Raw genomic sequence first — 123,954 nt, 5'->3', positions numbered from 1 at the left:
TAAGAATTTTGACTTCCGCTATGGTGATCTTCTGTTCTGGGAAGAAAGTCCCGGCTTGTAGCTTCCTGAACAGGCCTGTGTTCCAAAAGATGCGTGCATCATGCACCTTTCCGGATCAGCCTGCGTTAATGTCCATGAATCACACATGATGATCCACAAGTGCTTGGAGAACTATCGAGAAATACCCCTTCCGATTTATGTCCTTGGAGGCTAGGTGGTCTTGTGCCAGAATTGGAATATGCGTCCCATCTATTGCCCCTCCACAGTTAGGAAAACCCATTTGTGCAAAGCCAGCCACAATGTCACGCACATTGCCCAGAGTCACGGTTGTTCTGAGCAGGATGCAATTAATGGTCCTGCAAATTTGCATCAGCACAATTCCAGCAGTCGACTTTCCCACTCCAAACTGGTTAGCGACCAATCGGTAGCTGTCTGGATTTGCCAGCTTCCAGACTGCAATAGCCCCGCACTTCTCCACCAGGAGGGCAGCTCTCAATCTCATGTCCTTGCGCCACAGGGTAGGGGTGAGCTCAGCACACACTCCCATGAAAGTGGCTTTCCTCATCCAAAAGTTCTGCAGCCACTGCTCGTCATCCCAGACTTGCATGATGATGTGATCCCACCACTCAGTGCTTGTTTCCCGAGCCCAAACGCGGCGTTCCACTGTGGTGAGCATGTCCGTGAATGCCACAAGCAATCTTGTGTCGTCATCATAGAATCATAGAATCTCAGGGTTGGAAGGGACCTCAGGAGGTCATCTAGTCCAACTCCCTGCTCAAAGCAGGACCAATCCCCAATTCGACATCATCCTCGGACTCTTCGCTGTCACTTGATAGCGTAAGGAGTAACTAGACTGCAATCCGTGATGTGCTGGCGAGATCCATCAGCATATTCCTCAGCAGTTCAGAATCCATTCCCACAGACCGAAAGGGAAGACAGAGCACACAGTACAAAAACCGTTGAAAGATGGTGCCAAATGTGGATGGAAGCACAGGGATGCGAAGTGATGCATCACGGGGCATTGGGACAGGACCCAGGATGCCCCATATTCCCCCACCCCCTTCCCACAAGCCACAGCACCAGAATGGGAAGAGGTGCTCTGTGGAATAGCTGCCCATAATGCACCACTCCCAATGCCGCTGCAAGTGCCGCAAATGTGGCCACATCACTGCGTTTGCAGCTGACAGTGTGAACACACGGCAGCGCTTTCCCTGCTGCGGTCTCCAAGGCCTGGTTTAACTCCTGACGCTCTACTTCTGCAAGTGTAGCCATGCCCTTAGTAATTCACCTGGTACCCAAGAACTATGCGTGCTGGCAACGTAAAATGGAACCAGTTACAGGCACCTTCACCTTTAATATGAAAGGGCAGCCCAGGGAGTCTACAGACCCCAGTATGCCTCCCTTTCAATCTGAGTGGATGGTCACTTGAATTGAACTGGAGCATTGCACGCTGGGCCCTCTAGTCTTCATTAGATGCACTTCTGTATTAAAGGTGACTGGCTGCAAACACATACAAAAGTCTCGATGCTGCCTTTGTGCCCAAAGCTGCCTTTCGGATGTCCATCCTGCTCCAGTCCTCATAAAGATGCAAGAAGCAGCTTCCAAAGGCTGGAGATTATTTGTTCTCTGTTCCTCAGTGTGTCAAGCACAGCATCTAAGGGGAAGACAGGGCGGGAAGAATGTTTTCCCATAATCCCGAGGGTTTATATAGTGCTGTGGCCACTGAACATTTCACAGACACTACAGCTGTGTCTTCACTAGGAAAAAGGTGTGTTCTGTTCTTAACTCAAGTTAATGAGCAGGAGGTAAAATCCTAGTGAAGACAAGGCAGCTGTAGTATTAACGCACGTGAACAGGTCACGGTAAACCCAAGGCTCCCTCATAGTCTAACTCAACCTGCTAGCTCATGTGAAACCATAAACTGCCTTATCTTCTCTAGGATTTTATCCCATGCTAGTTAACTCGAGAACGCACCTTTTTTCCTCATGAAGACAAGGCCTAAGTGAGCCTCCTGTCCCCTGTGCAGCAGGTGAGGGAGGGTGGTGTTGGAGGCTGGGTAACTAAGGCAAGTGGGAGACTTTTACACTATGTTCTGGGTGGAAGGATCTTTGCAAAAGAAGCTCATAAACTTTTCCCTCTATTTTTACTCTGTTTCTCCTCCTGAGGGAAATTGAGGTTTTCTAAGCATTTCTAGGTAAGGTGATGCTTGTTCTGTGCATTAGACAGAAGAACCTGCCATACCATGCATTTGCTCTCCCTCCTCAGAGCTCAGTGGGCCCCACTGCATGCCCTATATATGGAAAAGAGACTCTCTTTCCTTCTCGTTTACACTGGCACCCATTGCTGTGGTCCCTGCTGCCACTCCTTTCCACTATCTCTTAATACCGCTTGCTTGTTCTGTGTGACTCAGCAAAACTCCCCTGACAGCTTTTTCTAATTAGAGGTGCTGGGTTTTTTGTTCATGGCACTTCCTTCCTCTGTGATGGGGCTCAGTAGGGACTAGAACCTGCCACAGCCCAGCCAGTGCGGCATCTTGGTGGGAGGGAGATTTCCTCACTGTAGAGCGACATGAAGGCAATTTGCAAAGTCTCTCCTCCTTTGCAGTCTCCTTTTAGAATCTCCCTCCTGGTGTGTCTAAAATCTCCCTCACTCACACTGTACCAGCCTGATGGTCCAGGAAAAGCAGAAGTGAAATTTTTCTTGTTACATTAGCATGTTTTCCCTGTCTGGATCCTACCTGCTGAGCTTCCATTAAAGGAGATGGGTGGGAGCCTGGAGATGCAACCAGCCAGGTAGCCCAAACTATGGATTGTGCTGCTGTAAGTGGGCATGGTCTCAGGGGCGTGCGAAGCGCTGTCTCTGTAACAGTGTCCCAGCCCTTTGGAATCCCTAACAGAGTGGCATTACAAACTGCTCCAGCCTCTCCAGCTAGTGCTGGGGACAGACCCCCTGCCCTTCACTGCCTAGCCCATGGGAGGAGGCATTGCTGTTACTGTAGTCTGGGTGAGCTCAGGGCTATAATTGCGCTGTCTGAGTTAGTCCCTTCATGAGTTCACTTATTATGGGCCGGTTCTGGCAGGTGACTGCCTCCCACGGCCCACTTCTTAGTATCTTTTCTGTGGTGAAGCCACGAGTTCAGCCAGCAAACCAGAAAGAGGAAGGAGGCCTGGCCCTGAGGGAGAGGCAGCCCCTCCCTCCTGGAATGTTGCCTACAATCTCTTCTACCCTGGGTCACCTATCCCCTCAGTGAGGAGCTCTAGGAGGGGGAAGTAGGTACTTGTCCCTAGTGTGATGCAAAGTGTATGCAGACACCCCCACACCCACCTAAGGATTTGACTGAACTAGGGGGAGCTGCCTCACTCCTGAACAGTGCTGCAGTTGGAAGAGTCACCACCACATGACAGCCTGATACTTCTGGAGCGTTGGTGGCTTTACGTCATTGCAACACACAATCCTCAGCTATTAAATGTCCTAGGACAAGATACTCATCAAATACCACCAGCAGCCTCCCTCCGGCCACCAAGGGGTAGGGGCTCTCTCTTCTCTCCATCCCCATTTTCCTTCTGTCTGCTGGATGGGAGAAGGACTCCCAGCAAAACACCTCTTTTTCCCTACTCTTGGGCAACACTGTACAGGTCTCCCCATTGCCTCATGTGTGTAAGGCAGCCCATGGATGTTGGCAGCTGTGACCTGTATTTTGGTGAGAAGCACCAAGCAAGCCAGTGGTGTGTGCCAGAGTAATGCAGGGCCCTGAAGGGCCCCTAACTCCAATAGTTGCGCTTTTTCCATCATCCTTTGTTCTGGTCTTCCTATCCAAGCCAATTTAATTAATGTATCAGCGAAGATTTCATGAAAGCTATTATCAAATCCTTGGATGAACACAGCTCCATCGTCCTATCACAGAAGCAATCAAGTTTCCCTAGCAAGCTTTCTCTGTGGCCCCCTCGATGCTGTTTAGTTAATGCTCACAGTTCCCTTTATGTCTAGGTATTTCATGACCTTTTCCTCTCTCTCTATTCCTCTGCCCTTTCACTCAGGATGGCAGTTACAGAGACCTGCCCTGCATACAGAAGTTTGACCAGTTTAACAAGGTGTGATGTGGCACTGGATTAATGGAATGGGTGCAACTTCTGTGCATAGACAAGCCCAGTGATGGGTTGCAGTTTGCCTGGATCCCTCTGCTGTCCTTCCTACAAGATTTCCCCAGGGAGACAGTCTGTCTGCTGACTCCCTAGACATGTTATCCAGACTGGCTGGTTTGGAAATAGTCGTATTGTCCAAGTGTTCCCTTCCTGCTTTTTATCCATTTATACAGACTCTTCCACTCCTCCCCACATGACACACGGACCGGTCACAAGAACAACACCAGCCACCCTGGTGGGTGGCAGTGGTTACTGTGGCTTCATTTCACTTTCTCCATGACATTCCCTCCCCCCACCCAAAAAAAAAAAACCTTTCTGAAGAGTCTATGTAGGAAAATGAAGCCTCCCTCCTGACCTGGGAAAACCCCTCTCAGGATGGAGTGTGACACGGAAGTGGACTGGGTATTTTTAGCACTTACCCTTTGTTCACTCTCTGGCTCAGGTTGGAAAGAGGAAGTCACCTCAACTGAAGAATGGTGTTTGCTTTAAAAGGAAGCCCTTGTCTGTGAGCCGGTCATTGCAAGACTCATATGCAAAGGGGGTGACCCACAAAGTTGCCTTTTTAGGAGGCAGCATGTTCCAGTGGACTGAGCTTGGGAACAGCTCAGCACCTGAACTGAGCCAGCAGCTTCTGAATTCTAACCCAGATGCTTGTTATGACTTGTTATGGGAGCTTGGCACTTACCTTCTTTCCCTTATTTTCCCCAACAGTGAGTAAGGGAAGGTAATAGTGATCTTCACGGTATGCCATTAAACAGGCAGCATTTGCCAATGGCTCCTGCACAGTAACCAGTGACTGCAGTTTCTTCCAAGCCTATGAAAAACTACCCTGTCTCGGCTAGCGCTGTGCCATGTCTATCTGCAAATGTTGCCCCTAATGGCAACCACTGGGTCTCCAGGGGCACATGCGAATGTGAATTAGCTGATGTTAGTGCAGTGCTGTGTGAGTGCTCAGCTGTAGTAGTATTTCTGCTTCTCCTAACACACAGCGGCTCAGAGCCAGGCTCTACACCCTGTTCCAATCTTATCCTTAATTCCCAGCAAACTGACAGCGTTACCACTTGGGAGCGCTTCCCAGCCAGGCCGCAAACTCCTTTACTCAACTTGTGCAAACAACTTTGAAGAGTCCTCCTGCTCCATGAAGCCTCCTGATCATAACAACCAACCCCATCCTGTGTCTGTCTGTGTCATACTGTGCGTGTACCCACAGGGCCTCCACATGAACTTATTCCAGGAGAGGATCCTGTTCTGTGGTTGGGACAATTCACACCCAGGACAATGTCCTGTAAAATAATAACAAACCACTGTGCCCCCATTTTGGTTTCTGGTGGCTTTTGCTACTGGCTACTCCTGGCTTCTACTAAACCCCATTATCCAGATCTTCCTGCAGCGTATATGCTCTGCTCATTGCTACATCTGCTTCTTGCTGGGCTTCTCTTCCATAGCCACCAACCACTGGACAGGTGTGAACAGAGCCCAAGGCATCAGGCAGCCATTTCTTCTGCTGGACCTTTTAATCCAATCAAAACAAAGTAATGAAATGTTGCTCCTTTGACCTGGTAGGAAAGTTTGGTCCTTCGGGGTCAGTCCTGTGTTTCTAGAATTGCCTGTGGAAATGGTGTGACTCTGAGACTTGTGTTTGATCTGCTGCTAACATGCAGCAAAGCCCCTCTCCCATCCAGTCACAGCAGAGGTGAGTAAATGTTTTTACCTGCTCTGATGTTCATTGAAGATCAGGGTTGGAAGGGACCTCAGGAGGTCATCTAGTCCAACCACCAAAATATGGCTCTGGTGGGACTCAAACCCACAACCTTTGAATGACTTCATCTGTCATTGATCTAGAAGTCCAATGCGCTATCCATTGTGCCACAGAGGCAATATATTGCTGCATTGCAGGCTTCAATGAGGTCAGGGGTCAGACAGACAAAATGCTGCATGCTGGCTGCTTCAAACTTCTGCCGTACTCCATCCCCTCAGTAACACTGACAGCAAGGCTGGCTCCTCAGTGTCAGATGCATAAGTACCTGCCTATCATACCCACCAACTCGCCTCTCCCTCTCCCTTTCAAACTCTCACTGGCTTTGATATTTGAGTGCTTTGGGATTTTAATAGATTTGCCTGCCAATTACTTGATTTTAGATTCTTGGGTTTGCCAAGTTGCCAGTGTAAAGTACCAGCCATACCCAGGGCTGTCTGGGTGAACTGAACCCAAACAATAATTGGGTGTATCTGGGCCAGGATGCAGCAAACAGGTATCAATCCAGGGCAATGGGGCACAGAATGCCAGTCTGGGATCTCTCACACTCTGACTCTTGGGTGACAAGCACTAGCTAGCTAAGGCAGTTTGTACCAAGGACAGGTAGAGGATGACTCCAAGAACAGATTCTCTGTCTACCCTGTGGGAGGAGACAAACTGGAATGGGGTCCTTGTGCCCCCTGGAAGGGACTCTGGGATCAGTACCATGTTGGGGACAGAATCACCTGAATTGAGAAAGGGATATAAATATGTCTTAGCTGTACTGAGGCATATCTATTATATACAGAGCATGTTGAGATCCTCAAATGTAGGGCACTATCCAATGCTCTGTGTACACACATTCTTATTTCTGTGCCTCCTGGAATGGGCTCTGGACAGGAGCTCTGCCTCCAGTTTTAATGCACCAACTAAAAAAATTATTTTATGCCATAAATTGCCATCTGCCAATGCCAGCACTGAATGCAGGAGTTCAATGAAAGTGGGAAGGCCCAACTGATGGGTACCAACTGGACTCTCATTTTGCCTTTATTGATGTTCTGCAGGCCACAGTACAGAACATCTTGGAAATCTGGGTATGTGACTATGTCCCCCACTAGATGGTACCCTCACCTTATATTTTCATATGGTCTCTGAGATTGTGACTGTAGAGGGTTCTTAGGAGCTAGCTTTTTCATAATTCAAGATAATGAGCCATTAGGCTGGTATTTGCTTCTGTAGTCTGTTTGGGCGGGTTCTGGAGGTAGGCCAAATCAGGGCTGGAGTTGGGCTGTAAATTCAACAGCACCAAATTTTGGTGAGCTGTTGTCATGAGATTTCTCCCCTATCTTGGGCCAAACTTGCGCAAACCCACCTGTTCTTTCCCTAGTTCAATCATCTCCAAGCCAGAACTGAAAAAATTTACACCTGGACTCCTGACCAGATGCACCTAATGCCTCCTGTGGGCATTCCTGCCTGTGGCGACTGAACTCTCAGGAGCTGACCCCTGGACAGACTGATGTGCAGTTACGCTTGCCACAGACACCAGGCCCGGCTGCATGTCTGGGATATCAGCCGCCCCACTGCCAAAGGGTTAGGAACCCATCTATTCTGGTGACAGCATGGTCTGGAGTCCTCAGGTCACCAGTTCATGCTTTACAGCCTCATTGAAAAGGAGATGTGAAGAGGTTTATGGTGGTCATAAAGGTGGAGTGAATGGGGGAATAGAAAAGGAGGGGAGCTGAGGGGGAGCCTGTGCTTGGGTGTATGGAGGGGGGAAGGGACTATTCTCATTGCACTGTCCCTTCCCCCATCAGCTGGGGATGTGGGGCAGTGGGAGAGCTTTGAATATGGGGTGGGGAGAGGATCCTCAGCTGGAGCAAGAAGCAGAGAGCCTGGAGAATGGAAGAGGGGGTCTCACAGGTACCAGGGAGTCAACTCTATTGCAGATTAGCAACATGCATGCTGGTGAAAAAGGGACAAATAGGGGCTCTCCATACAGTGGGTCCAGCCCAGGCAGCTGCAGTGCAACCTTCCCATGCTCACCTCACCAACATGCCTCAGGCTGCCCTGAGCTCCATCTCTGTGGTCTGTCTGCTGAGGTGCAAAGAGGCCAGTTAGAGCCAATTGTGGAGGGGTTTATCAGTGTGGACACCTGGCCACTAGACTGAGAGGCACCAACATCTCCCACATTAGTAAGGTCAGTGCTAAGGGGCAGGAGGAGTCTGTATAGCTGCGGGTGTTTAGGAGCATCCTGAAGTTGTCTGTCAGGGCCCTGCATTTGGTGTTTGTATTGGTTGGGGCCTTATGCTGCAGGCTGGGGGAAGGTGTTAGGTCCCTCTGGGGCCCTGTCAGTTTGTATGCAGCCCAGGATAGTCAAACCCATTTCTGGTCATAAAGATCCCCTGGAGTTTCTCTGAGAACCAGATAAACCAAGGAGCAGGGGTCACAATGCATGGCTGGTGAGGGTGAGTCACCTGCCACTTAGCATCCTAAGTGCTACTTTCCTGAAGGCTTAGGGGGGTTCTCCTTCCTGTCTCATCCTGCTGAGAGTCCTGCTCCCTCCCTCTGAATGCATGGAATTCTTCTCACACCCACTTCTCAAGTGTTCAGTGTGGGGCCTGCCAGGAGCACAAAGAGCTCAGAGCTAGATAGATGAGGCAGTAGCTTCCCATTGCCCAGAAATCCCATCGCAGCACCTGCTGGGAAATTGCTGCTCTGTCATGTTCTCAAGTGGTAGCTGCTGTTAAGAGTCAAGTGTCCCTTGTCCCTGTACCTATTCAGTTAATGAACCCCACAGCTAGGCTCCTCTCGACACCCAGGATTTGTGGTAGAGGAAGCTGCATGAGTAGTTCACACTCTGCACAGATGTGGTATTTTGCTAAGCCTGCCTTTGCATAGAGGCTTGGGGCAGGTTGTGGGAATGCTGGGGCAAAGGCACTGTGCTGGCAGTACCTTTCCTTGGAGTTGGGTGGTTCTGTTAGAGGGACCTAATGAAATTAGCCCAATGAAATCACCCAATGAGGTTAGGGTCTCTGCCAGTTTTCCTCAAATCTACCACCTTTCCTCTGACTGGTGTAGCTCCCCCTAGTGCCAGCGACCGTGTCATGAAAACCTGTTCAGAGCTGGGTTAGTAGCTAAAATGCTGGCACCTGCCTACACAAGGATTCCCAACATCGCTCACACGAAAGGAGCTGCACCGGTGGGAGATTTTAGAGAAACAGAGCCAGTGTAGATACTGTCCCATTAAGCACATTTTGCTGGGTGCAAGGCAGCTCTGGGTACATGAGCACAGAGCACAATGACTTTGAAACTGACAGAGCTGGGGCCCAGTTCGGAGGCTGCCAGAGCTACCGTGCCCATTTGGATGGTGCTCAGAGGGTGCAGGGGATTGGCAGCAGGCTGGGAGAATATGGAATGTTCCATGGTCTATGTGATTCTGAAAATTTGGCTAACTGCATGGGATAGGCACCTATGCTGATATGTAAAATAACATAGCAGGCATGCCCAGTGCAGTGGCTTCACTCACTGATCACTTCATGGCTCACTCAAGCTTAGCAAAACATGCATCTCTGAGGGCTAAAGATGTGATGAAGTTGAATTGATATGTTCCAGCTGGTTTTGTTATACCAGCATGAAAAAGCACCTGAACGATTTTTCACAGCTGAAAAAACAATTTTTCATGTTCAGAAAACTCCAAATCCATTGAACAGATTTTTTTTCAAACTTTCCCCCCACCTCTGGACGTAGAACAAGCACAAGACACTTCATCTCAAAGGGGAACTTATGAGGAAAGTTATTTAAAAACACTAAAAAAGGAGATTCAGAATGAAAATAGTATGTGAGCCATAACTAAAGAGAAGTGTGTGCCATATATCTGAGCTGTGTTCAAGGTAAAAACTATCAACACATATGCCTGTAGGGTGTGAGAAAATACATTTGCAGACATCCAGAGGCACAACAAGTAGCAACAGGATGGAATGGAGCAAAGAAAAATGTAGGCGGATTATCAGGAATCATTTTGACCAATTTGACTTGGATTTATTGCCCAAAAGAATTGATGGAAGCTCCATTGCTTGAATAATTTAATAGTATACAGGACAAAGAAATGGAGATAATACTGTATGGTCAAATCCTGCACCAGACCCCAGGAGAACAGGCTAGTTAGATGAGGCTTTTCCTGTTCTAACTTCTGGGATCTCATTTTGTGTACTGTCCAATGTGTCATGGAATTAAGGGACCAGTTTCTCTCTCATAGCTCCCAGAAGAGGCTGAAGTTCATGGACCAGATTCGTGTTGGGCGTAAGCACATTGAATTCAAAGTAGTTATAGGAGCAACTGGTCCAAGGTGGAGAAAAAGATTTCACACGCAATGACAACACTCAAGTCCTTAGATAACACAGGGCAATGCCCAACTGCAGCCCAAACATTAAGTGGAGAAAATGACAGCAGCACACATCGTTAAATAGAAGGGGTGCCCTGAGGAGACTTTGGATTGATAAGAAGTAACTGAGCTGGGTGGAGGATGCTGAGGCTATTACAAACTAATGTAAAGAGAATTGTTTCCTGAACCTACAGTGCATGTGTTGTTCTTTATGATGATTATACCACCAGCTCCCAGCCAGGAATTACGCCAAGGCTGCCTCAGGCCTCTGGATTTCTGTGGGAGTTGACTCCCTCTGGCTAATCTCCTGGCACTCCCCTGAGTTTCTCCTGCTGTGCAGCACCTAGCCAGCTCTTCTTTCCTCGGCAGTCCCCTTCTGCTGCCCCATGCTTTCCACGGTGAGAAGAAGCAGATCTCACCCAAGCACGCCTCCATGCATTTCATCTGAAACCAGCCAGTGAATTTCATCACAGATGAGATGATGCACATTTCATGGCCTTGGAAGAGGCAAGAGGAATTGCCACCCTTCTGAGAGAGACATACAAGATAATTAACAATGTAGAAGAGGCTGAAATGCCTGGAATGTGTCCAGGGCAATAAGAAAACCTGGGGCTATGGTATTACCAGGCTCTCTGAACTCCACTTGGGTCTGTCTGGATTAGGAAATGCACAGGGATACCTTCCACGGCCTTCCATCAGGGCTTCCTTCACAGGTGAACTTTTTTGCATTGCTGAATAGGTTTCACTCCCTCTAACAAGGAAATGTGGCCAGCAGACCACACACAGCCATTGGCAACATAGCCAATGTCTTAATCTTTCATAAGAATGAGCAATCAATGGATGGATGGTCCCTTCCCATTATGCTATATCTTGATCCAAACAGCTAGGAGATGGAGGAAGAAGAGAGGATGCACTGATGTATGTGCTGGAGCTCCATCTAGGTCAGTCGCAGGCAAGCAGAGACAATACCAGTCTGAGAATCAAAGCCATAATAGCTGATTTGTCTCTTTATCTTTCCCACTCTGTTTCTTCTCCCTTCTGGCCATCATCTGAAGCAAGGCAGGGCAGTGAAGAGGGCAAGAAACCTGTCCTGCTGTAGCTGAGACATCACTTGATGTCACTGTTGTGTCTGAGGCTAGTTTTGTAGGGTTCCGTGATGACCACACACTAGAAAGGAGTCAGGCAAGGCAAGAAGGGAAGGCAGGAGACGGTGGCCACTGCTACTTTGTTTGCTCAGATGCTTTGCTGAAAAATATATGGATTTAAAAAATAAATAGGCATCTTAGCCCCCAGTTCTGGTAAGAGTCTGATCTTTAACGTGGAATTTAGAGCTCCAGGAATATGGGACAGGCCAAATCCTCCAGCCAGACTGCATGGCACTTCTTTCTCTCCGAAATATGCAGCACAAACCTACTTTCACCAGCAGGAAATCTTCCCCATTCAGAGATGCTCAGGGAGGATTTTCCAAGTCCCTACTGCACAGGAAAAGAAAAGGCCGTTCTCCCCGATACAGAGCACTCAACCCTCTGTTTCAACCTCAGAACCCAAAGCAAGATACTGGCAACGTTCTGTCAGAGAACACATGGTAAATGAAAACTGGTTCTGTCTTGTGCCCTGATTTGAGGTGCAGAGATGGACCAGACTCCTCCTCCTCCTGGAACACAGTGAAGCAGAAATCCATATGCAGGAGGGTATCTACTGGCCTCCATGTGAAGGGGTCCTTGCAGAGGCATCCCAGCTGTGCCTTTGTTGGGCAGCTGTGTGAAGCAGTTTTCCTCCATTTGACTCTCCCACTCCCCTCCTGGGTCTCTTCTCCCTCCTCTCTGCTGAAAAGTCATTCCACAATTTATCAGGGTTTGCTGAAAGCCACGTGGTTCAAAACCTAATCATCGGGGAGAGCCCAGGAGCAGAAAAGCTAATGGGATGGAAATCAGTTGATTCCAGCAATAACACAGTATCAGCTAGATATTCTCTCTTTCTCTTAATTTAAGCCTCTTTTATCTCCCTTTGGGATTTGGGAGTGACCTCATCCCCTCCCCAGTAGGTACCTTCCTCATGGACCATTACTCAGACACAAAGCACTAAATGCCTTTTCATCACAGGGAATTAACTGGGGAAGGTCAGCAATCCAAGCTCTATCATCATTTTGTTTCACATGATGGCAAGTCAAAAGGAGGTCAGGGGGAAGATATAAACTACCCATCTAATTATGGCCAGTAAAGAGAAGATCCCTTCCATTTAAAGCAGTGATCGCAAAACAAGGGAGAGAGTGGAAAAGCCCAAGGCAAAGGTCTTAATTGGGAATATTTCCAAAAGATATTAGCGTTTGACTTCACAAGGCTGCTGGCTCCAACACAGCCCATCTGTTCCAGTGGGAATCTTTCCCCTCAGCCCTGCTTTGCACCAAGGCATCAAACGAATCTACGGTGAATAAGAGCCCAAGTTAACTCTGCAGTGAAGGCATTCCTTCCTTTATATTTTCCCCACGTCTTTTTGTCTTGCTAAATTCCCTGAGTTTTATATGCATGGTTTTACTCAGTTGTGTACATTTCTCAGCAGGGCCTCACTCACTGTAGCAGTGGAATTCAAGGTGCTGCTTCTGATCCAGGAAGCCTGCTGTGGTTTGGGACCTGCTCTGATCTCCTGCACCAGTGCTGTGGCTCAGATAGTTGAGGTGCTTTAGCTATAATTTTCCCAGTGTGCACTCTGGGGTACTACTAGAGGCAGGAGGGTATTTTATGTGGTGTGCCACATTCTGGAATTCAGTCCATCAGAGCTGGAGCTTCATTGTGCAGTGCAAAGCACATTGCTTTGGTCAAGTATTTGCCTGGCTGGATAATTGCTGGTTCTTTTTATGGATGGTATGGGCCAGTGCAGAAGGAAAGGGGTTTATTGTGCTGTGAGACTAACTGCAGCATCATGCTGAGTTAGGTCATGCTGTGGGCAGATGTTTTGGTGATAGGCATAGAGGAAGTTCAATCAATCAATCAGTTTTAGGGCTGTGTATTGTGTATAGTGTGTCTGTTCTCAGTGCTTGTGTATATATCTTGTGCCAGTGTTATGGATTCCAAAATGATGGTGGAAGCTGCTTTGCAGCCCCTTTCCTTCACACAGCTTCTGGAAAGGTGCTTTAATGGGATTACATTGGAAATGTTTTTGTTGGCAGCATGCTGAGAGCTCTCCCCAAGCCGGTCTGACGCATCCCTGGTAGGTGTCCCCAAGAGGCTCTCCTAATCACACTAAATTTCTGCAGATTGATCCTCATACAGTTATGAAACAATTAGCAGCTCCTAATATCCTAAGCAAGTCAAACAGGTAGAGCAAAGGATTTGTCTCTAGGAAAAGAAAGTGGAAGGAGGTAACACTGAGAAGTCAATGGCCAGTAGCAGGATTTTCCCACATTCAATCAGATTCCGAGGAATCCCTATGCTGAGTTTCAGGAGGGGACTCACTGGGGAGCCCAAACTCCTAGCCCCAGATCCAAAAGAGAGGATCTTTGGGCTTCTCTCATTTACTTTCTGCCCCCTTTACGGTGGGGATTTAGCTTGCTTTTATTAGTAACACAGGCCAGAGCTGCTGCTTTTGGCTGTAATTTGGCCCCACATGTCTCTGCCTTTCCCAGGGGGCTGGATTCCCCCTGCTGGTGAGGCTTAGTGAGATGGTCTCTATATTTTTGATTGACTCATATATTTGGATAGTCCTGCTGTTTAAACGGGGGTGGGTATTGGCACTGAGCTACACTGTAGGTAACCTGGAGACTGGGGTCACAGCAGAGGGAAAGGGGTGCCCAGGTCTCTAGTCCTCACTAGATCCAAGGGGGGGAAATGTATAAATACAATGTATTTTTAAAACATCTTTCAAACACGGCAGAAATTGGGCTCCAAGATCTGCCCCAGAAATAATGATCCATTCAAGGTATGGCACTGATAATTGCCAACTGGTTGTATCATTGAGCTATTTCCTCCTATTTAATATGCAAAGAAATGTCCAGGAGTTTGATGTGTTGCCCACTGTCCCCGCCCTTGTATTTTTGTCCATGATAAAAAGATGGTGAAGGGGAAATTTTCCATCCTCTACATGTCCCATATACAGGCCAGAACATGGCCCCATTGACAGAGATACTCTGAGTTTCTATGCTGCAGCCAATGCATACATGCTGTAATCCTAAATTGCTTAACTCTGAAATCTCCTTTCAGGAAGAATGCAAAACATTTACCAGGCAATCTAATGGGACATCGACACCTGTTGCTTTTAGCTCCATTTAAAGTCTTTGTACCACAAGGTCATGAGTATATGAATCCATAGTAGTAATGCTCTAATGCATCATTGAGCTATCTTACAATACCTGGCCCACAATGGACACCTGTGACAAAGAGTGGGTCAGAGGAAGTGGGGGCAGGAGAGAAGGAGAGGGCAGAAGGGCTAAAAACACAAAGCAAGTATTTGTGTAGGGTTGCAGTATCATTTTATCTTACAGAGCAAAAGGCCAAGAAGAGCAACCCTTTACTTCGTGCCCTATTGCCACTGGCTCTGATGTTCACACCAACTGTTAAACCATGGCATAATGCTGTTTCCATCATTTCTAAACTTATTCCAGAGCCACAACGATGTCAGCCCTGGAATAAAACACTCAGAGGCAACAGTGGCCACTGGATTATTAAGAACAAACGCAATGGAACACAGGGCTGGGGGCTAGGAACTGCCAGAGTTCAGTTCCCGTTCACAGTGTGGCACTGGCCAAATCACTCAAGGAGACACCATCAGCTTGAAATTCAATCAGTTAAAAAAAAATTTACAAGTAGTTTCAACCCTGCCTGAGCTAATTTGTAAAGCCATCTCCTGGTTCTCCTCCTTCAAATCCCTCAAGGCTTGACCTTGGGAAATGCACCCATTAATCATGGCTAGATTGAGGGACAGGTGGGGAGAGTAGATATTCTTTATTTATGAGCAAACACATATTTAATTTATTCAGAACCATCAAGATGTGCACATAGTAATCTTGAGTTCTTCTTATTGTCACCCTCACCTTTCCTTCTCTTTTACAGCTTGCTTCTTGGTGAGACTGTAAACAGTAACTTCCGGATAAGGACTTCTCCTTGTGTGTGTGTCCCCCCTATCCATGCACAAACAATAAATATTAACATCCTACATCGGCTGCTGAACCTCCCTGCCAATCTCAGAGGTTTTACTGCCACACTGTCCTATTTTTGTAACCAATTTGTCTTAGCAAAGTCCCACTCAAACTAGAGAAGGAAGGCCCAGCTCCCAACTCCCATTGGTTTCAACTATTTAAATGGATTCAGATGATTTCAAGATCCTCTGAGGATCTGGCCCTAATTGACTGCACAGTGGAAGGTGGAAAACTGAAGATTCACAAAGTGTTGTCAAGTCAATTAATGCAAAAATTCGGCTTCCCCCCACCCCCAAATCTATCACCTCTAGGAGGTGTAATTTAGAACTACCCTAGGTAAAGCAAATCACCCAGAATGTGAATACAATGTAAATCGGCAGCAGCAATTTAACCTGGTTCCTCTCCCTCTTCCTATTTGCAACAGGATCAGATGATGTTTTAAAAAAAGTGAATTGTACAGCATTTAAACATAGAAGTAACGTACAGATTATCAAGGGGTGCGAAATTCAGTTTAGGATCAGATGGCATAAGGAACACATAATCTGCAATCTCCCCGATTGGGGGTAAAAGGTTGACGGGTCAAAGTACAGACATTGAGATATGAGGGTATGTTGTTCATATAATGGCTATGTTCAGGTGTGGAGTATAATGAGTGGATAGGATGATGAGGATGGATCTACCCTCATTTGGTGAGATTTAACGTTCAGTGAGTTTATGGGTTACTAATACTTAATCGTCTCCCCTTCCAGGCAGCTCAGTAATCCTAAATATTTATAAACTGTTTGCAAATACAAGGCCCTATGGAAGTGCTAAGCAGAAGCTGGCAGTGGATTCACTGGCTGGCTCTCCTACAAGAAGAGGCCGCCACGCTCCAGCTGTTCGCACCCCTTGGTCAATCCCATGGGTGGTTTGTAAAACAGGAGGGCTGTGAGTTTGAAGCAGCGGTGTAACGCTACTGGCCTTTGCTCTAATCTGCGGGAGGGGACCGGGCAGTGCAACGGGGCTCCCCTTGGTTTTGGGGACGAACCCCTCGTGAGCTCCTAGCGGGACAGCGCCCCCAGTTGATTGCCTTGATTCACAGCAATTCACATGCAGATAAACCGGAGCCGCCCAGTTCTCATTTCAAAGCGCCTCTTCAAAGGGGTAGCCAGCCTCTCGCTACTCCCCGGGGAAGTGGAGATTGACACAGTCTCAACACCTCTGAGAACTGCCTGAAATATTTGTCTGACGCTATTTAAATGCGCGGGAGTGTTAATGCAACCAGGGCCTGGCCAGAGAGAGACCCCTCTGCGAGACCAGCCCCGTGCACTGCCCTGAGATCCCGGGCCAGCCGGCAGGAGAGCAGCCCCCAAGGGGCAGCGTTGGGGAAGGCTGGCCCTGGGCACAGCCAGGGGGCCCCATCCCCTGATCGGCCACGAAAGGGCAGTGGCCGCGAGTCAGTCCCCAAGCTCTGCGCCCCAACCAGTCCCGCCCCCAGAACCGGGCTCTGCGGCCTCCCCAACCCCACCCAGGCCGGGCCCTGTGCCCCCCAAGCCCGCACCCCCCCCAGTCCAATCCTGCCGGGCTTTGCACCCCCCGGTTCTCTCCTGGGCATTGCCGCTGCCCCCTCTTCTCCTTGACTCTGGGTAGCTACGGGCAGCCCCGGGACACCTGGCCGGGCCCTGGGGCGGGGGCTCGGCGGCCTTTTCGGGGGAGGGGCGGGTTGTGTGGCTTTGACACGAAGCTGCGAACGGCCCCGCGTGTCCGGCCGGGAGCGGAGCCGCCGTGTGAATTGCACCCGAAACTCCCATTGTCCGTCCCCCCGGGGGGTGCCGCGCCCGGGCGCTTTAAGAGCCGGGGGCTGCCGGCCGCCCCCCAGCCCTGCTCCTGGACTCGCCTCGCTCCTCTCCTGAGCGCCGCCCGCTCCTGCGATGGGCTCGAGCTTCCCCGCCCCGCTGCGGCTCACCCTGGCGCTGCTCTGGCAGCTGGGACTCTCCGCGGCGATCCAGTGGCTGTGAGTAGCAACTCAGGGCAGAGGGGTGGGGCGCGGGGCCGCAGCCCATGGCAACCACCCCTCCCGCGGCAGCTGAGAGATGCCCTGCCCGGGGCTCCCCAGCTCAGCTGGAAAATCCCTGTTCCCTAAACTGCTGCCTGGGCTAACCCACCTGGGGACAGGGCAGGCTTGGCCACCCTCCAGGGGAGCGGAGAAGCTGAGCCGGCGGGGAGCTGGCTCCCTTTCTCTGTCCTCTGCCATTTGGCAGTCCAACTCCTCTGCCTTTCCCCCTGGGACAGGGACACTTTCTGTGCGCCATTGTTCCCCTACTGGATTTTAAACTCAACACAGCCATCCCTTCGGAGCCCTTTCCCCTTCTGGCCAACTAGCCACTGCCTGCCTTGGGGCTAGCATGGAAGGATTTTCAGTCTTGCTTTTTAAGTAGCATCTCAAATCAGTCTGACATTTGCCTCTCAGGATACAAGTGTTAGCTGGTCTTTATACCTGCTTAGTTCCACTGAGTTCACACATAGCAATAATGGGCCACATGCAGCCTTGGGTGGGTGGGAGTCTCCATTTGCTCCAGTTTGGCCCTTTGTATGTATGAATAAATACAAGATACACACGTATGTGGCGGTTTATAGCCCAATTTGCAGAAGTTCTGGGCACCAACACTATTTTAAATCAATGGAAGCTGTGGCTGCTCATCCCTCTGAAAATCAGGCCCCGTGTGTCAATGTAACAAACGTGTGAGCTAGAGACATACATTTTAAAGCCCACACGCTGTTCACACTTATTCCCTACACAGTATAAGGGAATGCCTCTAAGGGTGGAGTGCCACCAGGACAACTCCCAGCACTGACAGCAGCAGGACGGACCAGCTTCCCAAGTGCACTGCCCTACAATGTACCTCAGTCTGGATCTGGAGTGGGTGCCTCTAGGCCCAGAGGGGAGTTTAGCTGTCAGGTCTATTCAGTCTAGGTGCCTCTGCTGAGGATGCCAACAAAGGGATGCAATTAGTACCAGCTATGTTTGTTTTAACAATGTTGATTCCAGGCCTGAGACCCACCACCTCTTTTCATGTGGGAGACCACTGAACAGCTGTCACTGATTTGGACCGTAACCAGATTCCTGATCTAGAGGTGAAAGGCCCGGTATCCAGTTACCAATACTCAACACATGGCTCATCTCTCCTCCTCTCCGCCCCAGTAACATCCCTGGTCACAACAAGAGTGGGCTGGCCTCGATTCTCTACCCGTGTCTCACTCATTTATGGTAATTCCTCTTTCATGACAGAGGGCTGATGGTGAATGGCAGCAGGGTAGCCTGGAACGAGACCCAGCACTGTAAGATATTGGATGGGCTAGTCCCAGACCAATTGCAGCTGTGCCGAAGAAACCTGGAGCTCATGCACAGCATTGTACATGCAGCCAAAGAGACCAAGGGAGTCTGCCAGAAAACGTTCTCAGATATGAGGTGGAACTGCTCTTCCATTGAGTATGCACCCAGTTTCACCCCTGACCTCATGAAAGGTAAAGGAAGCTCTGCTATATCATCTGGCATTTCTATATTCTGCTTGCCTAGGCACTGTAGTTTTTCATTCTCCTGCAGTCCTTTCACATGCAAAATTCCCATTGTAGTCAATGGGCCATATTCATGTTGTCAGATACTCTGAAGTAACCATATTGAAGTCACTAGAGAGATACAGAATTTACACTGGTGTAACTGAGATCAGAGTCTGGCCTGGAGCGTGCAGATACTGCAGGATGCAGTCTCAAAGCTAGCTCTCAGTCTGTGTGACTGACATTAACTTCCACATCAAAAAAAGAGCAATTGCTGGAGACCCCCAAACTAGAAGGGGAGAGTTAATCCCAGGGGAAAGTGAAGAACAGAACAAAACAGGGTGAAAAAAGATGGCACTAAGAATAGAATCAGAATGAGATGCAGATGGGAGGGGGGCACAAAGGAACTATATTTTCTTTTATACCTGGTTTTGTCCACTTGCTATTGACTCAGAGCAGGACTTTTGCATTCTTGCTCCTGTGAAAGGAATTACTGGCTAGAGCAGGGGTGGGCAAACTTTTTGGCCCGAGGGCCACATCGGGGTTGCAAAACTATATGGAGGGCCGGGTAGGGAAGGCTGTGCCTCCCCAAACAGCCTGGCCCCTTCCCCCTATCCGCCCCTTCCCACTTCCTGCCCTCTGACTGTCCCCTGTCAAAACCCCCGACCCATCCAACCTCCCTCCCCTCCCCGCTCCTTGTCCCCTGACTGCCTGCTCCCAGAACCCCCCACCCCTAACTACCCCCCCGGGACTCCACCCCCTATCCAACTGCCCCGACCCCTATCCACACCCCCACCCCTGACAGTCCCCCTGGGACTCCCACACCTATCCACACGCCCGCCCCTAACCACCCCCCCTGGGACCTCACCCCCTATCCAACCCCATCCTGTCCCGTGACTGCTCCCCAGGACCCCCTGCCCCTTATCCAACGCCCCTGCTCTCTGCCCTCTTACCCCTGCTCTCCGCCCTCTTACCGTGCTGCTCAGAGAGCAGGAGCTTGCAGCCCCACGGCCCAGCTGGAGCCAGCCACGCCGCCCAGAGTGCTGGCAGTGTGGCGAGCTGAGACTGCGGGGGAGGGGGCACAGCAAGGGAGGGGCTGGGTACTAGCCTCCCAGGCCAGGAGCTCAAGGGCTGGGCAGGATGGTCCTGCAGGCCGGATGTGGCCCGCAAGCCATAGTTTGCCCACGTCTGGGTTGGGGGCAGGGGGGAGCTGTTTGGAAGGAACTGATAGGGCCCTGTCTCCCTAATGCAATAGGGCTCTGGCCCTAATGGGGGAGGGTGCTGCTATAATAGAAATAATAATCTGTCAGAGGAGATGTACTTGAGCGGTTAAAGTTCATCACTGAGTAAACCATCCTGGATTCTGTTTCTGGAACTGCTGCTGTTTTGCTGTGTGACTTTACAAGTTGCTCTCACTCTCTGCACTTCATTTTCTCTTTCAGTGAAATGGGGAGAATAATGCTGACCTACACCACAGTTTTGTGACGAGTTTGTGAGATTTCACTTTAGAGAGTGAGCGCTTGCATGCATGCTCTGAGATCCTTGGGTGAAAAGAGCTGTAGAAAACCAAGGTACTAATTGTAAACAGCACTGCTCTCTCGAAGGACCCATGTAATGAGGCTGAAGAGAGCGAGCCACTGCTCACTCTGGAGCCCAAATCAGTGTTGCCTGGAGCATCAGCCAAAAGGAAACGCTTCCCTCACGCTCCCTCTCCCCAGGTCCTGAATTCTGATTGCTGTTGTACTGTGCTGAGACCCTTGTGAAACGTACAGTTAGCATCAAATGAACGAGAGGTGGGGATGATTCTGAAGAGTACGTAGTGATTTTCTCTGTATGAAGAAAGCTCTGTGTCACTAGGAATCACGTTGGTATTTCTGGGATTCAGGACTCTTTGGGATTCTTCCTCTTTCTTCACAGGGACCAGGGAATCTGCGTTTGTCTATGCATTGGCTGCTGCTGCTGTCAGTCATTCCATTGCCCGGGCCTGTGCCTCAGGGGAGCTACCTATCTGTTCCTGTGGATCTGTCCCATCTGAGGTGCCTGGGCCTGGCTTCAGGTGGGGTGGCTGTGGGGACAACCTCCGCTATGGCCTCCAGATGGGTTCTGCCTTTGCTGATGGTCCCATGAAGTCCAGCAAGGCAGGAGGACAAGCCACCAGGCTTATGAATCTACATAACAATGCAGTGGGCCGACAGGTGGGTATGGTCACTGGCCACAAAAATTGGCAAGACAGCCACAACCAGGTCACCTCTTTTAAGAAATAACTGGTTATATTGGCTGAGTTGCGGAGGAGGGCTGCAGCCTCTTGCCAAATTGTTGGGAGACCACACATGAATAAATTGGAGAGGCAATCGGTGGGTTAAAGTAACTTTATAATGACCCATTCACACAAACACCTGCCTTACAGAAACAGGGCCGAGTCCCTGTCTTGCTAACCTCCAGGGAGATAATTGCTGGCTATTTATATCTTCCCAGTGGTACATTGAGATCCATCCTGGCTTTGAACCTGCTTTACCCCAGGACCTAACCTGCTATAATAAGAACTGCATGTTCTTCTGTAGGTCTCTGCAGACCTCCACTCCTGGTAGCTAATGGACCTGTGGTGACCAAACATAACCCAACCGAGGGCCTTGCTGACAATTTGCCATGAGCCCACAGGTGGCAATTAATGTGCAAAAATGGAGCAAATAGCAGCTACCCCTCCTGCTTAATACTATGGAGGGATGGCATGCAGAGACTACAGGTCTCCATACATAGCCAGGCTACTTGGAGCAAGATGGGAAACTGCCCACAGCACACCCCTGAATTAATGAGGGGAAACTTCAGGCCCCATTGCAAACTTATGGATGGCACTGGTCCCAAGGACTACCCTCTTATTACAGGGACAGAAAAGCGTAGTAATTGAACCCTTGGATTCCCTGTTAGTCTTGATGCAGGATTTCATGTTTGGCAATGCAGGAAAGCATCCCCCATAGGTACTAAGTGAGATAAGGCCTCCTGGGTGCCAATGACTGGCCATGCTTTCTCATATCCTGAAGCTTCCTGTACATGCTCTTCAGAGATCTTCTTGGGATGTATGGGCTGTGGCGGGGAAGGATGAATCCCAGCTTTGGGTTCCTTACTGATTTTATTTCTTTCCAGGTATTAATTGACTCCTTGGAGACCAAGTGTAAATGCCATGGTGTTTCTGGCTCCTGCTCAGTTAAGACCTGTTGGAAGGGGCTGCAAGGTTTGAGTGAAATAGCCGCTGACCTCAAATCCAAGTACCTGGCAGCCACCAAGGTGACCCACCGGCATATGGGGACCAGAAAGCAGCTGGTGCCCAAAGAACTGGACATCAGGCCAGTGAGAGAGGCTGAGCTGGTTTATCTAGTCAGTTCTCCAGACTACTGCACAAAGAATCCCAAACTGGGGTCTCTGGGGACTCAGGACAGGTAAGGACCAGCTACAGATGCCGTAGCTTCCCTGTGTTATAACTCTCCCTCTGATATAAGGGGCTCTCATTCTACCTCTGTAGTCTAACCTAGAAACATTCTCTCTAAATCCCTTCTTGTTTGAATGATGTAATCTCTGCTATAACACACACAACATGTCCCATTGCCAGCTTGACTGTGAGTGCATAGGGAGGCTGTAATTGCAAGAGGCTCTGAAATCTCCCTGCATCAGTTTTAATAAACTCCCTAGCCCCTCTCTTGTCATGCACACCCTACCACAGGCAAACCTTGTAACCATGTAACTCGCTGCAGACTTGAAGACCGTTTGAGGGAGGGGAGAGGATGCAAAAAGTGGAGAGAAGCCCCTTCTCATATGGTATGGTCTTACAAGGGGCCTTCCGTGGTCTAGATTGGGCCCCATCCATCTCATCTGTTCCACTAGAGCTGATACTAAACCTTGAGTGTTTTATCGGGAGGAAGCGTTTGCCAGTTAGTTAGATGGCAGACCCAGCAAGTGTGGGGATTCCCATGAAACCCTAGCAGCTTGTTTATCTCCCCTGGGTACAGGATGGTAGGTGCCCCCATATTCAGGATTCAGCTGTCAAGGCAATGGAAAGTCCAGTAGATTCAACTAGTCCATTCCACAGCCAAGCCCTGCTGCCTGGCATATGAACCTGCTATTTCAGTGGTTCTCAAAACTTTTGTACTGGTGACCCCTTTCACATAGCAAACCTCTGAGTGTGACCCTCCCTTATACATTAAAAACACTTTTTTGTATAACACCATTATAATTCTGGAGGCAAAGTGGGGTTTAGGGTGGAGGCTGACAGCTTACAACCCCCCATGTAATAACCTTGCAACCTCCCCCCCCCCCGAGGGGTTCCAACCCCCATTTTGAGAACCCCTGTGCAATTCAGTGGGTGGAGTCAGAAGCATTTACCCACCCCACCCTGATGAGTCATGAGGAGAATGGTCCTCCAGTCTAAACTCTTCCATAGTCCTTCCTGCATCAAACTGCTCATCATTCCAGTGTCTCTCAGGGAGAAACAGCCCCTCCCAAACTATTCTCTGGTGCCCATGTATGTCTTTCCCTGGAGGCTGAGCAAGTTGTTTCCTAGATTGACCCATCTCAACTCCTATGCCATAACTAGCACCTCAACCCAGCTGTGCCATCACATCCCTAAATCCCCCCAACTCCCCCATCTTTCTTCCACTTTGGCAGGCAATGCAACAAGACCTCTGTGGGCAGTGACAGCTGTAACCTGATGTGCTGCGGGCGTGGCTACAATGCTTACACTGAGAGTGTGGTGGAGAGGTGCCAATGCAAGTACTATTGGTGCTGCTATGTGACGTGCAAGAAGTGCCAGCGGACAGTGGAGAGATACGTGTGCAAGTAATGCAGAGGCCCTGGAGCAGCCCAGGCACTGAGACAGCCCTAAATAACCTATGCTCCGAGACACTCCAGAGCATGTCTGGATATTTAATTAATCACAGGGGAAGTTGTAAGCTTTGGCAAGAAAGGAGGCCATAGTGGAAATCCTCATATTGGCATTACCCAGGAAAACACACATTTTTGGGGAAAAGGCCAGGCTTGATGTCTTTAGCCTCACCCTTTCCAGAGCAAGACACAGCTGCCTCCTGGGGCTGATCTGGTTTGTTCCAATTCTCAACCTCCAGCTGGGGACAAATAATTTATTACCCTGAATGCATGGATCTCTTTCTCCCCTGAGTTGCCAGCAGCCGTGTCTCTTTGTGGGAAGCTTTTGAAGGGGGCCTGAAAGCCAGGAGTGATGGATGGAAACGGGTGTGGGGAGAGACCAGAGTGAATGCAGGGGAAGAAAGAAGTGCTGCTCCTGAATAAACATGCTGAGGAAATGGTGGGCATACACTTTTGGGGTGGCCACCAGATGCTCCAATTTCAAGACAGGTACATGTTCATTGTCTTCTGCAGCATCACACTTTCTCTCTAACATTAGGATCAGGCTTGGGTGTAGGCTCGTCTCTGACCAATTAATTGCTCCTGGAGAAAGATCTCTGCCACCCTCTCCACTATCAGTGAGATCCATTCCTCTGTCCTTTCATACCAATGAAAGAAAGAGAGAGAGAAATAGAGACATTCTAATATCATGGTGATGGGCATGCTACAAAAACTGAGACAAAAGAAAGGTCCATAGGGGATGTGGGTGGAAATAGTGGGATGGAAAGCGCTATTGAACTTCAGCATGAACCAGTGGGGTCTTGGTAAGGACCAGGCCTGATGCTTCTGCCCCCGAGCTCACACCTGTGAAGTGGAGAAGCCAGTAAATTGGGTGGCACGTTCTCATTCTCACATCCTTTTCTCCCCTCCTCCCTTGCTCCTCCACACCAAGGGTGGCAGCCTGTCTGCCTGCCCCTGTCTCTGACGGTGCTGACAGTGAGTACTGAGTACATTGGTTCCAGGGCCCCTTTGTAGGGTTTGGAGATGAGACTGAATCTTTTGATTTCTGCTTATTTATTTGGTGCTCTAATAAATTTGTTAGTCTCTAAGGTGCTACAAGTACTCCTGTTCTTTTTGTGGATACAGATTAACATGGCTGCTACTCTGAAACCTTTTAAATAAATAGGTTCGTGTCTCTGCCAATGATGGCCCTAAGCCTCACGTTACCCAGGAGGGCTCCCCACTCTGCACACTCCCCCCGCCCCAGAACTCAGCTGGCCACAGAAGGGATGAGGCGAGGCTGTGTCCCCTCTTTGCCTGGTAAAGGGACTGCAAAGCAGACATTCTGTATCCTTTCAGGAGATGAAATGGCAGAGGTGGCTTCATAGTTTAAAGGGAAAGGATGTTTATTTCCATTTGAAGGTGCTTTTTTCCCCTCCTTCTGTATCCCCTCTGGTACTGATTCCATACTGCATTTGGCTGTTGTAGCCAGACACAACAAGCTATGGAGCATTTTTCTGGGTTGCTGCAGATCTAATCTCCTAGCAAAGCACCCACTCTTCTGGGATTTATTCCTAGTAGCAGAGCTACTCCAAAAGCTTGAGTCTGGGGAAATGATCCCTGAGTTGTTTCTGATCTTTATAAATCATGGTTCAAACTGACCTCTGTGAGAGCTGGCAGCTGGAGGAGAGGTCAAAAGTGAGAGTGACTTTCGAATGGACTGACTCTCTCTCCTCCCCCTGTTGTCTGTGGGTCGCACTCCAGCTAGTGCTGGCCCCGACAGCCTCAGTTCTCTCAGAACACACATCAAAGCCAAGATGAAAGCAGAGAGACACCAGCTGCAGCTTTCACAGATTCCTCTTCCTCTGACTGTAAGGGGAAGGCTTTTTCTTTTTTCTAAAAGGCAATATGCTCGGGACATCTGTAGGGTGGGGCACGCTTGTAAACTTAATCAAAATTCTAGGGCAAAGCTCTTGTGGCCCTGGGGATTCTGTGGCAGCTGCTGATACATTTTTTTTTAATTGTGGGTTTTTTAATTAAATTAAATATGGAAATGAATAATTCTATCGCTTTGCTTCACTCTCTCGTGTCATGGAATCTGTTCGAACACTTTATTGTACCCAGCCTCTAAACGTTAATGTGCTGCAGGTTTTATATTGATAATGAAAAGCTGCATCTCACCAGTTCTCAGCAGAGATCTGGAGGCAGTTTGAGATAAGCAGATGTGCTGGAAGTTAAAATGATCAGAGGTGAAATAGCTAACTGTTTACAATGAAATGCATATAATTAGATTTCAGTTTAACAACTATTGTTTCAGACAATCTGCAGCCTCAGGCAAATATCTCTGCATCAGCTATGCTTAGGCCCTATGTAGATAGTTTTCTTCACAGCTGCGAAGGTTAGAACATTAACTTTCTATTTTTAAACAAAAGCTCAAATCTGGAGCTCATGCTTGTGGAGTGTTTGTTCTCACAAAAATTTATTCACAAAGAGAAGGAAGCTTCCAGCCCTGCTGGTTAGAGTGGGCTTCCCACTGTGACTGAGGTGCTGGGCTTTTTGAGCCTGAAACGGGCCAGTATAGCCAGACCTACCCTCCTTTATTCCAGTGAGTTAATGTTGGTGCTTAATTAGTAACTTAAATGCCTCCACCATAACCATTTCATTGCTGAATAACTACCCAATCCAACCAGCAGAAGATATTGCCATGCCAGGCATACCATGAGCTGGAAATGCCGGTGAATGGTGTTAATGAAATCTGTGGATACTAAACATTATGGGAGTGGGAGGAGCTATAAACCCCACTGAGCATGGCAAAATGATTTAGTGATGCCAGAAATGTGGGTAGGAAATCACAGAAGGAGAAAGCACACTAGATGTAAATCTCCAGTGATTTGAGAAAAAACAGACTGTTTTGTGCTAAATATGGAAAGGCACCATTTCTGGAGCAGTTAGCGGATAGTCCCCCTCTGTCTGGCACTGATGTGGTTGGCACCTGGGAGGCATCATTCAGGTGTGGGCCCCTCACCACCAGACACATTGGCAAACTGGGGAAAGCTCCAAGCAGGGCAACAATAATAATTGGGGGTTGCAGGGACTGATTAATAATTAGTGATTGAAAAGATTAAAACTCTCATGTGAGGGGAACATGATACATGTGTAATGGAAGGAAGGGTGCAAACACTAAGGACTTATTTAGGGTGGTACAAGGGGATACAAGGGGATATAAGTAAGTGTCATGGGCTGAAGTTGAGAGGGACAGTGTGCGAATGTGGGGGTGGGGGACAAACCCAGTGTCCAGTCGCCCAGCTCCAATGACTCTTTCATTATTTAGCCATAGTGGAACAGTTTCAGCAAGAGAGGTTGAGGGAGCCCTGCATCACAATATCCTATGGTTCCCCTGAGAGGCATGGGAGACCCCGGCTCAAAAATCTTTTCTCTGCTGCTGGCAGAGAGGTAGGCTTGTCTCTTACAGCTGAAGTAAGTGCTCTAACCACTGGCCTAAAAGTTATGAAGTGGGCACTGGCGCTCCCACCACCTCCTCTGGCCAGATTTTGAATAGGACCTGATCTGGTAGACAGCCTCTGAGCACACCTGCTGGATTGGGTCTGATCTAGGCAAATGAATGCCTCTCTTCCCCCAGTTCATGAATCACTGGGGGTCAGGCAAGAAATAGATCTCCGGATGCCTAGAATGAGACGACAGTGTGGCTCCCAACAGGACAGAAACTTTGGTGCCTACAGGGTTAAAGCTGGAGTTTTGTAGACAGCTAAGTAGTACCATTGTGGACTGGGGTCAGAGTGTTGAAAGAAAAAAAATCTCCATCTCTGTTCTCCTTTATCCCATCACTTTCGCGGTGGACAACAGCACCATAACACCCTGCTAAGATATTGCAACAAGAGGGATTGTCCCTGGGGATCTTCAGCTGAACCATGGTGATGAATCAACACAGATGAGTAAGATAGAGAAGGGGTGCTGGGTCTTAGCTTGAAGAACCTCTCTTGTTCCAAAAGTAGGTGGAAGGGGCAGCTAGTGAAATGGCCTTGGGGAGGCTACCAGAAGACAAATACCCATCTTTGTGGCTAGGCATGAGTTGAGGAACACCACCTGTAGCAAGGCAGGAATCCATTCCTGATCTGAGTCCCCTGTCATAATTACAGGACTAGCTAAACCTCTGTCCCCTTTGTGGCTGTGTCTGAGTGTACTCACTTCAGGGGTACAGAACACCCCCTTCAGGTGCTGGGCCTCATGGCTTTACCTTTCCAGGGGTGGAATTCTGCAATTCTCCCACTTTTTGACTGGGCTGTAGGCTATCCTGTGTATCCCCTGTGCTAACCCAACAGGTGTGGCTGGGTTCAGCACCTACAGTTTTTCCCTTTAGGAGTCTGACCAGTGGTGAACAGAGTGACCAAACAGCCTTCTTAAACCAAAAGTGTTTTATTTTAGTAATAGGAACAAAGTATTTAGAGAAAAATGTAACCGCAGTCAAGCACATGGCAACAACTTTCTCCTGGCCACAGTAAGAGTGGGCTATTTAGTGCCCTGGCTGGAGACCTGTTATGCAAGGAGCAAGGGCTTGGTGAATAATTATGCCATGAAAAGGGCTTATGTTAGTAAGGAAACAACCAACAGCTGGGACCCCACCAGAAATCATATCCACTGAGATGTTGGCTCATCTGACTGCTCTAGTGGACAAGACAGCTGGAGACTGCAGCCATGCTATCTGCAATCCCAGATACATTTTAAAAATGTGAAGGATAAACAAACAAATCATCATTAATTGAAGCTGGTGCATTTCTAATCACTGTGGCCTTCCTTTCTCCCCTGTCCCTCCACACTGGACCACTTGTTTTTTTTTTTTTCTTTTTTGCTTTTGTGGCTGGTTTTCTGGGCACTGGGTCCAGTTCGGATTCATTCATGTTTAGTATGTGTAGCGTCCCAGAGACTATTTCTGAGGCGGGCTTTTAAATCAGCTTTTTGCTGTGGAAGAGATGGGAAGTGGTCTTATCTGTAGATCCTTAAATAATTGCTCTTTTCTCATTTGCATTCCTCAGCAAAGTGTCTGCAAGGAGGATGGGATAAGGAGGGAGGAGCCAGCAGAATACACCCCCACAATCTGTAGTCTCAGGGGAAGTCACTTTCCAGAGCTTATTGAATGTTGGTTAGGTTTACAACTTTCACTTGCTGCTCAGTTCACTGGGAGTTGAGTCCTGTCTGCTGCACTAAACTAGATTACAGGGTCTTGGCTTGGGGAGGGTTGTAAGGGGCTGGAAGGAAAGGAAACCTCCTTTTCCAACCAAAGGCAGCTAGTCAGCTGCCACAGCAGCCTCAGGTCTGTGTGTCACCTCTCTTCCCCAATAGGGGAAGAGATAAAGGATCTGGGTAGTAGTGGATCCCTGGCCCTCACCCCTCCACTGATGGTAGTTCCACAACGCTAGAGAAGGTAGGTTTGTGTGTGGTGGGGTGTGTTGAGGACTCGAACCCAAAATGAACCAGGTCAAAACTCCTGTGCTGTCTGGGGTTCAAGTCCTCAACAGGTGGAACTCTCTTTTTACCAGAAATCTTTAAGCAGCCCCTAATTTGCATGAAATAGAGTAGATTGTAGCTTCTATTTGTTTATTCCTGCAGCTGGAGGCTTATCATAGTGTGAGCAAGAGCTTGGTGAATGATTACATATATGTGCAGGAGAACCATTTTTGCTTCTGCATGCTATGGTCATTATTTAATATGAAGGGGCAGCCTGCAAAGACATGTGCCACTAGGCAATGCTCAGTCACTATCTAAGCAGTTAGGCTGCATGCTCATACCTGTAGTCATAACTGGCTGTGCCTATGTTGAATATAAAGGCAGATACAGGCCTTATCCAGCCTACAGCCCATACTTTGGCCACCCCTGCTGAAAGTGGCTCTGTAAATCTAATCAAGAGTCCTGAAAAAGAGCTTGCTGTAGCTTGAAAGCTTGTATCTCTCACCAACACAAGTTGGTCCAATAAAAGACCACCCACCTTGTCATTGAAAATCTAACTCATTTTAGACCTAGGAGGGCAGCAGGTGAAAACAGGACTCATCGCTCACAGTAGGGGAAGTGCCTGGGCTCCTGACAATTCAACAGCACAGGTAGGAGCCTGCCCACACTGCTGGGTGGACCTGCTTGCTCACTCTAGACAAGGCCTGGGGCATAGTCTCAGCTTCCTATTATTTCCTTTCATCTCTCTCTAGGATCCATTTGGCTAATGTTGATAATGCTCCTCTAGGCCTATTTGACCCCACCCCAGATAATCTACACTGAAACTGCTCACACACAATGCAAAGGGGAGGGGTGCTGAGGTGGTGTTCTATGCCGACCATCAGCAGGTTTGTAATTAGAGAGCACCACTTCAAAGAGGGAGCAGCAGATCTGGAGAGCAGTTACTGAGCCTGATAAGAGAAAAGGCACTTCATGGGATTTCCTTTAGTTCTGGGCAAGGGATTTATTCTTGTAGGAGCTGGCAAATTCCAGTTAGCAGACAAAGCAAGGCCATCAGATAGGAAAGATGGAAATGGCCTTTGTCTTCTCTTCCCTGTTTCTAAATGGAGCAGGGCCCCTTACCCTCCTCCTGAAGGGGTCAGCTCTGCAGTGTGGGGGGCCTCTAGCTTCCTTCAACCCCCCATATATTATTGTTGTCCTGGGGAATCATAAAAGATTAGGGTTGGAAGAGACCTCAGGAGGTCATCTAGACCAACCCCAATTAAATCATCCCAGCCAGGGCTTTGTCAAGCCAGGCCTTAAAAATCTCTCCACCTCCCTAAGTAGCCCATTCCAGTGCTTCACCACCCTCCTAGTGAAATAGTTTTTCCTAATATCCAACTATGAAATAACTCAGTTGTTACATACCAACAATTGCATCTTTAGGGCAGGTTCTGTCATGCTGCTTAGTTCAGACTCTGTACTAATTTTTAAACAAGACTTGCCCATAGTGACATCAACTCCATAAACACCTTCTGGAGGGTCTGTGGATTCACTGACAAGGGGTAGGTTTGCTCATACCATGCAGACACACATACATTTGGGAGTGGGAAGAGTTGTTTCACAGGGCTGGAAATCCTGCTAAATTGAGAACAGCTGAAGCTTCCTCACTGGGGGAAGGGGGAAAAGAAGAGTTCTGCCCTTTCAGGTGGAAGAAATTAAGGGCTTGATTCTTGTTAATACCAAACATATGCCTCTCTGGTTTAGCTGATCCAGGACAATAAAATGACAGGGTCCTCATTACTGAGCTAACCTTAGTACTCAGAACTCTAACAGGCTGGAGGACCTGTTTAAGACCAGAAAACAGATGACCCTATGAGAAAGGAAAGAGCAGCTCCCTGTCTCTATCTCCCCATCCCAAGCCAAAGGGAGACAAACAAATGACTGGCTTATGCTCTACAAGAAGTTGACTCCTGCTTGCCTTCTCCTCTGGTGGTTATCCTGCTGAGGCTCCACTGCAGCTGGTTTGAAGTCTGAGTCTCTGTTTATGAACTGACAGGTGGGAGTTGTTTCACAATTCATAGCTTCTGTCTGTTGAGTTCACACCATGGGCTCATCTTATTCCATCCCATAAACTCCCTGTGGACCACTGTCCCATCCCTCTCTATTTCAAGAGTTCCCTGCAACTCCCTACCACCTTCTCCCTCATCCCTGGTGCTCTCTGTGCACCCCCATATTAGGGTCCTGTATTCTCTCCCTGCATGCCACGGGATGTGAGGATTTATTTATTTTGGCCTCACTCAACCCTCCTGTTAGGCAGCCTTTGGATATGCAAGGATCACTGACCTGATTGCTGAAAAACAGCCATCTATGGAGCATGGTATTAAACACCTGTGAACTGATGCTGTTAAGGACAGGACGTGAAGTAGAATCCTTTATCTGAGTGAAAATGCAGGAGGCATTTAGGGAGCTAGAATTCATGCCCATTGAAATTTGTCCAGCAGCCTGGGTTCAGCATGATGACTTCTCAGAAAATGCTATGAGTAATCAGGGGCTTGGTTTGATGTCCTCTGAAAATTGGCACCTTCAACAGCAGCATGATGCTTCCAGCTCCAGGACTGGGTTGTGGTAGAGAAATAAAACTGGCAAGAGATTGGGTCTGTGCTGATCAGGGCCTGGCTCACGTGTTATTGCCAGGAAACTGGATCATACTAGTCACGTTCTCTGTGAGGCTTGGGGCAAACTACCATGTGTAGATCTCTCTGATTCTGCTAACATATCGTGGGCACCTAGCAGTCTGGGAAGGAAGAGCCTGTGTCTACACTAGACTTTTTTCCTAACATTTCCCACTGGTGCTGCCAGCAGTTAGCTTCAGCAGTGGGAGGCCAGCTCCTGCTATTCTAATCACTATGCTGTCTAATCCAGCTCAGAGCAGGTCTAGATGACACAATGGTTAAACTGCTGGAGGAGCCAGTCTACCCCACAAGTCCTTCTGTTGCTATCACCTGGAGATCTGCATGTCCTAGAAGAGGATTACATTGTTGAAATCCCAGTAACGGAGTGGTTCAATGGGAGGTACTCTCCCCTCTTAACTAATCAATGTGCTGAACAGCTAGAGGTACTGTCTTTCTGATGAGAGAAACTGGTTGTAATGTCACATTACATTGTCTTCTTAATCCCTTTCCCCGCCCCCGTTGGATAGAGGATTCTCCTCCTCTTCCTCTCCTAGTCTGCTGTGTGGTGTCCCACTCAAGAGATGGCTGCATTTATGCACAAGGCAAAATGATTAAATAGAGAGTGTATAATTGATTAGTAAAGAGGTTTAGGATCCATTTGGATGACAGGCAACAGAAATTTAAAACAAAATATTACTTTTAAGAAAATCTACACCTTTCTAGGCCTGAATCCATGTCTGACCTGGATTGTCTGTGTCTGATTTAGATCATGAGCTACTTATTATTTATTATTAATAATCCAGTACAGAAAAGAACTTCTTTAAAAAAAACCCTGCAGCAGCACTAGGTCTAATACAGAAGCAGCATCAAGGTAAATTGGTCTTAGCATTTTGCAATAGGTGCTTCTGGCCCCTTCAAGGGAGGGGAGAGGCCAAAACCTGAACCCACACTTCACCAAGAGTTACTTTAATCTCTGGGATGAGACACGGTATGTGGGGGAGTTGCACCTCACTGAGAGACCAATCTCAAAGGCTGCTGTGGTCTTGGTTGGCTTTTCCCACCAAAACAATGAGCAGTAGCAGCAGCCGTTCTGTCAGGCATCTCCTGCTCTTTCAGTCTTGCAATGAATTAGCTCCCTCTGGCGAAGTGTAACAGGCAAAGCATGTCAATGGACCATGTGTCTGTGTCCAGCATGTGCATCTAGTATAGCCAATATGTGATATTTCAGTTTTATAAAGCTTTTCTTGGAAAAGATTCCCTGCTCTTCTCCCATCACACAATAGGACTATGGGTGCAGCACCCAGATTTTCATTTGCACTATAATTTCCTTAATAGGGAAAAGTGAGACTAATAATGGTCTAACAAATAATCTCCAGAGAGCTGTGGGAAGAAAATCAGAGCAAAAATCATGGGAAAAGGTAAGAAAATTAGCTTCAGGAAAGCTAGGTTTTCTCTGCATTAAAAATAACATTGGTTTAAAATGGGTGCCCTGCTACTTTGCCATTTTGCTAACAAGGGAAGAGGCATAGCAAAGCTTGTAAATAAAACTGTCCATAATAGATCATTTTCATGTATCCACCAAAAGCTTGGGGTAGATACACAGCCCGCATATAAGGCACTAACGTCAAACAAACAAGCTTCCTAACAGTTACATGCACAGAGCCCCCCTGTGGGACCATGAGAGCGGGAGTCATAACCAGGCTGGCAGGAACAGACTTCTCTCAGAGTTTTGCCCATGGAAACTTCCTGAAATTCACAGTTCATTTACCTGAACATATAGAGGATGAGACTTTGCCCTGTACACAGACAAATGATATATTCCTGAGGAAAAAATGTTCTTTGATAATGGTCAAGGTTTAGAAATGCTGCTCCAGACATGTACAAAGGTACAATGTATTTTAAAAAATAACCACCAAAACGTTAAAACTATGGCAATAACCCATAAGGTGAAGTATACATTGAAACTACAGAAATCAGTATATTGGTGCTTAGATACAAGTGATAGGCAGCAACCAAAATCCTAATAGACACTTTCATCTTGCCTACACTTGGATTTTTGAGCCTGTAATTTCCAGATGGTACAGCTCCACTTGTGATAGCACTGCTGGAAGCTGCAGCATCACCCAGGCCTGGACACTTTTATCATTGAGTCCTCTAACTCTGATGATTTGCTCCAAACAGAAGTGTGATCATATGAACATAGGAACTGCCAGACTGGATCAGACCTGCAGTCCATCTAATCAAGTATTCTGTCACACTGGCCAATACCGGATTCTTCAGAGAATGGCATAAGAACTCTGCAGTGGGTATATGTGGAACAATCTGCACCCCACATAGGTTTCATCCTGATTTCTAATAGTTTGAGATTGATGTAAAACCAAAGCCACAATGCTTAATAACCATTCAAAATTGTAATGAATAATTATTCTGGATATTCTTTATATCTATTGTGGTAAACCCAGGACAAACAGCTACAAAAGGGGGATAGTAATTAGTCCCAGAGGTTTAAAAGGCCCTTCCCTATCCACTGAGAAGAGAGAACCACAGGGCAATAAGGTTCAGCTGGAAAAGGGGTTGCTAGGGAACCAATTAGGTTCAGCTGACTCAACTACCTGGGACCTTTTTAAACCCTCCTCTGGGTGGTAGGAGAGAGAGAGTGAGAGAAGCAGGGAAGTTGCCAGTAGGCTGTTTGTAGCAAGACACTAGACCTTCCCAGTAGGGAGGCTGCACTCGCTCCCTAGAAAGGAAGGAAAATAAGTACAAGGGACTGACTGAGGAGAGGAGTAGCAGGTCCTTGTGCCACCCACAAGGATTTGCCTCAAACCTAAAAAGGACTGAGAATACTGAGGTGAACAAGGTATTTTGCCACACTGTATAAATTCCCAATCCCTTTTGGAATCTTGTCAAGATTTTAGCCTCCATCTCTTCCACTGGCAATGAGTGCTATAGCTTAAACAAATCATGCATGAACAAGAATTTCTTTTTAACAGTTTTGAATTTCCTACTTTTTAATTTCACTTACTGTCTTGTTCTTAGATTATAAAACAAGGAGAATTGAAGCTCTCAATCTACCTTCCCTATAACACTGATACTTCTATCATACGCCCTCTTATTTGTCTCCTTTGTAAGGTAAATAATCCTAGTCTTTTCAATCACTCCTCTCATGAGTTTTTCCATATCTTTGATCATTCTCATTGCTCTTCTCTGACCCCTGTCTCTAGTTCTGCAATATCCTTTTTGAGATGGAATGACTAGTACCATACACAGAATTGCAGGTGAGGCTGCACCGTTGATTTATATATTCCACTTCAGTGAACCGTAAGGTATCATTGGGGATTTCCAGGACCTTGAATATTTGTCTTCGCTCTTGCAGAGAAAAGAAAAGAAAAAAGAGAAGGGAAGGGGTAGGTTCTTTCACCTCAAAAGGACCACTAGGAAACTAGGGCCCTTCCTTCCTGAACGAGGCATATCAACCAAAACCAACACTGAAAACAAAAAAAGAAAGGGAATAAACAGCCTCTCTCTGATCCTAAACAACCCTCAGGGGTTTTCCGTGTATTTACGCGGTTCACTGCTTCCTTGCACTTCAGAGTATAATTAGACAAGTAACAAAACAAAATCTCTTTCTGAGATCCTTTACCCTTCCACGGCATAATCTAAAACTTTCCCCTCCAGTATGCAGTCAGTACCATACTAAAATCTTAAATAACCAAAGGAAACCCCCTGCCAACAACTTTTTTTGGAAGCTGGCCCCAAAGGTACTTCTAGTTAAAATAAGGTCCCTTTTTCTTTAGAGCAGATATTTTGACCAAACCCCTCATAGAAATGCTAAAGGAAAAAGAAGAGGGAACACTCAACCCACCCATTTCTCAGACGTTCCTGATCTTGGACTCTAGAAAGCAGTGGTGAGCTGGAGCCAGTTCGCACCGGTTCGTGAGAACCGGTTGTTAAATTTAGAAGCCCTTTTAGAACCGGTTGTTCCACGAGGGCTTCTAAATTTAACCGGCCAAAAGTGGTGCCTTAGGCACCGACTCCATGGGTGCTCCAGCCCTGGAGCACCCAAGGGGAAAATTTGGTGGATGCACCCACCACCAGCTCCCCAGCCCCAGCTCACCTCTGCTCGGCCTCTGCCTCCTCCCCTGAACGTGCCGTCCCGCTCTGCTTCTCCGCCCACCAGGCTTCCCGCGAATCAGCTGTTTGCGTGGGAAGCTGGGGCAGGCTGAGAAGGAAGCAGCGGCTTCCTGCTCAGGCCCAGGGAGGCAGAGGTGAGCTTGAGCGGGGGGGCAAGAGGAGGGCCGCCCACACAACAGCAGGTAACCCCCGGTGGGGGGGCATGCAGTGGAACCGCTCCCCGCCCCAGCTCACCTCTGCCACCCTCAGCCTGAGCGGGAAGCTGTGGCCTGCTTCTCAGCCCTCCCCAGCTTCCCACCAAACAGCTAATTCGCGGGAAGCCGGGGGGGGTGGGGGGAGGTGGAGAAGCAGAGCGGGGCGGTGCATTCAGGGGAGGAGGTGGAGCGGAGGTGAGCTGGGGCTGGGTGCGGGGTGGGGAGCTGCCGGTGGGAGCTCTGCACCCACCAATTTTCCCCGTGGGTGCTCCAGCCCCGGAGCACCCAGGGAGTTGGCGCCTATGGCGCCATTTTTGATGTGATCAGTGGGGGGAGCGGCCGCTCCCCCGCCCCTAGGAGCCAGAGGGACCTGCTGGATGCTTCCTGGGAGCTGCCCTAGGTAAGCACCGCTGGGACTCCCCATCTCACCCCCCGGCAGGTGCCTCTGGCTCTTAAGGGTGGGATGGGCACCCACTACGGTGGCCCACGAAACCCTCCTGCCCGGTTCTGGGGGCAGTTAGGGGACAGGGGAGGGGGGTGGATGGCCCAGGGATCCTGGGGGGGCGTCAAGGAATGCAGGGGGGTTGGATGGTGCAGGAGTCCCAGGGGGCGGGGGTGGGCAATGACCCCCTCGTGGGGTGAGGAGGGAACCCGTTGTTAAGATTTTGGCAGCTCATCACTGCTAGAAAGACAACACACAAAGTGTTTGTCTGCATTCACTAAATTACCCTGACTTCATAGTCTTTTTTTCAAGAGCACAATAACCCTCTCTGAGACCACATAGCCTCCACTCAAGGAGACAATTGCAATCCCATGCAGTGTCTTTGGGGACCACTGTATTAAATATATGAAGACAAAAAGTGGGGGCGAGGGCTTTAGGTACAAAAAGGCTGACTTAAACTGACACAGAATTTTCTTTCTGATCCAGCAAAATTTTTGTCTAAGGAAGCTCCATGCCTGCTGAAGGCTTGGAAAGGCTTTGGCACCATAAGTAGAGCCCTACATGGATACCAAATTTATATCTACAGGTGTAGATACCTAAGGAGCTGCAGGGCTCTACCAGGAACGGCAAAAGCAGCCACACGTCCAGCCACTGCTTGCAGGAGCCAGCGCCCCATGCGGGCAGCTCCTCTGGTGTAGCTGTACCGCCTATAGCCTTGCCCATGGGAGTGGGCACGAGGCTCAGTGACTTGCCTGTTCCTAATCTAGCATGACTCGGGACAGCTGCGACTGAGCCTGGTGCCTGCCCCAGTAGGTGAGGATGGTACAGCCATGCCAGAGGAGCTGCCCACGTGAGGCGCTGGCTCCTGCGAGCAGTGGCCAGAAATGTGGCTGCTTTCACTGCTGCTGTTCCTGGTAGAGCCCTGCAACTCCTTGGATATCCGCTTTATATCTGCATCTGCGGATATACATTTGGTATCTGCACAGGGCTCTACCCATAAGACTGATGGGTGAATCCTGGTATGTTTAGTGTGTGTTTAAACCTGTTTAATGTTTTTATACATTTTTTCTGTAATGCTTTTACCTTAAGAATAAAGGTACTGCTGAGAAAGCTGTGTGGTCACTTGTAACTGGTGGCAATATACCGGTCATTGTCCTTGAAGAAAAAAGCACAGCCCAGGTGCTGGCCATTAGGCAGACTGACTTGCAGGGAACATCACAGTGTAAGGTAGGGGGCTGTGTAACCTTAAAACCTCCCACTCAGAAGGGAGTGGAACAAGGGTCTCTACCCATAGACAAGTGAGGGCAAGGGTCCTGAAACCTAAGTGGCTACTCCTGGAGTTTCCATATATACATTTGTAGTTTACCCTGGACTGACACTGACTAATGCACAGAAACCATTTAGCTTCTCAGCAGTGTCCTTACCTTCAATAGTCCTCTTTAATAGTCCAGTGGTCCCACCAATTCTTTCTCAGGTCTTGTCTACACTACATAATTTTGTTGACAAAAGTCAGCTTTTGTCAACAAAATAGTGGAGGTGTACACACTGAAATGCTCCTCCTGCCTATGTAACTCCCTTGCTAACATAATAAATAAATAAATAACCAACATAATAAAACCACCTTGATGAGAGGCATAGGGCTTATGTTGATGTAATTAAGGTGACAGTGTCTGTGTAGACATTGCGTTTCTTATATTGGCTGTTGGCTGTCATTCTTGTAAATTTCATGGCTGGGAGTGGGAAGGCGAGAAGTCCTGCACCACTGCTCCCAGATGGGAACATGGAGATGAGAAGCCCCAGGGAGCAGCTGGGCTCCCGGTGGGGAGCTGTGCAGAGCTGAGAGTTCTGGGTCTGTTTCCCACACTGCCCCTCTTCAGTCGATGGAAGCGCTCCTGGTGAGGATGTGTTCCACTGACAGAAAGAGGGTAGTGTGGACATCAGCCACCACAGTAATTAATGCTGTGGCTATAAATCGACCTAACATAGGTCGATTTAAGATTGTAGTGTAGACATAGCCTCAGGCTTCCTGATTCTGATATAAGGTATTAAAACAAATGAGATTCTTTAGCTATTTGCTCTTCAAATTCCATTTTGACCTTTCTAACTTCTCTACTGCTTATTGCCTGCAGTAATTTATGCTCCTGTTTCTTGGCCTCATGAGGGACTGACTTACAGCTTCTGAAGGATTTTTGTTTGGCTCAAATAGCCTCTCAAACATTGGCCTTTTAGCTATACTGGTTTCCTCCGTGCTTCCTAGTTCCTTTTTTATCCAGCAGTATACATAACTTCTGAGACTCCATTATTGTTTTTTCTTAATAGCATCCCAGTTACCTCTAAGGATTTTATTTCACTTTTAGCTTTAGGGTGTTTTTGACTAACCTCATTTTACTGAAAATTTATTTTCTAAAGATAATCTGTGGATTGTGGAAAGTGATGTCATGTGTCAATATGAGATGTGTTACAGGCATGGTAGTGATCCAAAGTCTTTAGCATGTCAGATTTTTCTAGTGTGAAGATGGTCATGGAGTTTTAATAAAAGCTAAATTAAGGAAGGACAGTCTTCTTTTTGCTTCTGTTCCTATAACGAATTTATAGGTAAGGTAAAGTACACTTTTTCCTGGAGGCTTTGTAGGACCATAGAGTCAGGCAGCATTTGCTCAACCACTATACAATTAACAATAATACATTCTAGTGGCGTTGATCACAGCTGACACACGTTTCCTATGAACTGACAGGGTTGTTTTAGATATTTGTTGCAGTCCATGGAGGGGCGTTAGTGACAGATCTGCTAAGTCATATGTCGGTGTGTGCTGATGCAGCTGGCTCAGAACCACTTTCACTTTTACAGACAATCCTGTACCTGTCTCTGGAGCACGCGGTGCCCAGGCCTCCAAGTGCACCAGCCATTAACGAGTTCACGCACACACCAAGACGGGTGAGCATTGTCCTCATTTTACAGATACCAAGACTGAGGCACAGCGTCGGCCAGGAGAATCGACATGTCTGTGGCACACCCCAGCCCGGGCACAGCCGGCCAGGGAACCCAGGCGTCCTGCCACGCTGGGTGTAAATCACGCTGCCTGCAGGGCTGGGCCCGAGGCACCCCCGCCGGCAACACCTGGAGCCCAGGCTCAGCGCCTCCCGGTCGGCCTCTGCGCGGTGCTAGGCCGCTCTTGGTGCCAGAAGCGGGAACATCAACGGGGGGGTGCCCCGAGCTCCCCGCCCAAGAGGAGACTCTCCCGGGTCTGCCCCAGGCCCCGCCGCCTCCGCGCAACACGCTTCTTTCGTCAACCAAGATGGCGTCCGGGCGCTGAACTTAAGGGTTGCCTCTACTAATATGGCGGCCGGGCGCTGCTGTGCCACTCCCGGCCCCGGAAGTAGTTGCGGGTGGGCACCGCGTCCCTTCCCAAGATGGCGGCGGGGACAGCGGAGACGCCGCCGCCGCGGCTCTCCGAACTGCTGGAGTCAGGCTGGCAGCTCCTCGACGAGGTGGAGGCCAGTACCGAGCCCTCCTCGGGGGCCCCGGCGCTCCAGGACAAGGTCCGGCGGGGGCTCGACCTCCTGCAGCAGGCAGCCCGCGGCGTAGCGCAGCTCGACCTGTTCAGGTGCGCGGCCGAGCTGCTCCTCCGGGGGGCGGAGGCTTCGGGCCGCGCCCCCTCCCCTGGGCGCCCGCCCCCCTTTCCCCGGGCTCTGCCGCCGCCCCCTCCCTCCCCTGGGCGCCCGCCCCCGCCCCCCTTTCCCCGGGCGCCCGGCCCCGGGCTCTGCGGGCCGGACCAACTAATCGGGCCACCTCGGTCCGCGCACTCAGGGGACGAGCCTGCTGCACGTGGCTTGGGCTGGCCGGGCGGTCAGTCGGTCGGTCTCGGGGCCTGCTGTCGGCGCTGGAAGCGCAGGTGTAGACAGGCCACGGGTATTTAAAGCCCCTCTGGACCCTTCCCAGATCTTAAAATGTCCCAAGTAGGCAGCAGCTCCCTTACACCGGGGATCCGGCTGTGGTTAGGAACCTGAACTGGTGTCTTCAGCAGAGGGAAGGGTTTGTAAAATATCGCTAATATAGGCAAGATCATGGAGAGTTAACAGCAGAGCTTTGGTTAGGATCTGGGATTCCCAATGTTTGGATCACTGAATCCTGCTTCTCCTGTAAATACAGTTTTCAAGCAGCGGGTATGAATGAAAATCCCAGAAATAGTGTTTGTGGTAGGTGAAAAAGACCCCATCCTCCTGCCTGCCGCCACCACCTCTGAGGCACAGTTTGGTGGTTACGTTTTACAGAAGGTGAAGAAGCATTTCAAAGAGTGTCAGAACAGATAGGCTTTGTGCAGAATTGTAATACATCTATATTTGCTCAACTTCAAGAAGTGCAATATTTTTAACAAATGGACAACATTCTTGATAGAGAAGCAAAAAGCTACATACTAGTTTTATACTATTTTAGTTTTCAGAGTCCCTCCCAGTGGAGAAACTACCATGTAATGTAGCCACACCTTGCAGATGAGGGGCATTGGCTTTCATTGCCCATCAGTTCTGCAGCTTGGTCTGTCAGAGGGATTGCTTTATAGTGGCATGAAGTGTTCCATCACCTAAGTTCTATTTCCTTGCTGGTCCTGTTAACAAGAGATCAAGTTAGAGAATTAAAACTGGCCCCTATTAATCAATGGGCCGGTCTACAGCTGTTTTAGGAGTGCATAACAATCCATAGAATATGGTGATGCAGAAAGACCCAAACCAATTGCTAAAGAGCATTGTATGTTGTGAGTATTACAGCTCTATCTGGGGCCTTGTCTAGGCTAAGATAAAAGCTATGGTGATATAAAATATTAGCTAACACATTTTAAAAACCCATCTTTTCTCCTAGTTTAGACAAGGCTTCAGAGCTTGCACTCCAGGAGCTGTCTTCCTCTGAGGAAATGTGTTCCATCCATCCCTTCCTTTTGGTCCTCCCCACCATTGCAGAAATGTGAAGATTACAGCTCTTCCTATACATGCCATAGGCGTGAACCCAGTGGGGCAGAGGTACAGGAAGATCTTATTTCTCTTTCAGCCAAAATGAAGACCTGGAGGAGATTGCATCTGCTGACCTGAAGTATCTGCTGTTACCTGCTTTGTTGGGAGCCCTCACCCTGAAACAGGTCAATCTCAGCAAGCGGCTGGAGCATGTGCAGATTGCTCGTGCCCACTTCATGGACTTCCTGACGCTCTGCAAGAACTACCAGATTGGCAAGTTCCACCTTCCACCAACACCAGAGAGTCCTAATGAAAATGAGTCTACGGAAAGTCTTTCGGGGGCTGGCCCATCTGGCAGAGAGGCCAGTCTGGTGGCCATGGCATCTAATAGACAAGCAAAAATTGAAAGGTAGGTCTGTCTTTTTTTTCTGATTAAAGCAGTTGCAGATACAAAATAAGGGGTGGAAAAGTAGAATATTTCACAGTACAAAATGTACAGTATGATATTATAGAAATGAATATAAAATGATAAAGGGAATAGTTTGAATTGTAAATAAAGTGAAAAAACAGTTTTTCATCATCCATTTATTAAATACATGCATTCTAGTTTTCAAGGTATTCACTATAGGTATCATTTAATACTATTAATTTCTCCCTGGGCAGGAGAGCCCTTGATTTAGTACAGCATTCATTAATAGGCATGTTGATTACAACTTCTATTCAGTAGTTGTAATCACTCGGGTAACTGAGACCCCATCTTGCACAGAGAGGGACTATTTGTGTAGTATTTACCAGATTGGAGCCTAAAGTTGTAAATGAGAGGAAGAGAAATATTACCAGAGCCACTATTCCAGGGGTGGCCAAACTTACTGACCCGCTGAGCTGCATACGACAATCTTCAGAAGTTCAAGAGCTGGGGCACCCCTGCTAGAGCTTGGGTTTTTGGTCCTGCTTCTGCTGAAGCCCTGAGCCCCGGCAGGTGCACCCCGTGGGGCTGAAGCCCCAAGACCCCCATTCCCGCTGGGCAGAAGCTCCTACCCCATGTCAAGGCAGAGATCCCAAGCTCTTCTCAGCCCACCCCCCGGTCTGGTAGGTAGAGAGTGGTTGTGAGGGGCTTGGAAAAGAGCCACATGTGGCTCACGAGCCATGGTTTGGCCATCCCTCCTCTATTTCAACCTAAGAATGTTAGGTGGTAGAATGCTATTGTATTGTAGTAGCGCCCAAAGGCCCCTGTTGGGTGCTGTTGGGCACTGTACAAATGCAAACACATGGTCCCAGCCCCAAAGTGTTCATATTCTAAGAGAAATGGATTTGGGATGGTAAAATAGTATCATTTCGCCGATCCAATGGTCTCCAAAGCCTTTTTACTGTGATAGGAAAAACACCATACACTTATCAAAGTCCTCAGTACTGCTACCTCTTCTTCAGCGTAAGCTTTAGTACAACAATATTTAAACAATATCTACTTTTCATGTTGTATAATAAGGTATAATGTACAAATAAGGTCACCTCTTGCTATGAGATCAAGGTAGCTGGCAACAGTATGCATATTGGGGAAAAATGTTGACATCTTCTCTGTAGATTCTGTTCAAGGGCAACCTGCAGTCTGTTCTCTGATCTGGGAAGTTGGGGATTTCCATTGGCTTGATGTCAGCAATGAGGAGTCACGTTTCTTTGGATAAAGACAAGAATAGTTCACACAAACTGGGAAAGATTTTCTTATGTGGATTCACCAATACATCTCTGGCCTGCGTGTTCCTACCACCTCTTCCCCCTCGCCCTCCATCACCCCAAGTGTATGGAGGCCCTCAACAGTAACTGGTAGGAATGTGGTAAAATTCTAGTGTCTTGGGAGTAGTAATAAAACGTGTGGTGTCCTTGGAGTAACTTATTTGAAGAGGACTACCCTACTTCAAAGTATTAAGGTCGGCTAGGATGGGGTCACTTCCCCTGTAATGCTCCAGGAGGGAAGCTGGCGGTCTGGTCCTTCTGTTGCTTAGCATTATGCTTCTCCAGCCCCTCAGTATTGAATTTTGTAAGAGATTCTCCTGAATGATCTGCCCTTCCAACCCCCTTAGTTTCCCTCTCCTTCGTTCTTAATGTTTTATTCTGATGACCCCAGAAAGGATTCCCTAGCTGAGTTTGTTAATCACTGAAACTGGGCATAAGGGGCTAGCCTGAGAAGCATATCTGATTTAAATAATAATCCCATAAAGTAATAAAACAGCTCCCTGTTTTCTAGTTCAGGTGTCCTTTTGCACTTTGAACTCAAGGATTCAGACTTTGAAGCCCAGATCTCTGTCTAGCTAGGAATTACTGCATCCTATAGGATCCCCTCTGACATCTTTATTTCTTAAGAAGGGTCTGATTAGCTCTCATGTTGGTGGTCTCAGCAGGGGCACTAAAGATTTTAGGTCATGAGGTTCAAGTGCCCCTTTCCTTCAGGTGATCCCTCCATTAGGAGTATTGGTTGTGTTGTGTGGGGGAAACTCATTGCCTCTGCCAATGCACTATCTATTCTATGCATAGGTCGCTTTAGCCCAGCTTCTACCATAATAAAATTTACTTGAGGAAAAACCAAATGACCCTTACTGGAATATTTTATGCACTGTGGGTGGTTTTTTCTATTTGTTTTTTCCACCAGGTACCAATGGTGGCAATTGTCGCAGAAGCTCCTGGGTGTTATGTACTCCCTTATTTGCAGTTATTCACACATCCTGTCAGCCTGACTTTTCTCTTTAAAGAGCTAATTTCCTGAAGGTGGCACCAGAACCACTTTAAAATTGTATCTCTGGTTTCTGTTAATGGCCAGCAGGCTTCTTGGGATCTCAGCCAGCCTCTTGTTTGAAACATATCTTATTCAACAGCAAAGTGGAGATACCTGCAGCCAAATCTGTTCTTACCCACACTGCAGTAATTAGCCATCAAAAACTCCCCTTTGGTATATTTTTTTCAGTTCCCAAAATTGTATAAGGCACCTCACCAAGACAGGTGAAGATCCCATGCTTGCTCCAAAGAGCTTATAATCTAAACTTGAGCTGATGCATCAAAGAAGGATCAAAACCCAGACAAAGTGAAGGGGAGGGGAAAGGGAGACTGTAGCAGATTTCCCTCTTCTATTGAGCTATATGCATGTGACTGTTTATATATTCTCAGTACCTTACAATGGAAAGGGAAGGCCTTTAGTCAAGAAGATAAATTCACCTACTGGATGCTGATTAGCCTGGGAAGAATGTCCTTGTACTCCATGTCAGGGTTCTCCAACTGTAGTTTGTGGGGCTCTTTGCCGCTGGTCGTAAGGTGCTGACTTGTATTGAAATATATTACTTTTTTCCCTGTAAGCCGCTGCTGTAGTTCTGTTGGGATGTATTCTAATTCTGAACTTCAGAGGTACTTGTTCCAAAAGGTAATTTCTCTAATAAAATGTGATCCATCCTAAGACAACCTCCTGAACACTCTTTGCTCTACAGTCAGCTGTGTCAGAGTACCATCTGTTAAAAAGTTGTTTGAAAGAGGTTCTTTAAATGGTCCTATCTCTCCCTCCCTGATGCAGATATAAGCAGAAGAAGGAGGTGGAGAATAGGTTGGCCTCAATGAAAGCTTTTGTGGAGAGTGGCCAGGTGGAGGAGGAACAGATACGGGAATTCTACCTGTTGCAAATCCAGAAGTGGATCACTACAAGCCTGGAGGAAATCGAGAGCATTGACCAGGAAATGGTGATTTTGAGAGGAAGGAATGCACTAAAACAGGTATGAGATTTGGGATATGTCGTGGGGTATGGGGCTTGTAGGTTTTGTGTACAATGGCGGTTGATGATGGACATTGGTGAGACTGAAACAAAACAAAAGATTATCAGATTGTTTCAATGGCAGAGCTTAGGGTACTTTCATAAGTGAAGTCATGGGTTAAAATCCTACATAGATCACAAGTGGAATGAATGGAGGGGCCTCTGTTTAATGCCTCATGAATATTTGTCTGTATTAACAAACCAGGACCAAATCTGGCATGACCTTTTCTAGTTGTGGGCAGTCAAGGCTTGAAATAGCAGTGTGTTGCACATCAGACTTGCAGTACACTAAGGACTGCTAGGGCAAACCTGCCCCAGCAATTTCCCTACACTATGCCAGATTGTCAGACACTCACTCTTAAAATAATCTGCAACAGTTAAAATAATAATCCAGTGAGCTTTTAAGCATGCAGTCTTGGCTTTCAGAATGTCCAGGTGCCGTCTGAAAGGAGTGACCCTGTTGAACAGTAAAAGCCCCTTCAGCAACATGTGACAGCTGTATCATACAGAACGATGCTGCTTTCAAGAGTTCAGGCTTTGTGCTGTTCACTTAAAATGTCTGCTGGTTAGAATTAGAAACACATTAAATGGGTACTGCATAAAATATTCCAGCTTTATTTGAGACATAGACTTGTTTTGTGCACTTCAGTGACCTGTCCCTGTAGCACTGTCAGCTGTGGTGACAGCGCTCTGCTCATCTGCAGTGCTCTGAAGTGATAGAATTATTGCTCATGACAGGATTTACTGAGTGGCAGATGTGCCGTGTTTGGTCCCTGGGAGAAATAACGGTTCTCGTTTCTTCCTCCAGGTTAGTCTAGCTCAACTGCAGCTGCCTCATGTTTTATCAGCTTCTTGCTTTCATCCAGGACTGGAGTGCCTGAGGCACAGGGGAGTGCCGTCACATGCTGACGCTCACATAAGAAATTTATGGCGTAGCATGGGTTAAGGCTGGAACTTGTCAGACTCATGGTATGTCTACACTGCAGCTGGTATGTGATCCCCAGCGCCAGTGGATAAGTCTGCCGAGCAGATAGGTCTCTTGATCTGCTCGAGCAAGTATGCTAAAAACAGCAGTTTGGTCATTGCGGAATGGATGGTGGCTCAGGCTAGCCATCTGAACTTCGACCTGGGGGTCAGGTGGGCTTGGACTCGGGCAGAAAGCCCAAGCCGCTGCCTGTGCCACAACATCCACACTGCTGTTTTTAGCACACTAGCTCAAACAGAGCTAGCACAAGTCTGTGTCTCCACGCTGGGAATCAGACCTCCCAGCTGCAGTGTAGACCTACCCTCCATACGTTTCTCTGACTGCAGAGGTGGGACTCTTCTCATGCTCTGCACTAGAGGACATGAAGGGGGATGCAGGGGAGGTTATTCTGAAGGTAAATCTGTTTGCCTTTGTTTCCCATCTCAAGGCTTCAGCACCTCCTCAGACTGCTCAGCGTCCCAGGACTGCAATGAAACCTTTCGTTCTCACCCGGGACGCCATGCAGGCTAAGTATGTTGCACCATAATAATGTTAGATGCAATCTCTGTCATATGGCTCCGTTTTCCTGGAAGTAGTGAGCACAGTGCTGCTTGGAATGTGTTTACAAAAGGCTAAGCTGGGCTCAGGGCATTCTTTCATGTCCAAAGGAAGTACTTCTTCAAGACCTGCACCACATCAGGATGGCTTTTATTGTATGTGGTGGGTCTGGAGCCTGTAAGATACCTCCTCCCGCTTTTCCTTTTCTTAATTCTCCTCTACCAGCATGCTCCAATATGCTGTCGTATGCCCCCTTCTCCTGGTGAGGAGGAAGAGAAGATCATCTTAGCAGCATCTGTCTGTGGAGTACACTGATCCAAGAGTACCACCATATCTGTGGTCTGTTTTCTTTATATTTGGTTAACTGGGGAGAGTTCCCGCCTGGCAAGGCTTCCTTTGCCCCTCTCTGAGCCCTCAATATGTCATACCTGCATCAATGTTGCTACTCGAGCAGAGGGTCTCTTAGCACTTCCTTTCCCAATCTAGGGCTTGAAACAGAGCCAAGAAAGGAAAGGAAGGAAGGCAGTCTGAGTTGGCCCACAGTGCTGCTCTTTGCTTCACCTTTGTTACAGTCCCTTCTTGTCCTGTATTTAAAGAAAATTTTACTCCTGCAAACCTTGAGATCTTGGATCTGTCCCTAGGAGTGAGGTGCATGTTTGTGCTCAAAGGATCTGGGTAATTCTGGTGTAGTTTGTCAGTGTCAGTCTCTAATGTGAAGTGTCAATGTGTGAGAAACAGTGAAAGCTGTGACTTCAGAAGCAGTCTCCCAGTAGAGTGATGGACAGACTCAGAAAAAGACTGTCATATAGTCAAAATAAACAAACTTGGTAGTGAAGCATAAGATGTTATCTACTAGAGAGGTCTGCTGTGTTTTTTGAGAAACACACATAACTCCTTAATTCTAGCTGTTAACAGGAAGTGCACTGAATGGGTTCAGGGTTTTATATTTGTATACATACCAGTTAATTGTATTGGAAGGAGTATGGTTGCCAGGTCTTTTGTCACCATCCTGTGCCTAGGCTTTTGTTGGGATCTTAGAATGTGTTTACTTAGCTAAGTAAAGGACTGTGAATTCTGAGCTTGGTTCCTAGTTGCTTCGTGTTCTACAGCAAGCATGTAGGGGTGTTGTCCATCCATACCCTTTGGGGTGAATTGATGCTACTTCAAGGGTCCTAAGAGCTGAGCAGGTCTCTCTCTTTTAGACTTCTGGGATGATCTCCATGGATGTCAGGTTACTGGAGAACAAATTGCTGTAGGCTTGAACTCTATATAAATACATTAGTTCCAGTACAAACCATGTTTATGTCCCGCACAGCATTACAAGATAAATGTAAGGTGTCCCAAAGTAGGTATGTGTATCATAACGCACATTAGAAGTTCCTAGCCATTAGTGACTTGAACTGCAACTGCTGAGAGCCCCAAGTCCCCAGAGGAGGTGTTGATTGCAATTACTTGTGCAGAGTAACATCATCTATCCAGAGTTCACAGATGTGTGTATATGGATTAAGCCATAGTGGCAGACTCCAGGCTAGAAGTAGCTCTCTCCTAGAAGATGGCAAAGTGCAGTATGCGACCAGTTTGCTGTTTCCCTATCCTTTTTGATAAAGGACCCCACAAGGCCACACTACATGTTGTGGGACAGAGCAAGACCGGAAATGGAGGAAGAGACATTTCTATCCTTATAGCAATAGTACTGTAATGTCCAATTTGAGGGGGACAATTAAAAAAGGAGAAAAAAGTTTCCAGAGGTTGGGGTTTGCCCCTTTGCTTTTCCTGGTGATCTTAAATTGTTTTGATGGGGCAGTGACACAATACAGCAGGCGATCTAGGAGACGGAAGGGTATGCGTGTAAAGTTACTAAATGGGAAGATTGTAGGAAGGGGAAATCAATGAAAGCACCCAAATCTGTGTTCTGCACTGGCTGATAGAGTAAATAAAATGGATTGTTGCCAGATCTTCGTTATGGCCATTAGATACAAAAATGAATAAGCCAAATAAATGGAACTGAGCTAAAAGCAGCAGGAGACTGCATTGGTTACACCTTGACTTTGACCGATGAGCCTAATAAGGAGCAGAAGCAATAAGGATTCAGTAGTCCTGGGATATTGTCAGACCAAGAGCCTGAAGAAAGTAAGAGCAGGCTGGAGGGGAACAGAGAGTATATTGTAGAAACAGAAACATCTTCAGCAGACTGGATGAGAGTCTAAAATATTCTCTGGGGAGCAGTTTAAAGCAAGGCTGTGAGTTCACACTCTCAGAAGATGGTAGGGCAAGCAGCCATGGCCAGAAGCTATGGAATCAAAGCTAAATCAGAGTAATTTGTTAGTGGAACAGACTCATTGAGAAGGTGGCTGAGGCACTGTACTTGCAGAATCAAGATCAGGGACGATGAGATGCTGGTGGGAAGGATTCATAAAGTTCTGAGTGATGACCGAAGTGGCCTTGTCTGGCCCTTCTGTCTCTTTCTGTAGGACTCCAGAACACAGTTCCTTGGTGGGACTTACGTTCATTTACAAGAAAACTGAAAGGAGTTTGCTCTGAGGAGGGATAGAAAAATCTCTAATATTCACAAAGGATCCAGAATAAAGACCCTGAATGCAAGGATCAGACTATAAACTCTGACTGTCAAGTCTGTGGAGAAATTGGAATGATTTGTGCTGGTTTAACTAGACAACGCAGAGATCTTTGACTAGAAAAGGAGTGTGTGCAGGGATGAAATTTTAAGGCATTCTGTTCTGAAGTCCTTAACTATCTTCTGAGGATGTCATTCTGGGGCCAGTCTTATTAGTTCGGTATGTGCATGGACCTAAGCTCATCTTATCATTTTTATAATAATTTCATGTTTCAAGTGCTCCTCATACAGGAAGATCTCACACAGTGTTGCAAATTTATTAGCTACCGCCCCTGAAATGCAGTCACTTTGTGGGGAGAGCATCAGCCAGGCCGATGGTATTCTGTGCACTGCAGCATCATAAGGGAAGAGATTTTTGTTCAATGATACTAGGGGCCGGTTTTGTTCAACATCTGTATCAATGATCTGGATGTTAACTATCTATTTCTTCCTACAGGGTGTTAGGAGCCGGCTATCCTAGCCTGGCGACGATGACAGTAAATGATTGGTATGAACAGCGCTGTAAACAGGACCTCTTTCCCAATAAAGGCATACCACAGACAACAGCAGGTATGGAGCAGTAAGGAAAATGTAAATGTGGGTGCTAATGATCCTAGGAATCACAAACCAGTATGCATTATTGCAGTGCCAGGAAAATTGGTTGAAACAATAATTCTACACTATTATAAAATAACCAGATAAACATAATCATAGAATATTAGGGTTGGAAGAGACCTCAGGAGGTCATCTAGTCCAATCCCCTGCTCAAAGCAGGACCAACACCAACTAAATCAGCCCAGCCAAGGCTTTGTCAAGCTGGGCCTTAAAAACCTCTAAGGATGGAGATTCCACCACCTCCCTAGGTAACCTAGTCCAGTGCTTCACCACCCTCCTAGTGAAATAGTGTTTCCTAATATCCAACCTAGACCTCCCCCACTGCAACTTGAGACCATTGCTTCTTGTTCTGTCATCTGCCACCACTGAGAACAGTCTGGCTCCATTGCCTTTAGAACCCCCCCTTCAGGTAGTTGAAGGCTGCTATCAAATCCCCCCTCACTCTTCTGTTCTGCAGACTAAATAACCTCAGTTCCCTCGGCCTCTCCTCATAAGTCGTGTGCCCCAGCCCCCGAATCATTTTCGTTGCCCTCTGCTGGACTCTCTCCAATTTGTCTACATCCCTTTTGTAGTGGGGGGACCAAAACTGGACACAATACTCCAGATGTGGCCTCACCAGTGCCAAATAGAGGGGAATAATAACTTCCTTCGATCTGCTGGCAATGCTCCTGCTAATGCAGCCAAATATGCCGTTGGCCTTCTTGGCAACGAGGGCACACTGCTGACTCATATCCAGCTTCTCGTCCACTGTAATCCCAGGTCCTTTTCTGCAGAACTGCTTCTTAGCCAGTCGGTCCCCAGCCTGTAGCAGTGTATGGGATTCTTCCTTCCTAAATGCAGGACTCTGCACTTGTCCTTGTTCAACCTCATCAGTTTTCTTTTGGCCCAATCCTCCAATTTGTCTAGGTCACTCTGGACGCTATCCCTACCCTCCAGCATATCTACCTCTCCCCCCCAGTTTAGTGTCATCTGTGAACTTGCTGAGGGTGCAATTAATCCCATCATCCAGATCATTGATACAGATGTTGAACAAAACCGGCCCCAGGATCGATCGCTGGGGGGTTCAGAGGAACCTAACAAACCTAGCTGAATGAGCAACACGATGGCAGATGAGTGTTGGAAAATGTAAGCTAGTGTGCCTCAGAAGGAATCATTTGAACTCATCATGCATAGAACTGGGTTCTTAATTAACTGTAACCACTCAAGAAAGGTATTTGAGTGTCACTGCAGACCTCGCAATGAAAACACCTGTTCAATATGCAGCAGCAGTCCAAAAAGCAAACAGTGATAGAATGTATAGAGTGGGATGGAGAATAATACTGAAAACATATTGCCATAATATAAATCAAGGCACACCTTCTCTTAAATCAAAACTGAACACTCTTATTCTATCTTTTTTGAGATGGGCTGTCCAGAAATCAAAGGGTCTGTATATGGGCAACGAAAGTGATGAAAAGTTTTGGAGAGACCTCTATTTGAAAAGGTACACAGTGCAGTTTAGAGAAGAGATAAATAAAAGAGGCTATGATAGTTACTTAAAAACAAAACCCAAGATACAAAGAAAGTAAAGGGTAAATGGGAAGACCCATTCTCGTAATACAAAAACAGGGAATACTTAATGAAAGTGAAAGATCGTCCCAGCGCCAAAGAAATTATCTGTAAGTTGGTGAAATGACTAGCATCATAAGGCCCTGGACTGTAGGCACTACTGCAAATAAAATAAAGTAATATACTAAACTGGCAAGGAAATACTTTTTTTGTGTTTGTTTTTTAACATAATTAACCACTGGAACTCCCTGCCACATCATCTCTTAAGTAAGAGCCTCACAGGATTAAAACAAGGATTAGACACTTAAATGAATGAGTATATCCACAGTTATATTTGAGTAGAAGAACAGAAAGGATATAAGCCTTTGTGCTTCAGGGCATAAGTCAGCCATTAACTGAGGTGAGGTTAGAAAGAAACTTTCCCTATGGTATGTTGTTTCATAATTGGCCACTGCGGACTTTCTTGCACCTTTCTCTGAAACAGACAGGCCACCAATCTAGATGAACCATTAGGATGATCCCATATGGCAAGTCCTTTGTTCTTAAAGATCATATTCCAGGAGACATCACTACAGAGAACTCCTTTGTTTCCATCTCCCTGTGTGGTAGCTTACTCTTTTTCTTGACCATCAGCAGATCTTGATGAAGAGGAGCTGCAGAAAGAGCAGCAGGAGAAGAAGGTGGAAGAGGATGATGAGGAAACTCTACGGAAAGCTCGAGGCTGGGAGGACTGGAAAGACACACACCCAAGGGGATATGGCAACCGAAAGAACATGGGCTGACTGTCAAAGGGATGAGTAGGGCAGGAGAGTCTCAAATGAATGCACTCCATGATATAGCAGGAATATATAGCTGTACATATGCAGGGAGGTCCTTGGTTTCTGCTGGATGTCACCTATGGAAGGGGAGCGAACAGGACAGTTTGTCTCGATTTACATTAAATATCAGAATGCGCACTTGTCATGGAGTGATGGTGATGTGGCAAAGCTTCATCAAGTGGGGGGCCTTTACTTGAGGGATCAGAACAAAACTTCCCTGATCCTCCTAATTAGAGGGAGGAGTTGTTAAGCAAAAGTCTATTAATTTGAAAGTGGCTCTTTGTATTGGTGATGGCTGTATTTATTTTTCTCTATTTTTAAAAGAATAAATTTTCTTGTGCTGCTTAATCCTTCACGTAAAGTCTCTTGCTCTGGTCCCATCCTCTGCCCGTGTTTCTTTATCATGCTGGTGTGCCCTTCCAGGGCCCTGGACAGTGGCGGACAGGTGAACAGTATGGGAAGTGAGAGTTTAGACAACAATTTGTAGGGGCAAGTGATCAGTTGAGGCTCTGAAGCAGGAGTTCACAAACATGATTCATCTTTTGTAAAGGGCTATAGTTACAAAGAGGGCCTCCTGTGCAACCAGCAGGTGATGGCACTGCTTCCAGTGTCCAACATCTTTATTCTTCCCCAGGTGGCTAACAGAAATGCTGTCTTTCTGTGTAATACAGGCAAGATGTCTCAAGGACACTGGCTTTAAATGATGGTAATAGACTCAATACAACTGCCACAGTAGGGATTTCAGCCTCCAGCACTGCCGCAGACTCCATTTAAATTTAAAATGGAGACTTTGTGTGGCTATAACACTTCTCTAGAGAATACAAAGAGCTGCTTGTGTCTTGTGACCCACTTCTGACCAATAACTGAAATAAAGGTAAATATCAAGGAGAGACCAGAACTACTTACGGGGCTACCAGAACTAAGAAATGAGGTGATATTAAAGGGAAATTCTAGGCAGTTCATCAAGACAAGCTGTGTGGTGGAGGCCTCCTTGTTTGGATTGTTTAAAGCTAGTTTAGACGGAATACTTAATGTGGGGGGGAGGGAAGCTGTAGGGAATAATAATCCTGTATTGGCTGGGAAGAGGGGATAGGCTAGGTAACAGAACTGCTGTGTCACATTTGGCATAGAGTTGCAACTGCAATAGTGGCTTTACTGAGTAGAGAATCTAAAAAGAGAAATTGCTTGCCAGCAGCTCTGCACTATACTGCCCCCTCCCCTTGCATGTTTGTCAGGGATCAGTAATGGTTTCTGAACCTGCTCTATAATTGTTCTGCTAATGAAAGCCTTGTTACAACTGTTTGACTTAACAATGTTGGCTAAACTTCTTGTTTGGGAACATGATCAGTCTGGGGTACAGAGCAGGCCATTAGATATTTGCCACTTCTGATTTCCGAGGTTCATCTTGGAATTTCCACCGACAGCCCAGTTAATCTTCTGTCTCTGTTTATCTTTTTGGGAATGAAGTCTGGTTTTTAGAAAGGCTTAGCGCTCATTCTTTATATCTAGTAGTTGGTACCAAAAGTAGCTAGAGTTCTGGTCCTGCTTGGCAGAGTCCTGGGTAGAGAGAGGCTCAGTACTGGGTTCTGAAATTCACTCTAATTTACAAAAGCAGATTTTTTAGGAGGGGAGATTGTGCATACCTGCAACTTCCTCCATGCTGCTGTTGTCAATGTGGTCAGTGCTGCAATACAGGAGGCTCTGTACTGTTTTGGCTGACCTAAAAACTCAGAATGGGCTCCTGAGAACTAATTTTAATGAGAAAGTAACCCTGTGCATGGACAAACCCAGTTTGCCAGAGTTGCACATCTGTGTCTTGAAGTCTCTGCTGCTTCAAGCATGTGGCCCATGCACACAATGAAATTCTTTTGGTCAGCAGTGTTTGTTGGGGCTGTGTCTGCACTCTAGGTGTCCTCCAGCACCAGGGCATAAAGGATGGAGGAAGCCCAATTGTTCCTTAATTCTTTCTTGCTGCAGGAAGATGGAAGCCTTGCAGTGTTTGCTTCTCTGTGGCTCTATTGTAGTTAGTGTTGTTTTAGTTGGGTTTAGAAAAAAGGGGTTGTACCCATGTTATCGGTACTAATTAGGCCTTTGGTCACTGAAACTAAGGTATCACATACAGCAGTTGAGACACTGAAACTATCTACTTCCCCTACCCTAGGCAGAAGGGATGCTGGAGTGTCCCAGAGTACACCAGAAAGGGTAGCCTCACCATCTTCCCCATCAGGACACAGTAGAGTCTTATCTCCTGCTCATCTCCCATCCCCTCTATTGGGTCTTTCCCTGACTTTCCAGTGTGGAGCTGAGACTGCTCTTAAAACAGGAGATGGCATGGATCTCACAGGGAGCAAGTTCCTGGCACCTTGCTCTGTGTCCATCAATCCAATATCCATATGCTTGAGTCATGGCCCTGGGGTAGGCAGCCACATCACTGCAAGCCAACATCCTTTTACCCTCTTTTAGGGTTAAATCCTCTTATCCTAAGAGGCAGTGTAGATCTTCCCAACGAGGTCAGTTAGTGCAACCATAGCTCCTAGAGAGACAGGAGAAACAATTGATCCTACTGGCAATTTTGATGAAGCAGTCAATCTCTCTATGCCAGTGGTTTTCAACCTTTTTTCATTTACGGACCCCCACAAAAGTTTGAATGGAGGTGCGGACACCTTTGGAAATCTTAGACATAGTCTGTGAACCCCCCCCAGGGGTCAACGGACCACTGGTTGAAAACCACTGCTCTATGTCTTGTCCAGTGCATGACTTCAGCGCATTCCAAGACCTGAAATGTATGGCCAAGACCCTTAACGTGCCCCTGGAAGAGAAGTCACACAAGCTGCTAGATATTCTGCACCCTTCTATACCTGATAGATTCATTATGTCTATTAACAAGGGATTGTTAGAGCCTGCAAAGGACAAGAGTGGGCTCCATGTGGACACATACTTGGAGAGAACAGTTACTTTCCTTACAGCAATGGTGGTTCTTCAGCATGGGTTGTCCACATGGATTCCACAACCATTTTTGCTGCTGCTAAGGAGTGCTACACTTCTTCTATCCTGTATTGGCAAAGGAGCTGAGGGGTGTTGGGCAAGCTTCACTCTTTATGCCCTCAGTGTGGGATAAGGGCATCCAAGGCCCAGGAGTTGCCCCAGTGGCTGCTGCTGGCCAAAAGAACCTGATCTCACATGTAAGGGGAGCATTTGCATCAAGAGAAGGAGCCATATAGGCAAAACTTCTCAAAGAACCACAGTTACCGTAAGGTAAGTAAGTGTTCTTTTTGACTGACTCTCAAACTAGAACACAAAACTGACCCAGTTGTTTAGGGTAGAGCAGCCTAGCATGTGCAATGAAAAAACAAGTTTAAATCTTCACAATGCATGGTGTTGACTTGGTGGAAGATGCCAATTTGTTAAATCTCATCTATAATTACCAGATTAGATGTAATTTTGAGAAGAGAATCAAAATGTAATACCTTTTCCCAACTTCTCGAGAGCCGTGCTAGGAGCCGGTCTACGCTGGAGGTTCATCTGTATGTACAACCTAGTCCAAGGGAAGCACCAGGCTGCAATAGCTGTGAGGCTAACCTCTTGTATTTAGAGGTGGAGACCAATCAGTCTGTAGTGAATGTACACTAGTGACCTATAAAAATCTAGAAGTCTTACAGATTCTCAAATCCAAACTAGCCTGTAGCAAACAGATGGTAAAAAGTAACCTAGTGCTAGCTTTCTTCAGAACTATAGATACAAATTCCAAGCAATCCGTAGCAAATGTACAGCATGCATACTTTCTCCTTGGTTTGTCAAGTTTCTCTCAACCACCTTTCACACAACAGTCTAAAATTCCTCCTTAATTACCCTCTTTTCAGTTTTTTTTTAAACCCAAATATAACTTCTCACACGAGCTGTGGGTTTGGTGCTAGAGCTGCCTCTTTTGGCAGTAGGTGTTCATGTGCAAAGGCTTGTATTTTTATCAGTGCTTGGGAATGACAGAAATATTTTCTGTTTCTATTGGTGAATGTAGCTTTTAGCAGCAGTAATGGTTAAAGTGGCATCCAGTCTTCTGAAGTTAGAATTTGCCAGTTTAGAAGATATTTTGCCCTTTTTAAACAACAAACATGAAACTTCTCTTCTTCAAGACTGGGTACTGAAATTCACTCTAATTTACAAAAGCAGATTTTTTAGGAGGGAGAGTTCTACATACCTGCAACTTCCTCCATGCTGCTGTTGTCAATGTGATCAGTGCTGCACCTGTGAAAACTGTGGAAAAGTGTAAGGCAGAAGAGGAAAAATAAGTGTCCAGCTAGGTACTCAGATCACCTAAACAGTTTGAACCAGCAATAGGTGAATACCTAGCAGAGCACAGCGGAGAGCCAGAACATCCAGTGGCAACCTCATGCAGTGCCTGACCCAGAACATCCTGCCCCAACTCTGTAGCACTTAACATAGCGTTGCCTGGAACCTCCTTCAATAACTATATACAATATCTAGGAATCCACTCCAGCACCCAGAAGACCGTAGAAAGATTCCTGTTGATTTCAACGGGAGTTGGATCAATCCTAGGATACCACAGCCCAAAATTCTGATTCTGGCTTCAGCTTCTGTCGTCTTTCTGATTCTGTGGTTCTGGTGTGGTTTCCAGTAAGCCTTGGCAGAGATGGGTGACAGGAAAAGCATTCAGAGTCTCACGGATGCCTCGGACAAGGAATCAGATCTTCTACAAGGTATAATCTCTGCTACAGTGAGCAGGAAGGATCCTTTTCACCTGTGAAGCCTTGGTCAATTTGCCAGGTGCATTGTAGGAGAAGGGAGTGAGGCAGTTCTTGAATATACTGGGTATTGGCTATTGGGTTTAATGGTCTGAGCCAGTGAGGCAAATGCTACATTTCTGTAACATAGGGTGATTTGAGTTTGACTTTTTCTTATTTTCAACTTGCCTTTAATTAGAATCCCAGCACTAACGCCTGGGCAGTAGTTTGTGACATGCCCAGGAAAGTACCATTCCATGCAGGGGGGAAGACAGACTTAGGCAAGTGTCTTCTGATGAAAATATCCAGCATTGTGTACATTTGTGTAAGCGGGTGAAGGGTGCAGGATCCTTTATGGAAACAGCCTCCTGGGACCTTCTGCTAACTCCCCTTTTTTTTTTTTTTTTCTTAATACCACAGGGTTTTCTTCTTGCTTTTTCAAATGAAGGGCAGGGTTTGTCCACCACCCCTCTGGGGCGGGCAGTTTACCTTGGGCCAGACAGTGGAGCTTCAAAGCAGTTGGACACACAGTCAGTTTCACAGGTTCAGATTTGCAAACCTGCCTTTTAACCTGCGGATCCAAAGTCCGGAAAAGAACTTGTCACCAACATGAAAACAATTATTGCAGCCTATTCCCAAAATCGTAGTGGTAAGAAAATCGCAAAGCGTATTTGAAGTTATTTATAATGCTCTAGACTTGCCAGTTTCTAGTCAATTGATTAGTATTTGTTGTTATACATTTGTTTTAGGCTGCTTTATAAAAGGGGAAAGGTTTTTTATAAACATTGTGTAACAGCAGCAGGGCTCAATCTCCCAAATTACTCTGCAGGAATGATTCTCTGAAGTTGACAATGCAAAGGAGCATCAGGTAGTTCACCAAAATAGGGGGCTGCAAAGGGTGGCAAATTCTCCCTGCCTGAGATCTCTGAATTAGCAGTAGTCGAAATCAAAGGAAAGCATCTAGCAACTCTTACTCAGGAAAGATTCCCACAGATTTTAACAGGAGTGAGAGCTAAGTAAATCTGAGTAAAGTGTGTTGGATTTGGCCCTCTGTCAACTAAAGGGCAGAACTGGGTGGTATGAGATTTCTGGGAGCTGGTGTATCTGTCTGGCATGTATCAGGGATGAGTGATGGATTTGGTAGAACTTGGTAAACTGCTCAGGGGAAGAAAACAAATGCACTCAAACCCAATGAGAGCTCCTGCATTCATTTAATTTCCACTGCCCTGTCCATGATCTGGATTTGCCTCTGGAGGGGATGAACCCCAAAGCTGGGTGAGTCAGACACACATCTGGATTTGGTGGCTTTTCTGTGACCTCCTGTTCCTGGCATTCCTCTGATCCTGCACAGCAATGTATGCCGGGGGCTCTCTTTTCTAGCTATGTAGATACATGTCTTAGGGGGCTCTTAAAATTAGAGCACCTCCCAAACTTATTTTCCCAGCCACGGAAAGGCCAGCTGTGGCTCTGTGCAACTCTTTTGAGTGCCCTGTGAGCCAGTTGCCTTGTAGTCAGGCCTTGGTGGGACAGGCCATTTGGCACATGGAGGCTCTCGCAGCTCAGCCCAAATTTCTCTCTCAAGCACTGAGCCCTTCTGTGGCAAGGAGAGGATGGATGTGCACATGGAATTTGGAGTCCGACTCCAGTTCAGAAGGGAGGAGGGATCGAAAGCCCCTCATTGTGTTTGCTGAAACATAAGAGGGAGTTAATAGTTCACCAAGGTTAGCTGGGGGGAGGAGAAGTGAAGCAAGTTAGTGTTGTTGAACTCCCTCTTTCAGGAATCAAGGCCGGGGGCAGGGGCGAGGCCCCTTTATCAGTCATTGCAGGACAGAACAGTGAGCCTTGCACATCAAGACTCGTTTTTCACTAGTTCAGACACTCCTTCCTGCTGGGACGCTTTAGCTGGGTGCATACTTGCCCCCCACTTCCCATAGTTCCTAGCTCAGGCTTCCCCAGCACACATCTGTAGAAAGGATGGCTGCTGCCTTGGATGCAGCAGAGTGACCCCAACCTGGGGCAGAATCTGCCTTCTCTGGGAGTCTGGGCAGCTTTGAAACTTGAATGTTTTGTCAAACTCCTTCCCCATGAGGCTGAACAAGCCCAGGGAGCCACCTCCCCAGACTCTGGAGGAGGTTCCATTCCCCTCAGGAGCTTGGAATGGCCTAGGGTGGGCTTCATTCACCTAGCAGTGTTCGTCCCTCATCCCCATCTCAGCACACGAGCCCCGCTGGGCCTTGCCCTCTCTCCCACCTGCTTGTCTCTTTGCTCTGAGCTTCACATTCATCTTCCTCACCTGTTGTCAGCCTGGATTACTGGAGGCAGCCACTGAGGGATGGGCTCGGTGTGTGTGTGTGAGGGCCTGCAGGTGCACATGTATGGAGAGTGGGGTGAAGATGTGTGTTGGTGCGTGGAGTGGTTTGTGCATCTGTCTGTCAGTGCATGTGATAGGGGGACTATGTGTGCGTGTGTGTGCATGCATGTGAAGGTGTAGGTGTGCATGGGATTGTGCGTGCTTTTGAGTGCTGTGTGTTTTGGGGGGAGGGAAAGAAGAGGCTCAGCAGGTGAGTGCAGCATGACCAGTAGCAGGCTCAGGAAGCGATCGATCACACGTACAAACCAAATGTGTGTGTGTGTGTGTGTGTGTGTTTTGCAGGGAGCCGTGCCAACGTTCAGGCCGCCCTGCATACTTTGCTCACCGTGCCCTGGCCCTCGCAGCGGGAGTTCCGAACATGGATCCAGCTCCTCTCAGTCCTGCAGTGGATCCTCAGCTTCTTGCTGATGGGTGAGTAGACCCAGCTGGCAGGAGAGGGCGCTCCGTTCTCCATCTCTCTCACCAATCGGATTCTGCTGTGGAGTTGTTGAGATTCTGCGTTGGGGTCCATATGATTTGTTAGTCTCTATCCCTAGCACCATGGTTGATAATTTCACAAAAATTCAGGACATCGGAAAATCTAGCACTAAGGCCCGAGGGAATGACTAGGCTCCCTGGAGCCAGAACAGTAGCTTTCCCCAGGGAAAGGAGGGGTGCAAGAGATCTTTGCTGGTCAGTGGGAGAAGGATTTTCAGATGAGACCTCAGAAAAATACCCCATGACACTTTTCGTAAGAGCAGAGGTCTATGATCCTGAGCCAACGTCTCTTTCTCCTCATGGCTGTGCAACGTGGTGTGCCCCCTTGGGCTGTCTGCTTCTCTCCTCGCCTTCTGGAGCTCTGTTTAGAGCTTGCTGAAGGACAATGTGCTTTGGGGTAAAGGCCCCTGTATAGGTGTGGGTTAGCTGCATTCAAATTAGGCCTGGCACCACTCCAACTTCTCAGGGGTTGAGGGACACAAAGGGCCTGCTTTTTTTTTTTAAAACTGCTGAGCACCCAAAATGCGAGTTAATGTGGGGTGCTGAGGCACCTCTGAAAACAAAGGCCCAGAATGTTTACCCTCTCCTGCTGTGCACCCGCCCCTCAGAAAAAGCTTAGATTGTGGATTGCAGGTGGGGGCGGGAGGGGGGCAGAGACTGTCTCCGTATATGTTTTGTACAGTGCTTAGCAGGACAAGGTCATGATCCTGACTGGGGCCTCCGAGCACAGCCACAGTTGAAATAGCTCAAAATCCCAAGCAGGAATTCAGATCCTCCAACTTGCCTCCCACTTACAAAGGGGATGGGAGGCGACTTGGCTCGCTTACAGATACACCCCCAGCTGCACTCTGTGACAGGAGACTTCCTGTTAGCTTAATTATTTTATTCTGCGGAATTCTGTTTTGGGACTGTGACTTGCAAATCAGATCAAGTTAGTGCTTGTTACAGAATAATCGATTTAAAAGTGAATGGAGGGTTAGTGGTAAATGACTTCAGCTTTTCAGGAGACTGAATTTGTTGTTGAGACAAAAGAGACTTGTGACATTGTTATCTAAAGTCCTAAGCTGTAAACTGCTGGGGGCAGGGACCATCTTTTTGGTCTGTTTGTACAGTGCCTTGCACATTGGGGCCCCGAGGTGCTACTGCAATAGAAATTATTATAATATACACCTGAATGAGCTCTACAAATATGGGATTAGCTTTCCACCATTAGACTCAGTGGTAGCTAGGCTGCATTTTGAGACCTCTGGCGGTTCTGCATGTGGCACAGTAGAGCAAAACAAGGCACAGTCCCAGCACGTGTGGTTACTGCAGTCAAAGCCTCTCATGATCTTTCCCCGGCTGCTCCATGTGCTGGAAGTGGGCTGTCGTTTGAGTACACTATATACGTGGGGGGGTCAGAGGGGCTCGGAGTCAGCAGGCTTTCTCATATCTGACAGGTTTCAGAGTAACAGCCATGTTAGTCTGTATCCGCAAAAAGAAAAGGAGTACTAGTGGCACCTTAGAGACTAACCAATTTATTTGAGCCTAAGCTTTCGTGAGCTACAGCTCACTTCGTCGGATGCATGCAGGGGAAAATACAGCAAGAGTAGCTCACCTTACCTGATCACTCTTGTTACAGTCTGGATGGTAACACCCATTGTTTCATGTTCTCTATGTATATAAATCTCCCCACTGTATTTTCCACTGAATGCATCCGATGAAGTGAGCTGTAGCTCACGAAAGCTTAGGCTCAAATAAATTTGTTAGTCTCTAAGGTGCTACAAGTCCTCCTTTTCTTTTCTCATATCTGAAGCTGTTTGGCCAGATGTAGCAGGCTGTACCTATATTAGGAAAATTGGAGCCTGTAGTTCTCCATCAGAGTGGCTTCAGCGTAGACCAGGCTCTTGAGGTTTTACTACTGTGCTGCCTAGGCAGGCTGTACGGTTAAAGATGACCATGGTAAAAAGGCCTGAATCTTGTCTACGACACAGCCTCTTTCCAGGGAGCACCACAGCTAATGAATTAGGGCCCCAAATTTTGCTAGTGCAGCAAAGCCAGTCTGGCTGTTGTTCTGCCCTTACAGATTCAGCATGGAGGCTTAATGGATCTGGATTGGTTGGTCAGTGCTGAAACACAGCCAGTCAGAACACACAGCAAATAAGCAGGCATTTTGGCCTACGGCCAAGTGCTGGGAATCAGATATTTTCTGGGGTGGGTGGGAAGGTCTGCCCAGTTTTGAATTGGCCCAAAGAGGATGGGATTCAGTGTGGGCACTCATCTCATCACACATTAGAACTGGAGCATTATGGGGTGCTGCTGTGAAAACTCAATCCCTAGAGACCAGGAACTGATGGGCGTATTTCCACACAGGGACAGGTGAGCTAACCTCTTGCTTGATACCCTCAGGAATCGTCTTCCTGTTTCTCCTCATCTATTTGGTTTTCACCAGCTTCTGGCCAGTTTCTGCTCTATATCTTGCCTGGGTAATCTTTGACTGGGACGCACCGGAGCAAGGTATGGGAAGGTACAGCCTAATTTACTGCGTATATGTATGCATAGGAGCGCAGAGGGGAGACAGACTTGCTGGAGGATTCAGATGTCTGTCCAACCCCTTGCATGTGTGTCCTTGTCTCTGAGAGTATGATCTGTATATGTAGGTCTCCAGGCCCAGGTATTTTCTAAATCACACTCACACTAAAGGCATTTCCCCATGAACAAGGGAAATAGGTCCAGAGACACACACAGGGAGTAAACCGTAAAGTTTACAGCGGATTGTGCAAAGATCTTTGTGTGCTCTTTGCCTTTTTTTCCTTCTCCTCTTCCAAGATTTGCCTGCTTATTTAATGATCTTTAGTGGCTGGCCCTTCCACAACATCTGCTCAGTGTCATGGGTGGTTAAAATGTGACTCTGATAGCACCCAGGCCAGAACGCGGTTTAATTTCATTCTGTTTCTCTGTATTGTAACACCTAGCAACTTTTACAGCAGCAGCAGGGATAGTCCAGAAGCACAGACTCCTGCCATCTGAGATTAAGGAGACCCTCTTTTATCTGTTAGCAATACAGGACCTATGACATAGTTCCGGGCAGTTGTGATTCCTTCTAGTAGGGCACAAATATGCACAGAGAATCATTACATCAGCTGGGGCATAAGCAGCCCGAGAAGGTAAGATTCCCAGAAGAGCCAGCATCCCATTTTCCTCTTCATTTCTCTGGCCTAGTGACAAAGACAAACTACAGAGGTGCAGGGATTCTCCAAAAGAGTCAATCTTTCCAGCAATCCCCAGCATGGCTGTGATGGGTGGTTGCTGTGTGAGGTCTCCTTGGGGACTGCGTTCCAAAGTTGCAGCAGTTTGTGGTGGTCCCTTGTCATTGTGGCACAGCTATTTTTGCAAAATATCAGAGGGGAAAGCCAGTTAGTAGTGGGAACTTCTGCAAAGGAATAAGCCTGCTGTAAGACACTAGAGGGCAGCAGCCCATAACATACCCAGGAGATACTGGCCCTGTGAGAGGATCGTCCTAGAGCTGGCTTTTCATGGGAACTTCCAAGGTTTCAAAAGCTGTTTTGTTCCACGCTGCAATAAAACGATCTTTTGGGCAACTGGTCTAAAACTGAATTGTGCCAAAATGTCTCTTTTCACATCAGAACACACGTGTCCATCCTAGTGAATAAGGCGCTGGCCTGCGGTGTGGGAGACCCAGGTTCTAATCCTTGCTCTGTGCCTGATTCAGAGCACAGTTTTTCATCCCAGATCACTCTGAATCAGACAGAGCAGGGTCTTGAGCCTGGGTCTCCCACATCCCAGGGCAGTGCCCTGGCCATCAGGCTACCCAGTACAATTTCTCCTCCCTCCCCCCATCTTTCCAACTAAAACTGCACATCTCTGCAAACTGTTACAGCAAAAAAATCATGTAGTCACCAATGTTCTGACTAGCTCTGGTCTGCTGGGAGGCAAGAGCTAAAAGGAAGAGGAACTGACCAAATTCCCAATGAGAGTGGAGTCTGTCCTCAGTGTCTGTGTGAGCTCCTTGCCCCCATGCCTACTCACTCTTGTGTGGTTTGCAGGTGGGAGGAGGTCAGCGTGGGTGCGAAACTGGCCTGTCTGGAAGCATTTCCGAGATTACTTCCCTATTCAGGTAAGTCGTGCTGGGCAGGTGTGCCAGGCCCTTGCTAATCATACAGTATGTGCTGAGTGCTGTACTGTAAAATTTCAACTTCCTGCAAACCTCTGGACAAGCTCTTAAGTCCCTCAGGCATCTCTGTTGGGCCCCTTGCCTGAATAGATCTCTCATGTCTCTCTGTATAAATACGCCCATCCTGCAACCTGGCTGCTGGCAGCTTCATGGGTGCCCAGTACGTCCACCTGCCCCTGAAATTGCACATGCATTTTTCTGTATATGCCAGGCCAGACCCTGCATGGAGCTCCTAGTAAAGCCAATAGAAATTTGTTTTAAAAATTGATGGTTGAATTAATGTGACCTGCTGCTGCTCCCCTAGTGGACATTTGAGACAACAGCCACCTTACTCTTCACAGAATCCTTAGGATCACATCTGGTGCAGATGCTTCTGCCCAAATCAAATCCCGGGCCCCACAAAATTCAGCAATTCAATAGCTGTTCAGCACATGTATTTATTTTGGGTGAGGGAGTAAACTACTGAGCACAGCTCAGCTCAGGAATGAAAGAAAAGGCTGCCATGTGAGGAGAGATTAATAAGATGGACTTTTCAGCTTGGAAAAGAGATGACTAAGGGGGGATATGATAGAGGTCTATAAAATCATGGCTGGTGTAGAGAGAGTAAATAAGGCAGTGTTGTTTACTCCTTCCCATAACACAAGAACTAGGGGTCACCAAATGAAATTAATAGGCAGCAGGTTTAAAACAAACAAAAGGAAGTATTTTTTCACACTATGCTCAGTCAACCTGTGGAACTCCTTGCCTGGGGATGTTGTGAAGGCCAAGATTATAACAGTGTTCAAAAAAGAACTAGATAAATTCACAGAGGATAGGTCCATCAATAGCTATTAGTCAGGATGGGCAGGGATGGTGTCCCTAGCCTCTGTTTGCCAGACGCTGGGAATGGGCAACGGGATGGATCGATTGATGATTACCTGTTCTGTTCATTCCCTCTGGGGTATCTGGCATTGGCCACTGTTGGAAGACAGGATACTGGGCTGGATGGACCTTTGGTCTGACCCAGTATGGCCGCTCTTATGTTCTTATGTGCTGATTTGTCCATCTGTTTGTGGATGAGTGTGTGTACCAGGTGGGGATTGCCATGCGGGTATTTATCCAGCAGTGCCTACCTGCAGTCACGCATAGAGACCTGTGACCCAACTAGGATCCTCCTTCCCTCTTCCCCCACCAGTCCCTGCCCTCCCCATTGATTATGCATCTTCTCCCTCTAGTTGGTAAAGACTCACAGCCTCCTCCCCAGTCACAATTATATAATTGGTGCACACCCCCATGGGATCCTCTGCGTTGGGGCCTTCTGCAACTTCATCACTGAGTCCACTGGCTTCTCTGAGAAGTTCCCCGGCATCAGACCCTTCCTGGCCACACTGGCTGGCAACTTCCGGCTACCTGTCTTCAGGGAGTACCTGATGAGTGGGGGTGAGCATGCTCAGGGAGTGTCCCTCACAAAGGTCCAAAAATCACACCAGAAGTCTTGCAGATGTGGCTAGTACAAGAGATGTAGGAGATCTGGAAAACAGCCAGCTCCTCTCTTCTTCTTTCCATCAATGATCATCTGAGTCCCTTCCCTCTACAGCGTCTGGCCAAAGCCCCTTTCAAACCCTCTGGATACTGAATCCGCTGCTGGCAACACCATTCTATTCTCATGTGCTTCTGTTCTTTTTTTCCCAAGACTAAAGCAAATTTTAGTACTTGCCAAAATGTCAGCTTGACATTGCTACCTTGGCCAGGCTTAGTGCTGTCAGCGGCTCGCTGAGGTTCTCCCGCAATGCTCTGCTACTGCTCTTCCATCCTGCCCCACACCCAGCGCTACTCCAGCCTGCCCCCTCCTGCTCTGCCCCTGTTCCTCAGCCTGGGTTGAGTGATGGAATTCCATGCTGCAGCCAGGCCCTAGAGAAGGAAAGATGGGGGAACGCCTCAGAGCTCAAGTTTTTCGTAGACTACATAGGTTTTCCCTAGGGATTGTTCCTTGCACCATCCCCTGAGAAAGCTCAAAGACCTGAGCAGCTGTCATTTTTCATGGAGCCCAGACGTGAAGTTTGCCCTGCTCTGTCCTCCCCCTCCCTGAGTGCCAGTTCCCAGGCTCAGTCACTGAAAATGGCACCATAACGGCATCCCCTGGGAAACTGCATTCTGTCTGGCACAGCTGCTACTTCCTGCTGCCTCCCCGGGCTGCTGGCTAACGTGGGCATTCAGAAGCCATGTGTAGCCCAGTGGGTGTCCCATTTTGGCCTCAGTTCTGCTGATCCCCATAGCCTATTGCATCCTCCAGAGCAAGAGACCCCATGGCTCCTGTGTGGACACAAGGTGTCGCCCTTATTCCACGTTTTGGGCTCCTGGGCAGGGACATAGATCTGCCTACAGCACATGGCTCTGGGCAGGGCTCAGTGCTCCTAACTCTGCTGGGAGGAAGGAAAGAGAATAGCTTCCCCACGCCTTTTGCATGCCTGAGTGATGGGCACCTGATCATCCACCTGCCCTCACTTGTTGGGATGTTCTCCTCAAATCCTAACTGTAGGCAGGTTTCCAAGCCCCCTGAACTCATTCAGAGACTGGGGCCAAGGGTCTGTCCCCCAAGTCAGCTGGTGAGTCAAGGGGTTCTCAGTCAGGTGGGGCAAGAGCTGGTTTCCATTGCAGTTCTCCTCACGCCCCCTTGGTGCTCTGCTCTTTAGGCCTGTGCCCTGTGACACGTCAGGCAATAGGGTACCTGCTCTCTCAGAATGGCAGTGGCAACGCTGTGGCTGTCGTGATTGGAGGTGCAGCCGAGTCACTGTCTTGCCAGCCAGGAATCACAACATTAATCCTCAAAAACCGCAAAGGCTTTGTTCGGATGGCGCTGCAGCATGGGTGAGTATTGTCAACCAGACGCTGTCCGGAGAGACCTCCAGCTCCTCTGGTAGCACCTCCAGGAAACTGGCCTGGGGCCAGCCACCCCCCAGGACCTGCCAAGCCAGCCACATGACCAGGAAACAGGGCCTGGCACCTCTTCCCTGCTTGGGATTGCCCCAGGCAACCCATCCCTGGCCTACCTTTCAGTAGGACCCAGGAGATAGGATAGTGAGTGTGTCTCAGCTGCTACTTACTGTGGCTCCCAAGGGAGGCTGGTTCTGTATGAGCAAGTTTGTAGCCGGGCCCCATGGTGCTGAAGTGCAGTAGCAAGCATAGATGCTGGAACTAGTGGTCCTGGGGTCGCAGCCACACCCCCTGGGTTGAAGTGGGTTCCATTATATTCAGGGTTTACAATTTGGTTCAGTGGTGCTCAGCACCCCCACTAGACAAATTGTTCTTCACCCCTGGTAGTGAGTGCTACCCTGGGTGGGGGGGTGCTGGCTGCAAGGGCACTCATGTTACAATGCTTTCTCCCCCAGGGCACACCTGGTTCCTGCCTTCTCCTTTGGTGAGAATGACCTCTTCCGGCAGGTGGTTTTTGAAGAGGGCAGCTGGATGAGGGGCATTCAGAAGAGGTTCCAGAAGCTGGTGGGCTTTGCTCCCTGTGTCTTCTACGGACGGGGTTTAACCTCTATCCATTCCCGAGGCTTCCTGCCCTACCCGAAGCCTATCACCACTGTCAGTAAGTATCCCCTTACTCTTCTCCTGTGGCTTTAGCTGCCCAAAAGCCCTGTCACTGGGGGTTGAGTCCTGGTTGTCTCAGCCAGCATTTCTCAAATGCGGCCACCAGCGGCTTTTCTAGTGGTCACAGCCTCCTGGACTGTGATTTGGGGGAGAGAGGGCAGCAGTGGCCCCTCCCCCTCCCTGTTGCTCCTGGATGCACCACCTTGGTGTTGACTGCAAGCAGAGGTCGAGCCCTGCCTCCTCTGGAGACAGCTGGGACACAGCGCAGGAGGAGGAGGCAGCTGGTGAGTTCCCCACCTTTCCAGGGGTAGTGAGGCTCAGGCTTTGGGCTTCACCCCTAGGGTGGTGGGGCGGCAGGCTCTGGCCATTGGTCTTTGTCTTTGCACAGCGGGAGCCCAGGGCTGGAGCCCGAAGACCTCAGGCTCTGGGCATGGCACTTTGGCTCTGGCTACGAGGCATCAGGTTCTGTCTCCCCTGGCATCCCCACCCCAATCACCCCTGGCTCCTGCTGGCTCCCCCAACTTACTTACTCAGCCCCGGCTTAATTTGTCCCCACGTTTGTCGGGGCTGAGTAAGTATGCTGTGAAAAGTGATATTTATATGTTTTTTAATATCACTTTTAACAACAGACTTATTAGCTAGCAATAAATAAATTACAATGATTTGAACTTGTATATTTCCATATTTATTTGTTTTTCCTAAAGCTAATTAAGTATTTTAGGAAAAAATTTGAGAGCCACCACGAGCAAGATTTGGTGGCCACACTCTGAAACCACCAAAAATTTATCCTGAGAACCCTTAGTCTAAGCTGACAAAGAGGGTTCCACTTGCCATTGAGTTTGTGGCAGGTGTGGAAGCCAAAAACTCATCATGATGTGAGGGGTGAAATCCAGCAATGGGAAGAGTGGGCCCAGGGGCTTGTGAACCTGCAGTGGGAGGGTGCTGTCCCAGGGCACAGTGTGTTCTCTTCCCTCCCTCTTTGCCTGTGGCCAGGCACTCTTGGTGTCTCTGTGGTACTACTGCCCATATGTAACAGTTCACTAGGAAGAAAGTTTGGCATTAGCATTCCAAGGCCCGGCTCATTACGAGGGGCAGGGAGTCCTCCCAGCTGCACCAGCTGGTTTATTCCAGGTGCTTAGGATTCACTCTCCCACCCCCTTTCTGGCTCTGGCAGTAGGAGAACCTGTGACGGTGCCCCGGATCAAGGAGCCGAGTCACGAGACGGTGGATCTGTACCATGCTATGTACATCCGCTCCCTGCTCAAACTCTTCAATGACCACAAAGCCAAGTATGGCCTGTCGGAGGCAGACGAGCTGAGGATCCTGTGAATGAGGCCAGAGAGAAGCCCCGGGACTTTGGGCAGCCAAGCCCTAACTCTCAAGGGCTGCCTGCTCTTGGAGGTGGGAACGGCAGCTTATCTGGCAGGATGGGGACTCTCAGGGACATACTGTTCCGCTGCGCCCCAACTACTGCTTGCCCTCTACCCCGGTGCCTTACTCACTTGTCCCCTTGCTGCTGCCCCAGCCTCTGCTTCTGTTCCCTCCAGAAGATGAATGAAGGAAGGAAGGAGCTCCCTGCTTGTTGTATCCCAGCGTTTCCTGTGTGCTTTCTGCTCGCTCCCATGGGCAATGCAGTGAGTTGGCTTCCTCAGCTCCCAAAGCCCCCTCAGGGAAGGGGAAGGGAGGAGCACAGGAAGGACAGGTGCTGGGGCTTGGAGGGGATGGGGAATGTGCACGTGAGCAGAGAGACATGGGGGAATGTGTGTGGGGACATTTCTCCTCTGCCCAGACCCCGCTCTCCTGGATGGAGATGAATAGTAGCTTTGTGCTGCTGCTAATGGAACAGAGGAATGCAACCCTGCAGGCTAAACTCTGCCTAGGGCTCCAGCTCCAACTAAGGAGGAGGGAGGGTGAGATGAATAGAATGGGGGAAAAGAGGAGAGGGGGAGAAAAATGGAGGGAAAGCCCTTGTTTGAAACGAATGTGAAAAACAGGATTACCAAGGGGGCCTGCAGTGCCATGTAGGGTGTGTTGTGAGGGGCAGGGCTGGCTCTGAGGAGCTGGCTGCTGACTCAATTCCTTGCCTAAGGAAAGCTAGCCAGCTATAACTCCTTGTGGCCTTGTGTCTGTCCCTAGTGCCCATGTAGAATGGAGCCTCCTGGGAGGGTTTGTCCTTCCACCTCCATTTTGCTGGCTAAGCATGTAGCTTGAAAGCAGGCATGTCAGGCTGTTTATCCCAAGGGGACATGTCATCCCTGCACCAGGCTGGAGAGTTCTCCCTGTGGTGGTTAACATGGGCAGCTTTGCCTCAGCCTTAGAATCAGGGCAGGGACCGGGCTACCCTTCCCACAGTGAGGAGGGATGGACAGTCAGGGGTTCATGGGAAGCTTGGTGAGACTCTGGCCAGGACGTAGCCAGCATGCGCAAGATTTTCCCTTTGAATCTCCCCTTCCCAACACATCTTGTTCCCTGCCTTAGCTGTGGCCATCCCTTTGCTTTCCCCATGGCCCCTGTATGTGCCACCCACCACTTTCTTAGATCGTGGGTCCTAGCCCCACAATTCCTTGTCCCTGTCTGTGTGAGTTGGCAACCGGAAAGGCCAGTGCACCTGGAGCTCTATGTGGAGAGACACCAGGTCCCAGAAGAGCAATAGCAGAGTCCCTGGGGGGACTACACCTGGGAGATTGCAGTGATTTTTGGGCACTGTGTGACCAGAAAGAGATTGATCCTAGGAAGGGGATCAGAATGGAGCAAGAAAAACTATCAGGAGCTGGAGGGAAAGCCTAGAGTGACAAAGCAGGGTGGGCCAAGTCTGCAAACCTCTGACAAGTGTGTCCCCCTAGGGAGGGCAAGAGGTTAGTTATGAGTAAAGGCAGGTGTAACTAGGAGGTTTGGAGGCAATTGAGGATGAGAAAATGCAGACTGTCTCTCCTGGATAACTTCCTGTCACTGAAATGTACTGAGCTTGAGTGTTGTCTCCTAAGGGAAGGGGTGGGTGCCCCAGGACATGGGGCATTTCAGGCTGGGTCTGACAAAACAGTAGGTCTGGACTGTGCTGTAGAGGCCAATCCTGCTTTGGCTCCAGGGCTGGATGGGGCAATCTAATGGGGCTTGTCCATCGCTCACCTCGATGATTCTGTGTTGAATACATTTGTATAAATATCATACTGACATGGACCACGTTGTGTGAGAAGGAGGCAATTCTGCAGGTGGGGAAGTGCCATGCGGTAGTCCATACACATACATACATACATGCCAAGAACATAACCATGCATGTGCCTGGACATCCCCCTCCATGCCCAGACATGCGCACAAACACACACTGCTCCTTACACATGTGAAGGTATATGTACACAGATACATATACCCCTCCATGAACAAGCGTAGAGCACACACTCCTAAGGGCTTTCAAACACGCCTCGTTGTTCTTTGGAGAAGGGAGGCCTCTACATGTTGTTCCAAGGATTCAATAGGACATCCCAAAGGACTGCACTAGCCATTCCCTGCTGAAGACCGTGCTCTTGAGCAGTGAACGTGGCTCCCCCTGCAGGCCCTTCCTGTGCTGGTTGAGGGGGCTGCTAGCCTGCTGCTCCCACTGTACAAATGACAAAGGGTCTGTCACAAGCCCCTGTGCATGGAGTAGCTTAAGGGGAAAAAGGAGGAGGAAGTCCTTAGCCATTGTCAAGCCCATGGGATGGCAGGGTTGCTCCTGTGGTCACAGCTTCTATTGTTGGACTCCTTTTCAATTGCCTGGGACCCTGTAATTCTGCTCTGAGCTACCTCAGTGGCTCTCAGCTGTGCTCTGCTGCTATGCCTGGAGGCCCAGAATGGGGGGGCTGTGACACCTTATGGGAGCACTGAGTGGAGGGTCCTGGCCTAGCTCTAGGCTCTTTGTGGTGAGAAGATTCTAAGGATGCCAGGGGAATGTAACTGGGTAGCTCCCCATAGCTGTGTGTAACTGGGTAGCTTCTGCACCCAGCCCCTGGCGCTTAACTCAGGTCCCAGGGCTTACTGTGTTTTTTTTCCAAGCCCAGTGAGTAATGTCAGGCAGCTGGTACCAGTGTGGAGAAAGCCCAGCATTAAGGCTGGGATTAACCTCCCTGAGGAGCTCAACTCCATAGAACAAAAGCTGCTCGACTACTGCCATCACTTGTGAGCAAAGCCTCAGCCTGATGCCTGCTGGAGCAGCTGCTGAGGGCCCCCGAATGGGGAATGTCTGAGGCCACCCGCACTGCAGTATCAGAGGCAAAGTAGTGCATGGATTAGCCCCGCTCGTGGGACATGCTGGTACTAAACCTGGAGGATGCAGATCAGGGGCACCGCACAGGCAGGTACTGCTTTCCATGGAGTCTATGAAGAAACAGGGCTGAAACCATGGTAATAATTTCCTCCATTTCCAAAGCTCCCAAAGCAATTTGCATGCCCACAGCCCCACTGAAATGCAGCCGCCTCTGAGGTGGAGACGACAGCACCTGGTGCAGAGCACCCTGCTAGGAAATTTGTTTCTGGCCTCAGAGTGTATTCAGGGGTAGAGGGCAGCTTCTGCACCTGACCCCCCAGCCTCTGCAAGCAAAGAAGGTAATGGCACAAGACCCCTCTGTTAGCTTAAAGCTTTCACTTCGCTGTAGGAAAAGCTGGTGATGGGGTAGTGCCTAGTGCTGGGCCCAGGCCGGGGCACCCTGGTGAGCTGTTTCCTGGGTGTAGATGACAGCAGCATTGAAAGCAAAGATCACCCATGAGGCCAGGCTGAGTCATGTGAACACAATCCTGGGGGGAGGACAAACAGGTTGCTTTGCAGCTCCCCCCTCAGATTTCCATAGGCAGAGATGGTCCTCCCCCTGTGCATGTCTCCCTTCCTGCCTCAGCTCTGCTCCCCACAGAAGGCAGGCCGGGCTCATGAATTCTGGAATGTGGAATACCTAATTCATTACACCCTAATATGTTAGTATCCTCCAGCATCATCGCTGGAGCACTTCACGCACTCACCTGTATGCTCCCTTGCAGATACTACCCGTATGCCCACACAATTAAACAATAGAGCTATGCAAACATTTCAAAAGTAAACACCACTAAAGGAAACATTCTGAAGAGCTGGTTTACTTAGAGGCACTGTAACAGAAAGTTCTTTACACTCCCAATTTCCTGGCTTCCCTGCAGAAATGCTAATATTAAAAGCAAACCCACATGCCCTAGTCAGCAGAGGTGCCAGGTCAGGTCATACTAGGGACTTATTGGGTTGGGGGGAAGCTTTTCACTGGTTTTAGAAATGTTTGTTGGAGTTTAACTAATATCTGGCAGAGAAAAATGGAACATAAAGTGGTGAATCTTTCCTGCCCCTTGATTCTCATCATGAAGTAGGGGAGAAACCAGAATCTAAGGGGCACCTTTCAGAGGCTGAAATGCCGGAACCTGTGTAAACAAGCCCATTCTCAGTTGTGGGAGAGGCACTGAGACATGGTGCGTGGGGGGGTGGGTGGTGCTGGGGTGTGTGAAAGCCATTTCAGGTATGAGCTGGTGGGAAGAATTAGCAAAAAGGAGGGAAAATGCCCCCTTCCTACCACAGGCCTTTCTGCTTGAGGCTCAAACCTTTTTATTTGAATACTTGAGCCCACTAAGTGCAGACCTAAAGGGACTGGGGAAATTTCCCCAGCAGGAGAAATATAGGTGCAAAACATGCTGAGCTTGGAGTCTCCATTCGGTACAATACCAACCTCACAAATCATCTAAGACCTTCTTTAGAGGCCCTGGGAAACCACCTGGGCCTTCCCCTCCGCTACCCTTCCCCTTTACAAGACCTATCAGGAGGTAGCAGGTGTGCCCTCGTTTATTTCCCCACTCTGACTGCAGTGGAAAACTCACTCTGGCCATTTCCAGGAGTCCTGAGGGGTGAAACTGACTCTGAACTCTCCTGAGGCCCTAAGGAAATGTGCCAAGCCACTGAGCCCAGGCAGACGTGTCACTTAGCATTTCTTCCTTTCTCAGCTTTCAGCAATGGACACTTCACAGCTTGGCTGAGCCAAATGGACCTTCAATGAGCCATTTAAAAGATTCTCATGCATGCCAGTTCTCTCCTGTTTATTGATTTCCTGGTGGCAACAGGGAGGGAAACAGTCCTGGGCCTTAGGAAAATTGCTCAGGAAAACATTTTATTCATGGATCAATTAGTTGCTTTCATGGGCTTCATTGCCCTGGGGGCTCTGCCCATCCTCCAGCCACCTGGAGCTAGGAGAGGGGGGAGAAAAGGTGCTGTGGTGCCTTCTCTGTTAGTTATATGGCGAGTCATGCCCTCCCGAACACAAAGGGACAGAGACGTGTAACAGCATCTACAATACACACACGGTTCCATGGCCACTGCTCAGGCTTTAACTCTGTATGCATCACTACCCCGTCACCTGCATCCTGCCAGAGCCAGCCCCAGTCTCTCTTCTACATTGCTAGAACCAGTGCCCTGAAAGTGCTCCCTTGCCAGCCCTGGCTGCCTCTTGGTGTGGTGCCTGCACTGTCAACAGCAGCTCAGCTACTTTTGCTTTTGATCCAGACTCAGTTTCCCCCAGCTTAGAGCAGCAAAAGGGAAGTAAGGCAAATGAGGTGAAGTCAGTGACTGTCAGTAATCCAGGAGATACCCTTCTGCCAGCAGGGAGTTCGCAGCTGGCATGGCAGCCACTGCTCCGAACAAATACTGACTCAGGCCATGACATAGCGTCGTCTGAGCATGATCAAGAAAGATTCCTGACATGACCGACTCCCCCCTACTGCTGAAACTATGGCCAGCAAAAGGTCAGGCCACTGGGCCCAGGAATCCAGGTCAGTTATTTCATCTCCCCTTCTCTGTCTGACCCTCGTGTTGTCCTCAATAGCATATGCTGCACCTCGACTCCTAGCTGCGGGAGCTCCCCTCTATCTCCCGTCCTGCACGCTTTGACCTAGTATTGACCCCATTAGGTCACTTAGTTACTGTTTATAATGTGCTAAATATTCTTCTTTATAAGCGTTGTCCCTATTTATTGTCTCTGGGTCACTTTGAAGGAAGCTCTATATGGGTTTTCTGTGCCTGGGAAGACAGGCTCCTTTCTTCTTACCTGGACCCCCATACATAGCATATCATTAGACCCAGCATGCCCTATTCTAAGTCCTCAGCTCCCTAGCACTGTACCGCACACGCTAGGCTGTGATCTTCCCTTGTCAGCAGCCCAGGGCCCCAGGCTACTTGAAACAGCCTACTTGGGCTTCTCCCAAAAGAAGTCAGGAGGCCAGTTTTGTGGCCTGTGGTCAATTGCTGGCTCCTTTCCTATGGTAAAATCCTCTATCTCTTTGCTCTCAGCCTCAGGCACTGGGGCTTCTAGGTTCCTAGGCTTCTGACCAGCGAAGTGTCACCATGTCCCCTCCCTTCCCACTGCTCTGCCCCCACTTGCATCTGAAGCAGGGAATTCGCTACCTGTGAGTCTCTAGTACTCTTCATAAGACAATCCCTCTGGCCTCCCCCATTTCCTTATGGGATGTAGGGGTCTCTTCTCTCTGAACTCCCATTGGCGTTACTCCGGGTGGTCCTCCCAAACTATGACAAGACAGGGAATATCCCTGGCTCTGAGATAGATGTTCAGTCTGTGTGAGAGGGGTGGAGCATTCTCTGAGCATGGGAGTGTAAACCTAGTTCAAAAGCATTCAGAGGTTAAACCTGGTGCCAGAATGATTGGGTCAGAAGCAGACACAGCACAGTGGGGAAATAATTCACAGAGATTAGAAGGAAATGGAGGAGACCTCCATTCTGGAGTGAGACTAATCCAGCAACTCTGTTGCCTTCCCTAATGCTGGTCCCACATGCTGGCCTTGATGCATACTGGCTACCCAGGCTCTAGCCCTTTCAATACCCCTCGCTGCTTCCATTGTCGGTCACTTTCACCCCCCTTTTCTCAGGCATCATTTATGGAGTAGCTGGCACCTCGGGAGGTAGAGAAACCGTTTTTCTTGAGTTGTGAGACGAGGGCTAGAGTAGATGTGTTCTCGGCATTGGGCATTTTGATTGCAGCCCGACGCAGCCTTCCCCTGTATTTATCCCCAGCCAGGAAGTACAGGATGGGGTCTATGCAGCTGTTGATGCTGGCCAGAGGCCGTGTGATCTTGTAGGTGAAGTTGACGATGTTGAGGGTCCTGCAGTTGGCTTGGAAGAGCCGGGCAGTATAGTACAATGTCCGTGTGATGTGGAAGGGTAGGAAGCAGATGGCGAAGACTGTGATTACAATGATGATAATCTTGATAGAGCGTTTCTTGTAGAAGGAGATGTTCTGGTTGGAGCTGGATAGGCTGGGTTTCCAAAGCCTCTTTGCCATCAGGCTGTAGCACACAACGATCACCAGAAAGGGGATGCCAAAGAGGAGGGTCATGATTGAGGAGCTGTAGTGCACATAGTGGTCAAACTCTTCGGGCTTGGTGGTGTCATGGCAAAGGGTGTCATTGCCCCTGGAGCTGGTGGTGACAAAGATCAGGTTGGGTATGAGGCAGATGGTGACAATGAACCACACACCCACACAGATGAGGCGGGCATGCTTGGTCTTCACCCACCCGAGCGACTGAATGGGGTGGCAGATCCCCATGTAGCGGTGCACGCTGATGCAGGTGAGGAAGAGTATGCTACAGTACAGATTGGCATAGAAGAGGAAGCGCACAATCTTGCAGAGTCCCTCCCCAAAGGGCCAGTTGTTGCGGTCAGCATAGTAATAGATCAGGGTGGGGAGGGAAAGCACGTACAGGGTGTCTGAGAGGGCCAGATTGAACATGTAGGTGGTGGTGGCATTCCAGGGCCTCATCTTGCAGATGAACATCCACAAGGCCCAGGAATTGAGCAGCAGCCCCACCACAGAGACAAACCCATAGGATACAGGCAGCAGAATGAACTTAAACTCCTCATTGAAGACGCAATTCTCCTCTCCATCGCTGGTGGTATTTGCTGTCAGCTGGAAAGTGGGTGTTGGAGTCAACAGAGCAACTGGGAATGTCCTCACCAAAGTGGCCATTGCCTGAAGCCAATCTCTGAAAAAGCAACAATAATAAAACATCCATTAATCACTGACCTCAACCGGTGTCAGATATGAAGAATCTAGGGGGCCAGATCTTCCTCTCCCAGGCATTCCTGCTGCTTAGATGATCATTTGTGGGGTTTTTCCAATGCCTCCCACCTTTGGTCCTTTACCCCTTTCTAAGTCCCCTGAGTGACACAAAGCACGTATGAGACCCTACGAGTATACGTCAGAAGAAAAGCCTGTTTCTCCCGCCCCCCCAAACTCTAGCAGCTACTCAGATAATCCCACTGTTTTCCTAACAATGAGATCTTTGTGAGCCTTAGCAGCCTCACACTCGATGCCAGCACAGCCTCTCAAAAACAGATTTAGACTAATTAGCATGTCCTCAACGATGCTGCAAATCCTAGAGGGGTGATTTACAAAGGAAAGAGTGCAGGGTCACTGGAGAGGAAAGAGTCTTGCCTGGAGACACATTCTGCTCTGGAGAAATCCCTGAAGAGCTGCTAAAGGGGCCTCTTGGAAGAACACTGTCCATCAGCATTGAGAGGGGCCTCAGGTCCCCCCAGATTGGAGGCAGTCCCAGTTTCAGAACACTGATCTCTGAGCCACACAGAGAAGAGTCATTACAAAGTGGAGTCCCATCCCAGTGCAGCTGTGAGCTCAGAATCCAGGTGGGATATGTCCCAGGTTGCACATCAACAGGAGGGGCCCAGGAGTTGTGTGTGTCTGGCAAATGAATCCCCAGGGCAGGGAAAGAGCCATAAAATGGCTCCACTTGCATCTCAGAATATCTACAGCCCAGAGTCCTGATTCTCCCCTGCAGGAGATGAGTAACTTGCATCCAGTAGCTTCATCCCATGCGGGAGTCGGGCCTCAGAAGGTTCTGAGCACCTCAGCAGCCCCCAGAATCTCCCTAAAGATTTTGAAATTAGCTGATTTCCCTGCCTGGCATTTTCAGAAAGGCAGCAGCCCGTCACCCAAGGCACCAGCTGCAATGAGGGACCACAGGCAGAAATCAGGAGGAGGCAACTGACAAAACTCACCAAAAGCTCCCAGTGTCACAGAAGACAAAAATGCAGCTGACTGAAGCAAAGCAACTGCCCCAGGCAGGCACTGGATGACGTGGGCACACTTGCTTTATCACCATGCCCCAGTGCCCGTTCCACTATGAAGCCAACACTTGTGTAGCACCATTAACAAAAGGCCAAAGTCACATCAAGGGCAAGGACAAAAGGCATAAACTGGTGAATGGTGTGCTCAGTGACAGGGTCCCCTCCAAGAATAAAGGGTATCTACAGTATTTGGCCTCTCAAACCCAGAGCAGGAATTCAGGGTAAGCAGTGCCCAGCAGGCCCCAGTGCTCTCAGGATTGCCACTCAGTCTGCACCACATCCCATCACCAACCCTGAATCTACAGACACCGGCTGGTAATTCCCCTCACAGTGGATTGTCCTGCTAGCAGCAACCTGAAGAAACCGGCTCTGAAGCTCTGTTGTGAGGGGCAAGCTTCCTGATAGAATGTGGGGATGGAGAAGGTATATACTTTGGCTGTAAAGGGCACTAACTTAGATCTGTCTGTTGCACCAGTGTCTGGTTGGCTGGTCATTCCCACCACCATTTCCAGCATCAGAGGATTAAATGGATTAAAAAATGGTTACATGATAATCTCACAAAATAGCTGTAAACAGGGAATAGTCATCCAACATGGGTGTTCCTAGCAGGGGCCAGCAGAGCTCTGTTCTTGGCCCTAATGCTCTTAAATAGCTTAATCAATAATCCGGAAGAAAAGCTAAAACTACTACGGGTAAAATTTCAGACAACACAAAAATTGGTAAAAAACGATGGGGACAGACCAGTTGTACAGGCTAAACTGGATCGCTTGGTAAGGTGCGATCATTTGCATAATATGCATTTTAATACAGCCAGTTGCAAGTCATACTAGCATCAAAGAATGTAGGTCACATTAAATGATGGGACACAGTATTCTAGAATGCAGTGACACTGACAAGGACTGAAGGGTCATAGTAGGTACCCCATTTAACATGAGCTCCCAGTGCAATGCTGTAACAAAGAGGGCAAATATGACTATAGACTTATACACAAGGGCATACAAGTAGGAGTAGGGAGCTGGTATTACCTCTGTACAGGGCAGTTGTGAGACCACTACTGCAATAGTGTGTTCAGTTCTGCTGTCCACTTTTAAAAAGGAATGTTGAAAAATGGTAATGACTGGAGGTCTGGAAAACATGCCTTACAGTGAAAGCATTAAGAAGCTCAATCTATCAAGTTAACCAAAAGAAGGTTGAGAGGTGACTTGATCGCAGCCTATTACAGAGGTGAGCAAACTTTTTGGCCTGAGGGCCACATCTGGGTATGGAAATTGTATGGCAGGCCATCAATGCTCATGAAATTGGGGGTTAGTGTGTGGGAGGGGGTGAGGGCTCCGGCAGGGGGGTGCAGGCTCTGGGGTGGGGCCAGAAAATGAGGAGTTCAGGGTGTGGGAGGGGGCTCTGTGCTGGTGCAGGGGGGAGGGGGAGGGCTCTGGTTGAGGGTGCAGGCTCTGGGGTGGGACTGGGAATGAGGGGTTTAGGGTGCAGGAGGGTGCTCTGGGATGGGTTCGGAGGGCGAGAGTGGGATCAGGGCTGGGGCAGGAGCTTGGGACATGGGAGGAGGTCAGGGGTGCAGGCTTGAGGCGGCGCTTGCCTCAAGCAGCTCCCAAAAGCAGCGGCATGTCCCCCCGCCAGCTCCTATGCTCTGCGCGCTGCCCCATTTGCAGGTGCCACCACTGCAGCTCCCATTGGCTGTGGTTCCCACTCCCGGCTGCCCCTACACCTAGGAGCCGGAGCCGGAGGGGAGATGTGCCACTGGTTCCAGAAGCCTCACAGAAAGCCCCTGACCCCGCTCCCCAGCTGAAGCCCCAGAGTGGGGCAAGCCTACGGCCCTGCTCCCCAGTGGGACCTCGAGGGCCAGATTAAAAGGCCTGATGGCCCGGAAGCGGCCTGGGGGCCATAGTTTGCCCACCCTGGTCTATTTGTATCTACATGGGGGAAAGATTTCTGATAGCAGCTCTTTAATCTAGCAGAAAAAGGCATAATGCAATCCAAAGGTTGGAAGGTGAAGCTAGACACAGTCAAATTAGAAATAAGGTGCGTATTTTTTACAATGAGGTTAATTAACCACCGGAACACCATCCTTATGATTGTGGTCGATTCTCCATCACTTGAAGTCTTTAAATCAAGACTGGATCATTTTCTAACAGACATGCTATAGTTATGTGCTTGATACAGAGTTTATTGGGTGCTGTTCTCTGGCCTGTGTTATACTGGGGGGGGTCAGACTAGATGGTTTTAATAGTACTTTCTGGGCTTAAAATCCATGACTCAATGAAATTGCTACATTCTTCTCATCAAGGGCAGGATGCCCAGAGAAGCTGCATGTGGCTCACAACTGTACACATGTTCAGAAGAAGACAAGGTGATAGTGCATGGTAGTGAGGATGCTGGTTTACAATGGTGCAGGGCAGAAGCCGGCAGACCTCTGTTTATTGTGTTATATCAACCTCCCGTCCTGTTTGTCTCTTTCATCTACCTGTTGTATCCTAGACATGTAGATTGTGAGCTCTCTGTGGCAAGGACTATCTTCCTCATTACTTGACTGTATAGTGCCTAGTACAACAGGGCCCTGATCCTTGACTGTGGTTCCTGGACCTACGGTAATAATAATCCTGCAGGTGGACTGGGATGCAGGTGAGACTGAGGTGCAAAGGGAGCATACAAGGCTGCTGTGTAGGATTTCCACCTGCAGGACATCCAACACTAGTGTCAATCATATCCCTTGATTGCAGTATTTACTTGTGTTCCAGATGGAACTGGATCTTCAAGCCCAAACTAAACACTCTCTGCAATTTCCCTCCAGCTACCAAAGGTGCAGATTGCTGCACAGGTTTATTACAGAGCTAAATTATATTAGTCCGTATCCTTGGAGAGCAAACGCCTTGAGTTCAGAGGGCAGGCAGGCCCTATCAAATATTAACAAATGGAGCTCAGCCAGTTCCACTGTAAACAGATGAGAAAAATCGGAAAGTAGGAAAGTCTAGCAACCTTCACCAAAGCTGCTGTTACCAGATGCAGGACACTTCTGCAAGCTGTGACGTGGCTTTCCTGTGAGGAATGCTGCAGGATTGTAGCATTGCCTTTGGTTATAATGACTTCCTTAAGAAACAACCATGGGAAATCCAGACACTACAGGAAATGTTGCTGGGGATTTAGGAGCTGGCCCTTGTCCCTCTGAGTCAGTGCTAAATCAATGCCCCACTGTGATGCCAGGTGACTGTGCTGTGGGAGGCATGATATTCCAGAGAAGATGAAATGCTGAACCTCCTGACCACCTGTGATACTTTTCACAAGAATGTCAGGTTCTCAGCCCCCTAAGCTGACTAGTTTATGTAACCTTATGCCTCCCTAAAATTCCTCTGCAGTTTCTATTGGATCCAGGATTCTTTTTTCTCCACTCTCCTAGAGCGCCGTAGAATATTGACGTTAATCGGCAATCAATGTGATGTGCATGATATAAATGCCCAGTGATCGATCAGATATCTGCAGGTTCATAAATCAACAGTGCTCTATTGAAGTCAATAGAAATATGCCAGTTTACACCAGTTGAGAATCTGGCCATGGAAACAGCTGCCATGTCCCACTCCAGGGCTCTGTCCATCAATTTCTTTTTGAATATGCACAAGGTAGAGGCTTCCATATTCTTTTTGAATATGCAAAAGGTAGAGTGTTTACTGGCTAGAAGATCCCTCTGGGTCAGGTGAAGTTTGATTTATTTTGAAGTGGTGCCTACTTCAACCAGGCATTTGGTCTGGCCAGTGTGTCCCTGGGAAGCATTAAACACTTTCTCTCCTAACTGAAGGAGAGTGTAGATCTGACTTGCTGCCCAGACAGAAGCTGCTCTATTGAACAGTCCTATACAGAAAGAAAGGAAGAATAAAATGGAGTGAATGGAACGGTAGGGACAAGCCTGTGTCCACTCAGCTGCTAAGGAGTGGTTGGAGTTTTCTTTCTAGTAGTCCCCAAGGGGAAACCATGGGATTCTCCCAGGTAGTCTCTGGACTCACACATGCAACCAGACATATGTTGAAGCCTATCTTCGGTCTAGGTCTGGATATTGGAGATGTCACCATCATACACTTCCTCATCTGATCACACCTCATCTAGGCAGAGACCAGAGCCATTCCACAATGGTAAAGTTGGTCCACTGCTGAAGACTGGTGAACTCCCTAGGTTTTCAACTCGCCCTAGGAGAAAAGCCATGCTAACGCAAGGCCAAAGCACCAATGAGTTAGTACAGTTAAATCACATGTTGTCCACTACCATTGGCACCCAACCCATCCAATTACTCCACCCCCCCACTGACCAAGAAGACACCAGGGTTGAGAGATGAACGACAGCACTTGAGGTACACAGGCAGAAAGTTCAAACCCCAGAGATGCAAAAAACTTTCTGAATCCCTCAGCCAGCAGCACAAACAACACTTCCAGGACTAGGCCACTGCAGTAACAGAGTTAAAATGAGCCTTCTACTCATCAACAATAAATGCAGCAGAATCAGGGCCATCAGAGCTATTCCATACAGTGAACCAGCTAATCAACCCCAACTGCGTAGCCCAGACTCCAGAGCCAAGCATCGACCATAGTGAAGAGCTGTCAGCACACTTCACTGATAAGATCAGCCAAATACCTATGGAGCTAACTGGGACAGAAAATTCCTCCCCAATATGATTTGTATTACCTGCCCCATGGCCCATGACTGAGTCTGGCTCAATCACACAAGTCAAAGCTCAAAAAGCTCTGAAACATATTAGAGCCACAACCTGTGAAACAGATCCGTGCCGCTTTTGCTGGTACAAGCCAAAGAATAACAAGTCTGTCTACTCCTAATGGAAACAGTCAGTGCCCCCTCAGAGATGCACACCTACCAAACTCCTTGGAAAATGCAGTAGTTCACCCAGTCATCAACTATAGCCAACACTTGACCCTGAAGATCTCTCCAGCTACCATCCGGTCTTCAACCTTCCATACCTGGGCAAAATAATGGAGATAATAGTTCCAACATATGACATCAGCCAACCCGTTGGATATCTCAGAATCAGGGTTCAGCTCAAGGCACAGCACAAGCTTAGTAACACTAGTAGTAACTAGTAACACTAAAAGACAATCGTCTCATGGCCAAGGACATAGGTCAGATCTCCATACTCACTGTGCTGGACCTCTCTGAAGCCTTGGATACAGTGGACCACAAGGCGCTACTAACACACCTATGTGACATAACTGGAGTAGTCAGTTCAGCATTACAGTAAGTCCAGTCATTCCTCTCCGGCAGACCCAGAGTGGTGATGGGTAGTGGCTCCTCCTCTCCAAAGGCCTCACTTGGTGGGACCTGTTGGATCCACACTATCCCTGCTTCTCTTCACTACTTACATGAGACCACTGGGAGAGAGAGACAGACCTCATGGGTTCAGCTGCCAACAGTATGCCAAGGACACAACTGTTTATCTCATCCTCAATTGATGCAACCACTGCCACTACTAAAGTGTCAGAATGCCTACAAGAAATAAGCTCTTGGATGACGAGCAGCTGATTCAAGCTAAACCTGAGCAAAACCAAAAGGATGCTAGTTGGAAACAGGAAACACTTTGAAGAGCTGGCCAAGATGTTGTCTCCACCTTTCATTGAAGGCATGCAGCCCCGTTGGTCAGAGTGGTACAAAACCTCAGGGTCTTGTTTGATTCCTTGCTAAGCTTGGATAAACAGGCAGTATCAGTTTCCAAAAATGCCTTATTTCACCTTCAGATGGTTAGGAAACTTAGGCCATTCCCCCCGGACAAGGACCTGTCCATATTAATCGATGCATTTGTCACCTCCAGACTGGGTTACAGTAGATCATTGTATCTGAAACTGAATGTCAAGATGATGCACAGGCTCCAACTGATACAGAATGTGGATGCCCACTTTCTCCATGGCATAGGCTGCCATGAGCACATCAGGCCTGTGCTCAAGTCCCTCCACCTGCTCCAAGACCAGTTTAAGGTCTTGGTCCTAATTTTCAAAGAAATTAATGGATCGGCTACATCGGGAACCGAATTTTGAACAGTGAATCATCATGAAAGCTGGTCTCCTCTGGGGCAATAAAAATCTCAAAGCCCTGGGCGAAGCTCATGGGGGCTGGGGACAATGCATGGAACAGTCTTCCAGAAGTGATCAAGCAAATCCAGAGCCTAATATCTTGAGGAACCACTGCAAGGTCTTCCTCTTTGAGAAAGCCTTTCCACTCTACGTGGCGCTCACAATATGAACACACCCATCTATTCTCAAACCCTTACCCACTACTATCACCCCCCAAAAAACAACACCACACTCTATCCTAAAGAGTTTTGATTCTGAAAAGGGAGGAATGTGAGAGACTTTTTGAAGTCCACTAAGGACTTTGCTATTGTTGTTCACAGAATTATAGAATATCAGGGTTGGAAGGGACCTTAGGAGGTCATCTAGTCCAACCCCCTGCTCAAAGCAAGGACCATTCCCCAACTAAATCATCCCAGCCAGGGCTTTGTCAAGCCTGACCTTAAAAACCTCTAAGGAAGAATTTTATTGTTGATTGTATGTGGATGCCACTATAAAAATAGTGATAAATAGTAGATACATAGGAACTACTCACTATTCCTTTAGCCCTGGAGGCTGCAGAGATCCTGAGATGGGAGAAGCCACTGTCAGATTCTGAACCGACACATCTTTCTGTGCCAGGGTCTCTCCTTAGTGGACATAACCTGGCAGTAAAGTGTCATGACAGCTGGGAGATAGGGAACATTCCACAGCTCCTTATCTCAGAAGATGGAATGATTAACCAATGGAAACCCTGTAAACTCTGCAATTCACCATTGACAGCAACATTATCTCACTGGTGACAGTGCCTTAAGGTGTTTAGGATTCCACAGAGTGAGGAAGTGGATGTGTCCTCTTTACAAAACTGCACAGGAAACTCCCCAACTCTGCACAATGAGCCCAGTTTCAGGACTGAAGGAATGAGTCACTGAGAATACCAGGCATGAAATTGCACTGGGTGGTTTGTGGAATCTGCCATATAGAGTAGAATAACACAAAGCTCCCCTGGGGTGATAGAGCTCAGCAAACCTAAGTTCAGGGCAAAGTGTATTTGGTGATGGGACCTCAGCTGTGGAACACATCTTCTATGAGTGGCTCAGACTGAGCCTGTTCAGATCTCTGGGCAAAAACCATCTCTTCACTGAGGTCTCCCTCAGGAATGGCATCTCTCTAAGAGAAGAACATTTCCAGGAATGGGGAGAGGCAAAGAGCTGCATCATGCAAATGTTAGTTGTTTGACATTTGAATGCTGTGGTGACGGGCCTTATGAATACCGGAGATAGATGCCATCTGCTGAAGGGGATGGAGCAGGGCCAGAGCTGAGAGGAAGGTAGGGAAGACATATTTGGAATCCCTCTGCTCTGGAGCAAGTTCCTCCTTCAAAAAGTGTTACCAATAATGGCAGAACAAGGCTCCCAAAAGCTCATCTTCTCCTCATGGGGCAGAAGGGAGTGAGACAGTGACACCCAATAGGACACATGCCTGCTGCCAGCTCACAGAGAGGGATCCCGGCTTCTCTCCGTGCCCTGCCCAGGTCATCATCAAGGGACACTCCCCTGCCTCCCCACCCTTACCTCCCTGCTGATGTCCTTCCCTCAGCCCTGCCCCTCCCAGCAATCACTCCTATCAGGTTTGTGCTATCCTGGGGCCAGAGCTCTATATTTTCTCTCACTGTTGACACTGGCTGTGAAACTGACTGGGGAAGTGAGAAGATGCACCCTCCAGATGGGATGCAGGAAAATGTTCTCAGGCCAGAGGCAGCTCAGAGCAGCTCAGAGCAAGAACAGGATTCTGCACCCAGCCGAGGGGACCCTCAGTAGTCATTGTCCAGGATCCCTCCCAGTCCCAACTGGTCAGTCTAAAGTGCTCCCAATTTCAGGTGTCCTTGATAGGGCACTGAGGATTCATAGGTTATAAAGCCAGAATGGACTATTATGATCATCTAGTCTGCCTTCCTGCATAACACAGGCTATAGAACTGCCCTGAATTAATTCCTGTTTGAACTAGAACAAATCTTTTAGAAAAAATCCTATCTTGATTTATAAATGTCCACTGATGGAAAATCCACCACAACCCTGGGTAAATAGTTCCAATGCTCAATTACCTTCACTGTTAACAAACTGCATCCTATTTCTAGTCTGAATTTCTCTCGCTTCAACTTCCAGCCCTTGGATCCTGTTGCACCTTTGTCTGCTAGATTGAAGAGCCCTCTATTATCAAACTCCTGTCGCCATGTATTCAGAGATATTGGAGCCAAGTCAGTCCCAGGATATTAGAGAAACAAGGTCCGTGAGGTAATGTCTTTTACTGGACTAATTTCTGTTGGTGAGAGAGACAAGTTATTGAGCTTACATAGAACTCTTCTTGAGGGCTCCTGAAGAAGACCTCTGTGTCAGCTCAAAAACTTGTCTCTCTTACCAACAGAAGTTGGCCTAATAAAAGATATTATCTTTCCCCATGTAGGTACTTATAGACTGCTCAAGTCACCCCTGAACCTTCTGTTTGTTGAGCTAAACAGCTTGAGCACTGGGAGTCTGTTATAATCATTCCCATGGCTGAACCTTCTCCAGTTTATTAACATCCTTCTTGAACTGAGCACACCAGAACTGAACTCAGTATTCCAGCGGTGGTGCCACACACAGAGGTGATAATAACACCCCTACTTGTCCTTGAGGTTTCTCTTTATGCATTCAGTGATCACATTAGCTCTATTGACCATGGTGTCACACTTGGAGCTTATGTTCAGTTGATTATCCACCAGTACCCCAAGTCCTTTTCAGAGTCACTGCTACCCAAGATAGCATCTCCCATCCTGTAAGTATGACCTGCATGCTTTTTTCCTAGATGTAGGACTTTACATGTAAAAACCATATTGTTTGCTTGCACCCTGCTTATCAAGTGATCCAGATGACCTGCCCTGTTCATTATGTTTTCAGTCAGTTCATTGATAAAAATAGTAAATAGCATAGGGCCAAGAACTGATCCTTGCAGGACCCACTAGAAACACACCCATGCACTCATGATTCCTCATTTACAATTACATTTTAAGACCTGTCAGTTAACCAGTTTTTAATGTGTTTAATATGTGCCTTGTTGATTTTGTGCGATACCATTTCAAATGCCTTACTGAAATGTGTCTGTTACCTCACCGCTATTACGTTTATCAATCAAACTTGTAACCTCATCCAAAAAAAAAAAAAATCAAACACCAGGGGGTGAGGGGGGAAGGGTTCAGGTCCCATACACTGCACAGAATGTGATCCCCAGAAACTTCTTCACTGTGGCTTACTGCATCTGAATGTGTCAGTGCTCCTGGCCCTGACACATGAGGAATGCCTACACTGGAGCTGGAGGTGTAATTTCCAGCTCAGGGAGACATACCCACTCTAGCTTTGATCAAGATAGCACCCTAAAAATAGCAATGTAGCTATGGCTACATAGACAGCAGGATGATAGCCAATGGAAGGTGCAGCATTGCCAGGTTCTGGAAGGAGATGGGCCCCATCTGCCTAGGAGAAGGGCAGAGCCTATAGAGGTGGAGGGGATGTAAGGGATAGAACAGTGATGACCACCCAAAAAGATGTATGATCAGTGTCAGACAATGCAGCATGGACTCCCTCTCATAAGCAGCTCCTTTGTTCCCACCTATGGTTCTAGCCCACATGCAATGTGGGCAGCACTGAGATGCTGTTCGTGAAGCACCAGCCCCTGCAACGGCCATGCATGCAAATCTACAGTGACCAAGAAACAGTGAGCGCCACAGCTGGTGGGGGCACTAGGGGATCTCCCACTGCCCACACCAAATGCTTCCTGCTGCCAAGTTTTAAATCAAGACTGAATGTTTCTCTTAAAGATCTGCTCTGGGAATTATTTTGGGGATGTTCTGTGTCTTGCACAATACAGGAGGTCAGACTAGATGATCACAGTGGACTCTTTTGGCCTTGGAGTCTATGAAACTCCCTTCACCTGCTCTCACTGCTGGAAAAGGATACTGAACCATGTGACTTTATTCCAGGTGCCTCCTAGTTTGTATATTTACCCAGGCCATTTAAAAGTGTCAATAAAATGAATGAGACTGTCAGTAAAGAGCCCAGATTTTTCTTTAGCAGCTCAAAGCTCCTGTCTCCTTCCTTTCAGGAGCAAATGATACTCTGTTCTATCTGTGTGACGCACCCTTTCTTGGCAGGAAATTGCAAGGGTGTGTGTCCTAAGCCATCACTCAGAGGGCTGAAGTGCAGATTGCACTGCATACAGGGATGGGCATTTGGGGGCTGCTGACAGACAGACAAGCATCTCAGTGATTTAGCAGCTGAGGCACAAACCCAGTCGGCGTCATCCTGTGACCTGGGTAAGGAGGGGTGCACCTTCATCCTCTTCCACACTCCTCTAGGAAATTGCAAAACATGAGAGGAAGTAATGTAAAACTTCCTGTGTAAGGCCCCTTGTCTATAATCACTATGCCACAGTTTTGTCACAAGGGGAGCATGACCCAATTTCTCTCTTTGAGCCTTCCCTTCACAACAGCAGCAAGAACAGGCACAGTGGGGCCAGGTCCCCAAGGACCATTCCCTGAAGCTAAAGACACAGCCCAACACCTCAACACTGCCACACACGTCACAAGCAGCCTGCTCCTCCCCACAGGGACCCAGTTTCTCAGCCAGGCCAGATGGGAGGTGAGGGCACTTCCCTTTTCTCTGTCAGCAGAAAGATGCCAAGAGCCAGTGTTCCCACCCAACAGACCCTCATGCAATGGGATGCATGGGGACTGTGCCCTTCACACTCCTTTGGGGAGTCAGGAGGTAACCTGTGTAGTCTTTCAAAGCTAGTGGAGATCAGTGCAAGGAGCAAGTCAACCTTACCCCACATTGGCCATGTGGGGTGAGGAAGAAGGTGAGGAGGTGGCCATGTTGAGTTGAGGAGTGGGAGGCCATGTTAGAAGAGGCAAAGAAGGCAGCCATGTTGTGGTGAGGAGGAAGAGGTGGTGATGGAGGGAGCAAGGAGGGAGCCACACTGGGACATGAGCTGGGGCTCTGCCTGGTGACACCACACGTTGCTTTCGGTGAGTCAGTCAGCTGTTTCTATTTAACACGCACAAAACCCAGACCCCATCCCTAGAGAAGCTTGGGGCCAGCTCCCCTTCAGGGGCAGTAATAGTATCAGTGTGGCTTGCCTGCTGAGGTTAGGCCACACCCTGCATGCCTGGACGTGGGCCAATAAGGCTGGGAGGGCATAGCTCAAGACCCCATGCTGGGGATGGTTCGATTACCAGTGTTTGGACTGTGGTGGTGCCAGAGGCCCTCATCAGGGATCAAGGCCTCGCTGTGTTAGGTGCTGTGAACACAGATAACCTCAAAGAGCTTACAGTCTGTGTCTGAGCACTTGTTGTGTGGGCCTTGGAGTGAAATTTGTTCCCCCTCAAAGTAGTTGTCTCCCTGGTCCTGGCCCCTGCCCCTTTGATTTCCACAGGTGATTTTGTTTTGCTGGCTCTGGAGTGAACCCCACTCTCCAGGGCAGGACCCTCCCCCACTTAGGGTTTATTTGCCTTTCTGAGCCTCTGGCATTCATAGGGGTTAGTTTTGTGGCAGGGAGACAATTCATCCCACACCCCAAACGCCACAGATTGGCATAGGGCTCCAGTACAGTTAGAGGATCTGGGTTTTCTCTCTCCTCCTCCTTCATGCAGGTTAGGGTGACCAGACAGCAAGTGTCAAAAATCGGGATGCGGGTAGGAGGTAATAGGAGCCTATATAAGAAAAGACCAAAATATCGGGACTGTCCCTATAAAATCGGGACATCTGGTCACCCTAGTGTAGGTTCTTGCAGCACCTCTCTGTGGCCCTTTGGGTCAGCCTGGCCATGTTGCCACAGTTCCTGCAGGAACTCCACAGTCTCCCCACATGCCCAGCCTCACCTGCTCTCTTTGGTTTCAGAGTCAGTTCCTCAGGTGATGTGTGTCCCTGTGTGGGCTGGGCTCCAGCTTGATCCCATCCCTGGTCAGCCGGCGCTGCCGTTTCTCCCGGTCACCGTACAGCTCTTGCTTTCCCTGGGCACTTGCAGAGTTTCTGGCTTGCTCTCTGAGCATCGTGCGAAGGAGAGGGAGGGCCTGGAGTGGGGAGAGGCGGGGTCAGAAGCCAGAGGCTGTCAGTGCCAACTCCCTCCTTCCATTCAGCTCACCAGCTCAATGTGCACTTCTGAGAACACCCCGGCTTCAAGCCTGCCCATCCAGGGGGCACAGTCCCAGCCAGAATCCCTGATCTGCAGCCTCATCGCTCCCTGCTTATTCATTCCCTTTGCCCTTCCTCTGCCGCATTTCAGACACTCTCTTTGCTGCCTCTTGGATTGCCCAAAAAACTTTCCAGTCCTTTGTAGATTCACCACACTGACACTCCCACTGACTAGACTAGAGTGGGGATATAGGAGCTGGGAAGCTGCAGTGGGAATGGGTGCCCTGACTCAGCTGCCTGCTTGAAAAGAAATTGCACTGCAATGGAGGGCAGTGAGAAACTTGCCTGGGCGTGGGGATGGTGTGGAAGTCACTGGCATTCTGATCACCCATCACAGGTAGGTGATCACCACCACCACCCCTCCTGTCAGCTTCCCTGTCTCCCTTTGCCAGCACTGCCTTCTCCCAGCCCCAGAAGGGGACCCGCTGGATTCCTGCTGAGGTGCGACAGGACCAAAGGCTCCTGGTTCAGGAGAAGACTCAGAACCCCTTGCTTTGCTGCTCTTTGTTGTGATGTCCTTTGAAGATTGGTTTTACTAATGATGCTCTGCATTGACCCGCTCTCTTGACACCTGCTGTCCAAAGGTACAGCCTGCATTTGTGCTGAGCCCTAGCATTCCCTTGTCTGGCATTTGGGCCCCAATCCTCCATGCCCTCTCTGCAGCCTCCTGTCCCCTGCCCCTCCCTGCTGTCTTGCCTGTGGTATCTGGCCTGGCCATCCCATCACCAGAAACCTGGTCATCAAAAAACAAATAGTGCATCATTTTGGAAAACTGAACTGAACTATAAGAGATTCCCATTTGTGGGACTAAGGTGCCAGTTGCTTTTCAGCCTCTGCCCCATGCCACATTCCTACCCAGTGCTGTACCATACTCCTTGCCTGTGTCACACCCGTTACTCAGCACCACTGCCAGCCCTATGCTGAGTCCTACCCTACACCACTCCATTTGGCCAGATACCTTGGAGCCATACTGCCAGAAAGGACAGCCTGGAGTGTTGTTTGTCTCTAGCATTAGCTAGAGTTGCCCATCTGCAGCAGAACCGAGAGGCAGGTGAGAAACGGGTAGATGCAAGATGTGGGTAACACGGCTGACTTGGAGCAGCAGGTGACACATGGTGGTGCCCCCTACAGGCTGCAGCCTTCCAGGGTACTGGGCACCTCACAATGCCACCAGCTTCTGTCTCTGAGCCAGTGAAGGTTGGACAGAAGTGGAGCTGACAGGTAGGCCATGTCAGTCTCCCTCCTGTGGCACATTCTGCACAGGAGACATTTCCCCAGCCTGTGAGCACCGGGGTGCAGGGCTTGATACGGGGGGCAGTGGGGAATTTGATGCAGCGTGCATCACTGGAACCATGTCACTAGGTTCCATAAGGACCAGGAAAGTGCAGGAGCTGGGCAGGGCACAAAGGGCCAAGCCAGCATTTCCCCACCATTTTTTGTACTGGCTGTGTCAGTATATAGGAGCTGTAAAGCTGCCATAAGTGCCCTCTGAGCAACCCCTGCTGTACAGAGCACTCAGAGTCAGGAGAGCCGGTGCTAACTCAGCCCCAAGCACCCCCAGTGGTCCATGTGGCAGAGCAGCAGGGGTTGTGGCTGCTGCATTCCCACACTGGTATTCACAGCTGGCAGAAAAGCCCACAAGCTATTGACAGCTAGGTACAAGTTAGGGCAGCCCCTCAGGAACTGTTCTAACCTGGGCTGGCGGCTGCCTCAGCTCCCTGCACCTTACAGGGTTTTATTCTTCTCCGTGGTCCCTGTGCTGCTGAACTGGGCTCAGCGGCCCTGAGTGCCCTCCCACTTATCCCCACCCCACAGCAGAACTGGAGCCCAACCTCTCCCAGGGTTATTCCTGGGACAAAGGCTAGTGCTGTCACCTACGGGCCAGTCTGAGGAGAGTGCCTTCAAATGGATATCTGGGGCAGGTGTAGCCAGCAACACTGCCAGCCACCCTGCATGTTTCAGCCATGATGTCCCACGCTGGAGTCGGACAGGCTGATGCACAAACACGCCCACATCCGGCTGACGTGGCATTGAGTAGGGGCTTGACTAGATGCTCAAAGGAAACCCAAATATTTGCTCAATGTCCACCCTGAACCTCAGTGTTAAACGATACACAGAAGCTTGTGTGTCCTAGGCCCATCACTATGCATGGGCAAGGTGCAGCTGGACTGCTCAAATATTAAGAAACAGATTGCTCCATGTGGGGTACAGGAAAGAACTTGTTGAGACAAAAAGCACCAGCAGCAACATTGCAAATGGAACCAGTGTTTCCTCCCAGAAAGAAAATGCACCACAGCAGAGCGAGAGTGAGTGAGTGTGTGTGTGTGCACGTACATCACATACGCACACAAGCTCCTCCAGGACATCCTTCTACAGTGCATGTGATTCAGACTTACAAGCGCCTCTTCCCACCAGGTCTGTCACCAGCCAACACCTGGCTCTGCTTAGGAAAGGTTTGAGCGTTGTTGCTCAGGCTTGAGGGGCACAGGCAGAGCTCTGTGGGAAGACCAAGACTAGCAGGAGGGCTGCAGGTCAGGGCTGGGATGGATGTGTTGCTAGAGCTAGCTGGAGGGAAAAGCTTCGACCAATCTTGTTCACAATTTGCCTGGTTCTAGCCAGCACCATCACCCTCCTCCTGCCTCAAGCACCAACTTCCTCCTGTCACCACAGGGTCAGAGAAACCAGAAAGTGGACTTGATGTGGAGCTTCCTCACAGCTTTGTGGTTTTATTGTTAATAGAAACAGAAAGTGCATCTCATGAGAAACCAGCAATATGGAGCCTATAAAAACTCCATGAGGCAACTGCAGCTAAACACAGTGTGATTGAAGGCACATGGCAGGAGGATGTGGGGTGCTCTGCAAACACCTACCTGCCATATAAGGGGCCGAGCAAGCAGCTTTGTTCTCCCACAGAGGGACCAGGTCTCTGCCCTCCAGGGTGGCTGGAAGAAGCTGTTGCCCATACATAATAAGTGCATTAGACTAGAGTGTTCTCCCCTATGATGCACTTGGAGGCCCCATGATGCTGCAGTGCTGGGGCTCTGTCCTCCATGTGATGTTTCAAAGTTCATTTCAGAGCCTAGAGAAATCAAGCCCTTGTGACCAAGCTACAACGCACATCTGGTGCTCCAGCACCTGTGTGGGCAGAGACTGGGAGAGGTGCCCAGCTAGCCCAGGTTGTAGAGTCACTACCCACATCAGCTGTATCAGACTCAACAAGAAAAGTCTCAGCTCCAGTGCAATGTGGCCACATGGACTGTCGCTCCCACCTCCCCTGGCTCAGAGTGTATCATGCCTCTATACAAGTGGAACAGGGCTCAGCATTAGGATCCATGCCCACCAGAGGAGAAGCCAGGCCCTATCTGTGGCTCAAATAGGGTGACCAGACAGCAAATGTGAAAAATCGGGATGGTAATAGGAGCCTATGTGAGGAAAAGACCCAAATATCAGGACTGTCCCTATAAAATCGGGACATCTGGTCACCCTAGGCTCAAACAGGGAAGGAAGAAAAGTTAGTGCTGGAGTCGCAGTAGCTGCTGGGGCTCCCCTGCTATGTTCTGGCTCCCCTGAATTCCCAGTCACCTCTCCATGGAACCCGGCTAGACAGTTTGGGGTTGTGGCAAGTTTAACCACAAGGCTAAACGTCCTTTTGGGTCCAGGCCTTTGGCAAAGCCTCAGCCAGATGCACAGGGCATTTCTGCAGCCACCGCCAGGGGAGATTATGCACGATGATATCAGAGTGACAGTGAAGGTTGCAAAGGAAGGCAGCAAGGGGGATATTTCCAATCCAGAGGCTTTGCCCAGTGACACCGGATCTTGGCCCTGTCCCAGGGACAGAACACCTTCAGCAGCTCTCCACCCCCTGCACCAGGCAGCTGCCCAGAGGAGATTAGAAGGGCACGGAGGAGTCTGGATGCCAGATTCACTATAGGTTTGATTTCAGACTGGGTCCCTGCTGCAGGCTCCTGGGGCTGCTCTCATGGAGCTTGGCTTGGATGAGCTTCCGATGAGTGGTGTTCAGCACGCCAGTGTCCAGCAGGTCCTGGTCAGTGATATTTCTAGACAAGGGAGAGAAGGAGAGAAACTGAGGGAGAAGCCAGCAATGCAGCACAAGGCAGGGGACTCAAGCACCTATGACTATTGGACATGGAAGGACTATGGGACTCCACAGGTCATCTCCCCCTAGTCTCTGCCCTGCGCTCTGCATCCAGGGCTCAGCCAGGAGACCCCAACTCTCCTCCTGCCCCATGCTGAACTCAGAGCTCTTGCCAGGATGTCTGGAGGCACACGAGCTGGACTGTCATACTCCAGTAAGGCACAGTGGTACACATGAGCCAATGAGCCCTCACACACCGCTATCCTTACGATACCTGAAGAATTACAGATCATCCCAGCCGTTTTCATACAGCCCTTCCTCATACTGTTCCAGGCCCAAGCGGCTCAGCCACATGCCAACATTCCGGGGTGATCACCACTACCACAGGGCCACTCGGAAAGAAGAACCAGGATATGGCCCAACAGCATCACGCCAGGGGACTACAAAGCAATGACTCTAGCCCCAGCTCTGCCGAGTCTCCTGAATCCAGTCCTGTGCTATCCCTGCTCATCCCCCCTCACAGTTCTGCTGAGATGCCTCCCTTGTGACCTGCAGCATTCTACTGTTCCAGCCCCAGGCCTTTCCTGAGCCAGACTGACTGTGGTACCCAGTGTGGACAAGGGAACTAGGATGGGAGACCCCAAGCTCGCTGGTGCCCAATCAACACATTTACACGCAGGTCTCCAGAGATTTGTGCATTAACATCCTCCCTACACCTGAAGTTCCTTCAAGGCCCAGCATGAAGCCCTTGCCAGGCATGGGGTGTCTTGTCTTGATGCATCATGTCTACCTGGCGTATGAACCAGTTGGTGCTTTCCAGTGTGGGTTGCCCAGGACATACCTCTCTAGCACGGTTGAGTCGGCGAGTGTCCCGCTGGGACCCTGCCCCCTCCCAGCAGCTCTGCGGTGGTGGCTCCAGGGCGCTGCGGGTGTGGCGGAGCAGGTTCTTCCGGCCCTCTGGCTGGCTGGGGTCCAGGCAGCTTCCTCTCTTGTGGGACTCTGTGTCCACGTCACTGAGGCACCAGGCCATGTGCAGGGCTGTGAGGGAACAGTCACCCGACGTCTGCGGGTGTCTCGTCAGAATGGCTGACTTGGGCCTCTTGTGCCTCCCAATCTGGGAGGGGCTGAGCTGGTGCTCACAGGAGATGATCTCGGGGACAGAGTAGTGGGGGCTTCTCTGTAGTTGTTCCTTGGAGGAGGAGCAGGCTTGTGCTCCTGTCAGGCTCTGGAGCCTGCGGCATGGAGAATGGTCCAGGTACCTGTCAGCCTGCCTGTCACTGGCCTGACTGTAAGGAGGCTCAGACAGGCTGGGACACTGCGCCCAGGTGTTGGGGACCCCCTCAAATATGAAATAGGCTGGATTGGTGTAACTGCCAGCTGCCTCCGGGAGGCTGAGGGGCCGGCTCCTGAAACAGACAACAGTCGAGTGGGTGTTTTTGCCCAGAAAGACAACTCCAACAGATAGATCATCCCAACACCCTGGGACAAACCCAACCCCAGTTCCTGGCAGAGACAAACTGACCGACATCCCCAACACCATGACAGAGAGACAACCATGGCACTCTAGGGCAGATGGACCGATAATCCTAGAAGACAGACGGACAAGCAGCTACTTCACCCGCTCAGAATGCACCCTCATTCGGAAACTGAACTGAACAACTCCCATCATGAGCCCTGGACTGGCAGCACCAAGTGTCCTAGCAGGTTAATGGCCAAGGCGCGGCATGCTAGCAGCGTTACCTGATGGCACGCAGAGCTGGCTTGGAGAGGGTCGAGAAGTCGGACTCCGTCTCGTCTGTCTCAAAGCTGATCCACTCTGCACAGAACAAAGACTGTAACGGTTAATGGGAATGCAGCAAAGGAAAGTGTTTCTACTGAACTGTCAGCCCGGATGGCGGGAACTCCCAGCTGCTCCAGTCCCAGCCTCTCCCTGCTGGGAGCTCTAGAGGGAAGGGGGCAAGAGGAATGGCAGCAGGGGAGCTCCCACTTATTCCAGGCCTGGCCTCTCCTGGTGCCTCCTGGAGCAGGAGAGATGGCTGCAGGGGAGCTCCCCCCAGCTTCTCTGGGTTTTCCCTGGTCCCCAAGTGGGGAACTGAAGCCCATATCTCTGAAGCAGCAGCAGTTCAGTGGCATGGCTGTATTACCGTAGAGCCTCTCGCGTGTGCTCCGCCTGTCCTTGGGGACTCGGACCTTCATCCAGCCACGCATGGAGCCTGTTTCTTCACCCCGGTGGAAGAGGAAAGTCTCAAACTGCTGGGCCAGGCTGCCAATCATAGATCTCATGGCAATGCAGCACTCACCTGCCCAGAGAGCACAGCATCACCTCAGAGGGTGGGGCACCCCATAGTCACTCAGGCATCCACCAACAGCAGCTAGCATCCTCCTCCTCCCACTCGCACATTCCCATGGAAAAGTACTAGGACCAGGGACTGGTGGATGCCACACCACAATGTGACATCCACCAGGAGCATGGAGCTGTTCATATACACAGAGCTAGTGTCCATTGGGGGTGGGGGTGGCTTGTCCTGCCAAAACTCCAGATTTGTCCCTAGTTTCCCTGTAGCTTGGAGAAACCATTTTCTCCTGGGGGAGATGGGAGTCAGTCTCCATGGTCACCACATTCAGGCTACAGCACATCTTCAGTGAGGCACCAGCCTCTCCTTCCTGGGCCTGCTCTGATGGTCAGGGCCCTGCACTATCTGCAGGCCCCCAGGTCCTCCCCCTGGGTCTCAGGGGCAGCAGGGGCTGAAGCACAGTGCCCTGCACTGCTGTGAGGAGACCTGGCTGCTGTCCCTCAGTCTAGTCTCTTGCTCCTTGCTTCAGGAGGGGGCAGGTTAAGCCACAGTGGGACCTGGACCCTTCACGAATGTTGATGCTCACACTGATCCCCCTGGTCTCCTGCTCTGGGCTGCTCCAGAACACAGGGAGCCCAGTAGAAATCACCTTAGCCCTCTGTGGGGTTCATGTGCCATCCTGGCCACTCCCTAACACTCCCCCTTTAAGAGGATGTGCTGGACACACACCATATGACTCGCAACTGTCCATGCCCTTGATGCTGAGGAGCAGGTGCTGGTCCAGCAGGTACTCCAGGTCCGACAGGATGGGGCTCAGCTGCACAGGGAGAGACAACAACTCTCAGAAGATCTGCAAACTGCCAATCCAGCCACAAAGCCTGAGTTCTGGGCCTGAGCACTGGGCTTAGGTACAGTGACATCACAGTGACCCCACTGTCCTGTAGTGCAAGGGAGAAAGCCCCAGTGCTCACCACTGGGTTCACTCTGTGTGCAAAAGAACTTACTCAGGAGATCAGCCAGGGAAAGAGAGCACCAGGGAGTCAGGACAGAGGGAGAGGGATGGGGTGCCCCAGGGGCAGGGCCTGGGAGAGAGAGGAATGGGTATGCCAGGGGAACAGGGGATGGGGGGGCATTTCAGAGCCAGTGGGGTGGGAAGTCAAGGCCAGGGAAGGGGTGGAGGAGCCAGGGAGTCTAACAAAGTCTACAGGCTGTCACTCCTTATAGTCTGCCTATGTCCTTCTCACCTGCTTCCCCTTTGTTGTGCCAGACACAGCCCATGCACACACCCCCCTCACTGTGCTTACCACTGGCAGCTGTTTAGCTGACCAGCTGAGTTTGAGGAAGCCCGGGATGTCGCTGCTTTGGGAGCTGTTCTCCCCACTCCGCTGAGACTCTGGCAAGAAATTAAGAGAGAATTACAAGAGCAAAGCGGCGTCCTGCTGCCAACCTACCCACCCCTCTCTCCACCTGCTACCAGCCTCACGCCTCTTCCCTGCCAGCTCCAACCTCTGCTAGGCACCAACCACATTGCCATGGGGAAGGGGAGTGGACTCAACCCAGGACAAATCCCAGTTGTTTGCCATTGAGATAGAGCTGCCAGCCCCATTGCCCCCAGAAAAAGAATCCCAACACAGGAACAGACTGCACGGAGAGCACATCACCCACTGTGGAAATGCAGCCACCTCTGAGGTGAGATGTAGCCTCTGCTTATACCATGCACAGCAATGGTGTACAACAGGACAGGAAGTTTAGAAGAGGCCCAATCCTTGTGAAACTCAAGGCTGTCACAATCTAACCCAAGTGTGACACCAGCATTACTCTTCAATTCTCACACAAAATGTCTTGGGATATGTAATGAGCGCAAAAGCCAGAAGCTTGGCTGTCCGTCTCACTTGAAAAACAGCACCTCGTGCAGCACAGCAGCCTGGGCCCTGAGGTCAGTAACGATTCCGGGGCGGCACCCCCTTCTGAGGAGCCCTCTGCAACACAGCGCCCCTTAGCACTGCACCGGGGTCAGCACTGACTCCGTGAGGAATGTCACCTGTGCTGCCCCCTGGCAGCGCTAGGTTTTCCTTGCTGGTCTCCCTTCCGGGTGCTAGGCAGGCTTGGCATGTGGCCGGTAGAGATGCCCAGGCTGCTCTCACCTTCCAGGCAGTAGGAGTGGAACTCAATATAGCACTTGCTGCGGCTGGCTGTTTTCACAATCACCTCGATGCTGTCCCACTCGATGCAGGCCAGGGACTCGGGGCTGGAGCCAGGAGCTGCCAGCACAGAACAGCAAATCAGTGTATGCTGACGGGGCCTCACCCTGTCCCCAGATCTGTCCCCTCAGATGGGCTGTTCCCCTGCTGGCTGATATGACCCCTTGAGGACCTGGGCAGGGTGTCAGATTGCTACTACCCCAAAAGTAGCAGGGAGGGGTCAGTCATAGCTCAGGTCTGTCTGCAGGGTCAGCAAAATGAATTCCTTGGATCCTACTCCCCAGGCAAAGATTGACCTATTCATCTCCTCACTAACAATGCTAACCAGCACTGCTGGCTGGTAGCCCTGTGGCGACATGTGTTGGCCCTGAGGACACTGCATTTTGAAAGTGATGGCAGAACCTACTCAGCACATACGGGGCTAGGACTGCAGCACTCCAGCCCTAGATCCACCAGGGAAGCAGGCCCTCCCGACCCTGTCCAGTGGCCAACGGGAGGCAGCCTCCTTACCCTTCCTAGGCACGAACTGAGATGTCACTCCCACCTCAAATGTGGCAAAGACAGGCGAGTGGTCACTGGTCACAATGTCATCAGTGCAGCCTGAAACACGGAAGAGGGAGCCACGTCACTGCCACAGAAACCCACTGTTCCATGCCCCTGTTCCAGGCTGGGCCTTGAAGGTGCCAGGCTAATGGCCTTTGTGCTTCTAGGCAGCTCCCGGGGCTCCTCACTCACCATATGAGTTACAGAGCATGTGAGTCTCAGGGTGTGACTTCCACAGGATGCGATCGCACCATGAGGGAACGTTGATTCTCACCTACAACCAAGAGCAAATAAGCTTTAGGTGCATGGCTGAGCCTGGTTTGAGCTGCTTGGATTTCCCTGCAGCCTCCGACACTCCCAGCGCATCTCCCCTCCCAGCTGAACTAGGGAGGTTACTATCCTGTTCATTCCCAAGGGCAGGGTACCGTTCATCCCAGTGTCCCTGAAGGCATGGGTTCCCCGCTGCTCACTGTTCAGGGACAGCACAGATCACAGTGCGAGAGAGGCAGGGAGTGTAGGGTGAGGCAGTGTGGGCTGAGCACTGGGCTGGGAGCCAGGAGCTCTCGAGCCCTAACCCCAGCCCTGCCATTGCCTCACTCTGGACTTCCTTGGTCCAGCTATTCCCTCGTGGCCACAGGCAGCCAGCACAAGCCAGAGGAGCTTCAGGGATCCATCCTGAGAATAGGGATGGCTCAAAGCCACAGTGTCTTCATCCCTACCCTTAATGCAACTCAGCTGGAATACAAACTCGAGCCTGCGGGCCCAGTCCTATTCCCTCTCCCAGCCAGGTAGGACCATGGAGCACCTCACTTGGGACAGTCCCACATGGGAGGCCTGGCCAGATCCCAGCCCCTTCCTCTCGAGGCCAGACACTCACCCCTGTGGTTTTGAACTTCTGCCAGACATAGCTGTCCCGGGAGCCCCGTTCGTATCGGTACGTGGGAGGGAAGGAGATGTCTCCCTCACCTGGAAATGGAGCAAACAGGAAGACCTGGAGGCGAGACTGTGCCAGACACCCACAGCCCAGGGCAGGCAGATACTGCCCACAGAGCCCATGGCAAGGCCAGAGAAATCCAGTCAGATTATTCTGTCAGACTAGAAAAACCACCTCCTCCCCCACTGACACACACACATCTACTAGTGCCCCTCAGCCCTGAACTTCATCCCTGCTCTTGCTCTGCCAAAGCACTTCCACCCTGGCCTGTAGCCCCTCTGCTATCCAGCCCTGTGCACAAACATCCGCTGGGGACTAAGCTGAGCCATCTACCTCACTGAGCCTACCACCTGAAGCCGGGTTTCTTTTGTGCACCTCAAGGTTTCTTGCATATTTAGACACCTTGTAGCTGGGAGGTGACACTAGACTGTTCATGGCTGGGGTAGGCGACAGAGTGATGGCTTGGATGGGTGAATCTGTGGAGTCTAGGTGTGGGGGGTGTGGTGAAGCTCATTGGCCCATAGCTGTTATCTGCATCTTGTCAGGGGTTAAACCCCAAACCCCAGTTAAACCCCAAACCCCATCCTGGCTGTGCTGTATCTGCTGTTTTTGGGGACCTGGGGGCTCCAGTCTCTCCTGCACATTTTGTCAGCAGTTGTAGAGCTTGTTCTGCCTTCAAGCATTGTTGAATTGTGAGTGCAGGAGGTGGCCAGGGGGCATGGTATACGGGAGCCTTGCTGGGGGCGAGGCTGCAGACGGGCAGGCAGTGCTCTGGGCGGGCAGTGTGGGCTCCCCATCTGTCCCCATAGCACTCACTAAATCGCAGGAACACCTTGTTCTTCTCACGCTCCAGGGTGAGCTGGTCCACGGCCAGCAGGGTCTCAAACTCCTTTTTGTTCACATGAGCGAAGATGTCCTGCGAGGGAAGAAGGGAAGGTCCATAAGCGCTAAGGTTTGCAGGGCTTTTCTGTACCCTTCCCCCAGCACGGGCTCCCACCACAGGAGTCCTCAGAGAAGACAAGGAGCTCCATGTTCACAGTCCACACCCATCCCCTGCATGCCTTTGGGGCTGGGCTGGGCTGAGGGACTGAGCTGCCTGCCCCAAGAGTGTTCCCACAGGTAGCCCGTTCTCGAGAGCAGCTGTGCGGAGCTCAGCAGCAACCCAGGGCACAGATGGGACCAGTGTCCTACCTGGACCTCCATATCCAGGCGGTAATTGAGGTCTCCAAACCAGAAGAGGTGGGTGAAGCGCAGGGTGAGATCGAAGCTGCCGAGTCTCTTGTCACCCAGGACCAGAGAGCGCAGAATATCACTGTAGTTCTGGTTCCGCCTGCACCAGGTGAGGGTGGCACAAGGCAGAGCAAATCAGGGAGATCCCCCGGGACTCCACTGCCCTGCAAATCCGCAGGACCCCACCTGCCTCCACAGATCCCCCTGAGACCCAGCTCGCCCTGATCCCTACCTGCCCCCACAAGGCCCCTCTCCCTGACCTCGCCAGTTCCCAGCCCCTACCTTCCAATTTGACAGTGATCAAAGTGGCATTAACCCCAGCCCCTTCAAGCCAACACCTTGGCTTCTCCCCAGCCCTGCAGTAGGCTGGACAGTGTCCCAGCCCTGCACACATCTACTCCAGCCAGCTGGAAGAACGCAGCCTTTGGGTGAGCATGTCCAGCCCAGTACCCAGGCTGTCTGGCCGTGGCCGGGAGGCTGAGATGAAGGCTGACTGTGGCTGAGGCAGAGGAAAGGCCAGGACGTGGTTAATCAATACAGGAGGTGATGCACTGGCTATGGGGCAGCTGTGCTGGCATTCCCAGCCCCCTGAGGGTCTCATATAGGAACAGGGTTCAGGAAGCAGCCCCCCAATCACCTGTGTGTCTTCTCGCTCCCCGAGGCCAGGTGGCAGTTCACAAACCCAAACGACGTCCCGTTGAAAAGGAAGGAGACGCCCACAGCCCCTTTGTTACCTGAGGAAACACACCAGGCACAGTCAGCCCTCAGCCCTGCATGTTCCCCTTGCTGGGGGCTCCGCACAGGACCTGGCTGTCCCCATATGCTCTGATCCCCACTGGGACCTGAGACCTGCTCACCCCCTGGTATGGCCCCCGGAGCACTCCCCTCTGCCCCAGATACAACCCAAAGATTGCTCCCCAGCTCCCCTCCCCCTGTCCCAGATACAGACCCCAGACCACTCCCCTGCCCCTTCCCCAGATATGGCCCTGGAACATGTCCCTCCTCCCACCCCAACATGGCCCTTCGAGCATTCCCCTGCCCCGCAGTGTTCTCCTCTCCTCCCACTCCAGCCCCCAGATGCCCTTCCCCTTTTGCTACACCTAGTGTGTTTGCAATTCCTGTTTTCACACTTGACGTGTTCACATGACTGATCCGGCGTTCGTGCTCTGGTTTTACCAGCACCACAATCTTGATGCTCCAGAGGCACTGTAAGGCAACCTGCAATGAGATTGGGGAGGGAGTGAGACCACCCCAAGAAAGAGTAGGGGAATGAGAGCACACTGTCCTCTTCTGGAAATCACGCTGCAATAGGCAACCCTCCTGCAGCTGGGCAAGGCATCCCTGAAGCCTTGTGTACAAACACCCCCTACCTGGGCCCAAAATCAGGTTTGGATTTGCAGCGTTTGCTGGGTCTGGCCTGAGCCATTAGCTCACTCCTGGGTTCTGGGCAAGGCCTGTCTGAGCTCAGGCTGTGGGGAGATTTCTCAGGCCTTCGTCCCAGCTCTCTGGGCATGACCATGGCCATCCGTGCCACAAGGCCTAGCTGTAGAGGCCACAGCCTGAAAAATGGCACCACACAGATCAGAGAACATGTCCTGCCTAGGCAGGCACCTACGAGGATAGCTAAGATAGAATTCAATTCAACTGAAGAAATTACTCTCCCAATGGGAAGAAAGGGAGAGAGAAGCCAGGGCCGTGAGATAGAGAGAAGAGGACACAAGTGAGAGGACAAGCTCAGCTTCCCCATCTCCCACTGGAAGCATTTGTGGGTCCCTGAACTGTTCTCCAATCCTTCAGCCAACAGGTGGCAAGGGGGATGGTGAAGGAAGCAGAAAGGTGAGGTCAAACAAGCCACCAAAGTGTCTGAGCACCAGGTCCCAACAACAGGCTCCATTGGGGGAGGGCATCTTTTCTGCTTGTCAAGGGCTCTGGTAGTGTGTTGGATCCCTCTGGCTTTATCTTAGGCAGTTGGTTATGGGTGTAACAGCCCCAGAACAATTGGTTGCTGAGTGATCTACTTCCAATAATAGTTGGATGCAGGTAAGTCTTTCCAATAGGCTCTTTACTGAGTGAGTGCTGGCAGGCACCGCTCCTTACAAAGCCAGAGAGGGCAGGTAAGGTAAGGGGAATCAAGAGGAACAAGGGATACTAGGGGACATGGGTGCTGTCCCTCCCTCAGCATTGGGTGAATGGGGTGGCCTGGGCCCATACCACTCGGAAATCTATGGACATCAAGGTCTTCAGAGAGGCTCGCAGGAACTCCACCCATTCGCGGTCCCCCAGCGAGTTCTCCTGGGTGCCAATAACATAGATGTCATGTGGGATGCCGGCTGTGGTCTCATCCTGAGTCTGTCCCAATCCCCTCGATGTCAGCCATGAAGCCATGGACCTGGGAGGTGGAGCGCTGCCTGAGGAGAAACGAGAGATGGGATCAGATTGCTACATTTAATTGCCTCCCCACCCCTGCACCAACCCAAGCGCATTGGTGGAATATGAAGTCCATGAATTGGAACCACGCTGGGTGAAGTGGGATTTGGTTACCTCTCATTCTGCGCCAGGCCCTGGGGGGTCTAATAGGTCCCCTGTCAAGGATGGAAAGTACCATGGCAGCTCTTGAGTCCAGCCAAGAGACCTCTTGTTTCTGAGGTTTGCTGCCATGTCCCACCACCACTGACCATATATCAGCAGCTCTATTTACTCAGCAAAAATACAAGGTGTGGCAGATGCATCATGATATTGACCCACCATAGCGCAGACGAGCCCAGGTAAGGCCTGATGGCGAGGGCTTCTCCAACCTTCTCACCCCACCAGGACTCAACAAGGATCTCAGAACTCCTGGGCATTGCTCCCTTTGGAAATCTCTAGAGATTTCAACTCCAGAACTATCCCTGGATTCACAACAAGAACCCGTTGTCACGCTGGAGGTCTCTGAGTTGTCCCTACTCCTTACCCATGTTCCATGTCCCAACGTACACAGAAATGAGGTCTGGCTCATCCAGGTTGGAATGCTGGATCTTCATGAGCTGCAGCAGTTGACAAAAGGCCTCTCGCTTCTGCAAGAGAAGAACACGACTGCCTGCTTGGGTCCTGACACAGAAGGCAGAGTTCAAGAAAACATGGTGCCCAAGCTGAGCCACAGGTCTGTCCCCACAGATCTGCAGACTGGTGGTGGCCAATGTTTAACTACCAGTCTTCAGTGCAGGGCTCATCTGTATCACCCTGGAGCATCCCTAGTGGTGGACAATCCTGCTTTTAGCTGTAACCCCCTGTCTAGTGATGATCAATGGATGTAACTGTCCTACGACCCACTTCTTAGGAGAAGAGCACAGGAGAAAGGGCCTCCAGGACCACAGTCAAGCTCACATGGGCATCATGGAAAGAGGCAATGAGAATAAAACTTGACCATGGTTGGGCTGTCTGGTGTGGCAAGACCACTGTCAGTCGTGCTGACCAGCATTGTCTCATTGTGTCCTAGTTCTCCCCCGTCTGTCTGTCCGCATCCACCTGTCATCTCTCGTCTTCACTTAATGTGAAATGTTTGGCACAGGGACTGTCTTTTCATGTTGTGTGGTGCAGTGCCTAGTACACTAGGGTTCGGGCCCACTATAATAATAAACCCCCAGGGCCGCAAATCTCTAGGCTCCTACCAGCTAAGGAGTAGAGGGAGAGGAGGCCCCATGCTCCAGCAGAAAGCAATGGAGCACACTGCAGCCTCACAGGCCAAGCCTCCTTGCTGAACAGTTCAGAGTCTAGGGTTAGTCTGTGATTAGCTCTCTTCAGTGCACCTCCCAGCATAGTATCTAGGTGATTCATATAAGTGCCATGGTCATCAGCTACCTGTAAACACACATGCAAGGCACACAGGGAAAAGAAGCACAGGGAAAAGAAAAGCAAACAGACAGGGAATCAGGATACTGGTTCCTCTCTACTGGATACCAATAAGCTGAGGGCCAGCTCTGCCGACTCACACCAGAGGTGGAAAGCAGTGCTGCCTGAGAGGTCTTTCCCACACCAGCAGAGGGCAGTGCTGCACAGCCACATGAGCACCTGGCTCTGAGGATGGGCTGAAGCCCCTTGTTCCCCTCTCTGGTTTCATGGTGATGTTCCATCTCCTGGGTGCTGAGGGGAAGCCCTCACCGACTTTTTCAATGATCCCTTTGGGGGGGACAGAATACCCTACATCCAGGTGTCACTCAGAGAGCTTGGTCTAAGGGCCCCTGCACGTTCCACGCCAACATCCCCTCATTGCCCACATACAGCAGAGCATAAGTGGGTTTCCTACCGGCCAATTCTCAGAGGTCGGGCAGAGAGAGCCTGGATGCCAGCCCACAAGTAGGGCTAGTCTGCACCAGGGGCAAATACTGCCCTGAGGCCTAGCCCTAGTCTTTTGCTGCAGTGAAGCTGGCGGGAGCCCAGCTTGGGGAGGACCTCTTACCCGTGCGTTCTGGAAGATGAAGTCCCTGGTCAGGCTTCTGTGTTGATCTCTGTCATACACCAGCCTCACTTTGCTCTGCATGCTCTGGTATTTAATCAGCTGCAAGACTGAAGACAGCCACGCCAGCGACAGTGAGACACAGAACAGCACAACCCCCAAAAGCACAGCCAATACATGCCAAAGGAAGGGTCCTGCTGCTGCCTCTCAGCATGACACAGAGGGCTGTGGATACGGCTGCCCCTCATTCCCCCAGGATGTCACACTGCAGGAAGGCAGCCGGCACTGAGCTCACCAAGCGGGGCTCTTGTGTGCATCCAGCAGGCTCTGGCTTATTCCTCCCGTCCTTGGGATAACTGTTCAGCAGATTACCCAGGATGAAGGAGCCCATCACCCTGGCTTCAGCCAGGCAGCCTAGTGATGGTCATGTTCCATTTGTGCACCACAGAGTATTCTTGACCTCTCACTGCTGCTTCTCCCATGGGTCTACTTCCACAATGGGCCAATTACCCAACAACCTTCCAAGGCCTACGCCAAGTCAATGGAATGAAGGGGTTTCCCCTACTTTTGTCCTGAGAGATGATCTCCTCTGGAGAGCTGCAGCCCCTCTTTGTGATGGCCATTGTCCCAGACTCCACGTCCACTGTCAGGGAAGCCCTCTGTGTTTTGCCCACTTTCACCTGCAGCACAAAGAATTAGGTTATTGAGGCAGGTGCAACTAGGCTGGGTGCAACTGAGGGCAGCAGCAGGGAATGTATGCCCCTTTATCTCTGTATCTCCCTGGAGTGTACAGATGGGCCAGGGGCTACCCCTCTGCTGGAGGGGCACTGCTCGATGAGCTCACTAGGCAGGTGCTGTAGCTGCTTGAAGGCTGACTTCCTCCACTCCTATGTCTGAACCCCAATGTATTGTGGCAGGTATAAACCAGCTCTTCTCACGCTAGCTCCCGCTGTCCACTGGAGAACAGGAGAAGGGCAGCCCCACAGATTTCCTGCCCCTCCCTCCAGATTGGCTTTCTCAGCTGACTGAAGGGGAAATCACACCCCATGTTGCCGCTCCGACAATCCCACTGCCCAGATGGCCCACAAGCTGCAGGCCCCACATTATGTAGGGCCCAAGCTGATCATGCCCACCCGAGTCTCTGCCTGTGCTGGGAAAGGCCCTATCAAAGGCCCGACAGGAGCAGTGCAGCGGAGCTTGCCACACCTAGGTGCCCCTCTCACCTCAAAGCTCTGCACAGCCATAGGCTTGGCAGTAGGTGGGTGCACCACAGCCACACTGGGAAGAGCCAGTTTGTGCTTGATCACTGTCTCCTGCAGTGTCTTCAGCACCTACAGAGAAAGAGTCAGAGACAGGCAGGCAGGTGGTAAGCAACACAAACAGAGGAACCAGCTGCCCAAGGGAGAGGGTTCAAATCCAGCTGCCTTGCCAGCAGGTGAACTTGGGTTTAGTGGGAGCAGGAGATTCTAACATGTTGCTGGCTGCAGGGCATGGCTTGGCCTTCCTGCTAAGCACAACAAGTGGCAGGGGGAACTTTGGAATTGGGTCCTGATGAGGTACCACTTGCTGTTTGCTCTGTGTCTGCACAGATTAAAGTGAAGGCAACACCACCTATTAGTCAGAGAGGGAGACTGGAGCCCTGGGTTCTGTTCCTGGCCCTGCCAGTGACTTGCTTGCAACCAGTCACCTCCTCTTTTGGTGCCTGAATTTACCCATCAGCTATTGGCACTACCTGGCATGTATTGACTGGGCAGTGCTGGAGCCATCAGGGTGAAGAACCCAGGCAACAGTCAGCAGAATGTGCTCCCTCCCACCCAGCGCTCCTCTCACCCAGGATGGGGACAAGGTGAACAGCTCGTGTTTGGGAGAGCCATACACAGACTCCGTCAGCTTCGCCATGGAGGCATCCAGAGTGATGGCTTAGCTACAAATCACAATGCTCTGCTCTGGGAAGGAGGCGATGACACAGATCTGTCCCTCATGGCTGTCCTGCAGGAGTGGCAATGTCACACTGCTGGTGATAGACATCTCAGCGAAAGTGAGCAGGAATTGGGAACCAGGTGACCCAGTGGGGCAATACAAAGAGCAGAGAGGCCCAGAGGCAGAGGTTGGTTTTTGAAAGTGTTAAATTGGTAATGCGAGTTGTGAGTAAGGTGTGTGTGTGGGGGGTGGGGGGGGGCTGATTGGCTAGAACCTGTTAGGGGTGGGGCTAAGGAACTATAAAGCATTCTCCAGGTGGAAGGAATTTCCTTCCCTCTAATCTAATGAGAGGCCTGTGCTCTTCCTGAAGTTGTCTCTAATGTCTGGGCGCTCAACCTAGTAGAAATTTGCTCTATCTGGGTTTTAATTTATCCCAGGAGTTTGCTCAAGTTTAATGATCTTATTCTAGTCTGGAGAGCTAGGGGAGATTAGTAAAGGTTTAAATTAGTAGCTCTTCTACCCTTCATGGGGGAATTTATAAAAGGATATTTCTTCAGAGGTTGTTGCTGTAATTCTTGTAATTTAAATTTACTTCCTCTGGGATCTTAAATTCTAAATCTCCCTATATTTAATGGAATTCTAACTTCTGCTCTCTTTCTCTTCTTCTTGTAGCTTAATCCATGAGAAATGCACTGCTCATGTGCCATGGTTGCAGTGTGGCAAACTTGTTACCCTGGGCTTCTTTGCAGAGTAACGGTCCCAAGCCCTAGCAATGTGTGCTGAGATTAGAAACTCATTAGTACCTTTTTCTCTATAGAGGAGAGCAGGTGGTTGACAGTGGCGATCTTGCTGAGGAGCAATTCAAGGTCTGGATCGCCGGCCAGGAGACCCTGAACAGAAAGAGAGACAAATTCTGATACCTGGTGCTTTTAAAGCAGCAATGACAGATTAAACTGTAGTGGACATGTCCAGAAACCTTAGCCAGTTTCCAGGGTCACTTCAGTACCTATGGCGAATAGAGCCGCATGAAAAACTGGGTTTTTCTCCCCCAAGTTTGGTAGCCAAACTGGAAAATCTGAAAAAATTCATTTTGAGTCCAAACTGATTTTTTTTTCCTTATTAAAACGCAAAAACATGTTGCTTGGGTCAAACAAAGCATTTTAGAGGTTGCCGTGAATTGAGATTTTTTTGAACCATTTTGACATTTCTGAAACTTAATTTTAGGTATTCTCAGCCTAAACTATTTGCTGAATTTCTGAATAGTTTTGGTGCCCCACAAATGCATTTTTCAGAAAATTTACTATTTGCCAAACTAAAAAAAAAAAAAACAACTCTCTAATGTAGGGTGACCAGGTAGCAAATGTGAAAAATCGGGACGGAGGTGTAGGGTAATAGGCATCTATATAGGAAAAAGCCCCAAATATTGGCACTGTCCCTATAAAATCGGGACATCTGGTCACCCTACTCTAATGGTTATTAACTGCACTTTGGGTCACTAGCAAATAGTTGGGAAGGTCTGAAGACACTTCTCTACGGAACCAAAACATACACACCCAGTTTAGCACAATTAGCACCTCTGGGGGGAGGTCTGTGCAGGGAGCTGCGGCACAGGACTGAGGTGCACAGGCAGAGCAGTGAGGGCAGGTTAGGGCTGGAACAGCGTGGGCGGCTTTGGCTCAGGACACAGGTCTCCACTCCCAGGCAGATGCTCTGGCCTGCGTCAGTCCAGCTGAGGTGTCCCAGACCAGATCCCTGACTTGCCCCACCCCACCACTTAAGTATTCTCCCTCTCCCAGGTCCCTGCATTGCAATTTCCAACCTTCACTGTAGCATCTAGCCTGCTGCATCTGAACTCCCTCTGGATTTGAGCTCTAGCACTTGGTTCATGAACACAGGCAGCTGGCTGGGCCTCGCTCCAGGAAAGGAGCATGGTGCCCTCTATGGGTGAAGATATGCAGGAAAACGAAACCCAAACAATGAAATCCCCCATGACCAACTTCCCCCTCCAGCCTCGACATGCTGACACCTCCAGTGAGGCTCCCTGCCCTGGGCCAGCACTTTGGGGAAGGGGAGGGCTCACCTGCTCTCTTACGGGGCTCCGAGGGGAAGCCGGAGGGTCAAACACTTTGGCCAGAGTCTCTAAACCAGCCAGCGTGAAGTCAATCTCACTGCAAAGGGAAGAGCACTGAGTGGGGAAGCTCTGTTTGGTCCAAGGAGCCAGTCACCAGGACACCCCTGCTGGTCCTCTCCCAGTTCCCGATAAGCCACCAGTCACACCCATTCAGAGAAGCTGGGCTGGGGGCAGGAATCCCACATCAGGCCCCTCTGTCTTACTCGTGGGGAGTGCCATCAGGTGGTGCCACCTGACACCACAGTGCCAGGAACGGGTCCTTCCCACCAGAGAGTGTAGCAAACCAGAGACACTTTCAGTGCCGGAGGAGTCTAAGCAGGGCTGGGCCTAAGACTCCACAAAGCTCAAGGAGGGGGCTGGGATCAGGCCCCTCCCAGAGTCCCGGCAGGGACAGTAACTGCCCAAGAAGCTCCATCACAGTGCCCTGCAGCTGACTCAAAATGAGGAGGCTGCTGAGGACCGGATTACAGACGTGCCCTTTCCTGGTTTGCAGGGCTCAGGGAAGCAGTGCAGGAGGCTAGTTCAGCTGCCTCAGGCTGGTACGGTCTGAGCTGGGACCCCTGCTGCCCCAAGCCTTCCAATCTCCAGAGGTGGCTGAGGCCTGGCTGTGGCATCTTGCCAGGGCCTCCAGATTTAAAGGCTTTTGTTGCAGGGTGACTTGGCTCTGCGATGTGGGCGTGCTTTGCAGTGACTTGCTAACACAGTTGCTGTTTAGGCACTTGAATTTGAAGGATGCAGCCACTGAGGGAGAGGGATAATTGGGAGGGAGGAGAAAGGGGCTGTAATTAGGGCTGAGACCAAGCAAAGGGAACAGCATGAGACCTTCCAGGTGGGGATTTCTCGGCTTGTGGATGAGCTCAGTGAACCACACTCCCCCAGAATCCACACAAGAAGAAATTCACACAGGCGTTTTGTGGAGGTCTGCAGCTTTAAGGTGCTCTGGATGCAGGAACTGGCCTGGCTTCCTCGCAAAGGCCTTGTGCAAGCTGCCTCCTCGCAGGGGGACTTTCTTTTGCAAAGCAGCAGGTGCCATCTGTACCCAGCACATACGAGACTCCTGAGGGGAAGGTCAGGCAAAGCAGCAGATGCCAATTTTACCCAGCAGAGAACAGCTGGCCAGCGTGTAAAGTAGCAGACAGCATCTGTACCCAGCACAGATGAGATGCCCAGAGGAAGAACTGAGAGGGCCGGGTATGAGACATGTAAACCAGACGTCCTGTCTCTAGAGAACAGACAGGAAAGAACAACCTAGCCCTAGGACCTCATGGGGCTTTTCTGCCTCTGACTAGGATGAGTCTATTGCCCTTCATTGCTCACCTGTGCAGCCCACGGCAGGCGGTCACTAAGGCTGTGCTCAGGTGTCTCAGCTGCAGGTTCCCATTCCTCAGGGCCTCCAGGTCAAGCTGTAAGTGGTGACTGAGGTACTCGGCCATGAATCCCATGAAATCGCTGGCCGGGCTGCAACAGGTGGGGATGTGTGAGCGTGCAAGGGAATTTCTTATTGGCAGCCCCAGCTGCCTGCCCCCATTGTGCTGATGCAGGTGCTGCCCCTGGCACCATGGTGGGGAAAGTCAGCGGCTATTGCAGACCTCCGGGAAAAGACCGGGCTCGTTGCCAGGCACCCTGAGCTCTCCAATCTCACTCTCACCATGTGGGGCTGGGCAAGAAGGGGTGTTCTAGTACCACCTGTGGGCAAAGGCAGGTGCTAGAGGTACAGCCCCCACTCTGCCCTTCAATCAAGCTGTCCAATTCCCCCCCCGCCACTGCTGTGGCCTCGCCCTTCCCAATGGGACAGTTTCCACTCTCCATAGCAGGAAGGGAAGGGACACCCTAGCTCTCCTCGCACATGCACGGGTAGCTCGCTCCAGCAGCCTCTGGACATCCCAGTATATAGTGCTTGCTACTTGCTCTGTGACAGGTGTGCCAGGCAGTACCTGCTGTGAACCTGCTCCTGCAGCCTGAGCTGCAGCTGCTGAGATATCTGGGCCTTGTTTGGCTGAGCAGTAACCCACCCACTGGTGCTGCCTGCGATGATCCCACTGTGAGGCACCAGGCTTGGAGGGTGGCTGGCTCTGCCATCTTCACCATCTGCAAACACAAAGGCACAGTATCTTAAGAGAGAAAAGTAACCAGTTTCCCCTCCCCCAAGCCCATCCCTAATCTCCCCGTTGTGTCCAGCATCCTCGCTGGGTCAATCGGGTGTGGGGTGAGTGGAATGTTACACCCCATTTAAGCCATGACCCCCAGGCACAATTAGGTGCAGGAGAAGACTATAATTCACTCTCTTAGGGAGCTGAATGGCCGATCTGCACCCTCCACATCCCCCCATTTCATTTCCTTCCCCAGTCCATGGCTTCATCCAGCCCCTAAATGCCCCCCTTACCACACACGCACCCCCCAGCCCCTCCAGACTCACCAGAGTCCTCCTCCACTGGCTCTCTTGCTCTGTTGACAGGGTAGAGCAGTGGGATCACCAGGCCATTGTTGGGTTGTTGGTAGGCCCCTATTAGATCAGTCAGGGTGCGGAAGCATTTGGCCTGGATGCCCTGGATGGTCTAAGGGCAGAAGAAGAATGGCTGTTGCTCTGGCACGTCCCACCCCAGACTCTGGATACCCATGGCATCCTGCAGCCAGCCCAGGAAGGATTAGAAACGTTATATCTCTCTGTTAGGTGCAGCTAATGAGCCTGTCTCGGCTCAGGGTGCAATGGAAGACTGTTCTCGTCCCAAGGAACTTACACTCCACAAGACCCTGGGGAGGGCGCTCACTTAGAACATTAAATAGCCTTAGCTTTCTCTCCTCTGCCCTGACATCGTGCTGGGGAGGGAGGGAGTTTGCCTAATGTGGGTCATTGTTCATGGGCATCTGTCTTCAGGAGAGATTTGAGTGAGGAGAGGATGGGGGCTCTGGGACAGGAAGATCATTCCACACACAAGGGGGCAACCTGGCAGCCATCAGAAAGATGGGAATGGGAGGAAGACCCAAAGGGGCATGGAGGCTGGTGCCATTGGCACAAGTAAGGGGAGAAGTGGGGACATACTAAGAGCCAAGGTCTGATCTGAGTGGGTGGAGCAGTGCAGGGCTGTAAAAGGGAGCACCTCTTGGATGGGATATGATCACTGTTTTCTGAGAGATGTCACCCAATCACATGCAGCAGTTTAGGACAGGAAGTGAACAAGAATCCTGTATCCAGCTGAAACTCAAGGTGAGTCAGAAAGGAAATGGGAAGAAGTAAATGTTTCTCTAGAGCCATCCCAGTTATGATTGTAACATCTAATGAAGGCATGCAATATCAGCATCGAGCGGCCAGCAAGCTGTGTTCCCAGGTTGTCGCTGAGCACAAGGCCATACCAGAGATGAGTCTGAGGCTATGACGCACTACGTCTGTGCAAAGGAAACACATCCTGTGGGCTCTGAGCACTGCAGGTGTCTTACGCAGAAAGGAAACCACAGTGCTAGTTTGTGGCTCCCAGCAGGGAGGGAGGCACATACACCCCATCCCCAGATGCTGCCAGTGGTGTGTCCTCCCGTTTGTATCTGCAGAGTAGAGGGTGGAGGCAAGATCCTTCCACATCTGCTTCCTGTGCAAACCCCAAATCACACAGCCAACAGGGGATCTCCATGCCTAGAGGCCATGCAGAGAGGTGCCTTAAGCACACCCAAAGGAGAGAGATTCGAGGGACAGCAATACTAGTGATTGTGGCATCTCTGCTACAGCTGCCTCCTTCCCACCGGCAGCCAGTGGACCCCACTCCACCCACCTGCACGGATAGCAGCCCCTCCTCATCGGGCAGGATCCTATAGGTGTGCACGTGTCTCTGGAACCTAGGAGGAAACAACGAAGTATCAACACCACATTTCCACCCTTGTGGGTCTAACAGTCAGGTGGGGCCAGTGACGGTGGGAAGAGCCTTTAGCCCATTAGGAAGGCAGGAAGGGATCACAGCAGCACCCATGAGCTCCACTATATCTGGATGAATCTGGAAACCAGTTGTTCTCAGGGAAATGAGGGACAATAATACTCCCATTCTCCCAGCTTCTGTCTTGTCTGGGGAGTTTATGATCTCCCTGAGGCAGGGACTGTCTCTCACCATGTGTATGTGAGTGCAGTCCCTACCCCAATAGGGCCTCTGGGTGTTGCCACAACACAAATACATCATAAATTTCTGTCCCATTTGGGAGCAGCAGTCAACGATCCCCAGCACTGTGATAAAGGGCCCAATTGGCTCTCAGAGCATTACCCGTAATTAGTACCTGGGACAAAGGGGGCAGAGAAATTAAGCTTCTAACCCTGGAAATAAAAATATCTAAGCTGTAGTAGCTGCCCCCAACCCAGGCCACACGACAGGGAGCCCCATTGATGGACGTATGCCCTGCCCCCATTGAAGCCTGAAGCTAACTGGCTTGTCACATGGATAAACATCCTTGTTTGGCCAAAGAACCCCCCACAAGGCCATTGCAGCTGGATACTGGTTCTGACTTGAGCCCTCACTCCTGGTGTGGCGGGAGGGTTTGAGTGACACATTTCCCTCCCGCCTTCTCAAGTGACAGGCCAAGCACAAAAGGACTTTATGGGCAAAGGTTTCAGGAGAGGCCACTGATTACAAATGCTTCCAATTCTGGGTCTCAGCTGAAGTACGGTGGGCCTGGCCCATGGTATCGTGCTGAAGAGTCAGACTTCCTGCAGCTCATGTGGCCACTCCTGTTCAAGTGTGAATTAAACTGCCCACAAAAGGACAGCCTAGGCCTGGGCTAGTGAGAGCGCATCCTTCTCTGGGACCCCGAACACCTCACAGCTACTCAGAACCAAAGTAAGAGCTTTGGAGAGAAAAAGTGCTTAGCAGTATCTAAGCCCCTGCAAGTTCTGGGGGCCTGGGCAGCTCACTGGTTAAATCCCCAGCATGCGCTGCGCCTCCCACACTCCTCAGGACCATGTGTTTGTAATTTATACCATGCTCTGGGCCAGGAAAATATCGGAAATGGAACGGCATCCTTCCAAGACTCTTAAAGGAACAGCATCTTATTCCTGCAGCACCCTGACTACTAGCTGAGCTTTCAGTGAGTTATGCAGATGTGTCACTTGGTTGGGAGTTGGGATCAGGGTGGCAGCTCAGTCACTGACAGCACAAAGGGACACCTGCCCACTCAGATCACACCCAGCAGTTAAGCTCCAGACAAAGGCTTTAAACCATGTTTAGATAAACCTGATACAATGTCGTCCTCATGAATACGAGCAATTGGACAGCACTGGCTAGCCAAATGCAGTGCAGAGCCCTGCTACTACGTTCTGATCCAGAGCCGCAGGACCCCTGGCTAGTCCAGCCCTGAGCTCCCACACAGATCTGCCAATGCACTCAGCCCTGACCTACAGAATCTCTGCTCATCCAGTCCTTGCACAGCTGCACAGCTTGCTCTGCCTGCTAGTGCAAATTTTAAATTGTGTTTACGATCAGAAATGTGACTGTATAAAAATGGCTCCTCCTTACTCACCAGATCTGAGTGCCACGCACATCAGAGTCCAGATCTGCTGACTGCAGTGACAAACTGGTTTTCACAGTCTTTTACTCCTATAAAGCCTACAGGAGCCAGTGCAGCTAGAGGAGAGGGAACTGGCTCAGTGGGAGCTCCTGCATCACCCACACAATTCTTAACTAACTAGCTAATTGCAGAACCTTATTGCTGATAAGCCAGAAAGAGTCCAGCGCAATTATCCGATCCCAGGGGAGTTTGCAGCACTGGCTGCTCGAAAAAAAATGACAGCTTTTCACTTCCATTTGTATACAGGCATTTTTAGAGCAGAATGCCACTTTAGACTTAAGGGCACTAGTAGGGTCTGGGTACCACGGACCACCTAGTGAAGAGTGAATTATTAGAGGAATTACGAATACGTGGAGCATGGGGGGAATAGGCGGCCCGCATCAAAACTCCACTCTGAGTTCCCTGCACATACTGTCCTCATCAGGGACATGTCCTTTTTGTGCAGTGCCATGCATGGGTGAGGACTTAGCAATCACTTTCCCATGCCAGGGATGGACATTTAAAGGATCTCTGTGCCCTGGAATCTAAAGAGTTAACTGTGTGCTTTGCGGGCTGGCTGCTGCTGAGTTTTGGGGTGACTTTGTTTTTACAGAGTCTGGATTGCACCCACCTGCGTGACTCACTCCCGCACTCACAGCACTAGCAGGACCCTGCAGTCTCACACAGTGTGTAGTCAGTCTACTGGACACCCACATCAGAGACAGACGCTGCTAGGACAGATGGGGACACAGTTGGGGCAGGCTTTCTGGAGTCTAAGAACCTGATTCTGCTCCCCCTTACACTGATTAATTGAACATGGTGTAAATGGAGAATCAGACCCGAGGGTCACTGCCTCCGCAGCCACATTTCACAGATCCTGTTCCCAGAGCAGGGCTGCTGGCACCTACTACAGGACAGGCCCAACAAAGAAAGTAACAGAACGCCGCTAGCCCCCAACTAAAACCTCTCCAGCGCATCATCAAGGATCTACAACCTATCCTGAAGGATGATCCCCCACTCTCACAGACTTTGGGAGACAGGCCAGTCCTTGCTTACAGACAGCCCCCGCAACCTGAAGCAAATACTCACCAGCAATTACACACCACACAACAGAAACACTAACCCAGGAACCAATCCCTGCAACAAACCCCATTGCCAACTCTGTCCGCATATCTATTCAAGGGACACCATCATAGGACCTAGCCACATCGGTCACACCCTCAGGGGCTCGTTCATCTGCACATCTACCAATGTGATATATGCCATCATGTGCCAGCAGTGCCCCTCTGCCATGTACATTGGCCAAACCGGATAGTCTCTATGCAAAGAATAAATGGACACAAATCAGACATCAAGAATTGTAACATTCAAAAACCAGTAGGCGAGCACTTCAATCTCCCTGGACACTCAATAACAGACTTAAAAGTGGCAATTCTTCAACAAAAAAACTTCAAAAACAGACTCCAAGAGAAACTGCAGAACTGGAATTAATTTGCAAACTGGACACCATCAAATTAGGCCTGAATAAAGACTGGGAGTGAATGGGTCACTACAAAAAGTAACTCACACCTTGTCAACTGTTTGAAATGGGCCACCCTGATTACATTGGCCTTGTTAGCGCTACAAAAGTAATTTTCCCTCCCTTGGTATTCACTCCTTCTTGTCAACTGTTGAGATTAGGCCACTTCCACCTTAATTGAATTAGCTCGTTAGCACTGTCCCCCAACTTGGTAAGGCAACTCCCGTCTTTTCATGTACTATGATATATATTCTGCTTACTGTATTTTTCACTCCATGCATCTGATAAAGTGGGTTTTAGCCATGCAAGCTTATGCCCAAATAAATGTGTTAGTCTCTAAGGTGCCACAAGGACTCCTCATTGTTTTTGTTTAAACCAGGCAAAGCCACTTGCACTCCAGGTCCCCTTAGAAACAGGATTTTCCCCTGCATGGGGAAGGGCCGGTGGTGATGGGATATCTCATTTAGCCACTTCTCAGAAAAGAGGGTTCCCAGGTTACATCGCTCAAGGTGTAGCCAGGACTGTCTTACAGTCAGGCTGTGTAGTCACTTCTACTAGAAAGACTCATGCTCATTCCATTGATATAGCTGCACTGTAATCTAGGGGTTGGAGCATGGGTTAGGAACCAGGGACACCAGGGGTCTAAACCTAACTCAGCCACTGTCTCACTTTGTGCCCTTAGCCAAGTCACTTCACCTCGCTGTGCCTAGTTTCCCCATATGGGAATACAATCCTTACCCACTTGGTTAATGTCTGTGCAGGGCTTTGAAGGCTATCAGCGCTCAGCAATATTATTAGTCACTCCCACGATGAGCAGCCTGGAGACACCAGAGCCAGATTCTCACAGCAATGTGCGCGCGTGTGTGCATGTTTACACCATAGGATAAGGTGGCCCTCATTAGCAAAGGGCATCTCTGTGTCATTATTCCCTATTGACCTCTCCAGGAATGCTCCAAGGAGTCAGCGCACCGTCAGAGACAAAAGGGATTAAAAAGGCTGGCACCAGCCTGAGGTGCAGAGAGAGATCTCCAGGAACCATTCACCTAAGTTCAGCCTGCTTCTCACCCTGGGTCTGGGCACTGGGGATTTGGGTCTCTGGATCAGAGCCTTTTGGCAGAACAAGCAGGTTTGTAAGTGACAAGAGTCAGAACCTGAAAAAGGAAAAGGGACAGAGAGAGACAAAGATGAGAAGTGAGTTGGGCACTTACAGCAGGCAAAGGGCGTATGCCCCAGACACGGACTCGCTGTCTCGCACCAGGAAGCACCCATCCTTCCCAGCTTTGGCCAACAAATCCTCAGCCACAACACGACTGATATCCCGGTGATACCAACTTGCTGCTGTCATTCTCTGAGCTAGTCAGGCATGGACTGAAAGTTGTCCCCAAAGGTAAGTCCACCCTAGGGATCCTGCTGCCACAGAAGCTCTGGGATCAGCAGCTGCTGTCAGTGATCAGGCCAGACTAATGGGGTCCAAGCCAGAGGGTTCAATACAGAGGCAGCGAAATTTGTTGAGGCAAGAAGGGCTCCCAGCCCTTGGATAAATTAGGGACTGAAGATCAGAACACAGCTGTGCCAGCTTCAGATCAGCATGTCCTGCATGTGGTCTCTGATTCATCTGTTCCACCCATTAGGAGACACTGTCTTGGATCTGCACGACCATGTGAACCGAGCCAGGCGGAAATCCCCCGAACATTTAACTTGGTCCAAGCAGAGCCAAACGGGGCTAAAGTTTGCTGAGGAGGGCTGGTCGTCCAGAATGCTGGTACACTCTTCATCTCAAATCATTCCGATGGGCCTGCCGGATAGGAGAGGGAACGAGCTGGGGAAGGTAAAGACAAATGTAAAGACAAAAGAAGGTAAAGACAAAGACACTTCTCCTGCAGCAACTTCCAGTAACCGTCTACCCCAGGAAGCTGCCAGGCCCCCTGCCTGGCCTTCAGTTAGGGGCCTATGGTTCCCATGAGAGCCTGAACAATCTCTGCAGCAGTGAAGGTGACCCTATCACAGGATGACAAAAGGACCCATTCTGTACAGGAGTCCAGTAAAAGCAATCTCCCTTTAATAGGGATGCTTAGAAGGGGGAGCTGAGTTCCAGCCTGGGATTCCCTGGGACTGTCCTGGGCAGCAGGATCTGTGCTACAGTCAGAAGAGGAGGGAGTTCCCTCAAACTGACTGTTCCCATGGCAAAGGGTCTGCATGCTAGGATTCCCTGGGGTCTGTCCAGGGAGCAGCCTAAGGGCAGGGCCCATTCACTTCATTAGCCAGAACACACCCAGGCAAATGCCATACAGGGATTTTATGACCTCTCCAAACATGTGCCCCATCCAGAGCTTGGGCCATTGCTCTGGGAGCACACAAAGCACGTACCCTGTGCCCACGGGGCTCTCAGTCACTCCCTGGGGCAACTTAGTCCAGTGCCTCCCGGAAAGCAGACTGAGCTCCGCTAGCTGCTGGTAGCTGTGCTGAATGCTAAATGTCCACTTGATGATTTCAGTTCCCCCCCAGCCCCTGCCTCCTGACTGCACCAGGTATACACCCCAGCCTGTTGTGGCTCCCTGCAGACCCCTAGCTGCTGCATCAAAGCCGGACACATCCCAGACTAAACTTGGATGCTTAGCCCAGGCCCCCGCAGTCCTCCCCTCAGGAACACCCAGGCCCAGGAAAGCTTTCTCCAGTGGTTCTTTACCAATGTCCTGTGGAGTAGGAACAACAGCATCACCCTGCCTGCCAGATGGTTCCTCCGTCCTTCACCTGGCTCCAGCTGGACCTGGCTCCTTTCGGCACAGTCTGGCTCTCTCACTTGTGCTCCTCTTCCTTCTTCTCACCACTTTCCTCTCCTCTGTGGCTGTCCGGACCAGCCTCCTCGCTCCCCCTCCCCCAGGTTCAGTCACTCTGCAGCAGGCGCAGCGGCAGCCGCTCTGCTAGAGGAAGCCAGTATTAGTCATGAGGGTGCAGCATTCACATTCTGCCTCCATTCTCACAGCTCCAGTGGTTCAGGATGCAGCCCTGTTTGCAAGGTAGCCCCAGCCCTGTGGGCAGGGGCAGCCAGAGGAGCCTCTCGTGGGGCCAGCTGCCGAGTCCTGGCAGCGTCTTAGCCTTTGCTTCACAGAATCCTAGGGGTTAGTAATGGGAACGGGCCATTGGAACATCCAGCTCCTCTCCCAGGAGCCAGGGCAGGGTTGTCTCCTGTTGGACGTTGTCGAATGCTTTCTTCAGCATAGTTCAAAAGGTCTCAGGCACCGAGGCATCCAGCCCATGCCCTGGGGCGGTCACTCCACAGCCTGACACAGCTTGCTGGCTTGAAATGTTTTCCCACAACCAGTCTACACTTTTCTTTTCATTGGCCATGTCTACACCACGGGGACTATGGCGGCTTAGCTCTGGCACTGTGGCTATGCAGCATAATCCATAGCGTAGACAGCCTACAGCAATGGAAGGAGTTTTTACATCGCCGTAGGAACACCACCTCCCCGAGCAGTGGTAGCTAGGTTGACAGAAGCATTTTCCCATCAATCTAGCTATGTCTACACTGCGGGTTAGATCAGCATAGCTATGGCACTCCCCAGCATAGCTACAGCGCTCACCAGCATGGATTTTTCACACCCCTGAATGCTGGAGCTATATCAGCCTAAACTTTAAGTCTTGACCAGGCTTTTGTTTCATCCCATTTCTCCTTGTTTTACCCCCTGGTACCACCCTAAATAATTACATTCCTTCCTTGGTGTTGACACCCTTCATGTACTCACAGATTGTGAGCATCAGATTTCAGCCACTGTGGTAGCCAGTGATCAGAGCCTCCTTTTCCACTGGTGGAACAGTGGGCTATCTGGAAGCAGAGTGCACTGCCCTCCTATGGATTCATTATTCACATTTATTTGGTGAATACTTGCCCTATATGGACTGATCGCAACATGCAATACTCAATATTTGTGATTCCAGTGTCTTGGTTAGTTGTGATTGCTAGAGCATTCATGTGGTATTATTTCCGATCCCTGAATAGATAAGTGTAAGAGAACTTCTGATATGAATGCTCACCTCTGTGACTTGGCCAGTTGCTTTCTATGAACATCCAGGCAAGTAAAACTTACTGGATCAAATGTTTTCAGGGAGCAAATACAGAGGGGGCATACAATGCTTAATTTGTACTGAAAGAGGTGCTGGGGCTCAAGCAATTTTTTTTACATTCATAAATGAGGCAGCAATCTCAGAGGTGCCGGGGCTATGAACTGCCAAGCCTACAGGTGCCAGGGCTCAGCCCAGGCAAACCCTGGCACAAATTAAGCACTGGGGCACATGAATTTAGCCTTAGTCAGTAAAAAACTCAAGCACATATTCCCAGAGACTATTTTAGAGTATTCCCCATCACCCCTTCTTGTTCACACTAGGAAAATTACCTATTGCTGTTGCCAGGTGTCAGCAAAACGTTCAGCTGAATGGGTGCTAGCGTGGCTTAACTGCAAATATAGACCAGAACAAAACCATGGTTAAAATCTGCTCTATGCTCAGCTCCCGGCAAGAGAAGCCTGGTTTAGCCACCCCAGGAGTAAAAATGGGTTCCTGAAGGGATCAACTCCCAGCCAGAAGAGTGGGTCTGCCCATCATGGGGCTTTCAAGGGAGACGAGAAAATAAAGGAGAAAATAGGGAATGGCCCCCTCTCCTACAAACCGACCTCACTGAAAGGAATGGAGAACCCAGCAAGCTCTGCCTGGAGCAAACAGCAGAAACAAACCAGAAAGCAGAGATGGGCTCTGCTGACTGACCTCCAAGGCTCCTGTGGGGTAGGGCCTGGTCAGTGGGCCAAGCTTCCCACAAGGACTGCTCTGTGACTCTGCCCCTGGGACATGTGCCAAGGGAGGCCGTCCACATGGGAAGAGAAATCCTCAGTGCATCTGGCTCCTGGTGCCTTGGCATCGAGGTGTGTGTGTGTGTGTGTGTGAAAGAGAGAGAGAGAGAGGGAATCAGTGTGTGTGTGTGTGAGAGAGAGAGACAGAGAGAGAGAGTGAGAGGAAGTCAGTGTGTGTGTGTGGTGCAGTGCTGGTGGGGGGAGGTACAATGCTCTGGCCACTGGTTCCTGAGAGAGAAGCTAATTAGGATTTTGTTGGGATGATTATCAGCACAGAGTTCAATTAATTACAGATGAGCAACAGCCACCATCTGTCACTGGGGAGGCTGTGGAAAGGTGAGACCGGAAGGGAAAAGAGAGAGGGTGATGGGTGACAGCCAAGGGCCAGCAGGAGGAGGAGCCCAAGTCTCAGGCCAGGGGAGGTGCCCCTCTGCCTTAGAACCAAGGCCTATGCCCTTCCAGCAACATGGGACGCAGCAAATCATAAAGCCAGCTCTGCCTCTAAGCCTCTTTAGACCTCTTACTCAGCCCTTTTCGCTGCAGAATTGCCATGTGCCTTCAGCACAGGATGACTGTACCTCCCGTGCTTCATTTTACTGGGACTGCAGGAACCACAGGGACTATGGCTTAGACAGCACTCATCTGCTCAGTCTTCTGTAGTGAGCAAGGCAGAGGTTCTTAGGGCTGAATGAGGAGTATGAGTAAATGTCCTTATCCCCCCAGGGCAGGCTGGGGTGGGGGAGGGGGGTAAGCCCTGTGCTAGAGGACCTTGGAAAGCCCAGGAGTGAAGGAAGCTGGGGACTGAGGCCCTGAATCTCAGCTGCAGCTGGTGTAGTTCAGAATGTAGGATGAGCAAAGGTGGCTGTGCACCCCCTTCACAGCTCCTGGGTCTGCTGGGGACAGGTTTAGCCTCTGCTGTTAGCTTCACCAGACGCAGCCTGCAATGGTTCCCGAGGAACTCTCTAGCAGCTCAAAGCAGCCATGCTCCATCCTTCCCCAAAACACCTCCTTGCTCTGGGCCTACCCCTGAATTGGAGCCCGTGGATGGCAATTCCACTGACCCTGCAATCTCCTTTACTCCAGGACTATTCCCAGCAGGGAGAGCACAAAGGGAAATCAGGGTTCTACAACCATTTACATAAAACTGCAGGATCTGAAGTGGCCAAAGCCTCTTTCCAAGGGTGGCAGCATCGTGCTGCTTCCTGTGCACTTCGGTTGCTGTCACATGTGCCCTTTAACATCAGGGGGAGGGTCGGTGGGCTGGGCTGCTGGGAGGTTTTGGAGAACCTTTGCTACCTGCTTTGTTTTCAGTTGGTGGCTCCCTGGGTTGTGAGCAGCTCTGCTGTGTTTGTGTCTCTGACCCCTTCAGGGCAATGGTGAGAGAGAGATGTGATACTAATTTCTCTGGTGATATAATGTGTCTAAGCGGGACAGGCTGCTCACCAGTTATACAAGCTGCCAGGATCGGAAATAGCAATCAATGGACAGCCAGGAGACTAGCTGCTTAGGGACTCTTTCCATAGAGTCGCAGAGGAAACTGCCTTCCTCCCAGGGACCCTCTCCAATACAGATTTGGCTGGTAGGGGGGTGCTTATCTCCCCTTTTAGACAAGCAGGGGTTATTTAACAGCATTGAACTAATTTGTCAGACCTAAGAGGATGCCCAGATCTGGGAGCAGAGCTTGGTGATTAATGCCACTCACACGCCTTAATCCAGACCAGAGAAGGAAAGACAGTTTGAAGCTTTGAGGGACTTTGGGAAATGACGAGAGTCTGAACCAGTCATACAATGGCTCCAGCACAGGATCTCTGTAGTGTTTATGTAACGATGTGTGATGCATGCATATACAGACACCATGGCTGTCAGCTGGGATCATACTTTGAGCCTTGAGCACCAGAAGTACAGGCCTTTACCACTTGAATTAAGGGAGAGCTCCATTAGCTGTGAGACAGTAGTAAGCTGTTCTGTCACTGGAACCAGCTACTATAGGGATATATGATCACACACACACACCAGTGTATTAAATGCAGGCTCTATTTGGAGCACAATGTGT

General features: G+C 49.7%; 5 protein-coding genes across 7 annotated transcripts; 3 read left to right on the top strand and 2 right to left on the bottom strand.

The window, feature by feature from the left end:
* Positions 1–16,998: 16,998 nt before the first annotated feature.
* LOC311526518 (protein Wnt-11b-like) lies at positions 16,999–25,774 on the top strand. The gene is made up of 5 exons (XM_084639654.1): positions 16,999–17,382; positions 18,658–18,893; positions 20,841–21,118; positions 22,065–22,357; positions 23,580–25,774. The coding sequence occupies exons 1-5, from the start codon at positions 17,300–17,302 to the stop codon at positions 23,752–23,754; spliced, it is 1,065 nt and encodes a 354-aa protein (XP_084495780.1). The 5' UTR covers positions 16,999–17,299; the 3' UTR covers positions 23,755–25,774.
* Positions 25,775–40,041: 14,267 nt separating this feature from the next.
* IGBP1 (immunoglobulin binding protein 1) lies at positions 40,042–52,851 on the top strand. 2 transcript variants are annotated; one of them, XM_084638236.1, is made up of 6 exons: positions 40,042–40,263; positions 41,700–42,011; positions 45,156–45,351; positions 46,802–46,884; positions 49,980–50,092; positions 52,322–52,851. In XM_084638236.1, the coding sequence occupies exons 1-6, from the start codon at positions 40,070–40,072 to the stop codon at positions 52,465–52,467; spliced, it is 1,044 nt and encodes a 347-aa protein (XP_084494362.1). In that variant the 5' UTR covers positions 40,042–40,069; the 3' UTR covers positions 52,468–52,851. The 2 variants fall into 2 exon arrangements, with proteins under 2 accessions (XP_084494362.1, XP_084494361.1); XM_084638235.1 differs by having other exon boundaries at positions 52,319–52,851.
* Positions 52,852–57,745: 4,894 nt separating this feature from the next.
* On the top strand, positions 57,746–69,424 carry LOC311525834 (diacylglycerol O-acyltransferase 2-like). Of its 2 annotated transcripts, XM_084638233.1 has the most exons (8): positions 57,747–57,891; positions 59,896–60,024; positions 62,479–62,586; positions 64,137–64,207; positions 65,479–65,683; positions 66,937–67,111; positions 67,633–67,835; positions 69,012–69,424. In XM_084638233.1, the coding sequence occupies exons 1-8, from the start codon at positions 57,852–57,854 to the stop codon at positions 69,164–69,166; spliced, it is 1,086 nt and encodes a 361-aa protein (XP_084494359.1). In that variant the 5' UTR covers positions 57,747–57,851; the 3' UTR covers positions 69,167–69,424. The 2 variants fall into 2 exon arrangements, with proteins under 2 accessions (XP_084494360.1, XP_084494359.1); XM_084638234.1 differs by lacking the exon at positions 65,479–65,683 and having other exon boundaries at positions 57,746–57,891; positions 62,479–62,596.
* A 1,167-nt stretch (positions 69,425–70,591) lies between these two features.
* P2RY4 (pyrimidinergic receptor P2Y4) lies at positions 70,592–90,091 on the bottom strand. Its single transcript, XM_084638232.1, has 2 exons — positions 89,928–90,091; positions 70,592–76,864 (listed from the first exon to the last, which is right to left on the bottom strand). The coding sequence occupies exon 2, from the start codon at positions 76,846–76,848 to the stop codon at positions 75,748–75,750; it is 1,101 nt and encodes a 366-aa protein (XP_084494358.1). The 5' UTR covers positions 76,849–76,864; positions 89,928–90,091; the 3' UTR covers positions 70,592–75,747.
* A 2,664-nt stretch (positions 90,092–92,755) lies between these two features.
* LOC311526399 (phosphatidylinositol 3,4,5-trisphosphate 5-phosphatase 2-like) lies at positions 92,756–119,883 on the bottom strand. Its single transcript, XM_084639377.1, has 27 exons — positions 119,744–119,883; positions 118,266–118,876; positions 113,783–113,846; positions 112,438–112,576; positions 111,956–112,109; positions 111,339–111,479; positions 109,971–110,058; positions 108,694–108,780; positions 107,194–107,301; positions 106,536–106,650; positions 105,974–106,080; positions 104,489–104,591; positions 103,750–103,946; positions 102,639–102,756; positions 102,176–102,272; positions 101,500–101,638; positions 101,125–101,224; positions 100,252–100,340; positions 99,567–99,648; positions 99,342–99,431; positions 98,775–98,891; positions 97,935–98,023; positions 97,360–97,447; positions 96,481–96,636; positions 96,077–96,152; positions 95,178–95,742; positions 92,756–94,298 (listed from the first exon to the last, which is right to left on the bottom strand). Exons 2-27 carry the CDS (start codon positions 118,400–118,402, stop codon positions 94,287–94,289), a joined length of 3,258 nt encoding a protein of 1,085 aa, XP_084495503.1. The 5' UTR covers positions 118,403–118,876; positions 119,744–119,883; the 3' UTR covers positions 92,756–94,286.
* Positions 119,884–123,954: the final 4,071 nt, after the last annotated feature.

Source organism: Lepidochelys olivacea (genome assembly GCF_965140295.1).
Source record: "Lepidochelys olivacea isolate rLepOli2 genome assembly, chromosome: 9".
Taxonomy (NCBI): domain Eukaryota; kingdom Metazoa; phylum Chordata; order Testudines; family Cheloniidae; genus Lepidochelys; species Lepidochelys olivacea.
The sequence above is the reverse complement of the archived record's forward strand: the minus strand, read 5'-3'. Positions and strand labels throughout refer to the sequence as shown.

Excerpts from the sequence above, each read along its gene's own strand:
- LOC311526518 (XM_084639654.1), top strand. The coding sequence starts at position 17,300 with ATGGGCTCGAGCTTCCCCGCCCCGCTGCGGCTCACCCTGGCGCTGCTC. Across the intron at positions 17,383-18,657 it reads TCCGCGGCGATCCAGTGGCT|AGGGCTGATGGTGAATGGCA; the intron begins GTGAGTAGCAAC and ends CTTTCATGACAG. Across the intron at positions 22,358-23,579 it reads TCTCTGGGGACTCAGGACAG|GCAATGCAACAAGACCTCTG; the intron begins GTAAGGACCAGC and ends CCACTTTGGCAG.
- IGBP1 (XM_084638235.1), top strand. The coding sequence starts at position 40,070 with ATGGCGGCGGGGACAGCGGAGACGCCGCCGCCGCGGCTCTCCGAACTG. Across the intron at positions 45,352-46,801 it reads GAAGGAATGCACTAAAACAG|GCTTCAGCACCTCCTCAGAC; the intron begins GTATGAGATTTG and ends TCCCATCTCAAG. Across the intron at positions 50,093-52,318 it reads CATACCACAGACAACAGCAG|CAGATCTTGATGAAGAGGAG; the intron begins GTATGGAGCAGT and ends CTTGACCATCAG.
- LOC311525834 (XM_084638233.1), top strand. The coding sequence starts at position 57,852 with ATGAAAACAATTATTGCAGCCTATTCCCAAAATCGTAGTG. Across the intron at positions 57,892-59,895 it reads CTATTCCCAAAATCGTAGTG|GGAGCCGTGCCAACGTTCAG; the intron begins GTAAGAAAATCG and ends TGTGTTTTGCAG. Across the intron at positions 64,208-65,478 it reads GAGATTACTTCCCTATTCAG|TTGGTAAAGACTCACAGCCT; the intron begins GTAAGTCGTGCT and ends TTCTCCCTCTAG.
- P2RY4 (XM_084638232.1), bottom strand. The coding sequence starts at position 76,848 with ATGGCCACTTTGGTGAGGACATTCCCAGTTGCTCTGTTGACTCCAACA.
- LOC311526399 (XM_084639377.1), bottom strand. The coding sequence starts at position 118,402 with ATGACAGCAGCAAGTTGGTATCACCGGGATATCAGTCGTGTTGTGGCT. Across the intron at positions 102,757-103,749 it reads TGTCCATAGATTTCCGAGTG|GTTGCCTTACAGTGCCTCTG; the intron begins GTATGGGCCCAG and ends ATCTCATTGCAG. Across the intron at positions 98,892-99,341 it reads TCAGTTCGTGCCTAGGAAGG|CTCCTGGCTCCAGCCCCGAG; the intron begins GTAAGGAGGCTG and ends CTGTGCTGGCAG.